General features: G+C 38.3%; 3 protein-coding genes and 2 long non-coding RNA genes across 5 annotated transcripts; 2 read left to right on the forward strand and 3 right to left on the reverse strand.

Moving 5' to 3' along the window:
* Positions 1-7234: 7234 nt before the first annotated feature.
* LOC127536462 (uncharacterized) lies at positions 7235-9639 on the reverse strand. Its single transcript, XR_007945455.1, has 3 exons — positions 9600-9639; positions 9447-9502; positions 7235-9306 (listed from the first exon to the last, which is right to left on the reverse strand). It is a non-coding gene; the product is annotated as an uncharacterized LOC127536462 (long non-coding RNA).
* A 136-nt stretch (positions 9640-9775) lies between these two features.
* Positions 9776-13730, reverse strand: LOC127536461 (uncharacterized). The gene is made up of 4 exons (XR_007945454.1): positions 13346-13730; positions 12917-12989; positions 11800-12141; positions 9776-10085 (listed from the first exon to the last, which is right to left on the reverse strand). It is a non-coding gene; the product is annotated as an uncharacterized LOC127536461 (long non-coding RNA).
* Positions 13731-17384: 3654 nt separating this feature from the next.
* LOC110959470 (carcinoembryonic antigen-related cell adhesion molecule 1-like) lies at positions 17385-19334 on the reverse strand. The gene is made up of 3 exons (XM_051956389.1): positions 19016-19334; positions 17819-18098; positions 17385-17718 (listed from the first exon to the last, which is right to left on the reverse strand). The coding sequence occupies exons 1-3, from the start codon at positions 19332-19334 to the stop codon at positions 17385-17387; spliced, it is 933 nt and encodes a 310-aa protein (XP_051812349.1).
* Positions 19335-37076: 17742 nt separating this feature from the next.
* On the forward strand, positions 37077-88695 carry LOC110959469 (carcinoembryonic antigen-related cell adhesion molecule 5-like). Its single transcript, XM_051956390.1, is given in 16 exon segments — positions 37077-37265; positions 37268-37433; positions 39137-39350; positions 45798-45859; positions 49743-50009; positions 52114-52383; positions 52760-53026; positions 55122-55391; positions 55768-56034; positions 79815-80022; positions 85477-85538; positions 85889-86155; positions 87195-87300; positions 87896-87936; positions 88028-88065; positions 88430-88695. Coding segments are annotated over 16 exon segments (2907 nt in total). The 3' UTR covers positions 88643-88695.
* Positions 88696-95698: 7003 nt separating this feature from the next.
* Positions 95699-113656, forward strand: LOC127536363 (hepatocyte cell adhesion molecule-like). The gene is made up of 4 exons (XM_051956392.1): positions 95699-95842; positions 96898-97221; positions 97971-98246; positions 113328-113656. The coding sequence occupies exons 1-4, from the start codon at positions 95797-95799 to the stop codon at positions 113654-113656; spliced, it is 975 nt and encodes a 324-aa protein (XP_051812352.1). The 5' UTR covers positions 95699-95796.
* Positions 113657-119349: the final 5693 nt, after the last annotated feature.

A 119349-nucleotide genomic window follows, 5' to 3' on the forward strand; every position in this document is an offset into this window, starting at 1 on the left:
GCTCACCTTGTTGCAGTTGAAGATCTCAAGTAAAACAGATCAGTTTGTTCTCTAGTTAAAACAATGTAATGTTATTCTGATGACTTACATGAAATCGTGACAGGTACTCAGCACATATTGGCAATTTAAGCATAATTTCATCAAGTACAGACATAATTTAACATGCTGCCATAGAAGCAAATGTAAAAAAAAATATGCATGACTTTTAATGCAAACATGTTAGTTCCTAAACAACATATCAACTTCATTCTTGAAAGACATGCACAAAAGACCTTATAATTCACTATTGTGTCTAAAATGGGTATAAAGAAAGAAACCAAACCAGTGGAAAAAAAACAGGACTTAACCAGCATGAACAAATGTCACTAATATATGCAGCACTCAGCTTTTGCACAATTTATCATGAAGCTAAAGTACAACCCCAAACTGTGGTGATTCATTCCAACAGACTAGCCACAAATTCTAATAACACCTGTGAGGACACAATGGTGCAGGTTAATGTAGCAGCAGAGAGGAGCAGAGGAATCACGCAGAACAAGTTCCCACCTGTATTCTGCGTTACGCTGCCAATCTGCAGTTTATAAACGACACTGCAAGGACAAACCTGCTAAATGTCAGGCACACCAACGCAGGTAAAGCCAATGCTTAATCCCAGATTTTTGGTTGCATCCTGGAACAAAACCGTTGCACTCTTCTATGAATGTAAAACTACAACAGCTGATTCCCGAGAGCCACCGTTTCCTCCTCCCTGACAGCATAGCTCGCTTTTTTTTTGTCATCAATTTTTTAATATACAAATGTGCATACAACCCTTGTCTACAAAAGCCTCAAAGCCTAGTTTTTCTCCAAAATACATGAAGCTTCTAGCTGTTTTAACCTCTAACTGAGGAGCGTCCTGCTATCATCTCAGATCGTAAAAAGCAGCAGGAGTTTCTGGTGCACAACAAGGGCAGGATCAACACCGGCTTCCCACTCATCCATATCCAGCAGTAAAACACAGCGAGACAACAAGCAAAACCACCAGTTCACCCTTTGCAGATCTCTCTGAAAAATGCAGGCATTGTTGTTTAGGGTGGCATTGTATTGCTGTATAAAATTATGCAGCTTGCAGTAAAGCAGATGTGTTGACGCTGTTTGTGTTCCAGAAAAGGCATAACATTGTTTGCACACATATGCTGTGTCTCTGAATGAGTGCTGTTGCAGCAGACACGGCCCTGATTTGATGTTTCTCTTGTGCACTTCTGCCTTTGTGTCCAGAATGCTGACGAAGCAACAAGAAACCAACCTTTCCTCCAGTTGTCACAGTATGCACACAAACAAGAACAACTCACCACAAACATCCTCATCTCTGATTCCTCCCTAAACTGTACACCCAACTGTTTGTTTTCAATTTGTCTTTAGAGTTAGTTTAGGGTCCTCTTTGGTTCCTACAAATTTTCACAACTTGATATGTGACGGCAGCATACAGTCCATCAAGTGGTATGACAGCTTTAAAGCATCAGCCGGAAGCATTTATGAGTGGTGGAGCATTGAGTGGACAGGCAGGAGGAGGGGGCAAAGCCTACAGAGCCAAAACATTGTTAATGTGAGTCTAAGAGGGCGAGGAGGGTCACAAAACCAATCAATGGGGTGTTTGAACAGTGCACTCCACAAAACAAAGCATTTGTCTACTTTTTATGTTATCTTTGGTATTTTTTCATATTTTCTATACTAGTGCTAAATGATGGATTATTAAAATGATGAATATATGATACATTGTTATTTCCTATTGGAAGAGCAAGAGGTTCTATGTGTGGCTTTGTGGGGAAGAGGGCGACTGCGATGAGGATTGGATGAAAGTGCAATTGCCTATTGTTCAAACTATAGACACACAAAACTTCTTTTTGGAAAAAAATATTCAACAGTCTCACGGTGATGTGTTATTGCTGTTCAGCTGGGAAGTTCACTGCATCTATTCCTTCTTATGTCTGAGTGATAGGACAGAGGTGAAGAAGCACAGATATTTTACTCACAGCAAGTAAAGTACTGCTCTAACAGTGGAAACAGCAAAGGTGCTTAAAAGATCAGAGAACTCATTGTGTATTACTATTACATTGGGCGCTCTATACATGACATTAACTGGTTATATTGCATTGAATATGCAGCATATTACTGCTGTACCTGGATAAGGTGGGGCGAGGTTTATATTTTTGATGAATACACTCAAAATGTTCAAGTGATGCATTGGTTGTGACAAGCTATTGTGTTTTATTCTCAACATTTTGTAGGGGGAATCTCGTGGAGCTACAGATAAGAAGTCACAAACCCCAAAGGTATGGAGCCATTAAGTTTATCATGTGTTTCTGACATAATTTGATCTGAAAAGTTTAACTTATGAATCTACTGACAATTACTTACGAGCAAATTCATTTTCTGTATAGGAGTTCTATTCTACTCTATTCTATTATATTTATATCTACTGACTATAGTTATCCACATATGTATGTAAAAAGTAAATAACTCCCTCTGAAAAATACAAGTATAAACTGCATATATTCATGTAAAGCAGTCCCTTCACTCTGTCATTTCCTGTTAAGACAAAACTTAAGAAAATAGATGAAATGTATCAACTTTATTTAAGCATTTTCTTTATTTTTGCAGCAGAGACTGCAATTCAACTCAAATGTCACAATTTGTACTTACTTTCAATATAAAATAGATGAAACCATACAGCAAAGTTATTGAAAATAAGCCTGTGAAAGACTTTCACACAGCAACAGACCAATGTTCTCAGGTGTTATGACAGCACAGATGCGACATAGCAGACAGTCTCACCCACAAAATGCAGAGGAAATGAAAACCAGCAGGTGACAGTGACTGTTGGTCAGATACGCACCATTACAGTAGCTTTGCAAACCACATTCTCTCCTTTTTTAGTGTAGTAAAGAATTCGTAGACTGAACACCTGCACACAGGATTGTGACATCAATGCTCAGCAGAGTCAAAACAGACTAAGAGTGAAAATGGTACACTGCTGATATCTCTGAGAACTTAGAATAAACACTTGCAGGTCGCTAATTGAATATATTATATTAACATGCAGACAGCAAGTTTTTATTCCATATGCCTGAAAGGACAAAACATAAACACAACCTTTCAATAGTGTGACACAGAACAAGAAGAGTCCTGTACACTGGCTAACATTACATAGTCAGATGGTTAATAATAGATGATAAACCTTGAGCTCAAACTGAGTTTGCATTCACAGTCGCTCAGAAGGCTCAAATTCTGACAAATGAGTACAAAAGAGAGTCACCATTAGATGTAAAGCATTGCGGTGTTTCGTTTAGAGGAGAAGCCTAAAGGGCAGCTGCAACATCCAAACTTTGACTCCAGGCTGGAGGACTCTTGTTTAATATCATATCCTGTTTTTCCTTCAACAACAATTCATGTCTATATCTCAACTGCTTTTAAATAAAAGGAAACATGCCTAGATAGATATGTGAAATCTTACATAAATGGAAATATCATGGCTTTACTCAGTTGACTTGTATTTGGGTGTAGTATATTTGATTTTGGTCCTTTTTTTGTTCCCCTGATTTGAGGATAAGTTACTGTATATGCTCACTCACAACAGTATGTTTCACTCATTTCAGCATCAAGAAAAAAGTCTCTGCTGCTTTGGAAATTTTCATACTTTTGGCTGATTCCAGTGACAGGAGAACATTTACTATAATGTCAAGGCTATTTGCCCAACATTTGTATTAAACCCAACAGCATTTTTATTTCCATTTTCCGTAACGTGCTGCAGTTTAGGTAAGGGAAGTCCAAAAATATTAAGAGGCAGATTTTCGTATGTGACGTCCTCAGCATGTGGCATAAATACAAGTATTAAGGTATATAAGTATAGATGTCTGAGAATGAGACCCCGTGTCTCAATGAGAATTACCTGTATAAATTAAGGTAAAATAAAGTAAAATACATACATTTTTATTTAATCTTACATGTGCAGTGATGCAGTAGATGATTGAGAGTTAATTACTGAAAACCTTAGCCAAATGGATGACAGATGTTGATATATTTGTAATATCTCATGATGAGGCCTCCTGGCCCTGAAGGGATTGAGCTTTTCAACAATAAACATACACAAAATACATATTTGACACACACACTTTAAAAGACCTTATTCTACAAGTGTACGACCATCAGCACAAATACTCAGCAATCATCCTTAGTTATGTCACCGTCTGTGACTGCCCTGGAGGATAAAACAACCATGAGATGTGCAATCTTCAGTCACTTTTTTAATCAAAACAAGATATTAGCTCAGTGTTAATAAAACCTGAGTTATCTATTTTTTGTTTTGAGGTCAGATTTATGCAAGTCTGTCTTTGCGGAGGTACAATAAATTTTGCTCAGTTTAACAGATTGAATTAAGAAGTTTTACCTCTTTGCCTTTCACAAAAAGGTCGTTGATTGCTTCTAATAAACCGATGCTGCATCTTCCATGTCTGCATCCGAAGCAATTGCTCTGCATAGGAGATTCTGGAATACCCACTCTATATTGACTGTGACAAGTAATAATGCTGATTATCTTTCCTTCTGGCTGCAGGAGATCCCACTGAATCTGTCCAACAGGTGATCAAAATAAGACCTGCAGATGCTGACACCAACATTCTGATCAGTAAAATGGCTTGTGTGTCAGCTCAGAAAACATTATCAGTCTTTTCATAAAAGTGGAGAGGTGACTTTGTTTTTATGATTTATTATGAGAAGAAGACCTCAAGCCCATTACACGTATAAAAGCCTGAACCTTAAAATGATTATTTCTTGGTCACGAATTTCAGTTCATTGTATATAAATAAAGGTTCTGCAAAGACTCTATAACCAGAGATGTCCAAATAACAAACAGCCAGCTCCATGTAACCTGTGCCACCTCATGAAACATTACTGATAATAGTTACACTCACATTTCTCAGAGAGAAAAATGAAAGCATGTTTTCTGTTTTAATGTTAGCAGCTCAGCTTAATGAAGTTGACCTTGAAAGAAAAATAGATTTGTGTGTCCTAAGGTTAATAGGAACTTTTGTAAAAGGTCCATATGTGGGAAAACTCAATTAAGTTATTCAGCAACAGGCCAAGCAGTCAGCTTGAGGATGTATTTGAAATTGAACAAGTCGCACAAACATTCTCAGCTATCTTGCTTTCATCAGGGTGGTGCTTCCTTAACTTGTGTGCAGTTTCATTTCCTTGAGCTTTCACAGGAAGGTTTTAGTGAATATGTACTGTCTGAGATGAAACAAAGCAGGACATCCCTAGGATTCAGACATGTGTTCTTAGGGCTCAGGATTAATGCAAAGGGAAAAATCAATTTAAAAAAAAAATGCAGATTTTTCACATTTTGGGTTAAACTTTTAATGTCAATCAACATCATCAGTATGTTGTACTTTCAAAACTTTACCATCTGCAAGATATAACTGTATGGTATGAACATCAAAATCTGATAATTTCCTTCCAGTGGGGAGGTTCAATATACATTTTTTGTAGGGTCATGATAACAGCAGTAACAGCAATGCTTCTATCACTACGTAATCAAGATATTTCAAAACAGATTTCATAGAAACACATCCCCTTTAACATCAACCTGGCTGCTACAGTAGATTACACATGTGCCATAAAGTGTCCTTCACAGCTTTCTTTTTCTAATTTCCTTTTTTTCAAAATGATTACACCATTTACAGGTTTGGCTCAGATTATTTTCAGCCTTTTTTGTTTTAATTTTGATGATTATGGCTGATAGCTCCTTTGCAATTTGGTTTGGGTGTTTCTCAACTACTTCTTATCTACAGTAACCCCTTATGAGGTTCTTTGGGGTTCAGGTCAGACAGGTTGGGTTGCCAATCAAGCACAGTAATCTCTTGGTCAGTAAACCTTTGTTTGTAGTTTTGGTTTTGCGTTCATGTGCTAATCTTGCTGGGAAAAGAAACTGACATCTCCATAAAGCTTGTCGACGGATAGAACCATGGAGTGCTCTAAAATCTCTTGGCAGATCATTGTGACTTTGGACTTGACAAAACACAGTGGACTAACAGCAGCAGATGACATGACACCCCAAATCATCACAGAGTGGGGAAACCTCTCACTGGACTTCAAACAACTTGGTTTCTGTGCCTCTCCACTCGTCCTCCAGACTTGAAAATCTTGATTTCCAAATGAAATGCAAAATTTACTTTCATCTTGAAAGAGGACTTTGGACCACTGAGCAACACTCCAGCTCTTTTTCTCCTCAGCCTAGACACTTTGTTAGTGGGACAGCTGCAGCTCCTCTCCTGAAGATATCTGTATTTTGGGACTCTTGATGCACTGACACAACCCCAGTCCACTCCATGTGAAGCTCTCCCAATTTTTTTTAATCTACTGGTAATCCTCTCAAGGTTGTGGTCATCTCTGTCACTTGTGCAACTTTTCCTACCACACTTTTCCCTACCAGTCAACTTTCAATTAATATGCTTTGATACATCACTCTGCCAACAGCCAGCCTTTTCAGTAATGACCTTCTGTGGCCTCCTTGTGGAAGATTTCCACGATTATCTCCTGGGCAACTTTTAAGCCAGCAGTCTTCCCCATTATTATCATTGCTTGTACAGAAGTAGCTCGAGCGGTAGATAGTATTAATACAATTTGAATAGTAATTAACTATTCTAATATTTTGATATATTGGATTTCTCATTTTCCTGAGCCATTAGCCTTTTTAATCAAAGTTAAGATGAGAAAAATGCTTGACATGTTCTACTTCACATGTAACAAATATAGAATATGTATGGAAGTTTACCTTTTCAATTAAATTTCTTATGCTTTTTGTGCTTATTCATAATATTATTTGAGCTGTATCTGTAAAGTTATTGTCAATAAGACTTCAGGGAACCTAAATTTTGTGTTCTAGCCCAGCCATTCACCACCACATAACAATAATGAGGTAATACACTTACTTTTGTATGGCATAAAGATCAATGTTTGTTTCACAACAGGACTTGGCGCTAAAGTTAAATATGTAAAACTTCATGTCAGACTTTGAGTACTTTGAGCTCTAAGTGGAAAGTTTGCAGTGTTTTCTCTGCTCATTTCCTATTGATCTGATATGGAATCATTTTGTACTGCACTCCCTTCAAACAGCATTTGTCTTATCCTTCTCATCTACTTCCTGTCATGAGAGAACTCTACAAGAGTGGAATAAGAAACCACAGGGTTGATAAAGTCTGTGAAACAAAGTTTTTGAGGTAACAATTGCAATTGACAAACACAGATATTAACAAAACATCTATTAAAGCAAATGTAGAGTTAACAGCACTCATTTCTGTCTAAAGGCCTACATTATCTTTTGAAAAACATTTCAATTAGATAATCAAACTTTTCAACTTCTGACTTTTGCACAACACAAAAAATAGCAAAACAAGAGAAAAGTAGATTTTGTGCTCACACGTTCGAACAGCGCAGGGTGAGTCTAGAAGACATCGCACATGGCTGTTAGCAACATCTCACCCACAGAAAGAAAAAGTCAGGAAATGCTGAGACCTTCATTTTGTCACCTTTTTTTTTCTTGCTTAAGGTGTCGCAGACTGCAACAGTTCAAGACAGAATTGTTACATTCACATTGAGCAATGTTCTGCACCACAGGGTTAAGCAGCAACCCCTACTGTAATCTGTGGGACTGAACAACAGGCAATGCTGTATGACATACAATTTGTTTTTGAATTAATGCTGCTCTAGGAAAGAGTAAGGTGGAAGAACTCTGAATTTGAATGAATTTACCTGCTTCAGCCAACAAAGTAATTTCACTGCAGAAATTGAGAAAATGTTTGTCTGTTCAAGTCTCCTAACACTTTTAGCTCTTTCCAAGACTGACATGTCATCCTGGTTTTTGCTAACTTTGGATTGCTGGACAAATGCAGACATTCAAATTAGTCTGGAATCACTCAGCATGTTTTCAATCTTCATGGTGCGAGATTTAAACAAGGGCAGATCAGTAAACCTACAGCCAGTCAGAGCAACAAAATAAGTAATGTAGCACTCTGTGCCTCAGTGCCAGACCGTAGATAAATGGCCGTGAATCGCTCTGAACACATAAATCTGGGGGTGGAAATCTGATCTGGTATAGATGTGTAGTGATCTGTATTCTGTAATAATTTCTAATGTTTGTCTTCTTCTTTCCACCTTCCTCTTGATGTTTGGCAAAAGAGGAACTATGTGTAATTTTTGTCGAGAATTGCACTTGCCTGTATGTCAGCTTTGCTGTTATGACCACACATGTCCATACATGACAGGTTATGTAATACCTTGCGAGCCAGACTCAGTAACATCCACAGCAGGACTTGTCTTCACTACATGAATATAATCTGCAAAGCGAGATTCAGATGTTGTTTTTACAGCAGTAATGGCAGAAAAAGACATGCAGGCATTTCCCCACTGCACAGCATAGCTAGATACAAGAAGCTGTTTACCTTGATTGCATACTGGACATTTCCAGAAAACATTTTAGTGTGGCCATTTCTTGTTCTACTGCAGATATATGTCCACTGTTGTGTGGATTGTGTCCAGAGATTTAACCAAAAGGCTTAGAGAGAAATTGCACCAAACAGCTATTAAATTATCTTTAAGGTCTTTTGAGGACACAACTTTGGTGATCCAGTTTTCTTCTATTGCTGCCAAATTTGGTAAAAACAAAATAATAGTCCATTCAGGATGCATTGGAATAACTCATCGTGCAACACTATCAGGACAAAATGTTATGTTGGTTGTTACCAAACACCTTCAAAACTATTCACAATCACCTTGCTATGCTATGGTATTATATTGCTGCATTTATGGGAAGCTAACAAGCTAAACCAACACTGAAGATGATACACAGACCTACGAAGCATCAACATGGTAGCATTAACTGTAGAGACATATTAGCAATAAAACAATATTATTTGGTTCTAGTACAGCCTGTATTTAAACAGAGGGGCTGGAGCTGCTACAAAGATCATTATAGAATATATTTTAGGATTAGGTGATCAGAATCAGGTCAGATTTTGCTGATTATACCAAATGATGGCACCACAGTGTGCTTCCAGCAGGATTAAGAGTGTTTTTGTGCACTCAGCAAGCACAAGAAAGAACTTCATCAGTCCTTCTGCAGTACATAAACATCTTCTCAGTAGGCTGTCGATGTAAAACAGCCACCTCGGAGTACACGACATCAGCATTCACGTTGTCTCTGTGCTTGTATTTGGATGAAGGAGTAGAGCTTCTGGATGGGCTGAGCTTGATGTCAGAGTAGATCACATCCTATGATATAGAGCATGACAGAGTGTAGGTGGAGACTCTTGTACCATCATTAGCATCGCATCTTTTTTCATCACAACAGCAAACTGCAATTTTGTCGACAACATTTTGTTTTAAAAATCAGGAAGTAACTCTGAGCTCACCGCCTCTCTTACAATCACAGAAGTCCTGGTCGCATCGATCCCTGGACCAGCTGTATCTAAAAGACACATAAACATGAAGCAAACAGCAGAAGATAAATTATTCAAGTGTTGGTTAGAAATAGAGTGAGGTGAAACTTGTGCATTTGGTCTCACCGATGAAGACACGATGAATGCCTGAAGAGTCACATCTGAGTGAAAGAATCAAAAGCACTATTGTTAGTTGTCCTGCATGCATTTAGCTGATTTGGAAAAGAAAATAGGCCTGCAGCTTTTTGTAAAGATTGATTAATCCATTAAGTCTAAAAAAAAATCCATTAAGTCACTAACCATCTACTTTGTGAAATGCCACAAAACTACTAAAATAGAATAGCTACAGAGAGAGCTAAGTTTGCCATAGCAACCTAGCTCTGACCTTAATGATAAAACAAGTCTTCAACCTAAAATTTAGTGATGCACTGTGAGGACCTGCTTGATGTCACCAAAACAGAGATGGGTCCTCAAAATTGTAACAACATGAAATCACACACACATACTGTCTTCTGATGAAAATGATGTAAACCACGGTCACCACGATCACCAACAGCAGCACGACAGAAATCACTACAGCAGAAATCACCTCGGTTGATAACGGCTTCTGTTCTGAGAGAACAAACCGGACTCATTAACCTCACAGAGATGTCACATGAAATGATTTCAAGTTAAGCTCATGATCTTTATATAACAATGGCTATGTGATATCTGTGTTAGACTAAGAGTATTTATTAGGTGCAAAACATGATCATCACAGTGGTATGATTGGAACACTGAAGAGGATGATAACACCGCACAATATTTTTTAAATTGTGTAATCTCAATTATATTCCAAGAGCACCAAAATCATGTTATTCTCAACTAACAGGATGAGCAGCTACAGCAGTAATCACAATCATCGTGTATCAGTTCAATATTTTTTTTAACTGTTACATATTAAACAGCATGCTAAACAGATGAATGTACACTGTTGGTCAAAATGTTGGTTACAGCTTTTAAACATGGAGGATTTGTTGTTAAGCACCATTTTTGTAAACATAACAGAAGTTTGTATTATGAGATTATTGAGTAATTATTCAGTTACTCAATTATAGGTGTGTTTGTTTCCTACTGAATGGTTTTGGAGCACCAGAGGTGTATAAACATGCTGCTGTCTCTCTGAGGAAAGCATGGCAACAGGAGGCAAGTATCAAATTTAGCCTTGAAAGGGTCAACAGAAGATTGGTTGAAAAGAGTCTGAATGCCACGTCTGACAGACAGACACAAGCAGGAGCTCCTCCAGTGGGCTAGGCAGTGCCAAGCCCTTACTGTAGGTCACTGGTGACATGTCCTGTTGGGAAATGAGTTGCGTTTTCTGCTGTACAAAGCTGATAGATGTGTCAGGGTGCGTCAAATGAAATCTGAAAGACTCTATGAGAATTGTGTAAAGCCCAGACTCACCAGTGAAGGCAGATCTGTACATGTTTGGGGCCTTTCACTGCAATCCCTACAATCAGACCTGGTGATCTTCAGGATCAATGTCATGGGCTGAGTATGGTGATACGCTGAGACATCACCTGTTGTCATGCGCCCGGCAGACATTCAGAGGAAACTTTAGGCACCAAAATGATAATGCTCCAGCACACAGAGCACAAACTGTGCAGGATTTACTTGACCAAGAGGGAATCTGTGTTTTGCACCAACTGGCATGCTCGCTCCATGCCAATCCCATCGCAGCATTTGTAGGATGGTCTTGGGTGTGCAGTTGCTGCCAGAGACCCACAGCCAGCTAATCTTTGTGAACTTGGCCAGTTTCTACAGGAAGAATGTGTCAGTCTCCCCAATACAGCACCACATGCATTAGTGGAGAGTATGTCTCACAGATTGGCAGCCATTTTGCAAGCAGTGGGAAGCAATACACATTATTAACTGTTTCGGTTTTCTATAAACGAACTTTTGCAAAACCTGTATGAGGAAATTGCTGTAATTTAGCATCACTTAGAAGAGCTTATTAGCACTGATGCTGTCAGTAAAGTATTATTCATTTGTTTTATAGGTACAATTTGTAATCGTAGTTCCAAATTTCTGATGAAACAGTACGAAACACTTGGGTCTGTATAGAAACACAACTGGTACTGTACTGTGCAGGAAATGGTTCTCCTTTATGCAACCAATTTGCAACTAGAGCTAAAACCTTCGACAAAATCTCTTGTAACCCACATTTGACCAACATTGTATTTAACTGAGTGTTTACTGGTTAACTGATTGTCAGGCTAATTTTGAAAACCAGCAATATTTCATATTATTTTGGCAACTGAGTGGATAAAACGCTCCGTTTCCTCACCTCGAACAACAAGTTTGGTAATTCCTTCAAATGAACCACTGGGAAAAGTGGATATGCGGCAGGTGTAAGACCCTGCATCTGTCATTTCCACATTTTTAATTGTCAATGACTGTTCTGCAATCGTCATTCTCCCCTTCAGAGGCGAATCAGGAATATTCAGTCCATGCTGGCTATTTGAAACGGCAAGGGTGATATCTTCTCCTTTTGGTTGCAGGAGATCCCACTGAAACTGAGTAACGTTGCCGTCTTCTGCTCCTTGGATGAACTGGCACGGCAAAGTGACATCATCCTGGAGGTATCCAGCCACTTCGGGCAAGACGTCGACTTTTTGTGCCTCTATAACTGCCAAAAAGAAATGATATTGATGTGCTGGCAAGATGAGGTGAAAGACACACGGAAATGAAAAGAGCTCTATTGCATTCTTACATAGATTTTTTTCCTTGTGTATTGTTATATTTGGTTGTGTTGGTATATTTGCTCACTTCACTCTTACCTCAGACACAAGCATGTACAGTAAATCACAGAATGTTTTCTGTGATGGAGGAGGAGTGTGCAAACACAGAACTAGATCCTATAAAGGGCTTTTAAATTGTGCTAAGGGGAAGTTTCACAAGTAAGCCTTTTAAAACAGTGATTTCCAATATTCAAAATCAATATAAACTACAAACAGCGCCCTCCATAACTATTGGCACCCCTGGTTAAGATGTGTTGAACGCCTTAAAATAAATTCAGTTTTTATTGCAGAAGCATACTCTCACACTGAAAATTGTAGAAAAAAATGTATTATAGGAGAAGATGAGGTGCTGTTTTGTTTGCAAAAGGGGGTTGTACGAAGTATTAACATCAGTCATGCTTATAATTGTGGCACATATGATTTGATGTAAAAGAATTATTTCTTAATGTGTGATTCCCCCCCCCACTGAATAAATGCACTTGAATTAAAGGTTGGATTTTCCTCTTTTTTTCATTGTGGTCCTATATTATTTAGAAAAACACCTGAATTTATTAGAAGCTAAAGAACACATCTTAACCAGGGGTGCCAGTAATTATGGAGGGGGCTGTAAATCTGCACTAATCAAATTTTCAGAAAATTCTAATTGAAAATTTTTCGTCTTACCTGGAAATAATGCGATGTAAATGAGCTTCTGTAGCAGGTGGGTTGATCTGTTGTAAGTTTTCATCGTGCACAACTACACACAGAGAGCAAAAAAGCAGAAACACCTGACAGACCATCCAGTATTCCTGACTTTATATGTCAGCTTCATAGGTAACACGAAGAGAGTTACAAAGAGGCGGACCGGTGAAGTTCCTGGTTCATCAGTTAAGGACTAAAATATGCAGTGTGGCAACAGGAGAAACGTCTGAAAAACTATGAGCATATGTGGACACAGAAAAAAGCACATGCGCAACATTAAACCTAGACACTGACCAAAAAAAATACGAAATTATCGAGATGACAAATACATCAGAATTAAAACCAAGTGAGTTATACACAGCATTTTGCCCACATCATGTATACTCTTCCAAATTAATGAAAATAACTTACCCATGAAAAATAATAACTGCGAGAAGAACCATTTTCCCATCTCTCAGAGCTTTCACAGCCGTGTAAATCTGCCCCAAAACTCTCCCACTGCCATCGATTCTCGGCTGTCAAACTCTGTAATCGTCTCGTCAGCATTTCAGTATGATTTCCAGTGACAGTTTACCGCTTTCTGCCATCCCTGTCGTGTCTTTCGCAACAGTGACCTCATGTGGTTAAATCGTGCTAATGCTCAAGAAGGGATGACATTAGCTTACTGGGTTAACAGCAGCATCAGTGCCAGCAGGTCAAAAATACACCGATCTTTCCCTACATCTAGTCAGTGGCAACATCTTGATGGGATGTAATAAAAAAAGTAAAAATGAAGCATCTAAAATTCCAAGCAAGCCTTACTTGTGGCTGATAGTTTTGATTTAAAAATTGCTTTATTTTATGTGATGCTTGAGATATATTATATTTGATGCCACGAGTAAAGCATGTTGTGAAACTAATTCTTCTCTTTCTACACACAGATCAGCCACAACACTGTGACCACTGACAGGTGAAGTGAATATCATCTTGTTATAATGCAGTGTTTTGCTGTGTGTCCTGACATTCATGTGGATGTTTGACATGTACCACCCACCTAAAACTTTGCAGGTCAAACATCCCCCCCCCCCCTCATGGGAACAGCAGTCCTTAATTCCAGTTGCCACCCTCAGCAGGACAATGCACCCCGACACACTGCAAAAACTGCTCAGGAATGGCTGGAAGCTGTTCCACACTCCTCAGATCCAAATCCCACCCATCCCATCTGTGGGATTTACCAGGATAAGCCTGATCTAGGTAGGTCCCACCCACAGAACTGCCACCATCTCTTTAGAGGTCCTGTGTCCATGCCCCACTGGGTCAGAGGAGTTTTAGCAGCATAAAGGGGACCAACACAAGAATAGGAAGGTGGTCATAATGTTATGCCTGATCAGTGTTTATAATAACAATTTATATAAAGCTGTATGTAAAATCTGTGATATACACATGCTTTCGTTCCCCTTTGTGTTCAAGAGGAAGTCAAATTAATAGTGACTGCTCCTGCTGAAGGAGACATTGTGCATCTCTTTACAACAGCATGCTATCTTGTTTACAATATTTTAATCAAGTCTTCTATAGTTCCTCACCAGCGGTGGACTTTTTTATTGCTTTCTGGCCTGTGGTGAGGTGGTATGTGGGTGCTCTTCAGTGACTTTCACATGCTTTTTCTTTAAATCGGAAAAGAGGGGTCCAAATGAGGATATATGAAAGTAAAAAACAAACCTGGACTGAGTGGACTAGCGAGGCAGTTTTTTGGACAAAATATGAGCACAAACACATATTAAACATTTTAACTCCAAATATACTTTACACAATGACTTCCACTGCTGTACATTTTGTTTTTATTACAGGACTGTTGCACATTAAATACAAAACATGCAAACAATGCTGGACTAGTTAACTTTTGAAAATACTGAGTTAAACTGCCACTTAATATGTACTCTGTGTGCAAGCACCTTACAGCTACTTTTTTCCTTTATCTCACATGATTATTTTCAGCTGTAAAGTTTTCGCATGATGATCACAGTGCTGTTTGACTTTATTAATCTATTTTTAGCCATAGTTTGGACGTTGCTATCTTATTCTCAGCTTCAGGGTTCTGGTTTTTGTTTGCTTTTCTCTGTGATTAAGGAAGCTACATGTTAAAAAGATGGAACAGCACCTTATATTATCTTGGCTTATCTGCAGCATACTGATTAGTTCGATGTAGGCCAGCAGGCAAAGTACCCAGTTTTGTTTTTGCTTCTTTATAATGCATCCACTGGTGTTTGTAAAGTCATTCTGTGGCGTATATCTGGATAGGAGAATTAAACAGTCTTCATCATGTCTCAAGTCAACTGAAACATCAGCAAAGCTCAAAATCTTGAAAAAAAAAATCCATGGATTGACAAAAATGTATAGTTCCATCAAATGACACACAAGCTGAAGACTAAAGTAATAAGGTGCTGCAGCACTTTTTACAGATTATAGTACCATGTATTCAGCCTGTCAGTCAGAAGTACAGCTCATTGGTTTCAGCTCAGATGCTGGGGTGATAAAATCTGCATGTAGCAGAACAGCTCTCTAATTTTAAACCTCACATCAGTGAACTCATTTCAAGAGTCTTGGAGGAAGCTGCAACTCAAAAAGGGATGTATGATTATCTTCATCAGAGTCCTTTGCTAAATTAGTCCCAGGTATTCAACAGGGTAAAAAAAAGATGCAAAGCTTTGCCTGTTTCAGTTTGTTGAACTCCGCTTGTTACTTGCATGTATACATTACAGGAGGGCAAGGCATTAGTAACAACTGGAAAAGGCATTAGACTGCACTTTGAGTTGTAATCCTCTCCATGTGAAATCATACAAAATGTTTTCCTATTGCAGATAGGGGTCCCTTGAACTATCCTCAGTCTATTAATGGCTAGAAATGCAGCTAATATAGTTGAGTTAAAAAAAAAAAACACTAAGAAGGAGAAGAACTTTTGTGTACTTTTTATAACAATCCACAATCATTTATATTTAGTTCCTTTGGCTGCTGCACCGTTCACCACTGGATCCAATGGAAAATTGACTTGTTTCTTTGCCGATATGTTTTAGCTCATTCTCCATCCTGCCACAGCGTTTAAACTCTGCTCACACAGGACTTACTTGCACTGAAGTATTTTGACACTGTGTGTTGCTACAATTCCTGAGACTGGACCATAAGAGTACTTCTTCTGCTAAAGTAGCTAATGTAATAGTTTCTCTCTGAGAAACAGTGAAGTGAGACCAAAGACCGGAAAAGGTATAAACTGCTTTTACTTGCAGTATTTTAAAATAGTCAGTGAGTCAGTCATTTCAATAATTGTGTCAGTTACGCTCAGTTAAAAAATGTTAACAGGAAGTACACTGAATAATTTTTTTTTTCACTGTGTAAAGTGGAAGCACATTAGGCATCAACTTAACCTTTGCTGTGTCTTGTCAAGGCACACAGTCACTTCTTTATCAAGATCATCTCCAGTTGACTTAAATCAGTTTAATTACTTTACCTATTACTGATTGACAAAAATGTAGAAAAAGCTGCAGTCACATGCATATTTCACTCTCTGTTTATGGGGAAAAAAGCCTCCCAGATTTAAAAAATACACAGAAACTAAACTATTCCTTATGATTGATGATTATAGTGATGATGATCGGCTTCTTTTAGAATAAATTTCACTGACAAGACATGAAAAAGCCTAATCTATGAACCATCATGACCTTTAGTTTACCACAGAAGACCGAGTGCTTGGTCAGCATGTAAAAAAGCATTTATAATTTGTTAAAACAGTTGACACATAGACTTTAATTTCACCCTGACAGCCAACACATGGACCATAATACACAATATGTGTTAGATATAAATCAGCAGTAAAGCCAAGGACGGGACTGATGTGATAATAGCTTGATGTTTTACTTTGTATTAATAAAACATCTGTTCATAAGTCTGTTTAATGAACAAATTAGAGAACTGTTTTATCAAAGTGAGCCACAGACAAAATGAATAATCTTATCAAAACGTCAAGGTCTGCTCAGTCAAAAATAACATTTTGACATGTTGACATTCTGGTCCTCCAGGGAGAGAAGCTAAGGAAAAATTAAGAAAAGTGCATTAATGTGACTATACATATAGAGTATACTTCATATACACTGGACATATATATTGCATATGCACATACACACACACACACACAAACTACATGTGTATATATATATATATATATATATATATATATATATATATATATATATATATATATATAAATGATTAATATCCCTTACCTGCCACTGCCTGCTGTTATATAAACTCTCTTAGAGTCAGTGCACTGATGACCAACACCAGGAATGACCAGCAGGGAGCAGTGCAAGATGCTTAATGTGGTAAATAGGACAAGTTACCATCACTTGAAATGTCACTTACTTTAAAACATGTAATTCTGCCCAAAAAAAAAAAAAGAACGTCTAATCAACGTATAAACTCATGCATCCTTTTTTTTTTTACCTTTCAGGCTCAGAACCGTGGAGTTTTCCATCATTGTCACCATATTTCTTGCCGTGCAGGTGTAATTCCCTGTGTCCTCTGCCTCTAACCTTTCTATTATGTACAAGGAGCTGTTAACATGTGTCTCATTGCCGTTAAACATCCAGCTGAAGTTTGCTGGTGGGACAGAAGCTGCGGTGCACAGCAGTGCCACTCTGTAACCAGGTGGAGCTGCTGATGGTCCAATAATTGATATGTTATGTGGTCCAACTGTACGGACAAAAGATACAGACTGTGTTAGGGTTACAAAGTTGAGATCTGTGCTTAAATGGCTTTACAAACTGCCAAAAATAAATAAATCAAGAGATTTGAAGATTTCAATGAATGCATATCATTTTTTGTTAGATTAGAATCCCTTTGTAGAGCAAATACTCACAGTTGACAGTGAGATTCTGGGCTGCAGTCATGGTGCTGACTGGGTTGCTAACTCGACACTGGTAGGTGCCATGGTTGGAGCTGTGAACAGGTTGTATGAACACTGTCCTGTTGTCCATGGAGAAGCTGACTCTGTCACTGGGAAGAAGAGGGCGGCCATCTTTTATCCACACTCTGGTGGTAATGGAGCCAGACGCCTCACAGGTGAGGTTAGTGGAGCTTCTGTCTTCTATCAGGATGGCTGCAGGGCTGCGGATGGTGGCTTTGGATATCAGTGCTGCAAATAAAAGAATAAAAAAGAGGTGCCAATTCATTAAATATGGTAGGAGTATAAAAAGCAAACACTGTTTGAAGATTAGTACTGGTCCTCACAAGTTAGATTTCAAATAAGACATTCCTGAAAGAATTCCTGAGTCACTCTATGGAGGTTGTTCTGTAGCTGTACCTTTAAATAATGGTAATTTTTAGTAGTGTCATCATAACGTTTGTTCCTGATATTTTAAGGTGTTACCTATTTTTCTCCGGTCAAAGACAAAAATGTTAACTGGCATTTAAAAATTGTAGATATAACACTTTTTCACAGATTTTTTCTACAGTTCTTAAGATTCTACGGTACACAGCAATGCATAGAAATGGTGGAGTGGCTGAATTGTACAGGATTTATTTTGAACTGCATCAAACTACAGAAGGATGACATTCAAAACTCTAAATTGCAGCTACAGGAAATGAATCAATCTTTCATTTCATAGTCTCAAAAAAATCTAAATCTAGAAGAACATAAAGCTTGACAACGGTAGTAATCACTGCAGGGTTACTGTGTCATTTTCTTAGATATTTCGATTAGAGCTTAAAAGATGTCTTCAGGTACCTGGAGAAGAGAGATGAAGATTAATCTCTTGACATGCAGCATAAGTAGCTTTCAGGTTATTAAAATCATTCTCAGTGACTGACAGAATCAGCTTGTTCCAAATCTTAATTAAGTAAATGTGAAGAAGCATTTTATGTAGTGTCCCTTGTTCTTGTTTGATAACTGGTTTATCATTTTGTGCTTGAGCACCTACTTTTTAAGTGTTTCATTCATCATTTTAATATATTTCACAAACATCTAGCCCAATCAGCACTACAATCAATTTTTCAGCCATTTTTGAGTTTCAAAAGGTTTTCATGCACACTATGAGTTTGTGAACTACCCACCATACACATTCAGAGTGATCCTCCCTTGTTTCTGCAGCCCTGCATCTGGAATGATGGTGACGGTGTACTCCCCGCTGTCCTCCAGCACCAGGTTCCTGAGCTCCAGGGTCCCTGTGGCTCGGTCTAATGAGATCCTGTTGACGTGTCCAGGTTCAGTGATGTTGACGCTGGTGGAGGTGATTATGTTGACCCCTTTAAAGCTCCAGCTTACAGACAGGAATGGATTATTGGGAGGTCTAAGGGTGGTGGTGAACTTCACTGCACCTGCTACAGCTCCACTCAAGGGTCCCGGGGGTAAAATACCTTCACCTACACACATACCTAATTAACCCAAAGAGCAAATAAAGGGTGACTCTGTAAAAATCTGTAAATACTGTGAACCAAGTAGGATCTTAAGGATCAGCACATTGATAGTAATGATGTCAGTGATAAATACAAGTAAAAAAGACATAGCACATCAAATCATTTACAAACTGGCATAAACATCAGCTCTCTGTTAACTATACCTGATAATGCAAGCATCACTGCAGTCCAGAGCACAGTCATGTCCAAGACATATGATGACTTGTTCAGCATTGTCTCTGTCATGTCCTAAATCAAGAACAATGAGAGTCACAGGTCCTCCTGGTCTTTTATTGTCCCACACCCAAAACACAGGAACAACTCCAGCCCCCAACTCAGTAATGAAAAGCACAAACAGTGTTTACAATACTACTGTGTACGTATGCCAAACTGCCTCTGGGTATGTACAGTCTGCTCTGTCATGAGTTAAATGGACTGTGAGTGATGGATTTTGTTCTTGTTGTTTTAAACTGACCTTTGATTAGACAGATGGTCCCTAAAAATAGTCAATTTTGTTGTCCACATTTTTCATTTGTGAAAGAAAAAGCTGAAGAAGAATTAACAGAAATCTAACAGCTCGACAGATCATAACTCTAAGTCATACCTTGCCTGAGTTTGGTACTCGAATAGCTGTCCTTTAATATTATAATCTCTACACAATGGGGAAAAAATCTTTACCACCAAATTTTACATCACATTATTTTGAAGACCTTACCCTCTCCAACCAACCCCTACCTACATTTAAACGACTTCAAACTAATCTCAAGACGATTAAAGCCCTCCTCATGAGGCTAAATCAGAAAAGAAGTAGTCTACACATGTATTATTTCCACATAATTATGACATAAGCAAAAACTATGGTGATTAAACCAACGAATGTATGAATACATCATTTGAAACATCTATATAGTCTTGGCAACTAGTGGCATGGGGAATTCTCAACACAAAGAACCATCAAAGTCCTCCAGGATAAAGTTGAGAACTTTCTACAAAACAGGTTAATAATAAACTAAATGTATAATTATTATTAAACTGTAAATATGTGGTACACATATTTACAGTTTAATAATAAACTCCTGGTACACATTTTAATATGTATAGCAGAAGTCTGAATCATGCTGGTGGTTGTGTTCCAGGTGGGGCTGAGTATTGTGCATCAGTTTTATGAGCTCCTCAGTGAGTGGTTTTGGGTCTCCTTCTAAGTTGTGTTTGAGAATCTGCAGTGAGCCGTAGCATTCCTTGAGGAGGAGGATCAAAGACATCCAGGAGATACACATCCTGCTCAAACAGCTTTACAGACAGATAGCTGGCTTCGGTGCAGGTTAAAAAAACATATATAGATTGAAAAATGATTTTAAGATTTTATAAAATGTCTAAATGCGGTATGGTTATTACAGCTATAGTTCAGAATTGTCGATCCAGAATTATCCTTTGACAAGTGTCTAAATACTGTGATTCAAACACTAAATCAGCTCAAACAATGAAGTATTAACGGGTCACATGTGTCAGTAATTCCTGACATGTGACTGTACATTATCAGAGGGAAAACATGTCAGCAGAGATATGACGAGCTTCTTACCCTGTTAACTCTCAGTAACAATGTACTTTTGTAAGTGGCACTCAGTGTAAACATGATGTTACTCAGCCACTATATACTGGAGGTTATGAGAGGTCATGTGACTCTTTGGATGCTTGTTGACTGAGGAGGGAGCATGTCCTTCAGTAACAACAGTAAATGGATTTGACCTGTGACCACAATGAAGCAATGTTTCTATCTGTGACATATATATAGAGCTACCTATAAGTATATCAGTACACACACCAAACGTAATGAAGCAGAACTAGGCCATTTTAAACAAAGCTTGATTTCACAACTGTAGTTAAATACAGAAACTGATGGTTTATGTGATACAGGACGCATTCCATACATATGGAGTCGTGCTGCGTCTTTACATTTTTATGAGCTCTTTGACTATTCTGTGAATACATCACAGTAAATGTACTGTAATGCAGATAATGACCACAGTTGAACAAGTATGGCAAACATTTTATAAAAGGTTTCGGGCATATTAGGGAACATATTTTAGCTCAGTTTATAAAAGAATGTCAGTCAGTTAAAATTGGTCATCCAGTATCTGAGTGCTTAGGCTGCATACCACATGAGTACAAATCTCCTGGTCAGTGGTTCTCTGATTTGATTCCAAGCTGAGGCTCTTCCATACTCTTTTCTGCACACATTTCCTGTTCTGTCTCCATTGCTTATACAAAGCTAAGACTTAAAAATGCCTAGATACATACTTAAAAAAAAGAACGTAATGCCATAGACTTTCACCCAATAGGAATTATCACCATTAAAACATAATTAAAAAATTCAGTTGTTTAGAGGTAATATTAATGGTAGTAATAAACAAATAAATAAATAAATAAAATATGTAATTAAGCAGATAAATAAGGGATAAAAGAGAATAAAATGAACAAATAAAAAATTATAAAGAAAAATGAATTAGACTATAAAAATAGAGAAGTAAAGGCAAGCCTATAAAAACAGGTTTAAAGATTTCAAAGAAAGCACTGATTAAGCAAACTCTGTCTGACCAAGTAGGCCTGATTGCAAAAGCTCTATCACCCTTATATTCCTGTCACCCTTATATCACCCTTACACACGTGGACAAAATTGTTGGTACCCCTCAGTTAAAGAAGGAAAAACCCACAATTCTCACTGAAATCACTTGAAACTCATAAAAGTAACAATAAATAAAAATTTATTGAAAATTAAATAATCAAAATCAGCCATCACTTTTGAATTGTTGATTAACATAATTATTTAAAAAAACAAACTAATGAAATAGGGCTGGACAAAAATGATGGTACCCATAACTTAATATTTTGTTGCACAACCTTTTGAGGCAATCACTGCAATTAAACGATTTCTGTATTTGTCAGTGAGCGTTCTGCAGCTGTCAACAGGTATTTTGGCCCACTCCTCATGAGCAAACAGCTCCAGTTGTCTCAGGTTTGATGGGTGTCTTCTCCAAATGGCATGTTTCAGCTCCTTCCACATATGTTCAATGGGATTCAGATCTGGGCTCATAGAAGGCCACTTTAGAATAGTCCAACACTTTTCTCTCAGCCATTCTTGGGTGTTTTTGGCTGTGTGTTTTGGATGGTTGTCCTGTTGGAAGACCCATGACCTGCGACTGAGACCAAGCTTTCTGACACTAGGCAGCACATTTCTCTCCAGAATGCCTTGATAGTCTTCAGATTTCATCGTACCTTGCACACTTTCAAGACACCCTGTGCCAGATGCAGCAAAGCAGCCCCAAAACATTACTGAGCCTCCTCCATGTTTCACCGTAGGGACAGTGTTCTTTTCTTCGTATGCTTGGTTTTTGAGTCTATGAACATAGAGTTGATGTGCCTTACCAAAAAACTCCAGTTTGGTCTCATCTGTCCAAAGGACATTCTCCCAGAAGCTTTGTGGCTTGTCAACATGCATTTTTGCAAATTCCAGTCTGGCTTTTCTATGAGTTTTTTTCAGCAGTGGTGTCCTCCTTGGTCGTCTCCCATGAAGTCCACTTTGGCTCAAACAACGACGAATGGTGCGATCTGACACTGATGTACCTTGGCCTTGGAGTTCACCTTTAATTTCTTTGGAGGTTGCTCTGGGCTCTTTGGATGCAATTCGAACGATCCGTCTCTTCAATTTGTCATCAATTTTCCTCTTGCGGCCACGTCCAGGGAGGTTGGCTACTGTCCCGTGGGTCTTGAACTTCTGAATAATATGAGCCACTGTTGTCACAGGAACTTCAAGCTGTTTAGAGATGGTCTTATAGCCTTTACCTTTAAGATGTTTGTCTATAATTTTTTTTCGGCTGTCCTGGGACAATTCTCTCCTTCGCTTTCTGTTGTCCATGTTCAGTGTGGTACACACCTTTTCACCAAACAGCAGGGTGACTACTTGTCTCCCTTTAAATAGGCAGACTGACTGATTATGAGTTTGGAAACACCTGTGATGTCAATTAAATGACACACCTGAGTTAATCATGTCACTCTGGTCAAATAGTTTTCAATCTTTTATAGAGGTACCATCATTTTTGTCCAGGCCTGTTTCATTAGTTTGTTTTTTTAAATAATTATGTTAATCAACAATTCAAAAGTAATGGCTGTTTTTGATTATTTAATTTTCAATAAATTTTTATTTATTGTTACTTTTGTGAGTTTCAAGTGATTTCAGTGAGAATTGTGGGTTTTTCCTTCTTTAACTGAGGGGTACCAACAATTTTGTCCACGTGTGTATATGGCCTCACCTGAGGGTCTCAGGTGAGGCCAGGTTATAAGGGGTCAGCAATTCTGTTAAATAAGTTTAGGCGAGATTTTGGAGAGCTTCAAAAGTGATCAGTAAAGTTCTAAAGTCCTCTTGTAATACATCAGTAAAATGACAGGAAGAGTTTGTCTGGGGTTTAAATGACTGGATGGAATTCAGTTTGAAAAGAAAGATGCTCTTGCTTGTTTAACCGCCTTTTGATAGGTCATTATTGTCTCTTTTCAAATCAGGTAAAACCTCCGTAAAACAGTCTTTATCCATTTTCTGTCTTTTCTCCAACAATCAATCTTCCGTTCTTTGGTGGTGTAGCCAGGTCTGTGGTAGTTTATCTGATGTTTGCTTCCTGTATGGGGGCAACAGAGTCAAGGATAGTCTGACAGGTTTGAGTAAAGCTCCTCTGTGTTAAAATGAGAGTTAGTGGTAGTTAGAGAAGCAGCAGTAAAATATTCAGAACTTGCTAGTGGACAATGAATTAAACCAAACAGTGACTGGGTGTAGCCTTCAGGACAGGCAGATGCAGTTAAACAATATGGAAGAAAACACCTTATGAAAAGAAAGCGAGTCATGTTCTTCAATGGTTCTGCTGTCAGGTCCATCAATGACACACTGATTGTCTGAAGATTGTATGGAGTTACTATGATTTGGCTGCATTATATTAGAGGCTTTTGGTTGTATCCATGGATAGATTCTTGAAGCACAGGCCCAGGGATTCATGGGGCCCCAGGGGACATTGTTCTCCTGGCAGATACATTTAATTAAATTATTCAGAAAGTATGATTAATTCAGTTTGTTAAAATATGATTTTAATAAACCCCTGATACATGAAAAGACTTGTACCCGCCACAATACCTTGCCCAGGGAACATGATTTCACAATGAAAGCATTTTGAGCCCTGGTATCCTCCTGCACATAAGCACTGAACATGCAAGCAATGTTAATTAAAGTCTGTGAGGTTTAAGGGCTTACATTTATAAAGGGATGGTGTTGAACTAGGGCTGAATGAATGGGGAAAATATCTAATTAAAGTTTTCAAATAGATCATGCAATTTCTACTGGATTTGTGATATAATTTGTTGAAGCAAATGAGTCTGATAAGTCAATCTTTAGTTTAATATTCACTTTGTAATAGATTTATAAGATGTGATGGACCATTACCACATTAGATACTGTAATATTCTGCTGGTGTGAAAAAAAATCACACTTCCAGTGTCATGGCCCCTCCCTCCTCTGCACTACCAAATGTCAGTCCTGGCGGATTGGACTCAGCTGTGGTAAGTGCACACCTGATTTTGATCACTAATCAGCTGCAGTTAAAACCAGACTCGCCCCACCAGCCGCTGCTGGTTCATTGTCTCTGCTGGCTCTATGCCAGCCACACTCTGCCTTGGCCCGCTTCAGCTCCGGACTCCCCTTGCCTGCTCTGTCCTGCCCACCCTATTCCCGGGGCTTCTCTCCCTCGTCCTTGCCTCGGTTCCCCATCGCTGCATTCCTGCAGCCGCCTGTCTCTGCCGACGCCCTGTCAGTCACTCTCCCAGGTCTGCCTTGGTTCTGGTCTGCCGCTCCCCTCGCTGGATTTGTTAACTCGTGAGTTGAGCCATTTTGTTTTAGTTTAGCCCTTGGCCCATGCAGAGCCCTGTTTAGTTTGTTATTGTTTATTTTTTTAGTGCTCTGTTTGGTTTCTAGTTAAATTCGTTGTTTTCTGTATGGAGTTTGGTTACCTTAGTTAGTTCAGTCTGTGGTCAGTGTTTTCTGTGTGATAAATCCTTAGTTCAGCCTCAGTCTGTCTGCCTGTTTATGGTGCCTGCACTCTGGGTTCACCTCCCCCTGCCCACCCCCACCCCACCACATCCAGTGGCTTGGCCTTCATGTTTATTTAGTGAAGTACAGTTAACAGAATGGGCATACAGTTAACAGAATGGGCTACTGTTCTGACTGTAACCCACGCCAACTCCATGTTACTAGCCACAGTTCCAACTGAGAAGAGGCAGAACACACACATTAACTTTCCTAAACTTGCCTAAAAGTCCCTTGTGACCGACAGCTGCTAGACAGCAGGCACCCTGTGTTTAAAGGCTCAGGAAATGATTAACTCAGAACATTACAATACCATCATTACAATTGCTGTTACACAGGGAGGACAGCGTGAATTTTTAAAATCACTGACATGACAGATTCAACTTTGGGTCAGGCATGATGCATGATGTGCTGGATCTGCTGAACTGTGGCCCTGTAATCTGGTAATTGCATTGACTCAAATCTAAAATTCAATTAGAAATCATGGAACCTCTGAATCCCTGGTTGTTGTGGGACATTTAAAATTCCCCTGAAATGGGTAGAATTTGTAAGTAACCTGGTAGTAACTATCATATGAACTTAGTGAAGGCTTGTCTCACCTTTACCCTAAACTCGCAGAGGAGAAAAGACTAACCGGTTTGCTGATTCCATCTCTGATACTATTTGACATGTTGCACTTAAATAGTCTCTGATCACAGTGAGTCCCATTAATTATAAAGAGAGTGGAGCTTCCATCAGTGAGCTGAACTCTGTCATTGGCTGTGACCTCACAGCTGCTGTTCAGCTAAAAGAAAGAAAGGGAGGATCCAGAGGAGAAGCAGAATGACTGACAAAGTTGCTGAAGTCTGACAAATTTGCATTGTTTGAAATAACGATCACATTGGAGACTTTAGCTGAATCATTTAACTGACTATATGGTTTTTCCATTTTGAATCATCAGGGACCTTCTGCTTGACCATCTCTAATTTGCTTGGACTTTTTTAAACTATAAACTACAGATGTTTTAGAAGCTATATGTAAAATCTTAGACTGCTATGTGAAAAATGCCTGTGACCCACATTCAGCACATTTTTTTTTTCATACGTTGAAATTTTTTGGCTGTTTGACAATATTTCTGACTGTAAAAAATATCTGCTTGAATTTTACTGTTATTTCTTATGTCATTGATTCAGACTCTGCTATATGGGATGAGTATATCGAATGGTGTCTAATTATGGGTAAGTGCTGTCATAACAAGTTCCACCCCATCCGCACACATGAACAATAAAAATGGTAATGTAGAGGTCATCTTGTGATATTTTCTTTTCTTCTAACATGAGCTAAAAGATGAGACTTTTCATGATGGCTTGCCTTAATCAGAGACTATTTGACCTACTTATTGCAGATTCTGAACCAGTGGTATGTTGAGAAATAACAGTGAAAATGTCAGACTTTTATCTTTAATCGTTTCAGAGATGTTGTGATCGAACTGTTCAGGCAAATCCAAGATGGTCAACCTGACATTGCTATAAAAAATTGCTGATTTGAGATGGAATGATTTAATAGTTCTTCTGTTGTTATGACTCTTCCAAATGTTCATCAGTCTGAGCTCTGATTCTATGTAAAGCAGCTCATTCCCTGTCAGAAACTAAAAGTGGGGAAATAAACAGCAGTCACCCATAATAAATATTGACTTGAGAAAAAGCTATGTATGGCATTTCGCTTGGCTGAGTCTAAAGGGATCATGATGCAAAGTATCTCATTTAGATGCAGAACTGCATAATTAAAACTAAATACAGTCATTTACTCAATTCTGGAAAGGCACTGCAACAAGCAAATAGCAACAAACACAATAAAAAGTCATTTAGATAAAACCCCTTCTGCCATGATACTTATAGTACTTCAATTAAATCAAGCTGCAAATTTCAAAGGCTGCATGCCATTTGCATCTAAATGTAATATGAAAGAGTGAATATGCGTGCTGCATAATGACTCACAGCTGATGTAGAGTTTAACTGGATCAGTGGCATAATTACTGAAGTCATTGAACACATAACAAGTGATTTGTCTCTGTTAACAGTCACATTAATCATAGCAAGAGTGGTGCAAGATTTTGTTACTCAGGTGATTTGACAAAACTATAAAAATTGCAGTATTTTCAGGACTCATGGCCTTACACTGTGCAAAGGAAAATAATGGTAAAATGTCTGCACTTAGATAACACCCTTCTGCCTTGGTGGTACTCAAAGCGCTTCACAATGTAAAGGTGCTTGTCTATCATTGGGAGAAACTTTGGGTTCAGTATCTTGCCCAAGGACATTTGATATTTGGAAATTCAGGGGATTAAACTGCCAAACTTGCAATCATTGGACAACCCACTCTTCCACCTGAGCCACACCTGCCCAAAACAAGTCGGTATAAAGTTTGATTTTGCTTGAAATGACACACTCACTCTAAATATTAAGCATTGCTTATCCATCACAATTACATTTATCTCTGCATACACCTGCTGCCAACACAAGCTCATGTGTGAGTTGGATCAGGTCACTTTAAGTGCTTACCGGGTGATGCATTAAATCTGTGCTCACCTGTTTTTGTACTGCTCACAAAGTTCAGTCTGACCCAGGTGTGGCTGCAACACTGGCTCCCCCGAGCGCTTGGTCACTGTGACTTGTGAAGTACAATACCTAATAACATAAATAAATAATAATTCTTTAAAAAAGTAAAGAAAAAATAAATCTAAAATTAGATTTACATTTCATAGGAAAAGGCATAAGTACTCAGTGGCGGCTGGTGGTGAAATTTGTTGGGTGGGCTAACAAATGCATAATACCGATTAAATGGTTAACACAGCTGCAAAAGCAACATCACCTATGATACACACAGTTACATCAATTACAGGTACACTATACCTTTTTAGTGCTCTACATAAACACACTCTCTCACTCACACACACACACACACACACACACACACACACACACACACACACACACACACACACACACACACACACACACACACACACACACACACACGTGTGTGTCTTGCTATCATTGTGGGGACATACCATTGACTCCCATTCATATCTAACCCCTAACCCTTACCCTAACCTTAACCCAGACCAAAACAATGGCTAACCCTAAAGAAACATTTTTGCACTTTTACTTTTTTCACTAACAACAACATGGCCAAAAAAACACTGTTTAAACTTGTGGGGACCGAAATGAGGTCCCCACAAGTGACATAGTTTTCGGTTTTCCTACAGTTGTGGGGACATTTGGTCCCCACAATATAGCAAAAACATGGGCACACACACACACCACTACAAAATGTGTTCCAACTGCAACGACTGCCCACAGATAGCCTGCTGCAACTGTCTTATTACAACTGTATGGCGACATGTAGTGCAAAACACGCCTTCAGCACAACAGATCAAGTCAAGTCAAGTCAAGAAATCTTTAATGTCCCCGCGGGGCAATTTTAGGTGCAGCCAGCAGCAAACAACAGACAAAACACAATAAAATGCGATACGCAACAGTAAAAATACACAACAGAAACAACAATAACAATAATTAGTTAAATACAATAGAATACAAGATAAATAAAAACCTAAGGAAAGTTAAAATGACCACAGAGCGGACTGCCTTATAAAGGCGTTAAAAACCATTCTTTGTTAAGAAGGCCAATGGCCAATGGGACCCATGATTTTTTGAATCTAACTGTCCTACATATAGGCACTTGAAACCTGCGTCTAGAAGGAAGCATCCTGAATTCGGAAGCTAGAGGGTGGCTAGGGTCGAACCGGACGAGAGTTGCCTTTTTTAAGGATCTAGTCTTAGGACAGAAATGTCAGTTAGTCGAGTGCCAATGATTTTGCTGCACATTCTGACAATACCTTGGAGTCTGTTTTGGTTTTTAAGGTTGACTAAGCCAAACCAGCAGATAAAAGCAAATGTCAGGACAGACTCAATAAAACTTGAGTAAAACATATACATAAACTTAGGTTCAACCTTTATATTCCTGAGCTTCCTGAGGAAATACAAGCGCTGGTTGGCTTTCTTGCACACAGCATCAACCTGATGCTCGAACGACAGCCTGTCATCAATAATCGTCCCAAGGTATCTGTACTGCTGAACTGATTCCACAGTTTGACCGTTAATCGATGAAGGAGCGATGACTGAACGGGACTTCCTAAAATCAGTCGTCATTTCCTTGGTTTTCTGAACATTAATAGTGAGGAAGGACGACTTGCACCACTGAATGAAGTCCTCTACTACAGGGCCGGGCACAGAGTCATCATGGCTGAGAAGGGACACAATCACGGAGTCATCGGCGAACTTCACAATATGACGCTTCTCATATGAGCTCTGACATGCATTCGTGTATGCGACATAATCATGTTAAGAAGAGTAATTGTTACATCGTCAACCCCCCTCCCCGACTGATACGCAAATTGGACAGGGTCCAAGTATGACTGGACAGTGTTCATAAGATCCTCTTTCACAATCCTCTCAAAGGACTTCATTACCAGGGAGGTGAGTGCCACGGGTCTAAAATCATTCAGTGCCTTCGTGCATTTATTTTTGGGCACAGGGACAATAATTGAGTCCTTCCACAGGCGACTTCCACTTCCTACTCCGGAGCTGCGAAAGCGTAGAAGAAACTCCCGGCCATACTGAAGCGGTTCGCTGTTCGCGCCGAGTCCGCACAGAAGGTGAAATAAAAGTATCCAAAGTACCACCAGGCCCGTCAGACTAAGGTGAGACATAGCGGCAACTTGTTACTGGTGAATCCCATAAAGTAAGCGTTAGTACGACAAAAACAGACGATCCAGGTTAGAAAACACAAAGCACACAGGTACTGCTGCTGCTGCGTGTCGCCATTACCAGCGCCATCGTCATCCCGGATGGGACTGCTCTTCTTGAGAGAGAAAAGAAACAGATGACAGATGACCTCAGCAAAAACAAGGTGTCACAGTCCTTTAACAGGTCAACATGGGCCTACCTTATTTGAAAAGAAGCTCACATCGACGGCCGATGTGATCCCAGTCTCTTAACTTCCAGCTTTTCCTCCAAAGACATTGAGGAAAATGGACATGAAAGCAAATAATCCACCTCATTCATGCTAACGCCCACCATAGCGTAGCCTTTTCTCACTGCGTCAAAGGCCTGTGGGCTGCCTGAAGTTAGCCCAAATGATCAGTAAATCACAGGGGCGGGACATGACACCTGTCAATCACTTACAAGAACGAAATGAATGAAAGCGGACTGCATCTGCTGGGGCTGTAAATAATAAGCCCATTTAGAGATATTCTATGTTTTTCTTTTGAGTGATTGGTGCTGTTGCTACCTTTTTCACCTAAACTTAAAACAATCTGTTGTAAGTTATTTGAAAAACAATTTTCTCATCTTTTTTGTGTTTGCTTGGGAGGGCTTAGCCCTGTTAGCCCATTCATACCAGCCATCCCTGTAAGTACTAACAAAAAAACAAAAAACAAATTTACTCTACTCAGCTTAACTTTTACTGCACAGAAATGACTGTTTGCTTTTGCAATGTTCACCAATAAATTTCCTTTTAAAACAATCACTCAGCAATGACATACAAGACAGTAGACTTCTTCAGTGTAGATTTCAATTGTTGTCTTTCTCTTCCTGTATCTTATTGAGGCTACAGTATCATATTGCCTAAATTGTAACACTAGACAACATTAAAATGGCATAATTAAAACAACAATAACCAACAAAAATAACTCAGACTGCAGTTTTTTCACATGCTGACAGCATGAAACCTGGTGACAGATAACTCACCTCGACATTACGTCATGCCCTCGACTGTTAACACCCTGAGGAAGTTGTATTCTGCATCACTGAAATGATTAATTTTACAACACAGTGGGCCATAGAAATACATGATGTGCAATTGTAGTGGGTGTATTTATGGATTTTATCAGTGACAGATGCATTTACAAAACTTAATTAGACCTGTCAGAGACTTAAAACACTGCTGTTACGTGAACAGAAGAGCAGACGTACATCCCAGTTTTGAGATGAAAAGCTTTGCATCAGCGGTACAGTTCAGCTGCATGCATCTAATAACTGTACTATTGTAAGTCAATTTATAGTCTTTAGAAGATTAGTCTAGTGACTCCAGGTTTTGGTGTGACTGCACAGTAGATAAAAACTGAATTGTATTCTACTGGAATGATGTCAGTGTACAACTGTTTACATACAGCACAGACTTAGAGACATAAATTAATTAATGCAGTACTCGCACACTAAAAATGCCCTTTATAGGCATCAGTATATAAAACTTGTGAAAAGAAATAATGTGAAAACCCAGAACCGTCTGACTTTGCACCACCATGCCATCCCCACATAGATATTAAGTTAAATAATTCCCATTTACTTGCTAAATTAGCCTGTGCATGTATACACACACACATCTATTGTTTAGGTTAAGAACAGATGCATAATACAGGAAGGGAGAACAAGTGTGTAGTTTGATGTGTTTATTGCTGTTTGTCTCTATTAGAACAACTTTCTGAATTAGATTAAATTGTCTGAAAGGAATCTCAGGTAGAGCTGAGGAAAGTCCAGGGCATCAAAACAACTTGCTGGAATTAAAAGCACAGGTGAGTTTCTCTACACAGATTTCTATCTTGGTTCTTTTAGATACAGAGATGAAATAGAAAGACAGCGTAGTAATAGCCTAGTTACACATTCAGAAAATTTTGCTTTTATGTGCTAATTTTCAATGTCTCACATTTCTGCTTGCTATTTCAGCAATATTTTTACAGTTTAAATTTTCTGACACTAAACAACGACTCATTTCTGTTTGCTGTTAATAGGATTGATCATTGCAGAGTTTTAGTAAACAGGCTGCTGTGAAGCTTCCTTCAGTAAAAGCTGGTTTCACAAAGTAATGCTTTGTGCAACACATGAGCACACTCTTGTGGACAATAGAAATGCAAAGTAGAATATAATGTAAGTGTTCATCAACAGATCTGATGGAAAGTTTTTAAAGTTTATTTGAACAAAAAAATTATCAAAAGTTATCAGGTTTCAGTCACTGTTGAAGAAAGTTAATCATACTTTTGAAAGCTGGATGACACTAGAACAGAGTATGTCAGGTCTGTTATACAACACCTGGAAGATCAAATAGTGTCAATACCGATTAATTAAAGCGGAATCTGTTAACAGTCATGAGAGCAGCAGCATGGGGTAATGCCATGTCAGCAATTAGAATTGCCTTCATTTCAAAAAACGGAAGGAAAAACAGAAACAGTTGTTAGTATATGACTGAAATACTGTGGGGCCAAAAGTAACTCTGAAAGACTGCTGGTTTGTTGTTTTGTCATTTCTCATTGACAGTTTTATTTCATATGAACATGATATTTGAGGAGACAACAATGATGCGCAGAGAGAGATGATCTAAAATAAATTTAATGTATTTTACCAGAATGGGTGAGACTGTGATATAACATCTGTTTCCTCAGACAAAAGTCAATCTTTGGACCACCATGTGCCCCGTCATGATCAGGACTGTGGAGATCACCATAGACAAAGAACCACTGGTGGGAGTAGACCAGGAGAAAAATGAAAACATTACTCTGTCTTTTCCATTTACAACCATCAACTGTTTAAAAACATAACACTGAGAAACAGAGCTCATATAACATGTAGTTTGGGGAGTACAGAAGCTGCTCATACTGTGTATTTTACAGATGTGGTGGCAGGTTAGAGACATTCACCATTTCTGTTTTTCTCCCAACATTTGAGAGCACAGATCAAATAGGAGTCAGTGAGAGTTTTCCATCCATCCAACCTCATGGTGGAGCTAGAGGAGAAGTCAGTGGATCATGAAGCTACTTGCTTACAGTTAATGAGGGTAAATGACCTCATTTCATCCCAAAGTGTAACATTTTTTTGTGATCTGTCAGTGACTCCTTAATTACTGTTAACTCACAACGTGTCACACATTATCTTGTGCAAAGAGAGTCACTGTAGAATTTATTCAGTCTTTCATTGTTTTGTACATTGAATTATATTATAGATTTGATTTTAATCAAAGAAGATGGGAATCCGGGGGGAGAGCTGGGTCCACGGGTGGGTATTGTGGAGATGATACTAGAACTGATGGAAAACCAGAAGGGGAAAACAGAGTCTGCGAGGAGATCAGAATCTATGGGGGGCTGAAGCCATCGAGGGGGAAGCAGAGGTCGGTGGGGAAAACAAAATCTATGAAGGAATGTGAGTCTATGGTCTGGCAGGGAGTGGATGAAAGTACAGAGCGCAAATAGCTGGAGGTGAGGTGGAGAACTGGTGAGTAGAGTGAACCAATTACTACAGCTGATGTGAATCACTGCAATCAGCAAAGTGCAGGCAGGTGAGTGAGACAAGGGAGACAAGCAGATAGACGCAGAGACCAACAGTAACCAACAGAGGGAGCCAGAGGGACAAGACAAGGAGAGAGAGACAACAGGGAGAGACATGACAGGATGAAGGAGAGATGAGGAGGAAGGAGAAGAATAGGGGCTGGAGCCAGGATCATAACAGTTAACATATTTTCATTTTTTTTGTTTGTTTCGTTTTTAGAAACAAGTAAAAAATATTTTTGTTTCTTGAGTCAAGATGTAAGAGCTCAATTGAGATAGATCCAAGAATGATGATGCTGATCATAACCGTTTCCATTTTAAATATCACAAAGTACAAAAAGTGGTTTGTCTTTGACTCTCTGACTTTCCCTCTGCTGATTTCAGTCTATGAATGTCTGTTCTAAAACCCAGAGGTATGAGGAAGTAGATCTGCATCTCTAAAACTTCCTGATCTTGTTAATCATTACTAACATGTTGTTAAACTTCCATTCTCTAATGTCATGTCTCATGTCACATCCACCAAAAATGGATGACACTATGAAATATATTTACAGAACATTTGTCTCCTTCCTCTTGTTTTGGGAACTTCAGAGTCAGTCCTCTTCTGTCCCAAAAGCTTGTATGCTATTAAATCATCAACATCTGAGCAATAAAATATATAAATCTAAATTTTAATTCTAGCACAAGCACCTGTAGCACATAAACAAATAAAGTCAACAACATTTTTTATACACTCTTTCAAACCTGCACCCATTCACTCTTCATTTTCCTGATGTTAGACATTAAGACATTTTCAAAATGAAGTAATCCTTTGACATGCATTTATATTGTATGCTGATTTGTTTTCTACTCGCCTGTTAAATCCCTAACTTCTTCTAGATTGATTGAACAAACTCATTTTTGTTACAGGAGGGAGGCGTCCTGCACTTTTTGACCACACGTGATCAGGTATCAGGCTGCTCTCACGATTTAATGATTTCTTAATACCACACAAAGGCTTAGATTCACTCAGCATAATAAGTCACCAGGTTACCAGGAGATTCGAATTATTCATTGTCCTCAACTGCACCGTTCAGGAAGGTTGATCAATGGCTAAGTTACTACTACTTTTCATCGTCTTCGCGACCTTTACAGGTACGAGTCTCACATTTACAATTTTTTCCAGTTTGGTACATTTCTGGAATTATCCTCGACATTTGCAAAACAGTAAGTGCATTTCTCAAAACAATTCGTACAAATAGCAAAACAGTGTGTACTCTGGAGGGGTGTTCTGATGTAAACTATGGCTAAAATTTTGATGATTATTATTGAAAATTATAAGTTACAACTTAGTGTATGTGGGAGATTGATTGCAAGAGATTGGACAAGATTCACATTTATGCTTTTACTGTTTGTATTGTAATTTGTTGACAGACTGTGTCATTGTGATACAGAAAGGAAAAGACAGCACTGTATAGCACAAAGAAAAAAACTAAAGTAGAAATGTGAACATAGGACAATCTCCTTATGAAAACTGTACACACAGTGGTGTAGGAATTACAGTGCAGTCTTCCTACACCTCCTGACATTCTTGTCTGTTAGGCCACAAATTCTCATCCACATCATGAATATCTTCTCTTCCATCTTTGAGCGATTTCAGAAAACCCTAACCCTTCATACATTTCCCTTCATAGAGAAAGTAAAGATTCACCTGGGAACAATTTAACAATTCAGGACAGATTTTTTTAAAAAGTCTAATGAAAATGTATACAAGTACGCTTGACATATTGTGACAACTTGTTCAGCCATTTTGCAAGTAAAGACTTATGCGATGAACTAATGCCTAAATGTAGTGGGAGGTGAGACTATTCAACAGAGACCCATTACAAAACATTTTCATCAACATGATGTAAGCAATTGATAAAGTAGGTACAGCAGAGAATTGTACATAATCATTTACATGAATGTACCAAAGCATTTGCAGCTTGTTCAAAAAAAAAAAGAGAGAAACTGCTTTTTTGATGTGCACAAGTGACACAATGATGTGAAGATTTGAAGAAGTAGTTTGGAGAATTTCAATTCTGATCTGAGAACTGTACCAAAGTGACTGAGAAACATTGGAAGAGTGTTCAGTTGGACTTCTAGTGCAGTGCTTTGCATATTGTTATTGTTTATCAGACCTCAGTTTAATTTTGAAGAGCAGAAAACCTGAAGTCACAAAAGCATGAAGAGCACATTTTGAAGCAAAACTTAGTCTTTTGCACATTTTTTGTATTTTTGTTGCCAAAATTTCTATTTACATCTGTTATTCTGCTATTTAGTTGTTTTTATTTTTATTTTCTCGACTTATTTGTCGAGTATGTTTAAAAGGGAGAAAGTCATCTGGAAATTCATTGTACACTGTTTTTTCCAATAAAGCTTTCTTTTTTTTCGTAGTTATTTTGACAGTGAGTGAACCAGGGTTAGATGCCCCTTTTAGAACGAAGTAATTTTTAAAAAAATATTTTGAGTACCAATCTAATATGTACATAAGAGGTATGCTTATGCAGATATTTATCGAGGGCAATTAAATCAGACTCCTACTTTGGAAAACAAAACATAAAATCAGAAGGGAAAAATGCTCCGACAGTCATTTTAATTGGTACAAACTAAATTATCGATTAATTTCATTTTCAAATGTTAACCTTTTTCTTTAACTGCACTGATAGCCGACGTAACAAATACATACATGTTTTTTTCCAGTTTTATTATTGCCAGTTAATGTCAAATTGATGTGTGAAAGACCGATCTCAGCTGAAGAATGCAGACGATATCTTTTATGATATGAATTTGTCATAGTAAAGTAAATATTACAGTTGATATGAAATGCAAATTTATCTGATTATAATAAGATTAAAGCTCACACTCTGAAGACAGTCATATGAACAGGATAGCAAAGATGAAGCATGTGGCTCCTTTAAAAAAGAAAAGGAACTCTAAAAGCAAAACTCATAGAAGACAAAAGTCAGTGAAATCAGGAAACCAACCAAAACGACAAAAAAGCAGTTTGATCAAATCAAAGAAAGCCACAAAAGGAGATAAAGGAATATTTAATATGTCAGGTCTTTAATTTTGATTTTAAATTGCCAACAATGGGACAGAATTTAATGTGGAACATGAAAATGTTTCAGAGCCTGGATGTAAAAACTGAAAATACCTTCTTCAGGTGCTTGACGGGAAACAGTAATGCCAGTCTTTATAAAATCCACAGTTGAGCTTTGTTTTAAATGAAGGTGATTTTTTATTTGTGTCTTTCAGGTCTAACTGAGGGTGCTGGTGTGTTGCCAGATGGTCCTCTGAATGCAGCTGTTAACGGGACGTTCCTGTTCTCTACATCACTGACTCCAACAGAAACACCATTTGTGTCTGTGAGCTGGTCTTTTGGTGTAAATACTACTATAATAACCTCACATGCTGGGGAAACACAACTCCACCAGAGTATGAAGGCAGGATAACCCTATTCCCATCTACTGGATCTCTGGAGCTCAGGAACCTGACTGATGCTGACAGTGGAGAGTACAACATTACCATTACAGCAGCTGTTGGAGACGCTTTATCAGGACGCACCACACTGGACATATATGGTGAGCAAGTATTGAGATCCACCTACAAATAATTCATTGTATCTCTTCAAAATAATTTTTAAAAATCTAAAATAGAAACATAATATTAAATAATCTATACACATATAATGAATTGTATTGGGGACTTTATCGACTTTATCTTTTTGTGAAATTATACTGTGTAATTGATGGGTGCAGTTATCCAATCTGAGAAATAAAACAGCTTACAAATTCTGTTTGTCTGAAATATGAAGAATTTTAATTGACGACTGATGGTGTTGTTCCATATATTTATCTATTCTACTGTGACTTCTGTATGAGCTACAGTTCTATCAACAATGTGTAAAAATACATATCATAGCTCTGTCATTTTATTTCTGTTATTACAGGATAGGTGGATAGTAATTTAAAGTTAAATATTTTTGACCACTGTTGTACAATAGCTGTTTTCAGGATTTTATCTGCTGTTATTTTATTTGGTCTATGCATCATTGACATGAAACAATAAATAGGTTCATACAAACATTTTTCAAACATTCTGCCTGTTTGGCTTGTATTTATGATGTTTATTTAAAAAAAACTCAATAATTTCTGAAGTATATAATTGTCTGGAATAAATGCTTGGAAAATTCAGTAATGGAATCAAAATGCATCTGCCATTCTTTCTTGAACAGAGATCACCAAGGCGTCTCACAAACAAACAAACAAACAAAAAGAAACTGTTTAAGGACGTATAAAGTACATTTCTTAAGTGTGCATGTAACATGGGGCTAATAAACATGAATTGTGAACATCACAAAAAGCCAAATCCTCACATAAATTTAGTTTTGTCCCAGACATATATTACCACCTGAATCTCATCCTACATGCAGTGATTGGTCACAAAGTTGCCGTTCAGTCATAATATCAGGCTGCAGTTTAAAATGAGATTCTTTTACAATATGAAGTATTAAAGAACAACAACTGCATGGCATGATCAATAGTGAATATAAAATTGGGAAGTACAACATTTAAAAACGTTTGCTGTGTGTCAGGTGGCTGCAGAAATGCATGGAGGCTCCACTTTGACTGTAGTCAATGTGAGCTGTTATGACCAGGGACCATTTATGTGTCAGGTGTTTAACCCTGTCAGTAATGGTACCATCAGTCTCATGAACCTCTCCATCAGCTGTGAGTTTCAAACCTACATGAGCATCATGTTTGTCATAGTACTAGACTTCCTGATTTTTTCTTAGAGATCTTTATCTTTCATGTACATGTGGGGCATTTATTTAAGCTGATGAGACAACAGTCGTTTGAAATTGAACACTCCATTTGGATGGATGGATGGATGGATGGATGGATGGATGGATGGATGGATGGATAGATAGATAGACAGATAGATAGATAGATAGATAGATAGATAGATGCTTTGTTGTCATTGTGCAAAATACAATGAACATGACACATAGCACAGTGCCACTAGTAGTGGTGAATGTGATACATGATGGTTGGGCAGTAATTTAAAGTTAAATATTTTTGACCACTGTTGTACAATAACTGTTTTTAGGATTTTAACTGCTGTTATTTTATTTGGTCTATGCATCATTGTCATTAAACAATAAGTAGGATCATATAAACATTTAGCTTTTTGAGACAGAATTTCTTTCTTGTCATTATAATGTTTTTCTGCCCGTTTGTTAGATGATGGAAAATGTAAAACCATGTTTTTTTTTCATCCACAGAGCCAGTCTCCAATGTATCAGTGTTTCCCAAAAGTGCAGACGTGGTTGAATTCACTTCTGTTAATCTGTCCTGCACCTCCACTGGATCCTCCATTTCTTTCCTCTGGCTGAACGACACCTCTGAGGTTACAGCCAGTGACAGAGTTCATCTCACTGATGGAGGCTCCACTTTGACAATAGTCAACGTGACTCGCTATGACCAGCAACCATTCAGGTGTCGTGTGTTCAATCCTGCCAGTAATGGCACCAGTGATCCTGTAAACATCATGGTCAGCTGTGAGTTTTTAATCTTTCTGTTCAGTATCTGACATCTGCATGCAAACTTCAGAGGTAGTTTAGATTATTCACAGAGGTTAGTGAAAACTTTCAAAACATGTTTTTCTACCTATTGGGATTCAGTTCCACACCATCAGAAACTACATCATCCAAATCAGATTCTGCTCAGAATTTCTGTTTTTTTTTAAATATTACATTGTAATTTTTTTGTAGACTTGTTGCACAGTAATGTAGTCGTGTATATGAAAGTGTGCAATGACAATAATGGATTGATTGATTGATTGATTGTATACTGAACAGTTTCAGCATGAGACTTCACAGTGACTCAAGCTGTATGTCATATGCAATGTAGCCTTTCAAGTTAATAACTTTGCTTCTTCTTGCTGTTTCCTCCATGTTCAGTTGGTCCAGAAAATACAAACTTACTGCTATCACCACCAAAAGAATACTTTGCAGAAGGGTCAAACGTCACATTGTCCTGCTCAGCTGAGTCTAGACCTCCTGCCCAGTTTCTGTGGTTTCTAAATGGAGAAAGTCTGCTTCACAGAGAACCAGAGCTCAACCTCACAAACATTCAGATGAACAATGCTGGAAACTACAGATGTCAGACCTTCAATGACAAGACCATGAGAAATGAAACATCTGAGCCTAGAGCTATATCTGTACTGGGTAAGTGTGAACAAAGTTTTTGTATATATGTAAAAATGTGTTTAGAAAGATGTGATTTAGGTTTGTATTTATGATGTTTAAAAAAAAACTCAATAATTTCTGAAGTATAAAATTGCCTGGAATAAATGCTTGGAAAATTCAGTAATGGAATCAAAATACATCTGCCATTCTTTCTTGAACAAAGATCACCAAGGCGTCTCACAAACAAACAAAAAGAAACTGTTTAAGGACGTATAAAGTACATTTCTTAAGCGTGCATGTAACATGGGGCTAATAAACATGAATTGTGAACATCACAAAAAGCCAAATCCTCACATAAATTTAGTTTTGTCCCAGACATATATTACCACCTGAATCTCATCCTACATGCAGTGATTGGTCACAAAGTTGCCGTTCAGTCATAATATCAGGCTGCAGTTTAAAATGAGATTCTTTTACAATATAAAGTATTAAAGAACAACAACTGCATGGCATGATCAATAGTGAATATAAAATTGGGAAGTACAACATTTAAAAATGTTTGCTGTGTGTCAGGTGGCTGCAGAAATGCATGGAGGCTCCACTTTGACTGTAGTCAATGTGAGCTGTTATGACCAGGGACCATTTATGTGTCAGGTGTTTAACCCTGTCAGTAATGGTACCAGCAGTCTCTTTAACCTCTCCATCAGCTGTGAGTTTCAAACCTACATGAGCATCATGTCTGTCATAGTACTAGACTTCCTGATTTTTTCTTAGAGATCTTTATCTTTCATGTATACGTGGGGCATTTATTTAAGCTGATAAGACAACAGTCGTTTGAAACTGAACACTCCATTTGGATGGATGGATGGATGGATGGATGGATAGATAGATAGATAGATAGATAGATAGATGCTTTGTTGTCATTGTGCAAAATACAATGAACATGACACATAGCACAGTGCCACTAGTAGTGGTGAATGTGATACATGATGGTTGGGCAGTAATTTAAAGTTAAATATTGTTGACCACTGTTGTACAATAACTGTTTTCAGGATTTTAACTGCTGTTATTTTATTTGTTCTATGCATCATTGCCAATAAACAATAAGTAGGATTGTACAAACATTTAGCTTGTTTGGGTAAAATTCCTTTCTTGTCATTATAATGTTTTTCTGCCTGTTTGTTAGATGATGGAAAATGTAAAACCATGTTGTTGTTTTTTTATCCACTTGTGTCAGTCTCCAATGTAGCAGTAAATCCCAAAAGTGCAGACGTGGTTGAATTCACTTCTGTTAGTCTGTCCTGCTCCTCCTTTGGATCTTCCATTTCTTTCCTCTGGCTGAACGACACCTCTGAGGTTACAGCCAGTGACAGAGTTCATCTCACTGATGGAGGCTCCACTTTGACAATAGTCAAGGTGACTCGCTATGACCAGCAACCATTCAGGTGTCATGTGTTCAATCCTGTCAGTAATGGCACCAGTGATCCTGTAAACATCATGGTCAGCTGTGAGTTTTTAATCTTTCTGTTCAGTATCTGACATCTGCATGCAAACTTCAGAGGTAGTTTAGATTATTCACAGAGGTTAGAGAAAACTTTAAAAACATGTTTCTCTACCTATTGGGATTCAGTTCCACACCATCAGAAACTACATCATCCAAATCAGATTCTGCTCAGAATTTCTGTTTTTTTTTAAATATTACATTGTAATTTTTTTGTAGACTTGTTGCACAGTAATGTAGTCGTGTATATGAAAGTGTGCAATGACAATAATGGATTGATTGATTGATTGATTGTATACTGAACAGTTTCAGCATGAGACTTCACAGTGAGTCAAGTTGTATGTCATATGCAATGTCGCTTTTCAAGTTAATAACTTTGCTTCTTCTTGCATTTCCTCCATGTTCAGTTGGTCCAGAAAACACAAACTTACTGCTATCACCACCAAAAGAATACTTTGCAGAAGGGTCAAATGTCACATTGTCCTGCTCAGCTGATTCTCAACCTCCTGCCCAGTTTCTGTGGTTTCTAAATGGAGAAATTCTGCTTCACACAGAACCAGAGCTCAACCTCACAAACATTCAGATGAACAATGCTGGAAACTACAGTTGTCGGGCCTTCAATGACAAAACTCTGAGATATGAAACATCTGAGCCTAGAGCTATATCTGTACTGGGTAAGTGTGAACAAAGTTTTTGTATATATATAAAAATGTGTTTAGAAAGATGTGATTTAGGTTTGTATTTATGATGTTTAAAAAAAACTCAATAATTTCTGAAGTATAAAATTGCCTGGAATAAATGCTTGGAAAATTCAGTAATGGAATCAAAATATATCTGCCATTCTTTCTTGAACAAAGATCACCAAGGAGTCTCACAAACAAACAAAAAGAAACTGTTTAAGGACGTATAAAGTACATTTCTTAAGCGTGCATGTAACATGGGGCTAATAAACATGAATTGTGAACATCACAAAAAGCCAAATCCTCACATAAATTTAGTTTTGTCCCAGACATATATTACCACCTGAATCTCATCCTACATGCAGTGATTGGTCACAAAGTTGCCGTTCAGTCATAATATCAGGCTGCAGTTTAAAATGAGATTCTTTTACAATATAAAGTATTAAAGAACAACAACTGCATGGCATGATCAATAGTGAATATAAAATTGGGAAGTACAACATTTAAAAATGTTTGCTGTGGGTCAGGTGGCTGCAGAAATGCATGGAGGCTCCACTTTGACTGTAGTCAATGTGAGCTGTTATGACCAGGGACCATTTATGTGTCAGGTGTTTAACCCTGTCAGTAATGGTACCATCAGTCTCATGAACCTCTCCATCAGCTGTGAGTTTCAAACCTACATGAGTATCATGTTTGTCATAGTACTAGACTTCCTGATTTTTTCTTATAGATCTTTATCTTTCATGTATACGTGGGGCATTTATTTAAGCTGATAAGACAACAGTCGTTTGAAACTGAACACTCCATTTGGATGGATGGATGGATGGATGGATGGATGGATGGATGGATGGATGGATGGATGGATGGATGGATGGATGGATGGATAGACAGATGATAGATGCTTTGTTGTCATTGTGCAAAATACAATGAACATGACACATAGCACAGTGCCACTAGTAGTGGTGAATGTGATACATGATGGTTGGGCAGTAATTTAAAGTTAAATATTTTTGACCACTGTTGTACAATAACTGCTTTTAGGATTTTAACTGCTGTTATTTTATTTGTTCTATGCATCATTGTCATTAAACAATAAGTAGGATCATACAAACATTTAGCTTGTTTAGGAAGAATTCCTTTCTTGTCATTGTAATGTTTTTCTGCCTGTTTGTTGCATGATGGAAAATGTAAAACCATGTTTTTTTTTCATCCACAGAGCCAGTCTCCAATGTAGCAGTGTTTCCCAAAAGTGCAGACGTGGTTGAATTCACTTCTGTTAATCTGTCCTGCACCTCCACTGGATCCTCCATTTCTTTCCTCTGGCTGAACGACACCTCTGAGGTTACAGCCAGTGACAGAGTTCATCTCACTGATGGAGGCTCCACTTTGACAATAGTCAAGGTGACTCGCTATGACCAGCAACCATTCAGGTGTCGTGTGTTCAATCCTGTCAGTAATGGCACCAGTGATCCTGTAAACATCATGGTCAGCTGTGAGTTTTTAATCTTTCTGTTCAGTATCTGACATCTGCACGCAAACTTCAGAGGTAGTTTAGATTATTCACAGAGGTTAGTGAAAACTTTAAAAACATGCTTTTCTACCTATTGGGATTCAGTTCCACACCATCAGAAACTCCATCATCCAAATCAGATTCTGCTCAGAATTTCTTTTTTTTTTTTAATATTACATTGTAATTTTTTTGTAGACTTGTTGCACAGTAATGTAGTCGTGTATATGAAAGTGTGCAATGACAATAATGGATTGATTGATTGATTGATTGTATACTGAACAGTTTCAACATGAGACTTCACAGTGACTCAAGCTGTATGTCATATGCAATGTAGCCTTTCAAGTTAATAACTTTGCTTCTTCTTGCTGTTTCCTCCATGTTCAGTTGGTCCAGAAAATACAAACTTAGTGCTATCACCACCAAAAGAATACTTTGCAGAAGGGTCAAACGTCACATTGTCCTGCTCAGCTGATTCTCAACCTCCTGCCCAGTTTCTGTGGTTTCTAAATGGAGAAATTCTGCTTCACACAGAACCAGAGCTCAACCTCACAAACATTCAGATGAACAATGCTGGAAACTACAGTTGTCGGGCCTTCAATGACAAAACTCTGAGATATGAAACATCTGAGCCTAGAGCTATATCTGTACTGGGTAAGTGTGAACAAAGTTTTTGTATATATGTAAAAATGTGTTTAGAAAGATGTGATTTAGGTTTGTATTTATGATGTTTAAAAAAAACTCAATAATTTCTGAAGTATAAAATTGCCTGGAATAAATGCTTGGAAAATTCAGTAATGGAATCAAAATACATCTGCCATTCTTTCTTGAACAAAGATCACCAAGGCGTCTCACAAACAAACAAAAAGAAACTGTTTAAGGACGTATAAAGTACATTTCTTAAGTGTCTATGTAACATGGGGCTAATAAACATGAATTGTGAACATCACAAAAAGCCAAATCCTCACATAAATTTAGTTTTGTCCCAGACATATATTACCACCTGAATCTCATCCTACATGCAGTGATTGGTCACAAAGTTGCCGTTCAGTCATAATATCAGGCTGCAGTTTAAAATGAGATTCGTTTACAATATAAAGTATTAAAGAACAACAACTGCATGGCATGATCAATAGTGAATATAAAATTGGGAAGTACAACATTTAAAAATGTTTGCTGTGGGTCAGGTGGCTGCAGAAATGCATGGAGGCTCCACTTTGACTGTAGTCAATGTGAGCTGTTATGACCAGGGACCATTTATGTGTCAGGTGTTTAACCCTGTCAGTAATGGTACCAGCAGTCTCATTAACCTCTCCATCAGCTGTGAGTTTCAAACCTACATGAGCATCATGTTTGTCATAGTACTAGACTTCCTGATTTTTTCTTATAGATCTTTATCTTTCATGTACATGTTGGGGAATTTATTTAAGCTGATAAGACAACAGTCGTTTGAAATTGAACACTCCATTTGGATGGATGGATGGATGGATGGATGGATAGATGGATAGATGGATGGATGGATAGACAGATAGATAGATGCTTTGTTGTCATTGTGCAAAATACAATGAACATGACACATAGCACAGTGCCACTAGTAGTGGTGAATGTGATACATGATGGTTGGGCAGTAATTTAAAGTTAAATATTTTTGACCACTGTTGTACAATAACTGTTTTTAGGATTTTATCTGCTGTTATTTTATTTGTTCTATGCATCATTGCCATTAAACAATAAGTAGGATCATATAAACATTTAGCTTGTTTAGGAAGAATTCCTTTCTTGTCATTATAATGTTTTTCTGCCTGTTTGTTAGATGATGGAAAATGTAAAACCATGTTTTTTTTTATCCACTGTGTCAGTCTCCAATGTATCAGTATTTCCCAAAAGTGCAGACGTGGTTGAATTCACTTCTGTTAGTCTGTCCTGCTCCTCCTTTGGATCCTCCATTTCTTTCCTCTGGCTGAACGACACCTCTGAGGTTACAGCCAGTGACAGAGTTCATCTCACTGATGGAGGCTCCACTTTGACAATAGTCAAGGTGACTTGCTATGACCAGCAACCATTCAGGTGTCGTGTGTTCAATCCTGTCAGTAATGGCACCAGTGATCCTGTAAACATCATGGTCAGCTGTGAGTTTTTAATCTTTCTGTTCAGTATCTGACATCTGCATGCAAACTTCAGAGGTAGTTTAGATTATTCACAGAGGTTAGTGAAAACTTTAAAAACTTGTTTTTCTACCTATTGGGATTCAGTTCCACACCATCAGAAACTACATCATCCAAATCAGATTCTGCTCAGAATTTCTGTTTTTTTAAAAAAATATTACGTTGTAATTTTTTTGTAGACTTGTTGCACAGTAATGTAGTCGTGTATATGAAAGTGTGCAATGACAATAATGGATTGATTGATTGATTGATTGATTGATTGATTGATTGATTGATTGTATACTGAACAGTTTCAACATGAGACTTCACAGTGAGTCAAGTTGTATGTCATATGCAATGTAGCTTTTCAAGTTAATAACTTTGCTTCTTCTTGCATTTCCTCCATGTTCAGTTGGTCCAGAAAATACAAACTTACTGCTATCACCACCAAAAGAATACTTTGCAGAAGGGTCAAACGTCACATTGTCCTGCTCAGCTGATTCTCAACCTCCTGCCCAGTTTCTGTGGTTTCTAAATGGAGAAATTCTGCTTCACACAGAAACAGAGCTCAACCTCACAAACATTCAGATGAACAATGCTGGAAACTACAGCTGTCAGACCTTCAATGACAAAACTCTGAGATATGAAACATCTGAGCCTGGAGCTATATCTGTACTGGGTAAGTGTGAACAAAGTTTATGTATATATGTAAAATGTGTTTAGAAAGATGTGATTTAGGTTTGTATTTATGATGTTTAAAAAAAACTCAATAATTTCTGAAGTATAAAATTGCCTGGAATAAATGCTTGGAAAATTCAGTAATGGAATCAAAATATATCTGCCATTCTTTCTTGAACAGAGATCACCAAGGAGTCTCACAAACAAACAAAAAGAAACTGCTTATGGACGTATAAAGTACATTTCTTCACTGTCCATGTAAAATGGGGCTAATAAACACGAATTGTGAACATCACAAAAAAGCCAAATCCTCACATAAATTTAGTTTTGTCCCAGACATATATTGCCACCTGAATCTCATCCTACACGCAGTGATTGGTCACAAAGTTGCCGTTCAGTCATAATATCAGGCTGCAGTTTAAAGTGAGACTCTTTGAAAATATGAAGTTTTACAGTTTTTCTCAATTGCTAAGACACATTTCTGGAAAGCTGCTCTCCTTTTCCCTAAACTGTGAACACAAAACCCAATTTTCAAGCTACATTCACAAAACCTCTGACTCTTCTTGCAACACTAAACTTTCACCCCAAAACAGTTCAATCTGTGCTTTAAACTGAACTTTGCTGTCAAATCATGCCTCAAGTCAATCAAAATTAAATACTCTACTGAGCAGTCACGAAACATTACATAGAAAAAAGGAAAACACAATGCTCAGGACATGAAGCAGTAGAAACAAATGTTTGTTTAGGCTAAATGCATGTTGCAAAACAAAAATACCTGGGCATTTGTAACACTTGTACATAGAAAAAAGAATGTGCAAAAAAAACAGAAATCCTGTGCATTTACATGTAGCACTTGTTCGTAAAAATAAAGCACAAAAATATACAAATGAAGTACAAAGAAAAGAAGTGCATTACTCTGCCACAGCATCATTTCTCCATACTGGGTCAGGCCACAGGACTTCATCTACATCACAGGCCACATTTTCTCTGAAAAGAAGGACCTAGTGTGTCTGATCCAGCCCTAACATGCATCAACAGAAACACCACCACATGTCAAGACCATTGATGGCAAAAGATTTTCCTGCTGCTCATAAACCTTCCACCTCCATGTAGAGAAGACTTCTTCTATAGGATTCAGAAAGGGAGAATATGGAGGCAGAAAAATCACAATAACTTGAGGGTTCATATTGAACCATTCCCAAATCAATAGTCCTCTATGAAAACTAACATTGTCCCAGGTGTATTTATGTGTATCATCAAAATCCAACTGAAAAACTCTCTGGAACAAACACACACAAAACAGAGGGAAAATTCAGTCATGTACACTTTCTGTAATTTTACCAGCACTTGTGAAGCAGTATTTTCTCTGGCCAGGCAACGGGGGAAAAAAACCCTAGCATGCCGTATCCATGCTCCTCTTCTTAGATTTCTATCCATTGTAGTGCCTCACAAACCAGTGCTCTGGCTTATATGTACTCTCACATCATTAGCCACAAGTGTGATCAATTTTGAGTTGTTGTGTTCAACCGGTGATGCCTGAGCTTTAACTGTGTTTGACTTTTGCTCAACAGTGCTCACCATTTTGCAACACAGGTGCATCACAATGACAATGTGTTGACAAGATGTGTCTAAACAGGTGAGAAGGGCTTATGGTTTTTCCAAAAGAGTGACTGATTCAAAAAGTGGGTTCAGGCAACTGAGAATTTGGTTTGTACAATAGAGTTTAGTGTTTTAGCAATTGAGAAAAACTGTAAAAACAACAACTGCATGGTATGATCAATAGGGAATATAAAATTGGGAAGTACAACATTTAAAAAATGTTTGCTGTGGGTCAGGTGGCTGCAGAAATGCATGGAGGCTCCACTTTGACTGTAGTCAACGTGAGCTGTTATGACCAGGGACCATTTATGTGTCAGGTGTTTAACCCTGTCAGTAATGGTACCAGCAGTCTCATTAACCTCTCCATCAGCTGTGAGTTTCAAACCTACATGAGCATCATGTTTGTCATAGTACTAGACTTCCTGATTTTTTCTTATAGATCTTTATCTTTCATGTACATGTGGGGCATTTATTTAAGCTGATGAGACAACAGTCGTTTGAAATTGAACACTCCATTTGGATGGATGGATGGATGGATGGATGGATGGATGGATGGATGGATGGATGGATAGATAGATAGATAGATAGATAGATAGATAGACAGATAGACAGATAGATGCTTTGTTGTCATTGTGCAAAATACAATGAACATGACACATAGCACAGTGCCACTAGTAGTGGTGAATGTGATACATGATGGTTGGGCAGTAATTTAAAGTTAAATATTTTTGACCACTGTTGTACAATAGCTGTTTTCAGGATTTTAACTGCTGTTATTTTATTTGTTTTATGCATCATTGTCATTAAACAATAAGTAGGTTCATACAAACATTTAGTTTGTTGAGGTAGAATTCCTTTCTTGTCATTGTAATGTTTTTCTGCCTGTTTGTTAGATGATGGAAAATGTAAAACCATGTTTGTTTGTTTTTTCATCCACTGTGCCAGTCTCCAATGTATCAGTATTTCCCAAAAGTGCAGACGTGGTTGAATTCACTTCTGTTAGTCTGTCCTGCTCCTCCACTGGATCCTCCATTTCTTTCCTCTGGCTGAACGACACCTCTGAGGTTACAGCCAGTGACAGAGTTCATCTCACTGATGGAGGCTCCACTTTGACAATAGTCAACGTGACTCGCTATGACCAGCAACCATTCAGGTGTCGTGTGTTCAATCCTGTCAGTAATGGCACCAGTGATCCTGTAAACATCATGGTCAGCTGTGAGTTTTTAATCTTTCTGTTCAGTATCTGACATCTGCATGCAAACTTCAGAGGTAGTTTAGATTATTCACAGAGGTTAGAGAAAACTTTAAAAACATGTTTTTCTACCTATTGGGATTCAGTTCCACACCATCAGAAACTACATCATCCAAATCAGATTCTGCTCAGCATTTCCTTTTTAACTGATATTACATTGTAGTTTTTTTGTAGACTTGTTGTACAGTAATGTAGTCGTGTACACAGAACCCTATACACTGTCGTGTATAGGGAACAGTTTTAACATGAGACTTCACAGTGAGTCAAGCTGTATGTCATATGCAATTTATCTTTTCAACCTAATGATTTTGCTTCTTCTTGCATTTCCTCCATGTTCAGTTGGCCCCGAAAATACAAACTTACTGCTATCACCATCAGAAGAATACTTTGCAGAAGGGTCAGACGTCAGATTGTTCTGCTCAGCTGATTCTAGACCTCCTGCCCAGTTTCTGTGGTTTCTAAATGGAGAAATTCTGCTTCACACAGAACCAGAGCTCAACCTGACAAACATTCAGATGAACAATGCTGGAAACTACAGCTGTCAGACCTTCAATAATAAAACCATGAGAAATGAAACATCTGAGCCTAGAGCTATATCTGTACTGGGTAAGTGTGAACAAAGTTTTTGTATATATATAAAAATGTGAATACAAAGATGTGATTTAGACTTGTATTTATGACATTTTTGGGAAAAAAAAACTCAATTATTTATGAAGCTGGGTTAAATCAGACACCAATGCTTCAAATTAAATTTGTGGGGGTTCTTTGTTTCCCACTTTATTTTACATATAATAGGATGTACACAATGAAATGTGGTTCATAAATCCTGTGGTGCCATTCATTCGTAAAAAATATAAGAATCAGTATCAGAAACATACTAAAAAACAGAAACCTACAACAAACATACGGCTATGGCACTTAGCAGACAAATAAAACACACAGTTACCACATTGCCTTGTATAAGCTCCTATGCTAAACACATACTGCAGTAACAAAACGCAGTTACAAATATCCATCCATCCATTCATCCATCCATCCATCCATCCATCCATCCATTCTCTATACACCACTTTATCCTCACTAGGGTCGCGGGGGGTGCTGGAGCCTACCTCAGCTGACTCGGGCGAAGGCAGGGGACACCCTGGACAGGTCACCAGTCTGTCGCAGGGCTACATATATAGACAAACAATCACACTCACGTTCACACCTACGGGCAATTTAGAGTAGCAGTTACAAACATTTCATCGTTAATCAACACCAAAAAACAATGCATATAATAATACATTCATATTTCATGGAACTAAGAACCTAAGATGATATACTGGAAGTCTCATACCTAGCACACGGACGATTAGCACCGGCAACACCCATGCAGTGTTTTAATTCTCTGCCCATCGTTACTCCTCGGCACAGTAAACGGACAAAGTGTATTTTCAATGCAAATAACATAAACAATTTACCACCCTGTCACTATATTTCATAATTCAGTGTTTCATAGCACGGTATTATTTACATTCTCTTACTGTCCCGATCCGCGACCATCTCTGTCATAGATAAATAGAAAAAAATCAATAATTCCTGAAGTATAAAATTGCCTGGAATAAATGCTTGGAAAATTCAGTAATGGAATCAAAATACATCTGCCATTCTTTCTTGAACAAAGATCACCAAGGCGTCTCACAAACAAACAAAAAGAAACTGTTTAAGGACGTATAAAGTACATTTCTTAAGCGTGCATGTAACATGGGGCTAATAAACATGAATTGTGAACATCACAAAAAGCCAAATCCTCACATAAATTTAGTTTTGTCCCAGACATATATTACCACCTGAATCTCATCCTACATGCAGTGATTGGTCACAAAGTTGCCGTTCAGTCATAATATCAGGCTGCAGTTTAAAATGAGATTCTTTTACAATATAAAGTATTAAAGAACAACAACTGCATGGCATGATCAATAGTGAATATAAAATTGGGAAGTACAACATTTAAAAATGTTTGCTGTGGGTCAGGTGGCTGCAGAAATGCATGGAGGCTCCACTTTGACTGTAGTCAATGTGAGCTGTTATGACCAGGGACCATTTATGTGTCAGGTGTTTAACCCTGTCAGTAATGGTACCAGCAGTCTCATTAACCTCTCCATCAGCTGTGAGTTTCAAACCTACATGAGCATCATGTTTGTCATAGTACTAGACTTCCTGATTTTTTCTTATAGATCTTTATCTTTCATGTATACGTGGGGCATTTATTTAAGCTGATGAGACAACAGTCGTTTGAAATTGAACACTCCATTTGGATGGATGGATGGATGGATGGATGGATGGATGGATGGATAGATAGATAGATAGATAGATAGATAGATAGACAGATAGACAGATAGATGCTTTGTTGTCATTGTGCAAAATACAATGAACATGACACATAGCACAGTGCCACTAGTAGTGGTGAATGTGATACATGATGGTTGGGCAGTAATTTAAAGTTAAATATTTTTGACCACTGTTGTACAATAACTGTTTTTAGGATTTTAACTGCTGTTATTTTATTTGTTTTATGCATCATTGTCATTAAACAATAAGTAGGTTCATACAAACATTTAGTTTGTTGAGGTAGAATTTCTTTCTTGTCATTATAATGTTTTTCTGCCTGTTTGTTAGATGATGGAAAATGTAAAACCATGTTTGTTTGTTTTTTCATCCACTGTGCCAGTCTCCAATGTATCAGTATTTCCCAAAAGTGCAGACGTGGTTGAATTCACTTCTGTTAGTCTGTCCTGCTCCTCCTTTGGATCCTCCATTTCTTTCCTCTGGCTGAACGACACCTCTGAGGTTACAGCCAGTGACAGAGTTCATCTCACTGATGGAGGCTCCACTTTGACAATAGTCAACGTGACTCGCTATGACCAGCAACCATTCAGGTGTCATGTGTTCAATCCTGTCAGTAATGGCACCAGTGATCCTGTAAACATCATGGTCAGCTGTGAGTTTTTAATCTTTCTGTTCAGTATCTGACATCTGCATGCAAACTTCAGAGGTAGTTTAGATTATTCACAGAGGTTAGAGAAAACTTTAAAAACATGTTTTTCTACCTATTGGGATTCAGTTCCACACCATCAGAAACTACATCATCCAAATCAGATTCTGCTCAGCATTTCCTTTTTAACTGATATTACATTGTAGTTTTTTTGTAGACTTGTTGTACAGTAATGTAGTCGTGTACACAGAACCCTATACACTGTCGTGTATAGGGAACAGTTTTAACATGAGACTTCACAGTGAGTCAAGCTGTATGTCATATGCAATTTATCTTTTCAACCTAATGATTTTGCTTCTTCTTGCATTTCCTCCATGTTCAGTTGGCCCCGAAAATACAAACTTACTGCTATCACCATCAGAAGAATACTTTGCAGAAGGGTCAGACGTCAGATTGTTCTGCTCAGCTGATTCTAGACCTCCTGCCCAGTTTCTGTGGTTTCTAAATGGAGAAATTCTGCTTCACACAGAACCAGAGCTCAACCTGACAAACATTCAGATGAACAATGCTGGAAACTACAGCTGTCAGACCTTCAATAATAAAACCATGAGAAATGAAACATCTGAGCCTAGAGCTATATCTGTACTGGGTAAGTGTGAACAAAGTTTTTGTATATATATAAAAATGTGAATACAAAGATGTGATTTAGACTTGTATTTATGACATTTTTGGGAAAAAAAAACTCAATTATTTATGAAGCTGGGTTAAATCAGACACCAATGCTTCAAATTAAATTTGTGGGGTTCTTTGTTTCCCACTTTATTTTACATATAATAGGATGTACACAATGAAATGTGGTTCATAAATCCTGTGGTGCCATTCATTCGTAAAAAATATAAGAATCAGTACCAGAAACATACTAAAAAACAGAAACCTACAACAAACATACGGCTATGGCACTTAGCAGACAAATAAAACACACAGTTACCACATTGCCTTGTATAAGCTCCTATGCTAAACACATACTGCAGTAACAAAACGCAGTTACAAATATCCATCCATCCATTCATCCATCCATCCATCCATCCATCCATCCATCCATCCATCCATTCTCTATACACCACTTTATCCTCACTAGGGTCGCGGGGGGTGCTGGAGCCTACCTCAGCTGACTCGGGCGAAGGCAGGGGACACCCTGGACAGGTCACCAGTCTGTCGCAGGGCTACATATATAGACAAACAATCACACTCACGTTCACACCTACGGGCAATTTAGAGTAGCAGTTACAAACATTTCATCGTTAATCAACACCAAAAAACAATGCATATAATAATACATTCATATTTCATGGAACTAAGAACCTAAGATGATATACTGGAAGTCTCATACCTAGCACACGGACGATTAGCACCGGCAACACCCATGCAGTGTTTTAATTCTCTGCCCATCGTTACTCCTCGGCACAGTAAACGGACAAAGTGTATTTTCAATGCAAATAACATAAACAATTTACCACCCTGTCACTATATTTCATAATTCAGTGTTTCATAGCACGGTATTATTTACATTCTCTTACTGTCCCGATCCGCGACCATCTCTGTCATAGATAAATAGAAAAAAATCAATAATTCCTGAAGTATAAAATTGCCTGGAATAAATGCTTGGAAAATTCAGTAATGGAATCAAAATACATCTGCCATTCTTTCTTGAACAAAGATCACCAAGGCGTCTCACAAACAAACAAAAAGAAACTGTTTAAGGACGTATAAAGTACATTTCTTAAGCGTGCATGTAACATGGGGCTAATAAACATGAATTGTGAACATCACAAAAAGCCAAATCCTCACATAAATTTAGTTTTGTCCCAGACATATATTACCACCTGAATCTCATCCTACATGCAGTGATTGGTCACAAAGTTGCCGTTCAGTCATAATATCAGGCTGCAGTTTAAAATGAGATTCTTTTACAATATAAAGTATTAAAGAACAACAACTGCATGGCATGATCAATAGTGAATATAAAATTGGGAAGTACAACATTTAAAAATGTTTGCTGTGGGTCAGGTGGCTGCAGAAATGCATGGAGGCTCCACTTTGACTGTAGTCAATGTGAGCTGTTATGACCAGGGACCATTTATGTGTCAGGTGTTTAACCCTGTCAGTAATGGTACCAGCAGTCTCATGAACCTCTCCATCAGCTGTGAGTTTCAAACCTACATGAGCATCATGTTTGTCATAGTACTAGACTTCCTGATTTTTTCTTATAGATCTTTATCTTTCATGTATACGTGGGGCATTTATTTAAGCTGATGAGACAACAGTCGTTTGAAATTGAACACTCCATTTGGATGGATGGATGGATGGATGGATGGATAGATAGATAGATAGATAGATAGACAGATAGACAGATAGATGCTTTGTTGTCATTGTGCAAAATACAATGAACATGACACATAGCACAGTGCCACTAGTAGTGGTGAATGTGATACATGATGGTTGGGCAGTAATTTAAAGTTAAATATTTTTGACCACTGTTGTACAATAACTGTTTTTAGGATTTTAACTGCTGTTATTTTATTTGTTTTATGCATCATTGTCATTAAACAATAAGTAGGTTCATACAAACATTTAGTTTGTTGAGGTAGAATTTCTTTCTTGTCATTATAATGTTTTTCTGCCTGTTTGTTAGATGATGGAAAATGTAAAACCATGTTTGTTTGTTTTTTCATCCACTGTGCCAGTCTCCAATGTATCAGTATTTCCCAAAAGTGCAGACGTGGTTGAATTCACTTCTGTTAGTCTGTCCTGCTCCTCCACTGGATCCTCCATTTCTTTCCTCTGGCTGAACGACACCTCTGAGGTTACAGCCAGTGACAGAGTTCATCTCACTGATGGAGGCTCCACTTTGACAATAGTCAACGTGACTCGCTATGACCAGCAACCATTCAGGTGTCGTGTGTTCAATCCTGTCAGTAATGGCACCAGTGATCCTGTAAACATCATGGTCAGCTGTGAGTTTTTAATCTTTCTGTTCAGTATCTGACATCTGCATGCAAACTTCAGAGGTAGTTTAGATTATTCACAGAGGTTAGAGAAAACTTTAAAAACATGTTTTTCTACCTATTGGGATTCAGTTCCACACCATCAGAAACTACATCATCCAAATCAGATTCTGCTCAGCATTTCCTTTTTAACTGATATTACATTGTAGTTTTTTTGTAGACTTGTTGTACAGTAATGTAGTCGTGTACACAGAACCCTATACACTGTCGTGTATAGGGAACAGTTTTAACATGAGACTTCACAGTGAGTCAAGCTGTATGTCATATGCAATTTATCTTTTCAACCTAATGATTTTGCTTCTTCTTGCATTTCCTCCATGTTCAGTTGGCCCCGAAAATACAAACTTACTGCTATCACCATCAGAAGAATACTTTGCAGAAGGGTCAGACGTCAGATTGTTCTGCTCAGCTGATTCTAGACCTCCTGCCCAGTTTCTGTGGTTTCTAAATGGAGAAATTCTGCTTCACACAGAACCAGAGCTCAACCTGACAAACATTCAGATGAACAATGCTGGAAACTACAGCTGTCAGACCTTCAATAATAAAACCATGAGAAATGAAACATCTGAGCCTAGAGCTATATCTGTACTGGGTAAGTGTGAACAAAGTTTTTGTATATATATAAAAATGTGAATACAAAGATGTGATTTAGACTTGTATTTATGACATTTTTGGGAAAAAAAAACTCAATTATTTATGAAGCTGGGTTAAATCAGACACCAATGCTTCAAATTAAATTTGTGGGGGTTCTTTGTTTCCCACTTTATTTTACATATAATAGGATGTACACAATGAAATGTGGTTCATAAATCCTGTGGTGCCATTCATTCGTAAAAAATATAAGAATCAGTACCAGAAACATACTAAAAAACAGAAACCTACAACAAACATACGGCTATGGCACTTAGCAGACAAATAAAACACACAGTTACCACATTGCCTTGTATAAGCTCCTATGCTAAACACATACTGCAGTAACAAAACGCAGTTACAAATATCCATCCATCCATTCATCCATCCATCCATCCATCCATCCATCCATCCATTCTCTATACACCACTTTATCCTCACTAGGGTCGCGGGGGGTGCTGGAGCCTACCTCAGCTGACTCGGGCGAAGGCAGGGGACACCCTGGACAGGTCACCAGTCTGTCGCAGGGCTACATATATAGACAAACAATCACACTCACGTTCACACCTACGGGCAATTTAGAGTAGCAGTTACAAACATTTCATCGTTAATCAACACCAAAAAACAATGCATATAATAATACATTCATATTTCATGGAACTAAGAACCTAAGATGATATACTGGAAGTCTCATACCTAGCACACGGACGATTAGCACCGGCAACACCCATGCAGTGTTTTAATTCTCTGCCCATCGTTACTCCTCGGCACAGTAAACGGACAAAGTGTATTTTCAATGCAAATAACATAAACAATTTACCACCCTGTCACTATATTTCATAATTCAGTGTTTCATAGCACGGTATTATTTACATTCTCTTACTGTCCCGATCCGCGACCATCTCTGTCATAGATAAATAGAAAAAAATCAATAATTCCTGAAGTATAAAATTGCCTGGAATAAATGCTTGGAAAATTCAGTAATGGAATCAAAATACATCTGCCATTCTTTCTTGAACAAAGATCACCAAGGCGTCTCACAAACAAACAAAAAGAAACTGTTTAAGGACGTATAAAGTACATTTCTTAAGCGTGCATGTAACATGGGGCTAATAAACATGAATTGTGAACATCACAAAAAGCCAAATCCTCACATAAATTTAGTTTTGTCCCAGACATATATTACCACCTGAATCTCATCCTACATGCAGTGATTGGTCACAAAGTTGCCGTTCAGTCATAATATCAGGCTGCAGTTTAAAATGAGATTCTTTTACAATATAAAGTATTAAAGAACAACAACTACATGGCATGATCAATAGTGAATATAAAATTGGGAAGTACAACATTTAAAAATGTTTGCTGTGGGTCAGGTGGCTGCAGAAATGCATGGAGGCTCCACTTTGACTGTAGTCAATGTGAGCTGTTATGACCAGGGACCATTTATGTGTCAGGTGTTTAACCCTGTCAGTAATGGTACCAGCAGTCTCATTAACCTCTCCATCAGCTGTGAGTTTCAAACCTACATGAGCATCATGTTTGTCATAGTACTAGACTTCCTGACTATTTCTTATAGATCTTTATCTTCCATGTACACATGGGGAAATTTATTTAAGCTGATGAGACAACAGTCGTTTGAAATTGAACCCTCCATTTCATTGAGCTTTAGCAAAATATTAATCTGTAGAAAGATGTTTGCTCAAGCTACAAAGTACATTTTTGAGATGATGAAAGCTTCTTTTAACAGAAAAAGTAATGGCTTTTTGTTGTTGTTGTTGTATTTATATTTTCCCAGAACAATCATCAGTTTGCTCTGCTGGCTGCATCGCTGGAATAGTAATTGCATGTTGTGTCCTCATTGCTGGAGCTGTTGGTGTAGGGTTCTACGTATATCGAAAAAAGTAAGTGGAAAGTATCATTGGAACATAACCAGGTAACATCATTAAAATTATTCATGTATACAACATTGTGTTGAGATGTATTTTGAGCATTCAGGTGTAAAACTCATTGAACGCCAACAAGGTTGATATTCATCAACAGGGAAACTAACAGTGTGCTACTTTTTCTCGTCTGGGAATGTAAAATATATTCTCTGTGTGAATCTTAACTTTATCTTCAACTATAAGTCATTTCCGTTGGTTCTCAATGGAACTAAAACTTGCAATTTTTTTTATGATTGTCAGATTAAAATATTTTACTGACTGTAATTTTCATTAAGATTTAAAAGCAATTTTGTGTTTGAGAGCAAAATTTTGAAATTCTGTTCGCAGAACCTTTGAAGGTGATAAAATTGAAAATCATTATTTGTTAGTTCAAAAAAATATTTGTCTCACAGAATCATTGTGATCATATTATTTGTTTTCTATGGTTTTTTTAAACCAGAGGTTAAATTATAAAAAGCAGTTACACTGAAGAAATACACTCGTAACTATTCAGAGAATATTTAATTTGTACAATCATCACTTATTGTCTCTCTGAACAGAAAACATCCAAAAACATCCTTTAAAAGAAACACTTCCACAGGTAAGTGCATACGTGTGTATGTGTTGAATATTTGTTGGGTAATTTACACATAATTATTTAGTCCTTGAGCTTAATTCAGTTTATTAAAGATTGTTTATGTGTCATGTTTTAAAGGAGACCGAGGCAAAGACAACACAGGATACTCAAGTGAGGTAAAGTTATCAGTGCCTTTACATGCACTCAAGTAACCAAGATACTTTATAGTGAAATCATGGTTTGTATTAATTTAGGACACTGTTTACATGTGTAACGCCTAGTGTTTCACTACTTCATGAGATGATGATGATGGGACTGTCCTCTCTAATTTGTAATGTAGGGAAGAAGACTCTGGCACACAAAGCTCACTCTCACACTGCAGAGTTTAATCAGGTCCAGTCTGGTGTAGAAAACAAACAGTCATTGGCTTCATTGGCTTCATCAACTGCACATTCAGGTCTCCAGCTCAGGAATACACCCATCTGCCCATATAGAACATATCGTGATTGCATAGTAATGACCAAATATGAACATACACAAACATACTATAAACATCTGCAGATGAGAGCGTATTTCTTCACAAATCTTGATTTCATAGAAAACACAACATGCAAAACAAACAACAATACCAACAAATCACATATTCTGCATGAGCATACCTGGTGTAGAAAACAAACAGTCATTGGCTTCATTGGCTTCATCAACTGCACATTGTCGATCCTCAGGGCCAGTAACCCCCTAATTAACTTATTCAGCTATCAGGGAATCACCGGACCAGCTCTCCATCCTACGGGTCCGGTTCTACTGCCCCCTGAGATCTAGCTCAGAGGGATGCAGCAGAACTGTTACGCTGGTAATACGAGGAAAATTCGCCTAGCTGTCTCACTGCCTTCATCCAGACGCCTATCCCTGCTTCCACTGGTAATTAATTTAACCGAGTAGCCACTTCGGTATGGTTAAACTTAATCACCAGTCACGCCTGTTAACGGCAGCTTTTCCTCTCATGGATCTTGCACTTGGAAAATTGCTAGGTTTAATTCAGAGATTATGGACATATAGACAACCTCTAGGATATGTTTTATACCGGGCCAATCTGGCCCCTATAATTAGGTAACCTTTTAGAACCTTGCTATTGTCATGCACACTGTAATCTGACTTTCTACATCCAGAGCTAGATGTATAAGTATTCATTCAGGGATCAAATAGAATGGGAATAGAAATAAAAATAAAGAATAGCACTTGCAATTTGTTGTCTTTAATTGCATAATAATGCTTTATTAAAATATATTTAGCAGGGCAAAAGCATAGCCAATAAATCATCAGACAAATAATAAAACATTAGATAATATTCAACTCACTTAGCCTAACTCCCGACTGGTATTATGCTTTCCTAAAGGGGAGTGCGAGTTACCTAATGTAACCTGTAATTTGGAGGGAGTAGAGCAGCGCGGTGTGACCACACCCGGCTGCTCACCTGAGCCCGCAAAGGAACCCAGGGGGAAGCTGGACAGAGCGTTAATCCAAATTTCAGGTCTGCCTGTATCCAATTTTGTGGTTTGGGCCAGGAAAAAAACTTTGTTAATCCATTCAGGTGTTATTCCTCTGGAAATAATAAATTGTAGTAATACTCCATCAGTCAATGCCAAATCCAAATCACAGTCTTGTAATCCTTAACAATGAAGAGGGGATAATTCCTTTAATCCATTATTCCATCAGAACAGTCATTCCTTCTGCAGACCAAGTTATTCCACTCATCCAAAGTTACGTGGTAGTCATCCCTTGTGCTCAGACTGATGTCTGGATTTGCATCCAGGCAGATACCCGCAACGATCTCCCACGAAATTCTTCCAATACGTACAATTTATACATCACAGCTCTCTTAATTTTGCATGTGTGTTGACAACATACCTCGACCCACGTAAACAAATTACAGCCACGTTCACCCCCCTCCGTACATGTGCACTTCCCCATTTCTGACCTAGTGGCCTTTGCGTGCCCCAGACTTCAACTTTATATTAATACTTGTTCTGTTCCTTTCTTCACCCAGGCCTCCGGTCAGGAAATGGAAGAAGCGAATGTCAGCACCTAAAAGATGCTGACATATGCACCACACATTTCAGCACAGTGCGCACAGACTTACGAAACACTCCCTCACCCTATTTACAGAGCTAATGACCCTCTTAGGGCATAATCTAACACTAACCTATCTTAGCTCTTTTGAATTACTCACTAGTATAGTAATCCACTATCTACCCAGGGTGATCAAACTCTTCTGTAAACATCTTTATTTCACAGTGATCCACACCTTGAAAGCATTCTCATTTATCTAGTAACAGCAAACCCTATCCAACTTTTGACCTGTCCTGTAACCAAAGGCCCTCACTACTCCCCGTGAGGTGCTGCCCTCAGGTGGTCACTTCCTAGAAAACAACTTTTCCTCTCTTGCTGAATCCTATCAGAACTGTATTCATTATTCAACACCAAAAAATATTAAAAAAAAAGGATATATGGATATATTCAAAGAAACAACTAACTTATAAAAATGTATAAAGAATAAAAGAAGATAAAAAGACATTCCTCAAAAATAATCAAACCATCACTTTTTACAGTGAGACACGCTTCTGATTTTTACACTGTTTCAAAATTAAAGAAAAAATAAAGACATTCTTCCAATATAATCAAACCATCATTCTTCTGAATAAGGCACTCTTTTGATTTCTACACTGTTTCTACATTAAAAAATGTAAAAATATAATTCTGTAAGCATTTGGTTAATTCACACACATTCATTTGGTTATAGCGTACTGCATTATAAATCACAGGTTATAATATCATACCGCGCTCTCTCATTCTGCCGCCGCTCCTTCATAATTCCATCCTTATGGCTGACTAGGGATCCCATATCCATGACCAGGAATATTGACAACATTCAGGTCTGTGTATCAAATATTGACAGTCACTATCTACAACACGGTAACGAAATACAGCGCACGGAACGAGCTAGTACAGAATAGCTTGCTAGCTAACGCTAGCTCCATGCACGAGCAAAATCAACTTCTCAATAAAGTTGTTATTTCTGTAAATAAGTGACTGAAACTTCCAGACTACGTTTTAGTAGTGGTTATAGTTGGAATACAACGAACGATAGTTACAACTACTTTTAGACAAACACAGAAACAGCAGCGCGACTCACAAGCACCTACCTCCAGCTCAGGAATACACCCATCTGACGGAGCATAGACGGTGTAGCTTGGAAAATCCAAACTGAGGGGCCGTTTACACGAGAACCATCTTAACAGAAAACGCAAAAGTGGCGTCTTGTCATTTCAGGTTTAGACAAGCGGTTTTGAAGGAAATCTGCGTATATACGGTGACTCTATAGTGTGTGGAATTCGATTGGATATGCATGCCAGGCAGCTGGATGGCACTGTGATAAAACTTCGCCATGTCTACGCACATGCGTACTATCTCCCTTTTCGGATCTCCGCCGCGGTAAATGTTCATGAATGGAATCTGTACAGATTCTGTACGTTTGTTGGTACGACTCCTGTAGTGTACATAGAGCTGCCAGAGTTGCTTGAAGGTAAGAAGGATGGAAATAATCACACATCTTTGTTTACTTCCTTGTATTGGCCGGCAAACCAAAGCACCGGCGCACGTATGTGACGTAATTGCGTACGCGACGTGGTCAGATCTCGGCAAAGTTTTGCGTTTTGCTGTTTAGACGGAAACGTAAAGGCGGAGCGTTTTCTACTTTTCCACTCTGGAGGCCGGTTTCAAATTTTTGCATTTTTAAGACCCCAAAACGCCATCCTCGTATAAACGATAGGGTGTTTTGTTGAAATATTTTGACGTTTTTACCTGCAAGTATCCTTGTGTAAACGGCCCCTGAATCTCCATGTAATCTCCTATCTCCATGTTAGGAGATACAGGAGAGTCAGTTTGGCATTGTGCGAATTGAATCGCGTTTCCCTCCCAGTACAGTTTGGTACGACCAAACTCCCAGCACGGGAGGCGGGAGTTAATGCTGCGTCATCTTCAGCACCTGGATTACCCATAAAGATGATGCCGGAGGAGGAGGAGGGGGGCCGTAATGCACCAAGAAGCTGGATGCCAACCGCCGTAAAACAAGAAGGAGGAGGAGGAGGAGGAGGAGGAGGAGGAGGAGGGGGGCCAAAGCGAATCTTTTTGTAGTCTCTTGGCGTTTTGGATGGCGTTAGTCGTTGCCTCTTTTCACTTGACGTTTCCAACGATGAGGAGACAGTGGATGGCTCGTTACTTTCAGCTTCTTGCCATTGTTTGTACAGAGGAAAATCCCGTTCCAAACGTGTGAGTAAATTTAAGCAACTTTTACACATACTTGGTTTGGCTCTGATTTAAAGTTATTCCTAACACCGCTAATCGTTCGGAAGGAGTCTTTTGTTGCGTAGCCTTTTCAAAAATAAGTGTTGTACTTGAGAGTACCCCATGTATTCGCTGATTTTTGTGACAAAAACGGCAGTAATCATTCACCGCGACGCTTTCTCGGCTGCATGCCATTGTTGTTTGGACTACATGGACTTCAAGGTCGATTTGTTTGTGCGTCACATCCGTGTTACGCTGATTGGTTCTTTCTCGTTCAAGCTCCATTCATTAGCCCCTCCTTTTTGAAATCGTCTCGTATCATCACAATGCCTGACTGCCTTTATTTGTATTTATATTAATACATAAATAAAGTCAGTCTGGATTTTCCAGGCAATCGACGGTGCAGATGGAGAAGCTCTGCATATGCAGTTGCGCCATGAATCCACCAGGTGGCTCCAAAGTAAAACAATCACGACCAGCACATCGATTTTGAAGAAATTCAAAATAACTTTACTTTTAACTCGGTTACACATGCCATACATAATAAATCAAAAAAAGTGTTTACATTTCTCAGAGATAATACAGTGTAACTGTTAACTATGATATATATATATATATATATATATATATATATATATATATATATAATATAATATATAGTATCTTTAACACACACTATAACTTTTATGCCTTTTCATTTTCATGCCATTGCTAATCAAATGTTTGCTTTAATATCATATCTCTTGTGAAATGAAAATTACATTTTCTAGAATTTCTAAAACCTTCGACAAGATCACTTAAACATTTTCATAGAAATGTTTTAATAATATTGTCCTCTCTTTTCTTGTCTAGGAGGTGAACTATGCAGACGTCCGTTTTTTGAGGAACAAAAATGGTGCAGTCTGGGTGGGGTTACAGAACACCTCCTCAGATTGTGTTCAAGTCCGAGTGAACAACGGCCCTCGTGCAGCAGCTCCTCCTACCTATGAGGCCCACATGCAGCGAGTGAAGAGACAAGCTCTTCCGGCTAGTGCTAATGGCGTACAAAGTGAAGTTCAGATCTGTTGAATTTTACAATAATTTCATTGTGATGCATTTTGCTTGCGGCACACATTGCAGGTAAGAAAATATAGAACATAGAATTGCTGCCACAGCATTTTGGTTACAATATGTGACGTTGTCCTTCTTCTCCCATGCCCCGCTCATCCAATCCCACCCCACCCCACCCCACCCCAACCCTCCCTTCAACCCCAAGGTCCAGGTCCCACTCCTAAGACTGCACTAAATATAAGTAATTCAAGACTGCAGAGGTGCCAGGCATATACACATCGTGATGAAACAGTAATTCCCTTTCTTTTCCCATCAAAAGAGATCTGCTAAAACTGATTGCATTTGACATACAGAAATGTCCTCTTCCCCCTAAGTTCCTTTATGGCAGACTAACTTGGGCTTCAGTTTATCTCCTCAAAGCACTTTAACATGGTTAATTATCAACCAGTTCTGGCAGCTGTCATCATGACAGAGGTCAGGAGGCCCCTTAGTTTCCTTCATTATTTTACTGAATTACATGCAATAGCTACCTTGTACTTTTGTTCAGCATTGTATGTGTAAACACAATGCAGATATCTTTCTGTAATACTATTGTCTGAAGAGTTTTTTTCAGCATTTTTGAGCTTGTTGGCAAGGAACATAGAGGGGTACAAAATCTCTCACCGACATTTGACTCCACATGGTTACTGTGTAATTCCAGATTCTTCAGGATTGATTCTGATATTAATTTATAATCTTCCAATATGCACATTTGTAAAAATATCAGTTGCACCAATATGATATAGAATGCAAGCCTCACTGTTTATCATGAGAGATTTCTATGTTGACAACGGTCTTGCAAGTGTTGAAAGCACTGAAGACGACATTCAGCTTGCCAGAGAAGCTCATGAACTCTGCCACAGGTGGTCTATGTCTGCACAAGTTTGTGTTGAATGACAGTGATGTCCTGGAGAGCATACCACCCTCTGAACAGGCAACAAATGTAAGGAATGTGGATCTCTCATTCAATGATCTACCGCTTGAGAGAGCACTGAGGATACAATGGGATGTGGATTCTGACCATTCGCAGCTTTGTGTCAGCCTAAAGGATCAGCATGCAACACGCCGTGGCATTGTGTCTCAAGAACACATTTATGCTGAGTTGAGCGTTTTATTCACAAGAGCTTCTCTGTGGATAATACAGTATGTAAAGTTTATGTGGGGTGCCACCTGTAAAATTCTTGCTTTTCGTTCTTACTTCCCCCCAGCATTGCTACAGCACCATCTGTACACAGACCGATGCACTCAACCCAAGACGGCTCCTCTTCTTTTAGTTTGTTGTCAGGTTTAGTGAAAATGTCCTCACCTGTGTACTTTGCCTCCAGCGGGACACAAAACAGCATCTTCTCGTTAAGTTTTCCATCAAAACTATATCTGACGAAAACAAGCAGATTGGCAGAGTCTGACTCATCCAAGGATTCGTTGAACTGCAAAGCATACTTCTCTTGCTTCACTCTTTCAATCAGCTGACACTTTCTGTCCTGGGCCATGTCCACGATGCATCGGGATATTGTTAATAAAGCATTCTGTATGGATTGTGGTCCAGTGTAGCACCATGCATTTATCAAATCACACTGTAAACACAAGTTTTATTTTGGTTGTGGTTCGTGCTTTGTATGAAACAAAAACTTGAGATCAGCACAAATGAAACAAGTGTTTGTCCAGATCTCCCCTCCCCTCTTAGTTACTTATTATACACTGGATTTCACCTGCATTGAAATGAAACAATGTTTTACAAATGTAACTTTTCCACACCTTAATTATGTTTTATCATTAACTGTTTACCAGTAACTTCTGTCAGTTTTTGTTTTTTGTTCAATTCTTCCATCACTTAACAGAACTTCCTTTTCGCTGTCATATCCCAGTGTTTTACCAATGTGCCTTTTCACCAATGAATGCAAAAAAATGTAACTTTCAAGATGGAAAAAATATTGTATTTGTAATCATTGAAATGCTTGCTCAAATAAGTAAACTATTCTTTAAGTTCATTATTAAATGTTTGGAGTAATAGTCCACATACATTTTATCTTCAAAATAGTGATGCTACCAGAGAGGAAAACAAAAAATAGTTGCCATGTAAACTGAAAATGTTGCTTGTTTATATGTTGTTTGACACAAAATAGAACTGGACAAAAGAAGAGGAAGTAGTTGTAGGAAAATTCGGCTGAAATAAACCCATTTTCAGGAATGACACTGCATTTAAATTGCAGCAATAAATTCAAAGTACAGTGTTATTATGCTGTTATGCAAACCTAATGTCTCAAATAACTGTGCTATAAAAGTACTGTGTAAAGGAATAAATTACACAAATTATAGACTATTTTTTCCATTGTGCTTTTACAGCTGCTACCAGTATGTGACAGATAACAGGTGTATACACTTTTAGTCTGTTAGTCTTTTACTATTTTTAAATTGTAAGTCGTGCACCAGAAATGCCACACCTAGAAATTTGACAGAAATGTATTGACCTATCTGTGTGAGACTGTGTGACATCTGGGTGGATCCATCACAAGTCAAAACGGACTTTTAATGCATGAAAACCTTATGCTGATAGAAAAAATATGTTTATTAGGCATACAACCTTTTCACAGTCTCACTTCGGTCTTCATCTATTTCCTAGTAGTAGGATTCAAAAGTCACATTTCTGAGGCTAAATACTGTCTAAATTTAATGATCAAAGAAAAGGAGAAGTAAAAATGAAAGCGGTTGAGGAAGAAATGACACCAAACACTGCTATGCTGTTTTGTCATTTTATCAATACCAGTCTAAAGGCCTGTTGACAGATTATTGAATTGAGCAAACAATTCAGGTATTTTACTGTACATCCTACTTGATATACAGACACACAAACGCTGGGTGTCACATAACCTCCTTGGCGGAGGTAATAAGAGGAGGGAACAATAAGCACTGGTAAATTCCTGTGAGATAGCACCCTCTAGTGCTGCATGTAATGCAGTCTAGCTTCTGCAGAACTAGCCTAGCTTAGCTAGACTGTATTCCCGTTATACAGGAATACGGTCTAGCCCTCCTCCATTGACACATTTTGACAGGTTTTCAAGCTCCGAGCAGATCAGACCGAACCAATCAGAGCACCGGAGGCGGGAGTTAACGATGCGTCATCTTCAGGACCGAGTTGGCGACCGCAACAGAGCGAGGTTTCTCTCGTGCGCTTTCCTTTGTTTTGCACGGGCTGAATTTGTCCTTAAAAATCTCAACAAGAAGCAGCTCTTAAAGCTTTTCTTTTTAGAAAGGATGTATTTTTAATTCCGGCATGCTGTACGATAGAATGCGTAATGCTGCCCTCCACTGTTGAAAGGGAGAGCTTCGATTTTCCTCAGGACCCCTGTACGGCGAAGGAAGCTGTTAAAACTACAAAACATCATGGCGGAAAGGCAATTGTTAGGTCGCTTAGTGTTTGCGTCACACATATGTTGCGCTGATCGGCTCTCTCCAATTCAAGCTGTGATCAGTAGTCCCGCCTCTGGGCTAGATTTGGTTCAATGGAGCAGTTCCAGACTGACTTTATGTGTATTTGTAATACACAATATAAAGGCTGTCTGGTCCCCAGGCAACTGCAGAACAACCTCACACATTTTGACTCACTGCTGCCCACTGATGCTGGTTTCTACCTATAGTTTCCAGCTTGAGCTATTTTCTCAGCTGTAAAAATTTACAGTGGGTACGGAAAGTATTCAGACCCTTTGAAATGTTTCACTGTCTGTGTCATTGCAGCCATTTGCCAAAATCAAAAAAGTTCATTTTATTTCTCATTAATATACACTCAGCACCCCATCTTGACAGAAAAAAACTGAAATGTAGAAATTTTTGCAAATTTATTAAAAAAGAAAAACTGAAATCGTTGGTTTAGCATATTGGCATACAGAAACAAAAATCTAAAGTTTCAAGAATGATTTCAAAATAAAGAATTTCACAAAAGAAAACGGCACCTGCCAAACACAAAGTCACAACAGTCAATACCGAGTATGGCCTCCATTTGCTTCGATGCAGGCAGCAATCCGTCGGCGCATGCTTTGGACCAGGCTTCTGATTGTGGGTTGGGAACAGCCCATACATCTGGCTACATCACTGTAGCTCAAACCGGCCTCCACCATACCCAGTGCCCGGAGACGTTGCTCATGTGATAGATGCGGCATGATGCTGTTCACTGGACTAACAATGGTGGCCTTTTTTGGGCCTTTATATAGGCCTTCAAAACCCATTCTCAAATTGTGCAGATACTCACTGAGTATTGCTCGGTGTGTATTTGGTTCACTTTTGCAAAGTGACCAACCCATGTGCAATGAATCATGAAAAATGAAAACTCATCATTATCTCAACTACCAGGGCACTAGATCATCAGTAAATCCACAATGAATAATTACAACACCCCTACAAGTAGAATTCTGTGTACATTTCTACCTCAAAGTTTCTATTGACTGTCAGTATACATACAATAATTCATTTTTCTTCACTGTGGTACTTTCTAATTTTTGTATGGTTCATGTCAGCATCAGCAGAACTGACACTGAGATTCCTGGCCGATTGAGTTATTCCACCTGCCTGACAAGTTGCACCCTGAGTGTGTAAAGTAATGGTTTCCCCTTTAGAACCTTCTTTACAGTCCATGGGAATGAGCTCATGTGGACCTGTAGGGTTTTTGGTGGTGATAAACCTCTACAATTCGGATGAACCAAACAACATTAACGGCAAAGCATGATGGCACCATAGAAAGCAGCCGAACAGCAGGAGGTTTTGCTCCAGAGCTCCAGCTTTGACTAGTTTTCATGTACAAAATAGAGCTCATCACTTTTTCACACTTTTGAAGGCTGGATGACACAAGAACTGAGTCAATGCTCAGTGACTTTTAGCTGCCAGCACAACCAAAGATACATCACATGTAGGCAGCACATTTTTGGAATGGAAGCTTTGTGTGGATCAAATGTTCAGACTTTTTACAGCAAAAAAATTAACATTTGTCATATCAATGCAGCTGCCACAAAACAGCAATATATCAAAAGCTTAATAATTTGACATAAACTATGTAGTCACAACTTTATTAAACCATTAACATTTCTACACTGTTGGTTTTCATTCTGAAGTGAATAATTAAAAAGTCACCAATTCAAGCAAACAATCATAAGCTACACACATACAGTTGTATTAAAACAGCAGCAACTTCAACATTCTGAGCTTCTGTTAAACCACATGAGGAAGAAAAACATTAATATTTTAAGGTGCAGGTTAAAAGAGTCTAAACATAGCATTTTTTTATTTGGACATATTCTGTTAAAAATCTTATCCAAACTTAGAAATCTTCTGTTATTTACAATGTTGTAGTTGGAAATGATGAAGATGAAGAACAGGAGAATCAAGGCAGACTGCACAAATGCACATTTCTGTGTATGAAGAAGAACCACTGACATATTTTCATTGTGCATTTCTTGATTATCTGCAGGACAAAATAAAGACAAGACAAGTGAATGGATTGAAGTAAAGAGAAGCTGAGGGGATTAACTGGATACTGTGATTGGTGGTCAGGAGCCAAAACTTACTTTTAAAAGGAAAGATGATCACTGTGTTTATTTAGTATTTTCATACTCCACAATAGTGTTCACATAAATATTGTCTTGTTCTAGGAGAAAATAGAGTTGTTTTTGTATGTTTGGTAATTCAGTATTTATAATCATGATTCTTCACTTTTTCTGCATCACTATTAATCTGTGTCCAGTGTCTATTCAACGTATTCTCCAAACTTGGAAGTTTTCTCTGTCAGATTTATTTTTTCAACATTGATTCATGCTCAGTTCAATCTTGGTCAGCTTTTTTGACGTTAAAGTACATTATTTCAGGTTATTGAGAGGCATAAGTCAGGGGATGAATATGGCACATGCATCTTTGCTGGGTCAGAGTTAAGAACTGAGTACCTGTGACTGTTGAGAAGGAGTTTCAAGCTTCAGTGACTAAGATTGGAGAGACTGTGCACATAACAACTGCAGCCTGTTCTTGTACAGTAACAGTGTTTCTCAGTCGCTTTGGTTCATTTCTCAGATCAGAATTGAAATTCTCAAAACTACTTGTTCAATCTTCACATCATTGTGTCACTTGTGCAGATCAAAAAAGCAGTTTCTCATTTCTTTGAACACGCTGCAAATGCTCTGGTACATCCATGCAAATGATTATGTACAATTCTCTGCTGTTTCCTACTTTATCAATTGCTTATGTCATGTTGATCAAAATGTATTATCATGGGACTCTGTTGAATAGTCTCACCTCCCACTACATTTAGGCATTAATTCATTGTATAAGTCTTTACATGAAAAATGGTTGAACAAGTTGTCATAATATGTGAAGCATGTTTCTATAAATTTCCATTAGACTTTTTTTTCTAAATCTGTCCTAAATTGGTAAATTGCTCCCAGCTGAATCTTGACTTCCTCTGACAAAGGGAAATGAAGGGTTGAGGTTTTCTGAAATTGGTCAAAGACGCAAGAGAAGATATTTGTGATGTGGATGAGAATTTGTGGCCTAACAGACAGGAACATCAGGAGGTGTAGGAAGACACCTAAGGAGATTGTTCTGTGTTCACATTTCTACTTTTGTTTCTTGTTTTTTCTTTGGGCTTTGCAATGCTGTTTTCCTTTCTGTATCACAATGATGTGGTTTGTCAACAACTTACAATACAAACAGTAAAAGAATAAATGTGAATCTTGTCCAGTCTCTTGCAATCAATCTCCCAAATACACTAAGTTGTAATTTATAATTCACATTAACTGTCATCAAAACTTTAACCATAGTTTACATCAGAGCATCCCTCCAGAGTACACTGCTTTAATGACAGCATGACTCAGCAATTTTACTGTCTTATCCACACACAACGACACAAGGACTTGTCACTCTGATGACACTGACATGTTCATGGACACAGGTATTTACTTTTGAGAGATGAACGAAGGATTTTGAACAAGAGACTGGCTTTTGCAGGCAACCCATGGTGTTTTGCTATTTGTACAAATTGTTTTGAGAAATGCGCTTACTATTTTCCAAATGTTGAGGATGATTCGAGAAATGTACCAAAGTGACTGAGAAAAACTTTAAAGCATTATCAGAGAGTAGCAAAGAGAAAATCACTATTAATAAAAACTCAGATTAAACAAGCAAGCTGAGATCTAGAACATAGGAGATAGCAGTTAGTTACTAAATGTTTTTGGAACTTTGGTTTTTGAGTTTGATTAGCATTTGTTGTCAGGGAGCAGTCAGTCTTTGTTTGGGCAGAACATTTCCTGGTTTCATTCTCTGAATTTCAAAATAAAATATACAGAATATATCCCCTTTGCGCCCCACAAGTCGTGTCCTTTTCCACGGTGTAAGCTGATCCGTTCCAACCCCACAGTGTTTGAAATAGCATCCCCATAGAGAACAACAGATGTCGTTCCCTCTATTGTTACGTGGCTGAAAATCTGAAAGGGGAACAGGAATTTAACCAAAAGCTTTTACACAGAGACTGAAGCAAGATGAGATATAGAACATAGAAGATAGCAGTTACTTGGTAAATGCAGAGTCACTCTCAGTCTTTAAAAAAACATGAAAAACCCAGCTCTTCACTGAACACCTTTGCACTTAACAGAAAGTTAAAAAACAAAATCCTAGTAAATCCGCACTGCCTGCAGACACCACGGTCCTGTGATCACACTTGAACTTGTTCTATGGCACTCATCCAGGTTGTTTTCTCCTGACAAGATCCTTGCTTGTGTTGCATCTACTCTCAGATGTACGTCACTTTTGATAAGTGTCTGCTATTTGTTTTGAAGATTCTTGTCAAAAAATCCATTTTGAGGGGTGCAAGGTTTAATATCGTATAACTGGCAAAAATATTCATAAAAACTAATAAATTGTGGGCGCTCAGATGGTACAACTGGCTGAGAGGGCGACCCATGAACGCAGTGGCTGGGGTTTGATTCCAGCTCACGGCCCTTCACTTCAGGTTCTTCTCCTTGCTTTCCTGTCTGTGTCTACTTACCAATCAAACAACGACCAAAAAAAAATAACTTTAATAATTGAACACTAATAACTGAAATTGAAATTGACCATGATTCAATGTTGAAAAGCAACACAAAGGTAAAACTTTCCAGGGAGGTGACTGCTTTAAACAGGACACTGCATTTATATGACAGTCAAAGTACAGGGTATGAATACGTACCTGTCACAGAAGTCTGAAGTTTCTTTTTTGTCCTAAATATTAGAAACGGAGCATTAAAATCTAAGTCCAAAATTATTAACATAATTTTTACTTTGACTTTCATAACTACTGTAATGACAAAGGTGTAACTCGAGATATGATTTATCAGTTTAGTATTTTAAATGGCAACAACAAAATTTTGTATAGATTTCAGTGTCATTGACCAAAAACAGATAAGATTTAGATTTGGTTGTGAAGTCACAATTAGAACCACACAGAATGTACTGTACACTCCCACACTTGCAAAAGTAGCCACCTGGCTAGTCCTCCTTTGAGATATGTCAACCTTTGCTGTTTAACTATAGGTTGTGGTCATTTCTTTGAGTGTTCATTTGCTTGGTTATATTTCAAAGCTATTTCCCACTTACTTCTTTACATAAATGTAGAACCCTCCACCAACAGCTCCAGCAATGACGACACAACATGCAATTACTATTCCAGCGATGCAGCCAGCAGAGCAACCTGATGATTCACCTGAGAAAATATAAATTCAAAAACTGTTTATTGCTCAATTTAAGAAAAAAACAGACTCTTGCATCTTCTTCAAGTAAGTGTCACTAATTTGAGATACCGTCAGCAGAGATCATTCAGTGCAGGCAAACACTTCAGTGATGTCGTTCCCTCTATCATCATGCATCCATAATGAGGGCCATAACACCTCTTAACTCCATCTTAACGAGTACGGTGTGAGCTGATGGCCAAGATGGCAGCTGTTCCTGACTCAATTGATTGCATCAATGTGTAATGTCATGGCATGTGTCGAGGAAAAAAGTAATGCTAACACTGACATGCAGGCGTAAACTAACCGTGACGTCACCCGTTGGTTTCAATGCCGAGAAAATGAAGCCCGGATTTTGCTACTTTCTGGTCGCCGTTTTGGATTTTTTGGAGCCAGTGACGTAAAAAGCGTCATCAAACAGACTGGACTGGAGAGCAACTAGGGGCAGGATTGGCTGAGGACTCTCTTATCTCACCCACATTTTACCGCAGAGGCTTCTGTTGCTGTCTATCAAGTATAGCCACGCCCCCTGGCTCTGCCAACTTTAACGATTTATTTAAAATTCAGTATTGATTTATTTTAAGATCGGCCACCTGATCTCTCATTTTGACCATGAAAACTTACGGGAAAAAAATCCTGAGCTGTAGAACATCAGTCTATCAAATTTTATTTTTTCCAAAAATGAATTGGGGTCTATGGAGAAAAAGCTTTTTGGAGCCAACCCTAGCGGACGGCGTGATATTGCAAGTTTTTGACACTTCCGGGTTGGCTTCAATTCTGGAGCCAGATGCTACGTCCACTTTATATACAGTCTATGCCGACATGACATGCTTTGTTTAGTATAGGGTGAATGTCAAAGCTGAAGCTTTTAGGGTGCATGTATATCATGCAAGTTAAAGATGATGCTCACTGAAACTCACAGCTGATGGAGAGGTTAATGGGACTGCTGGTTTCATTACTGACAGGGTTAAACACCTGACCCGTAAATGGTCCCTGGTCATCACGGATCACATTCACTACAGTCAAAGTGGAGCCCCCATCATTGACCTGAACTCTGGCATTTTCTGGAATATTCTAATTTTTCTTTAGTCAGAGGAAAGACAGCAAGGTTCCAGAGGAGGTACAGAAGAGACTGACAGGAAGAAAAAACAAAACAAACAAAAAAAACCCCACAGAATATATCTCCTTTGTGCCACACCGTTGAACTCATCCAGGTCTCCTGAAGTCACTACAATGTTGGTTACGTGTTTTAAGTAACAAACATTGTCTTTTTTTTTTTTTTTTACTTGCCGTCAACATAAGAAAAAAAAACATTATTTAGTATTTGGGAGGAATGTAAACAGTGTGAACTTATCCCATTTGTGTGGGATAAACATTAATTGTTTGTTTGAGGCATAACTGAGTGATTAGAATACATGAATAGTTTTTCCTTTGTGGTGTGTCTGTTTACAGGAAAACACATGCATTGTTGCAGCTGTTTGACCCACAGCTCGGTGAACATCTACATCAGATATATCTTTTGTCCATTCGGTTAACTTTTCACAAATGTTTATCACAATTTTTTTAAACAAAAAAAAACATTTTTTCATTTGCTAAGTATAATAAATAAAAGCATAAATTATGTTTTTCAAATCCATATTTCTTCATACAAAAGATTTTTTTTACACTTACCCAGTACAGATATAGCACTAGGCTCAGATGTTTCAATTCTCATGGTTTTGTTATTGAAGGTCTGACAGCTGTAGTTTCCAGCATTGTTCATCTGAATGTTTGTCAGGATGAGCTCTGGTTCTGTGTGAAGCAGACTTTCTCCATTTAGAAACCACAGAAACTGGGCAGGAGGTCGAGAATCAGTTGAGCAGAACAATCTGACGTCTGACCCTTCTGCAAAGTATTCTTCTGGTGGTGATAGCAGTAAGTTTGTGTTTTCTGGACCAACTGAACATGGAGGAAACAGCAAGAAGAAGCAAAGTTATTAACTTGAAAAGCTACATTGCATATGACATACAACTTGACTCATTGTGAAGTCTCATGTTGAAACTGTTCCGTGTACACGACTACATTACTGTGCAACAAGTTACAAAAAAACGACCATGTAATGTCATTTTTAAAAAGAAAAAATAACAAAGGCTGAGCAGCATCTGATTTGGATGATGTAGTTTCTGATGGTGTGGAACTGAATCCCAATAGGTAGAAAAACAAGTTTTTAAAGTTTTCACTAACGTCTGTGAATAATCTAAACTACCTCTGTAGTTTGCATGCAGATGTTAGATACTGAACAGAAAGATTAAAAACTCACAGCTGACCATGATGTTTACAGGATCACTGATGCCATTACTGACAGGATTGAACACATGACACCTGAATGGTTGCTGGTCATATCGAGTCACGTTGACTATTGTCAAAGTGGAGCCTCCATCAGTGAGATGAACTCTGTCACTGGCTGTAACCTCAGAGGTGTCGTTCAGCCAGAGGAAAGAAATGGAGGATCCAGAGGAGGAGCAGGACAGTTTAACAGAAGTGAATTCAACCACGTCTGCACTTTTGGGAAGTACTGCTACATTGGAGACTGGCTCTGTGGATGAAAAAACATGGTTTTACATTTTCCATCATTTAACAAACAGGCAGAAAAACATTACAATGATCAGAAAGGAATTCTACCTAAACAAGCTAAATATTTGTGTGAACCTACTTATTGATAATGATGCATAGACCAAATAAAATAACAGCAGATAAAATCCTGAAAACAGCTATTGTACAACAGTGGTCAACAATATTTATCTTTAAATTACTGCCCAACCATCATGTATCTACTCTCCAGTTTCCACTTGATGTGACTCAACAAGACTGATGTAAAATAAACTTTAAATTTACTTTCAGTTGTTTTCACACCATATTTGAGAAGCAATAATTGAACTATAAGATTCTCAGTCTCTTCTCTATGGTGGTGGTCAGGTCTCACTTGAAAACAAATGCTGTTCAATTCTATTCAGAAGGTGTTTGAAGTTTGCTGATATTTCAAACACATTTCTCACACAATCTTCAGCAAACTGGAATAAATCTGTAAAGGTAGGATTTGTTGTCAGACTGTTGCATTGAATTACATTATTACAGGTTCAGATAATAACAGTAATAAAATGACAGATCTGTTCCATGTATTTTTGTACATTGTTGACAGAACTGTAGTTTTACAGAAGTCATATTTGAAGAGATAAATATATTTTACAATCACATTGGCAGTCAAGTGAAATTTTCCATTTTTTAATCATGATACACAATTTTTAAGACATATTAAATAATATTATGTTACTATTTTTAAATTTTTCAAAAAAGTACGTATTTTTTTGGATGAGGCAAAATGAATCATTTGTAGGTGGATCTCAACACTTGTTCACCATATATGTTCAGTGTGGTGCGTCCTGATAAAATGTCTCCAACAGCTGGTATAATGTTAACGTTGTACTCTCCACTGTCAGCATCAGTCAGGGTCCTGAGTTCCAGAAATCCAGTAGAAAGGAATAGGGTTATCCTGTCTTCATACTCTGGTGGAGTTGTGTTTCCGCCAGCATGTGAGGTTATTATATTATTATTTAAACCAAAAGACCAGCTCACAGATACAAATGGTGTTTCTGTTGGAGTCAGTGATGTAGAGAACAGGAACGTCCCGTCAACAGCTGCATTCAGAGGACCATCTGGCAACACACCAGCACCCTCAGTTAGACCTGAAAGAGACACTTTTTGGTTTAAGAGGAAACTCAATAAGTATTTTTTCTTAAACATCTGCTGTGTGTAGCAACTTTTCTGTAGCTGACAAGTGCAGATGTCTGTTGACACCAGTAACAAGAAACCACTGTATAAATTTGAAATGGGTGTTAATGAATTTTTTATCAGGTTGTCAAAGGGTCTCACATTTGCTGCACTCAAAATCCTCTCAAATGTTTTCTAAATTTTTGAGATGCAGATGTGTTGTCAGTTCTTTGTTTCAATTTTGAATATCTTTGCTATGAAACATGTACCTACAGTTTGTTGTTCTCATTTATTCTCTTTATACTGCAGACTTTACAATCCTGAGACACTCTGAGCACAGAAAATCATAGATAGCTATTTGTGAAACCTAATGACTCAGAAAGATCAAAAGATACTTGATATTTGCTTTAGAAGCAGAATTGTTAATCAGACATAAGAGTTCCAATATCTAGATAAGAGGAAAGAGAAACATAAACTTCCTGATTTTAACATTGCTTTGAAGTATTTTTTTTGTCATGCTCATATAATCCATAGATCAAATGTTTAATCTTACATAATAAACATTCCCTCAATGACTTCACAATAAAGAATGTATGTTGACATATTTAATTTTTTTGTTTGTGTTTTTCAAAACAAGTGAAAAATGTTTTAATCTCTTGAATCAACATGTAAGAGCTCACCTGAGATCGATCCGAGAATAATGATGCTGATCACAACCTTTTCCATTTAAACTTAAATATCACAAAGTCCAAGAAACAAAAAGTGGTTTGTCTTTGACTCCCTGACTTTCCCTTTACTGATTTCAGTCTATGAATGTCTGTTCTAAAATCCAGAGGTATGAGGAAGTAGACTTGCTTCTCCAAAACTGCCTGAGCTTGTTAATCATTACTAACATGTTGTTAAACTTCCATTCTCTAATGTCATGTCTCATGTCACATCCACCAAAGACGGATGACACTGTATGAAATATATTTACGGAACATTCTTCAATGTTGCTTGCACAAACTCGTTTTTGCCACAGGAGGGAGACGTCCTGCACTTCCTGACTGCAGGTGATCAGGCATCAGGCTGCTCTCATGACTTAGTCATTTCTTAACACCAAATGTAGGCAGAGATTCACTCAACATAATCAGTCACCAGGTTGACAGGAGATTCGAAGGTTTCATTGTCCACAACAACACCCCTCAGGGAGGTTGATCAATGGCTCAGTTACCACTACTTTTCATCGTCTTCGTGGCTTTTACAGGTAAGAGTCTCACATTTAAGAGTGTTCAGTAGAACTTTTAGTGCAGTGCTGTGCATACTATTATTGGTTTGTTTGTCAGACTTTAGTTTAATTATGAAGAGCAGCAAAACTGAAGAGTTTTGCTGAACTGAACACTGGAAAACATACGACAGCAGTTATTTTGACAGTGAGTGAACCAGGGGTTAGACGCCCCTTGAAGAACAATGTAATTTAAAAACTATATATTTTGAATATCAAGAGGTATGCTTATGTAGACTTTTATCTAGGGCAATGAACTCAGATTCCTCCTTGGAAAAAACTACTGGAAAACAAAATGTCAGAAGGAAGAAGAGCTCTGACATTCGTGTTAATCGGTAAATACTTGATTATCCATTAACTTCGTTTTCAAATGTTAACCTTGTTCTTACTTTAACTGCACTGGTAGCCTCCATAACAAATACAGACATGTTTTTCTTTCAGCTTTATTATTGTCAGTTAATTTCAAACTGATGAATGAAACACAAATCTCAGCTGGAGATTACAGATGATGTCTTTTATGGTATGAATTTGTCATAGTAATTTAAATATTGCAATTTAAGCCCTGCAAAATGATATAAAGCACAATTTGACCTGAGTGAAATAGGATTAAAGCTCACACCATGAAGATAGTCATATGAACAGGATAGCTAAGATAAAACATGTGGCTCCATTAAAGAAGAGACAGAACTTTAATATCAAAACTCATAGAAGACAAAAGTCAGTGAAATCAGGAAACCAACCAAAATGACATAAAGCAGTTTGATCAAAAGAAAGAAAGCCACAAGTAGAGATAAAGGCAAATTAAAAATGTCAGGCCTTTATTGGGACAGAATTTAATGTGGAACATGAAAATGTTTCAGAGCCTGGATGCAAAAACTGAAAATACCTTCTTCAGCTGCATGGTGGTAAACAGTAATGCTAATCTTTCTAAAATTCACAGTTGGTCTTTGTTTTATGTGAAGGTGATTTTTTAGTTGTCTCTTTCAGGTCTAACTGAGGGTGCTGGTGTGTTGCCAGATGGTCCTCTGAATGCAACTGTTGACGGGATGTTCCTGTTCAATACATCACTGACTCCAACAGAAACACCATTTGTGTCTGTGGGCTGGTCTTTTGGTTTAAATCCTATAATATCCTTGCATGCTGGGGGAAACACAACATCACCAGAGTATGAAGACAGGATAACCCTATTCCCATCTACTGGATCTCTGGAGCTCAGGAACCTGACTGATGCTGACAGTGGAGAGTACAACGTGAACATTATACCAGCTGCTGGAAACGCTTTATCAGGACGCACCACACTGAACATATATGGTGAGCAAGAGATGAGATCCACCTACAAATAATTACTTGTATCTCTTCAAAATTAAAAAAAACATTCATTTTTTAAAATCAAACAGTAACATAATACTACATCATTCATAGACATATTATAATAAAGTTTATTGGGGACTTCATCTGTTATTCTTCGTAAAATTATATTGTGTAAATTATGGGTGCAGTTATCCAGTCTGAGAAATGAAACATCTTACAATTTCTTTTATCATGACTGAAGTATAAACAATTTCACTTGACTGCCAATGTGATTGTAACATATATGTATTTCTCCTAATATGACTTCTGTCTGAGCTACAGTTCTATCAACAAAATATACAGATCTGTCATTTAATTACTGCTAATAGATAGATAGACAGACTGACAGAGAGAGAGAGAAGCTTTGTTGTCATAATGCAAAATACTGACACATAATGACGCATAGCACAGTGCAACTAGTAGCTAGTAGTGGTGCATGCAGACTGCAGACATGTTTAAAACAGTGAACATGATACATGATGGTTGGACAGTAATTTAAAGTTAAATATTTTTACCACTGTTGTACAATAGCTGTTTTCAGGATTTTAACTGCTGTTATTTTATTTGTTTTATGCATCATTAAACAATAAGTAGGATCATACAAACATTTAGCTTGTTTGGGTAAAATTCCTTTCTGATCATTGTAATGTTTTTCTGCCTGTTTGTTAAATGATGGAAAATGTAAAACCATGTTTTTTTCATCCACAGAGCCAGTCTCCAATGTATCAGTATTTCCCAAAAGTGCAGACGTGGTTGAATTCACTTCTGTTAGTCTGTCCTGCTCCTCCTTTGGATCCTCCATTTCTTTCCTCTGGCTGAACGACACCTCTGAGGTTACAGCCAGTGACAGAGTTCATCTCACTGATGGAGGCTCCACTTTGACAATAGTCAATGTGACTCGCTATGACCAGCAACCATTCAGGTGTCGTGTGTTCAATCCTGTCAGTAATGGCACCAGTGAGCCTGTAAACATCATGGTCAGCTGTGAGTTTTTAATCTCTCTGTTCAGTATCTGACATCTGCATGCAAACTTCAGAGGTAGTTTAGATTATTCACAGAGGTTAGTGAAAACTTTAAAAACATGCTTTTCGACCTATTGGGATTCAGTTCCACACCATCAGAAACTACATCATCCAAATCAGATGCTGCTCAGCATTTGTTTAAAAGAAAAGATCTTTCCTTGTAGTTTTTGTAGACTTGTTGCACAGTAATGTAGTCGTGTACACGGAACAGTTTCAGCATGAGACTTCACAGTGAGTCAAGCTGTATGTCAAATGCAATTTTGTTTTTCAAGTCAATAACTTTGCTTCTTCTTGCATTTCCTCCATGTTCAGTTGGTCCAGAAAATACAAACTTACTGCTATCACCACCAGAAGAATACTTTGCAGAAGGGTCAGACGTCAGATTGATCTGCTCAACTGAGTCTAGACCTCCTGCCCAGTTTCTGTGGTTTCTAAATGGAGAAAGTCTGCGTCACACAGAGCAAGAGCTCAACCTGACAAACATTCAGATGAACAACACTGGAAACTACAGATGTCAGGCCTTCAATAATAAAACCATGAGACATGAAACATCTGAGTCTAAAGCTATATCTGTACTGGGTAAGTGTGACCAAAGTTTTTGTCTATAAAACAATGTGGTTAAAAAGACATGATTTACAGTGGGTGCAGAAAGTATTCAGACCCCTTGAAATTTTTCACTCTCTGTGTCATTGCAGCCATTTGCCAAAATCAAAAAAGTTCATTTTATTTCTCATTAATGTACACTCAGCACCCCATCTTGACAGATAAAAACAGAAATGCAGAAATGTTTGCAAATTTATTAAACAAGAAAAACTGAAATATCACATGGTCAGAAGTATTCAGACCCTTTGCAGCGACATTCATATTTAACTCACATCCTGTACATTTCTTCTGATCCTCCTCGAGATGGTTCTGCTTCTTTGTTGGAGTCCAGCTGTGTTTAATTAAACTGACTGGACTTGGTTAGGAAAGGCACACACCTGTCTATATAAGACCTTACAGCTCACAGTGCATGTCAGAGCAAATGAGAATCATGAGGTGGAAGGAACTGCCCAAGGAGCTCAGAGACAGAACTGTGGCAAGGCACAGATCTGGCCAAGGTTACAAAAGAATTTCTGCAGCACTCAAGGTTCCTCAGACCACAGTGGCCTCCATAATCCTCAAATGGAAGAAGTTTGGGACGACCACAACTCTTCCTAGACCTGGCCGTCCAGCCAAACGGAGCAATCGAGGGAGAAGAGCCTTGGTGAGAGAGGTAAAGAAGAACCCAAAGATCACTGTGGCTGAGCTCCAGAGATGCAGTCGGGAGATAGGAAACACAGCTGGACTCCAATAAAGAAGCAGAACCATCTCGAGGAGGATCAGAAGAAATGGACAGCATGTGAGTTAAATATGAATGTCGCTGCAAAGGGTCTGAATACTTCTGACCATGTGATATTTCACTTTTTCTTTTTTAATAAATTTGCAAAAATTTATTCATTTCTGTTTTTTTCTGTCAAGATGGGGTGCTGAATGTACATTAATGAGAAATAAAATGAACTTTTTTGATTTTGGCAGCCTGATGCTGTGAGAGGGTGGAAGTGAACCCCGGAACTGAGATTCCGAGGGCGGGGTGCGGGGGGCACATAAACCGGCCACGCCAGTATGGATCTTTTCCTATTGCACATTTTTCTGTCAGTTTGGGCCTCTTAGTTGCACTAACACGGATATTTCGCCCTCCCTAACAGGTATTTTTGTAAAGGGATAAATATATGAAGGTTTTCCTAAATATGCCCTGCAAACCGGTGTTGTAGAATTTTCACACTCCCCGGAAAAATCTGACGCCCCCTTCGCGTGAACGCGCGCGACTTACGTTTCACTCTGTGTCCACTTAAAGGGTTTTCTGTTGTACCTTTACTGTTTTTGCTGTTGTTTTCTACAGGTTTTCGGGTTAAATGTGATTAAGTACCGGACTGCAGACAAGTTTTCCTGTTAAATATGATTAGGTGACATGTTTCTCCTCCTCTTCTCACCCTAAACGGCATCATGTCTCATGTCACATACACCAAAAATGGATGACACTGTATGAAATATATTTACAGAACATTTGTCTCCTGTCCTCTTGTTTTGGGAACTTCAGAGTCAGTCCTCTTCTATCCCTTGTATGCTATTAAATCATCAACATCTGGGCAATAAAGTAAAGAAATCTAACTTTTAAATCTAGCACAAACACCTCTAGCACAAAAAGAAATCAAGTCAACAACATTTTTTATACACTCATTCAAACCTGAGCCCATTCACTCATCATTTTCCTGATGTTAGACATTAAGACATTTTCAAAATGAATGAATCCTTTGACATGCATTTATGATTGTGTTCTGCTTTGTTTTCTACTGACCTGTTAAATTTGTACCTTCTTCTGGGTTGCTTGCACAAACTCGTTTTTGCCACAGGAGGGAGACGTCCTGCACTTCTTTACCACAGGTGATCAGGTATCAGGCTGCTCTCATGACTTGTCATTTCTTAACACGTTTCATTGTCCTCATCTACACCCTTCAGAGAGGTTGATCAATGGCTCAGTTACCACTACTTTTCATCGTCTTTGTGGCTTTTACAGGTAAGAGTTTCACATTTAAGAGTGTTCAGTAGAACTTCTAGTGCAGTGCTGTGCATATAATTATTGGTTTTTTGTCAGACTTTATTTTAATTAGGAAGAGCAGGAAAGCTGAAGAGTTTGAAAAGCATGAAGAGCACATTCTGTATGTTTTATTAGCAATAATTAGATTTAAATGTTGGAACTACTAAAAACTGCAACACAAGACAGCAGTTCTTTAGACAGTGAGTGAACCGAGGTTAGACGCCCCGTGAAGAACAATGTAACTTTTTTAAAAAGTATTTAGAATATCAATATAATATGTACACAAGAGGTATCCATGTAGACATTTATCGAGGGCAATGAAATCAGATATCTACTTAGAAACAACTACTGGAAAAAAAAACATAAAATCAGAAGGAAGAAATGCCTCGATGGTCATTTTAATTGCTATAAATTTAATTATTCTTTAATGTCATTGTCAAATGTTAACCTTGTTCTTACTTCAACTGCACTGAGAGCCTACATAACAAATACAGACATGTATTCCCTTTCAACTTTATTTTTGTCAGTTAGTTTCTAATTGATGAGTGAAAATCAAATCTCAGCTGGAGATTGCAGATGAAATTGTTCAGAATAATTTAAATATTACAGTTGAAACCCGACAAAAATTATCTAAAATGCAATTTGACCTGATGACAATAAGATTAAAGCTAACATCCTGAAGACAGTCATATGAACAGGATAGCTAAGATAAAACATGTGGCTCCAGTAAAAAAGAGACAGAACTTTAACATCAAAACTCATAGAAGACAAAAGTCAGTGAAATCAGGAAACGAACCAAAATGACAAATTTTGTCAGTTTGATCAAAAGAAAACAGGCTTCAAGAGGACATAAAGGCATTTTAAAAATGTCAGGCCTTTGATTCTGATTTGAAATTGAAAATATTGAGACAGAATTTAATGTGGAACATGAAAATGTTTCAGAGCCTGGATACAAAAACTGAAAATACCTTCTTCAGGTGCATGGTGGTAAAAAGTAATGCTAATCTTTCTAAAATGTACAGTTGATCTTTGTTTTATTTGTAGGGGATTTTTTTATTTGTCTCTTTCAGGTCTCACTGAGGGTGCTGGTGTGTTGCCAGATGGTCCTCTGAATGCAGCTGTTGACGGGACGTTCCTGTTCTCTACATCACTGACTCCAACAGAAACACCATTTGTGTCTGTGAGCTGGTCTTTTGGTGTAAATACTACTATAATAACCTCACATGCTGGGGGAAACACAATTCCACCAGAGTATGAAGGCAGGATAACCCTATTCCTATCTACTGGATTTCTGGAGCTCAGGAACCTGACTGATGCTGACAGTGGAGAGTACAACGTTAACATTATACCATTTACTGGAGAGGCTTCATCAGGACGCACCACATTGAACATATATGGTGAGCAAGTGTTGAGATCCACCAACAAATAATTCCTTTTATGTCTTCAAAATTTTTAAAAAACCCGTCCATTTATAAAAATCTAAAATAGTAACATAATGTTATCTAATTTAAACACATATTATAATGAAATTTATTGGGGATTTTATCTATTTTTCTTTGTAAAATTGTATTGTGTCAATTATGGGTGCAGTTATCCAGCCTGAGAAATGAAACACTTTACAAATTCTTTTTCATGACTGAAGTATAAATAATTTCTGACTGTTGATAACTTATTTCTCCTAATTTCACTTCTGTATAAGCTACAGTTCTATTAACAATATGTAAATATACATGTAATAAATATATATGTAATAAAGTAATTGTATTGTATTGTAATAGATTTGTCATTTAATTTATGTTATTGTCTAAACCTGTAATAATGCAATTCAAAGCAACAGTCTTGGAACAAATCCTACCCTTACAGATTTATTCCAACTTTTCTGATAGTAAGGAGTTTGAAAACTCTTCAAACACCTTTTGAATAGAATTGAACAGCGTTTGTTTTCAAGTGAGACCTGGCCACCACCATAGAGAAGACACTGAGAATCCATATAGTTCCAGTGTGACTGAAGTATAAACAATTTCACTTGACTGCCAATGTGATTGTAACATATATGTATTTCTCCTAATATGACTTCTGTCTGAGCTATAGTTCTATCAACAAAATATAAAAATATATGGAACAGATCTGTCATTTAATTACTGCTAATAGATAGATAGACAGAGAGAGAGAGAAGCTTTATTGTCATAATGCAAAATACTGACACATAATGACACATAGCACAGTGCAACTAGTAGCTAGTAGTGGTGCATGCAGACTGCAGACATGTTTAAAACAGTGAACATGATACATGATGGTTGGACAGTAATTTAAATTTAAATATTGTTGACCACTGTTGTACAATAGCTGTTTTCAGGATTTTAAGTGCTGTTATTTTATTTGGTCTATGCATCATTAAACAATAAGTAGGATCATACAAACATTTAGCTTGTTTCAGTGGAATTCCTTTCTTGTCATTGTAATGTTTTTCTGCCTGTTTGTTAGATGATGGAAAATGTAAAACCATGTTTTTTTCATCCACAGACCCAGTCTCCAGTATAGCAGTACTTCCCAAAAGTGCAGACGTGGTTGAATTCACTTCTGTTAATCTGTCCTGCTCCTCCTTTGGATCCTCCATTTCTTTCCTCTGGCTGAACGACACCTCTGAGGTTACAGCCAGTGACAGAGTTCATCTCACTGATGGAGGCTCCACTTTGACAATAGTCAACGTGACTCGCTATGACCAGCAACCATTCAGGTGTCGTGTGTTCAATCCTGTCAGTAATGGCACCAGTGATCCTGTAAACATCATGGTCAGCTGTGAGTTTTTAATCTCTCTGTTCAGTATCTGACATCTGCATGCAAACGACAGAGGTAGTTTAGATTATTCACAGAGGTTAGAGAAAACTTTAAAAACATGTTTTTCTACCTATTGGGATTCAGTACAACACCATCAGAAACTACATCATCCAAATGAGATGCTGCTCAGCCTTTGCTTTTTTTAAATGATACTACATTGTAGTTTTTGTAGACTTGTTGCACAGTAATGTAGTCGTGTACACGGAACAGTTTCATCATGAGACTTCACAGTGAGTCAAGCTGTATGTCAAATGCAATTTTGTTTTTCAAGTCAATAACTTTGCTTCTTCTTGCATTTCCTCCATGTTCAGTTGGTCCAGAAAATACAAACTTACTGCTATCACCACCAGAAGAATACTTTGCAGAAGGGTCAAACGTCAGATTGATCTGCTCAACTGAGTCTGGACCTCCTGCCCAGTTTCTGTGGTTTCTAAATGGAGAAAGTCTGCTTCACACAGAACCAGAGCTCATCCTGACAAACATTCAGATGAACAATGCTGGAAACTACAGCTGTCAGACTTTCAATAATAAAACCATGAGAAATGAAACATCTGAGCCTAGAGCTATATCTGTACTGGGTAAGTGTGAACAAAGTTTTTGTCTATAAAACAATGGGGTTAAAAAGATGCGATTTATGCTTATATTTATGATATTTATTTTTAAAAAATCTCAATTATTTTTGAAATATAAAAATGATTGGAATAAATATTTGGAAAATTGACACCAAGGAGTCTCACAAACAAACAAACAAAAACAAACTGTTTGAGGATATATAAAGTGCCCTTCTTCACTGTCCATGTAAAATGGGGCTAATCAGCACAAATTGTGAACATCACTAAAAAGTAAAATCTTCACATAGATTTAGTTTTGTCCCAGACATATATTACCACCTGAATCTCATCCTACATGCAGTGATTGGTCACAAAGTTGCCGTTCAGTCATAATATCAGGCTGCAGTTTAAAGTGAGACTCTTTTACAATATAAAATATTAAGAACAACTGCATGGCATGAGCAACAGTGAATATAAAACTACAACATTTAAAAATTGTACGTTGTGGATCAGGTGGCTGCAGAAATGCATGGAGGCTCCACTTTGACTGTAGTCAATGTGAGCTGTTATGACCAGGGACCATTTATGTGTCAGGTGTTTAACCCTGTCAGTAATGGTACCAGCAGTCTCATTAACCTCTCCATCAGCTGTGAGTTTCAAACCTAAATGAGCATCATCTTTGTCTTGCATTGTGCTAGGCTTCCTGAGTTTTTTCTCATAGATCTTTTTTCTCCATGTAAACGTGAAGCATTTTTTTTAAGCTGATGAGACAACAGTTGGTTGAAATTGAACACTCCAGTTCACTGACCTTAAGCAAAACACTGTTGTGTAGAATGAAGTTTGCTCAAGCCACACAGCACATCCACCACTCTTCCAAACACAAGTGTGGCCACAGGAGATTTCTTTGCCTCAGTCTTTAAACTAACCAAAGAGGTAGTGAAATCTGACTAGCTATGGAAATCACACAAAGGGATGAAAAATTAGATATTTTTGAGATGATGAAAGCTGCTGTTAAAAAAATGAATAATGACTTTTTGTTGTTGTTGTTGTATTTAAATTTTCCCAGAACAATCATCAGGTTGCTCTGCTGGCTGCATCGCTGGAATAGTAATTGCATGTTGTGTCCTCATTGCTGGAGCTGTTGGTGTAGGGTTCTACGTATATCGAAAAAAGTAAGTGGAAAATATCATTGGAACATAACCAGGAAATATTTTCAAAATTACTGATAATTACAACATTGTGTTGAGATGTATTTTGAGTGTTCAGGTGTAAAAATGTTTGAACACCAACAGAAGGTTGATATTCATCAAAAGAGAAACTGACAGTGTGCTACTTTTGCTAGTCTGGGAATGTAAAATATATTCTCTGTATAAATCCTAACTTTAGCTTCATCTATAAATCATTTCTGTCGGTTCTCAGTGGAACTAAAATTAGCAAATTTTTTTATGATTGTCAGATTAAAATATTTTACTGACTCTAATTTTCATTAAGAGTTAAAAGCAATTTTGTGTTTGAGAACAAAATTTTGAAATTCTGCTTGCAGAACTGTTTAATGTAGTAAAATTAAACATCATTTTTTGTTAGTTGTTTCTTAAAATACAAAAAATCTTTGTCTCACAGAATCATTGTGATCATGTCATTTGTTTTCTATGTTTTTGTGGAGCCAGAGGTTAAATCATAAAAAGCAGCTGCACTGAATAAATACACCAGAAACTATTCAGAGAATATTTAATTTGTATAATAATAACTTATTGTCTCTCTGAACAGAAAACCTCCAAAAACATCCTCTAGAAGAAACACTTCCACAGGTAAATCTATGTGTATGTGTTTAGACATAATTATTTACTCCTTGAGCTTAATTCAGTTTATTAAACATTGTTTATGTGTCATGTTTTAAAGGAGACAAAGGCAAAGACAACACAGGATACTCAAGTGAGGTAAAGTTATCAGTGCCTTTACATGCACTAAAGTAACCAAGACACTTTATAGTGAAATCATGGGTTCTATTAATTAACTGTTTACTTGCCATACTCATTAAATTAATGATTTTGAATAAACCAAAAAAATACAGAGAAAATACAGTGTAACTGTTAACTATAATGTATATAGTATCTTTAACACACACTACAGCTTTTATACCTTTTCAGTTCCATGCCATTGCTAATCAAGTATTTCCTTTAATATCAAATCTATTGTGAAATGAAAGTTGCATTTTCTGGAATTTCTAAAAACTTTGACAAGATCCCTCACACATTTTCATAGAAATTATTTCATAATATTATCCTCTCTTTTCTTGTCTAGGAGGTGAACTATGCAGACGTCCGTTTTTTGAGGAACAAAAATGGTGGGGAAGTCCAGCTGGGGTTACAGAACACCTCCTCAGATTATGCTCAAGTCCGAGTGAACAGCGGTCCTCCTGCAGCAGCTTCTCCTCCTAACTATGACGCCCACATGCAGCGAGTGAAGACACAAGCTCCTCAGGCTGGTACTAATGGTGTACAAAGTGAAGCTTAGATCTGTTAAAACTGATTGAATTTGACATAAAGAAACGTGCACTTCCCCCCTCAGTTCCTTTATGGCAGACTAATTTGGGCTTCAGTTTACTTAGTCAAAGCACTTTAACATGGTTAATTATCAACCAGTTCTGGCAGCTGTTGCCATGACAGATGTCAGGAACACAAAGCTAGCCCTACACATCACCAGAGGAGCTAGTGAACTCTGCCACAGGTGGTCTATGACTGCACAAGTTTGTGTTGAATGACAGGGATGTCCCAGAGAGTATACCACCCTGAACTGCCACTAATGGAAATGTTACCTCCTTGTTTGATCCCATTGGGTTTGGGACACCAGCTCTGTTCAAGGCAAAGATCATTCTTCAGGAGATGTGTAGGTGAGGCACAGACTGAGATGATCCTCTCCATGATGAGCTTCAACCAAAATGGGAACAGTGGAGAAGTGATGTAGCCCAATTAGATAATATCGCCATACCCTGCACATACTCACCTGTTGGATTTGGAAAGGTCTTGAAGACAGAGCTGCATCATTTCTTGGATGCTAGTTTGAAGGGCTATGGTCAGTGTTCCTGCTTGAGGTTTCAAAATGAAGATGGAGATGTTCACTGTGTCTTAGTTGTAGGAAAATCACACATCTCACCCTCAAAGGTCACAACTGTCCCAAAGTTGGACTTGACAGCTGCAGTTTTTTTTCCTGGCAAGATGAGCAACATGCACAAGGAGGAACTTTGTTTTTCTGGACCAACTCTAAGGTGGTCTTGGATACATAAAAATGAATCACAGCGATTCTACACCTTTGTGGCTAACTGTGTTCAGAAGATTCACCTCAGCTCATCCCCTCAACCATGGAGACATGTTTCATTGTTGAGGGGCTGAGCTCAGGTGAATCTGGCTGGAAGTGATTTCATATAGATGACCATATGTATCACAGTCTCAAGAAGACTTTTAAGCTCTGAGTCGAGCATTTTATTCACAAGAGGTTCTGAAAGTCATCTTGCAGTCCCTCTCCTCCTCAACCCTTACTTTGGGAACCCCTGATCTAGATGTGGAAACTGCAGTCTAGCTGTAAGCAAGTTTACAATAAATTTAATCAGAAGTTGTTCTGAAGATAAAATAAAGCGCTTCCTCTGTCAGAACATTACAATACTGTGATTATAAAATAGATACCAGTTTACATTGCTTCATACACTGATTGTACAAATCATGTCTATTTAGTTCATATCATTGTCAAATGTGAGTTGTCACCCTATAGACCTTTTGTAACTTATTAGTTTTGAAGACTATTTTATCCAGTTATGTGATATTAAACCCTGTATCACACATCAAGGCATTAGATACAATAGGTTTCCTGTGACACTTCGTAAAAAGTTTTTTTAAACAATACAGTAGACTGTTTGAAGGGAAGTTCAGCATAATATTAGAGTGTCACTCTTATACAGTAAACTGTTGACCTGGAACACAGTAATCTATTGCATATAAAGTATTCTATATGGATTATGATCACACTGTATACACAAGTTTTATTTTGGTTGTGGTTAGTGCACAAATGAAACAAGTGTTTGTCCAGATCTCTCCTCCCCTCTTAGTTACTTATTACACACTGGATTTCACATGCATTAAAAGGAAACAATGTTTTACAAAAATAACTTTTCCGAACCTTAGTTATGTATTATCATTACCTTTTTACCAGTAATTTCTTTCAGTTTTTGTTTTTTTCTTAAAGTCTTCCATCACTTAAAAGAATTTCATTTTAGCTATCATAATCCAGTGTTTTACCAATGTGCCTTTTCAATAATGAATGCAAAAAAAAAAAATTACTTTCAAAATGAAAAAAATATTGTATTTGTAATAATTGAAATGCTTGCTCAGACAATAGACTATTCCTTAAGTTCATTGAAAAATGTTTGGAGTTATAGTCCACATACATTTTATCTTCAAAATAGTGATGCTACCAGAGAGGAAAACGAAAAATACTTGCCATGTAAAATGAAAATGTTGCATGTTCATATGTCGTTTGACACAAAATAGAACTGGACAAAAGAAGAGGAAGTAGTTGTAGGAAAATTCGGCTGAAATAAACCCATTTTCAGGAATGACACTGCATTTAAATAGCAGCAATAAATTCAAAGTACAGTGTTATTATGCTGTTATGCAAACCTAATGTCTCAAATAACAGTGCTGTAAAAGTACTGTGTAAAGAATTAAATTACACAAATTATAGACTATTTTTCCATTGTGCTTTTACAGCTGCTACCAGTATGTAACAGATAACAGGTTCCACATATACACTTTTAGTCTGTTACTCTTCTGCTGTTTTTTAAATTGTAAATCATGCACCAGAAATGCCACACCTAGAAATTTGCCAGAAATGTATTGCCTTATCTGTGTGAGACTGTGTGACATCTGGGTGGATCCATCACAAGTCAAAACAGACTTTTAATGCATGAAAACTTTATCATGTTGTTAGAATAAAACAGTTTATGAGGCATACAACCTTTTCATAGTCCCACTTCAGTCTTCATCTATTTCCTAGTAGTAGGACTCAAAAGTCACATTCCTGAGGCTAAATACTGTCTACATTTAATGATCACAGAAAAGGGGAAGTAAAAATGAAAGTGGATGAGGAAGAAACGACACTAAACACTGCTGTGCTGTTTTGTCATTTTATCAATACCAGTCTAAAGGCCTGTTGACAGCCTATTGAATTCAGGTCTTTCACTGCACATCCCACTTGATAAATAGGCTTTCTTTTTTAAAAAGAAGAAAGAAAAGAGGAAGGGACAACAAGCACAGAAAAATTCCTGTGAGATAGCGCCCTCTAGTGCTGCATGTAATGCAGTCTAACTTCTGCAAAACAACCTCACACTTCATTTTGACTCACTGCTGCCCACTGATGCTGGTTTCTACAAATAGTTTCCAGCTTGAACGATCATCTGTAAGAATTTAAGCATAAGGGAATATACTAAATAAACATAAAATAATTTATTTTTCTTCACTGTGATACTTTCTAATCTATTTTTTAATATGATTCATGTCAACATCAGCAGATCTGACACTGAGATTCCTGGCAGACTGAGTTATTTCACCTGCCTGACAAGTTGCACCCTGAGTGTGGAAAGTAATGGTTTCCCCTTTAGAACCTTCTTTGCAATCTATGAGAATGAGCTCGTGTGGACCCTTTCAATACTGGAGATTTCCCAAAACTTTACCTGCTTTGTTGGAAAGGCAGCAGCTTCACACGGTTTTGCATTAGCCCACGTGTTTACTGCTTCATATCAATGTTCATTTGCATCTACATGTAAAGAACCTCCTGAACCCTTGACCCCTACAGTGAAGAGGTTCCTGTGGTTCTGTTTTATTTACTTTTTGATGTGGTTTGGGTCCACTTGTCCCTTTAGAAGGAATATTTGCTGTAAATCACAGCAAAGTTGTTCTGAGCGATTCCCTCCATCCTATGATGGAACATTTCTATCCTGATGGGAGCAGTCTCTTCCAAAATGACAGTGTCTCCATCCATAGTGCACATGAGGTCACTGAATATAAAAATGACGTGAATCATATGCTACTGCTTCTGCAGTCACTAGATATGAACCTAGCTGAACATCTATGGAAGATTTTGAGCTGATGTTGTAAACAGCACTCTCCACTACCAGGAAAACACGAAATGAGGGAAGATCTCTTTATTTAATTTACTACCTGTCTGTAAATGTCTACCATATCTGTTGTGGTTTTGTACAAATGTTGGGTGTTCTTACAAATATGTTAAGACAAGAACAGCAGGTAACTGCTGTACAGAGGCACCGTGTCTGTGCTCCTCCTGTAATTACAAAACAGTGATTGAGCCCAGCAACACCGATCATTGATCAGTTGCTTCTTGACAGCCTTGTAGGACCTTCAGCCATGATCTAAAAGTACAGTGCAGGTGGGACACTGGACACCAGTTTGGTTTGGCCACTGCTGTTGAAGCTCCTGTGATGTCATTTGGTGGTTTTCCCTGCACATAGGGTTAGGGCGGACCAGGATGCAGTCATTTCTTGCTGAAGAAACCTTTGGATGTCCAGATCTTGGTTTGTCTTCCGAGCTGCTGCTTCATCTGTATTTCTGCAGAGTGTACACAACTGCTGAAGGACTGCATCTACACTTCCTGGCTATCTGGCAGCAGCTGTACCCTTCCTGGCTGAGAATCTGTATCTTGAGGGGTATTTCCTGCAATAGGTTCCTTGTTTTCGACATTTTTACCTCTGAGGAACTTTCAAATGTGCTGGCTTTATAGAAACGTGAAGCACGGCAACAAAAATTGTTTTTTACTAAAAGGAACGACCTTCATTCGAGGATCACTGGTACCAAAATGAACCAAAACTCAAAATTTCTGACGTATTTTTATGAAACCAATCAATTTTAAGATTTTAATAGCATTTTGAGCATTTGTTTAGTATTTTGGCTCTCATTGTACTAAAAGAAATTGCACTTGAAGACCTAATAGTGATTCTTAATGCAATATGTCACAAATGCATGGGGTGTCCGAAAACATGGAAACAAGTTTTTGGTTAGCCCAGTGGCATTGTGCCCAAGAACACAAGAACTGGACAGCCAGGAATTGGAAGAAGATTCTGTGGTCAGATGAGTCCAGGTTCCAGCTTTGTCTTCCTCCTGCTGATGTGAAGGTACAGGCCAAGTGAAGCATTATCTCCAGCATGTATAGTAGCTACTGTCAAGCATGGTGGAGGCAGTGTCATTGTTTGGGGATGCATGAGTGCTGCTGTTGTTACTCATCTCATTGTCTGTGATGGTACATTGAACTCTGCCAGGTATTGTGCCATTCTCCAAACCCACATCCTCCCTTCTGTAGATAATTCTCCTTGAACACAATCAGGGCAGTAGAACTTGGCTGCAGGAGCTCAGTATCCAGGTCATAGAGTGACCAGCTCAATCCCCAGACATGAGCCCCACTGACAATCTGTGGTAGATTATGAAAAGGATTGTTTCAAAATGTAAACCAAAGAATTCAAAATAATTAAAAGCAGTAATTCAAGAAGAATGGGACAAGATTACCCCTCATGAAAGGATTTTGTGGAACAGAGCAGCCAGGATTAGAGCTCTACTTCACGCTAATGGCAGAACTACAGAATATTAATAATGTGATGGTTGATTTATTTTTTGTTCAGTTTTGAACACATTCTCTGTTATTTGTTGACTTTGATACCGACAATGTTGAGAATTGACATGTTGAAACTGTCAGGACTTTAGTTTTGTTAGTTTTTCTCCCACAAATGCTTCATGACAATATTTGAGTTTTTGTAAAATTTTAAGGGTGTCCAAAAAATTTCTTCCACCACTGTATGAGGAAGTAGACTTGCTTCTCTAAAATTACCTGAGCTTGTTAATCATTACTAACATGTTGTTAAACTTCCATTCTCTAATGTCATATCTCATGTCACATACACCAAAAATGGATGACACTGTATGAAATATATTTACAGAACATTTGTCTCCTGTCCTCTTGTTTTGGGAACTTCAGAGTCAGTCCTCTTCTATCCCTTGTATCAGTGACGTGCGGTGAGGTTCATGGCTGGTGAGGCACTGACTCCTCAAGAGTCAGATTTACGATTGTAAGAACTGAAAAAAGCATCTGATTTCACTATTCATCCAACAGCATGCAACTTCTGATAATGCTTCATATCCCATCAGCATTCCTCTTTCAATTACACTCACAAACCAACACAAACATATACACAGGAATATATTTGTCCTAGAAAGAACTATGGATAGAGCACCCATCTTGTTTTTTAAGCAATTCATCCATCCATCCATTCTCTATACACCGCTTTATCCTCACTAGGGTCACAGGGGGGGCTGGAGCCTATCCCAGCTGACTCGGGCGAAGGCAGGGGACACCCTGGACAGGTCACCAGTCTGTCGCAGGGCTACATATACAGACAAACAATCACACTCACATTCACACCTACAGACAATTTAGAGTAACCAATTATCTTAGCATATTTTTGGACTGTGGGAGGAAGCCAGAGTGCCCGGAGAAAACCCACGCATGCACAGGGAGAACATGCAAACTCCATGCAGAAAGATCCCAGGCCCAGGGAACCGGGGATCTTCTTGCTGCAAGGTTAAAGTGCTAACCACTATACCACTGTGCAGCCCTATGGCATATTCATATATACTGTAAACAAATTAAATTACAGAGACGTGTGCAGACCTACTGGCTTTAGCTTGGTGCCGACTTTGGATTGCCTCTGTTGAAGCCAGCACTGCAGCGACAAGGCACCTGCCAGCTTGCGTACGCCCCCTTGAGTTGAGGCAGAGTACTGCCTGCCTCACCTGCAGGAATAGTTCTCTCACACATACATAAAAGACATTACGCAGACTGCAGAAATTCATGGTGTATAATGAATATTTCTGTAAAGTTCATATTGACGATATGCTGAGGAACAGAAACGGGTACGCGTCATGCAGCCCGGTTTGTATTGGATCATGCAGTCAGACATGAGGCACAGTTCGCCCCTGCCTCACCCGGAGTTTCTGCCCTGGATTTGATCGGAAAAACTCAAATTCGGCAATTTTTACTCAATAAAATGTCAGAAATGTGTAGTCATACTGCAAATGCATTTTTAACACAGATCAATGGAAAATATTAATATTTATTTATGTACACTTTCTTTTTTTCATTTTTTGTCATGATGACAGGTGTGGCAGTGCCTCACCTGCCTCCCCTGACCGCACGTCACTGCCTTGTATGCTATTAAATCATCACCTTCTGGGCAATAAAGTGAAGAAATCTAACTTTTAAATCTAGCACAAGCACCTCTAGCACAAAAAGAAATCAAGTCAACAACATTTTTTATACACTCATTCAAACCTGAGCCCATTCACTCATCATTTTCCTGATGTTAGACATTAAGACATTTTCAAAATGAATGAATCCTTTGACATGCATTTATGATTGTATGCTGCTTTGTTTTCTACTGACCTGTTAAATTTGTACCTTCTTCTCGGTTGCTTGCACAAACTTGTTTTTGCCACAGGAGGGAGGCGTCCTGCACTTCTTTACCACAGGTGATCAGGTATCAGGCTGCTCTCATGACTTGTCATTTCTTAACACGTTTCATTGTCCTCATCTACACCCTTCAGAGAGGTTGATCAATGGCTAAGTTACCACTACTTTTCATCGTCTTTGTGGCTTTTACAGGTAAGAGTCTCACATTTAAGAGTGTTCAGTAGAACTTCTAGTGCAGTGCTGTGCATATATTTTTTGGTTTTTTTTGTCAGACTTTATTTTAATTAGGAAGAGCAGGAAAGCTGAAGAGTTTGAAAAGCATGAAGAGCACATTCTGTATGTTTTATTAGCAATAATTAGATTTAAATGTTGGAACTACTAAAAACTGCAACATAAGACAGCAGTTCTTTAGACAGTGAGTGAACCGAGGTTAGACGCCCCGTGAAGAACAATGTAACTTTTTAAAAAAGTATTTAGAATATCAATATAATACAAGAGGTATCCATGTAGACATTTATCGAGGGCAATGAAATCAGACTCCTACTAGGAAACAACTACTGGAAAACAAAACGTAAAATCAGAAGGAAGAAACGCCTCGATGTTCATTTTAATTGCTACAAATTTAATTATTCTTTAATGTCATTGTCAAATGTTAACCTTGTTCTTACTTCAACTGCACTGAGAGCCTACATAACAAATACAGACATGTATTCCCTTTCAACTTTATTTTTGTCAGTTAGTTTCTAATTGATGAGTGAAAATCAAATCTCAGCTGGAGATTGCAGATGAAATTGTTCAGAATAATTTAAATATTACAGTTGAAACCCGACAAAATGATCTAAAATCAATTTGACCTGATGACAATAAGATTAAAGCTAACATCCTGAAGACAGTCATATGAACAGGATAGCTAAGATAAAACATGTGGCTCCAGTAAAAAGAGACAGAACTTTAACATCAAACTCAAAAAAGACAAAAGTCAGTGAAATCAGGAAATGAACCAAAATAGAGAAGAGAAGTTTGATCAAAAGAAAAAAGGCTACAAGAGGAGATAAAGGCATATTAAAAATGTCAGGCCTTTGATTCTGATTTGAAATTGAAAATACTGAGACAGAATTTAATGTGGAACATGAAAATGTTTCAGAGCCTGGATACAAAAACTGAAAATACCTTCTTCAGGTGCATTTCTAAAATGTACAGTTGGTCTTTGTTTTATTTGTAGGTGATTTTTTATTTGTCTCTTTCAGGTCTAACTGAGGGTGTTGGTGTGTTGCCAGATGGTCCTCTGAATGCAGCTGTTGACGGGACGTTCCTGTTCTCTACATCACTGACTCCAACAGAAACACCATTTGCAGCTGTGAGCTGGCATCTTGGTGTAAAAAATATAATAACCTCACATGCTGGCTCAAACACAACTTCACCAGAGTATGAAGACAGGATAACCCTATTCCTATCTACTGGATCTCTGGAGCTCAGGAACCTGACTGATGCTGACAGTGGAGAGTACAACGTTAACATTGTACCATTTACTGGAGACGCTTTATCAGGACGCACCACACTGAACATATATGGTGAGCAAGTGTTGAGATCCACCTACAAATAATTACTTGTATCTCTTCAAAAATAATAAATCATCCATTTTCAAAAATCTAAAATAGTAACATAATTTTACATAATCTATACACAATTTATAATGAAGTTTATTGGGGACTTTATCTATTATTCTTTGTAAAATTATATTGTGTAAATTATGGGTGCAGTTATCCAGCCTCAGAAATGAAACATCTTACAAATTCTATATGAAAGAAGTATAAATAATTTCAGTTGACTCCCGATACCATTGTAACATATATTTATTTCTCCTAATATGACTTCTTTATGAGCTACAGTTCTATCTAAAAATACATGTAACAGATCTGTGATTTTATTACTGCTATTATCTGAAATAATGCAATATAACAGCCTTGAAGCAAACCCTACCCTTCCAGACTTCTGAAGTATGGTGTGAAAACAACTGAAAGTAAATTTAAAGTTTATTTTACATCAACCTTGTTGAGTCACATCAAGTGGAAACTGGAGAGTAAATACATGATGGTTGGACAGTAATTTAAATACTTTTGACCACTGTTGTACAATAGCTGTTTTCAGGATTTTATCTGCTGTTATTTTATTTATTTTATGCACCATTGCCATTCAACAATAAGTAGGTTCATACAAACATTTAGCTTTTTGAGGTAGAATTCCTTTCTTGTCATTTTAATGTTTTTCTGCCTGTTTGTTAGATGATGGAAAATGTAAAACCATGTTTTTTCATCCACAGAGCCAGTCTTCAATGTATCAGTACTTCCCAAAAGTGCAGACGTGGTTGAATTCACTTCTGTTAGTCTGTCCTGCTCCTCCTTTGGATCCTCCATTTCTTTCCTCTGGCTGAACGACACCTCTGAGGTTACAGCCAGTGACAGAGTTCATCTCATTGATGGAGGCTCCACTTTGACAATAGTCAACGTGACTCGCTATGACCAGCAACCATTCAGGTGTCATGTGTTAAATCCTGTCAGTAATGGCACCAGTGATCCTGTAAACATCATGGTCAGCTGTGAGTTTTTAATCTCTCTGTTCAGTATCTGACATCTGCATGCAAATTTCAGAAGTAGTTTAGATTATTCACAGACATTAGTGAAAACTTTAAAAACATGTTTTTCTACCTATTGGGATTCAGTTCCACACCATCAGATACTACATCATCCAAATCAGTTGCTGCTCACCATTTGATTTTTGTTTTTTTCAAATGATATTACATTGGAGTTTTTTTTTGTAGACTTGTTGCACAGTAATGTAGTCGTGTATACAGAACATGTTTCAGCATGAGACTTCACAGTGAGTCAAGCTGTATGTCAAATGCTGTTTAGCTTTTCAAGCTAATAACTTTGCTTCTTGTTGCTGTTTCCTCCATGTTCAGTTGGTCCAGAAAATACAAACTTAGTGCTATCACCACCAGAAGAATACTTTGCAGAAGGGTCAAACATCAGCCTGTCCTGCTCAGCTGTCTCCAGACCTGCTGCCCAGTTTAAGTGGTTTCTGAATGGAAACCTGCTCGCTGATACTGGGCCAGAGCTCACACTCACCAACATTCAACTGAGTCAGAGTGGAAACTACAGCTGTCAGGCATTTAACAGCAAAACACTGAGATATCAAACATCTCAGCCTTCAGCTATAACTGTACTGGGTGAGTTACAATAAAGGAGATTGTATTTATTTTACTGTTTCAAATATGTTCAGAACAGACCTCTGAGAAAAGGTGTAACAGATAGAGTATTGATGTATGATGAGTGGTGTGTCACTTGTGTATACGTCTGCAGAATGATCTGTACTGGTGTTTTTTCTCAGATCAGTGTCACCGACTATTAAAATATAATTTTAGTAAGAGAACCAAATCAAAAACATCAAATACCTTTGAATTTGCCATTAGATTGCTTAACTTTGCCTATAAAGTGATTAGAAAATGTCACATAAAAACAATCAGTATTTTTTATACCAGTAGTGAGTTTTGTTACTTGCATTTGGAAAGTGCTGTTCATGAACACAAGAATTATTCCTCGTATCATCAGTTCCCCTCAGCTCTATGGACCTTTTTGCTGGATTTATGCTCATTATTTTGGTTCACAACTGGACTCTTTTTGTTCACAATCAATGATCTAAATCTGTGATTTTGACCACGATAGACAGATATCAGCCTACAATCACTTGTACGCTACCTGCCCAGCTCCAAATATTTGTAGTGAGCTAATGAACACAAGGGAACATTTATCAACAAAAGAGACAGATGTAGTTTGCAAAATTTGGTGGAGACCAAAACAGAGCAAAAATGACAGTGTATGTTGGAAATATTCCTCAGTATTCAATTCAATTCAATTCAATTTTATTTATATAGTGTCAATTACAGTCAACTCGTCTCAAGACGCTTTACAGAACCCAAATGCCTGACCCCCAGAGCAAGCCCAAAGGCGACAGTGGCAAGGAAAAACACCCTTTTAACAGGGAAGAAACCTCGAGCAGAACCCGGCTCTATATAGGGGGGACCCATCTGCCTGCTGGCCGGGCGGGTTGAGAGGGACAGAAGAGGGCAAGGGGGAGGGATGGGAGAAGAGGGAGGGGTGGGAAAGCAAGGAAAACACAACACACATTTGGATACATGCATGACAGGATATGTGACACAGACAAAGTATAAGCTAACATTGAAAACTGACTCATAATTTACTCTTATGATGTACGGCTCTGACATTAAACATACTCCATATATAGCTAGCAGTAAAATTCAAACAGTATGTAAGTTAGCATAACAGTATAGTGAAGGCAATGCAGAGTTGACTGGTGGAAAAAGGGAGTTGGAAGCAGAGGGCTGGAGGAAGGTCAGCAGCAGCATCCCACAGTGGACATGGTGGAGACTGGACCAGCTGGTGGAACATCAACCGCAGATCTGAAGCATCCAGCTCTGGGACCAGGGACACTCGGAGAAATAGCACAGGGGGAAACAGAGTGAATGTACTGCAATAACGGTATACATATTAAATGTAAAGGTAGATAGAGAAGGGCTCAGTGCGTCAAGAAAAGTCCCCCAGCAGCCTAGGCCTATAGCAGCATGACTAGAGGCAGAACGAAGGGACGTCCAAGAGGGAGTCAGCTGTGCAAATGAAGACACAAGCCGAACCCCTGTGGGTCACCCAGTCAGCCCCAACTATAAGATTTGTCAAAAAGGAACGTTTTAAGCCTGGTCTTAAAAATAGAGAGGGTGTCTGCCTCCCGAACCCAAACTGGGAGCAGGTTCCACAGGAGAGGCGCCTGATAACTGAAGGCTCTGCCTCCCATTCTACTTTTAGAAATTCTAGGAACAACAAGTAAGCCTGCAGCTTGAGAGCGAAGAGTTCTACTAGGATAATAAGGTACTATCAGATCTTTAAGATATGATGGAGATTGGTTATTAAGAGCTTTATATGTCAGAAGAAGGATTTTAAATTCTATTCTGGATTTAACAGGAAGCCAGTGAAGAGAGGCAAGTATAGGGGAAATATGATCTCTTTTGCTAACTCCTGTCAGTACTCTCGCAGCAGCGTTTTGGATCAACTGTAGATGTTTGAGAGAACTATTTGGACAACCCGATAATAGGGAATTGCAATAGTCAAGCCTGGAAGTAACAAAAGCATGAACTAATTTTTCTGCATCACTCTGAGACAGAATGTTCCTGATTTTTACAATATTATGCAGGTGAAAAAAGGAAGTCCTACAGACTTGCTTTATGTGTGAGTTAAAGGACATGTCCTGGTCAAAAATAACTCCAAGATTCCTCACAGTAGTACTGGAGGCCAATGTGATGCCATCCAGAGTAACTATTTGCTTTGAAAGCGAGTTTCTAAGATGTTTGGGGCCAAATACAATGACTTCAGTTTTGTCTGAATTTAGCAGTAGGAAGTTAAAAGTCATCCAGGTTTTAATGTCCTTAAGACAATCTTGCAGTCTAGCTAACTGATCAGTTTCATCTGGCTTCATAGATAAATACAATTGTGTGTCATCTGCATAACAATGGAAGTTAATACAGTACAGTACAGTACAGTGTGTACTGGATGTGTAACCTAAATAGGCTCCTTATGCTAACAAATCTCCCAGCATAAGCAATGATTGTACTGTATATTAATGTTATGTTTACCTACACACTATTCTTAAGTTTTCTTTGTTCTTATTATTTCCCTTCAGTGCTGCAGTTACTTTTGTTCCAATTGTCATGTTTTTCATACAGAATCTTTTATTTTTTGCCTCACAGAGAAAATATCAGGTGCTTCTGTCAAACCATCAGTAACTCTGATCGTTGAGAGGACCTCTGTCAATTTAACCTGTGAGGCCTCTGGTTCCATTTGGACCAGGATGTGGAAGAAGAATGGCTCAGATCTGATCCTGACTGACAACATGATACTTTCAGACAATAACAGATTGTTGTCTTTTAACCCGGCAAATAGAAACGACAATGGAGAATATTTCTGTAATATCAGCAACCCTGTCAGCAGTGATGGAGCTAAATACGACTTGGTTGTTAACTGTAAGTAACAAGCTGTTCAGTTGAACCACAAGTGACAATGTATTACTGAATTATTATTAACTCCGAATTATAGAATTAAAGCTATTTATCTAAGATGTTATTCTTTATCAGTAACTGTTGTCTAGTCAGTGTACTGAGTAAAATTACATTATTTGTGTGGCTGTAAAATATTTTTTACAAATTTATGTTTTTCAGATGGAGCAGAGAAAGTTCAAATCAACAATCCAGGTTTGATAAATGTGAAAAGCACCTTAAAAATGATCTGTTCTGCTGAGTCCACACCATTTGCCAGTTACAGAAAAATAACAAAAAAAACATTTAAGAACACTTATTTGCCCTGTAGCAAAATGTCAGTGTCTCATTCCTCATACTAAATCAATGAATCAATCAATCAAGTTCCATCGCATTCAGTGTGGAGGTGATCATTTCTCTCTTCTAATCAGATCTGTTGCTTTCTGTATTTTGACTGTTGCCTGTTCCATGTGTAGCCATGGTATCAGTCCATCTATCGTTTTCATTCTCTGTCTGCCTCATCCTCTCCTCACAATAATTTTTCAGTTGTGACAATATATTCCAGGGTGTCTTTCCTTATGATGCGTCCAAAATATGTTGCTTGCCATTTTCTAATTTTGCTCAATAGTGTGTAATTTATGTTTAGTAATTTTAGATCTTCATTGCTTATTCTGTCCGTTTAAGATATACGCAGCATGTGTCTGTAAAACCACATCTCTGCTGCAGTGATTTTGTTTGAAATTTTATTATTTATGTTCCAAGACTCACGTCCGTACATCAGAACTGGTAGGATGTGACAGCCAGAGAGTCCTCATATGGATGCCAATTGTTATTTTCATATTTGTCAGTATGCTTTTTATTTTCATAAATGCACAAAATAAATAGGCAGCAAAATCTGGCCAACTAAGGAATCACACAAAGGGAAAATGCGATAAATATTTTTGAGAAGATGCAAGATTCTGTTTTTCAGGATTGAGCAATAAATAGATTTTGAATTTATATTTTCTCAGGTGAATCATCAGGTTGCTCTGGTGGCTGCATCATTGGAATAGTAATTGCATGTTGTGTCCTCATTGCTGGAGGATTCTACATTTATGAAAAGAAGTAAGTGGGAAACAGCTTTAAAATATAACCAAGCAAATGAAAAATCAAAGAAATGACCACAGCCTATAGTTAAACAGCAAAGGTTGACATATCTCAAAGGAGGACTAGCCAGGTAGCTACTTTTGCAAGTGTGGGAGTGTACAGTACATTCTGTGTGGTTCTAATTGTGACTTCACAAACAACTCCAAATCTTATCTGCTTTTTTGTCAATTTTACTGAAATCTATACAAAATTTTGTTGTTGCCATTTAAAATACTAAACTGATAAATCATATCTAGAGTTACAACTTTGTCATTACAGTAGTTATGAAAGTCAAAGTAAAAAATTTTATTGTTAATTTTAGACTTAGATTTTAATGCTCCGTTTCTCATATTTAGGACAAAAAGAAACCTCAGACACCTGTGACAGGTACGTATTCATACCCTGTACTTTGACTGTCATATAAATGCAGTGTCCTGTTTAAAGCAGTCACCTCCCTGGAAAGTTTTACCTTTGTGTTGCTTTTCAGCATTAAATCATGGTCAATTTTAATTTCTTTGTGTTTTTAAAACAAGAATTTACAAAATAAATCATTTTCTATCAATATGCAATCAGATTAGTGTTTTCAATGAATTAAAGTAGAAAATGCAAAATACATGATGCATAAACATCCTCCACCTTTAGGTAAATATTCATTAGGTGCACCTTTGGCAACAAATACAGCATTAAGCCTGTTTGGATAATTCCAAATCCAAATCAATTTTGCATATCTGAGCACTACAATTTTGCCTCATTCTTCTTAGTAAAACTACATAAACTCTGTCAGATTACACAGGGATTGTGAGTGAACAGCCCCTTTCCAGTCCATTCACCTTGTTGTCTTTAAGTAATTTATGTGTAGCTGTGGTTGAACACGATGCAATTCTCCTGCTGACTACATGAGGTTGTCCTCCAGGATTCCCTTGTATTTGCAGCACTAATTTTACCCTCTGCCTTTAGAAGCCCTGCAGGGCCTGTTGCCAAGAAGCATCCCTACATTATGATGTTGCCACCACCATGCTTCACAGTGGAGATGGCATGTTTGTGATGATGTGCAGTGTCTGGTGTCTGCTAAACATGATGTCTACTCTGATGACCGAAAAGCTTAATTTTGCTTTCATCTGACCAAACCTTCTACCAGTTGACCTTAGGGTCTTCCACATGTATTCTGGAGAGCTCTAGTTGAGATTTAAGCCTTCTAAAATTCTACAGTTTCATTGAGCAAATGCTTTTATCCAAAGTGACATACATCTGAGAGTAGATGCAACACAAGCAAAGATCTAGTCAGGAGAAAACAACCTGGATGAGTGCCATAGAACAAGTTCAAGTGTGATCACAGGACCGGTGTCTTCAGGCAATGCGGCTTTACTAGAATTTTTTTAAACTTTCTGTTAAGTGCAAAGGTGTTCAGTGAAGAGCTGGGTTTTTCATCGTTTTTTAAAGGCTGAGAGTGACTCTGCATTTACCAAGTAACTGCTATCTTCTATGTTCTAGATCTCACCTTGCTTTGTTTGGAGCTTGCTTCAGTCTCTGTATAAAAGCTTTTAGTGAAATTCCTGCTCACCTTTCAGATTTTCAGCCAGGTAACAATAGAGGGAACGACATCTGTTGTTCTCTATGGGGATGCTATTGCAAACACTGTGGGGTTGGAATGGATCAGCTTACACCGTGGAAAAGGACACGACTTGTGGGGCGCAAAGGGGATATATTCTGTATATTTTGTTATGAAACTCAGAGATTGTAAACCAGGAAGTGTTCTGCGCAAACAAAGTCTGACTGCTCCCTGACAACAAGTCCTAACCAAACTCAAAAACCGAAGTTCCAAAAACACTTCCCAACTAACTGCTATCTCCTATGTTCTAGATCTCCGCTTGCTTGCTTTATAAGAGCTTTTACTAAGAGTGGCTTTCTCTTTGCAACTCTCCCATAATGCTTTAACTGAAAAAGAACCAGCTGCAGTTGTTCTATTCACAGTCTGTCCAAACTTAGTCACTGAAGCTTGTAACTCTTTCACAAGAGTCATGAGTACTCGGTTCTTAACTCTGGCCCAGCAAAGAGTTGGTGCCTGAAAAGCACCAGTTTTTGGAGCCTGGAGCCGGTGCTTAGTTGGTGTAAACGCAAAGAACTGGTGCTAAGTCAAGCACTGGAACAAGCTTGGTCTAAAAGGTTCCTTGGCGGCCTCCCTCACTAGCCTGTGTCTGGCACGGTAACCCAGTTTTAGACAATGGCTTGCTTGAAGCAGATTGATGCACGTGCCATATTCCTTCCTTTTCTTAATGATAGAACTCCACTGCATGGGATATTCAAGGGATTTGGGGGAAAAAATGACTCATCCTTTGACTTATGCCTCTCAGTAACCTTTTCACAGAGTTGCTTGGAGTGTTGTTTTCTCTTCATGGTGTAGTAATAGTCAGGGGTAATGACACAACAGTGACCTTCCAGATTTAGGTTTTATGTGATTCCCATTTTACTGACTGTGTTACCTCAAGCACCATTTCTCGGGCACTTATATAATCTACTATATAGTACTGTTGCCATCACTTGTTTGATTTTGGAATAATGTACCAAAAAGTCAAAAAAAAGTGTCAGATTAAACTGACCATGATTCAATATTGAAAAATACGTTTGACAGGCAAAACTTCCAAGTTTGGAGAATTCTTTGTGTGGACACTGGAAACAGATTAATAATGATGCAGAAAAAGTGAAGGATCACTATTGTACACTGACAGTCAATAGAAACTTTGAGACCATATTTTTCAACATAATTTTTATTTTGAAGCCTGAAACTGGATTTTCTTCATATGAATCATTTGTTTAGCATATTGGCATACAGAAACAAAACTCTAAAGTTCCAAGAATGATTTCAAAATAAAGAATTTCACAAAAGAAAACGGCACCTGCCAAACACAAAGTCACAACAGTCAATACCGAGTATGGCCTCCATTTGCTTCGATGCAGGCAGCAATCCGTCGGCGCATGCTTTGGACCAGGCTTCTGATTGTGGGTTGGGAACAGCCCATACGCCTGGCTACATCACTGTAGCTCAAACCGGCCTCCACCATACCCAGTGCCCGGAGACGTTGCTCATGTGATAGACGCGGCATGATGCTGTTCACTGGACTAACAATGGTGGCCTTTTTTGGGCCTTTATATAGGCCTTCAAAACCCATTCTCAAATTGTGCAGATACTCACTGAGTATTGCTTGGTGTGTATTTGGTTCACTTTTACAAAGTGACCAACCCATGTGCAATGAATCATGACAAAATGACAACTCATCATTATCTCAACTACCAGGGCACTAGATCATCAGTAAATCCACAATGAATAATTACAACCCCCCTACAAGTAGAATTCTGCGTACATTTCTACCTCAAAGTTTCTATTGACTGTCAGTATACATACTGAATTATCAAACATACAATAACAACTCTATTTTCTCCTAGAACAAGACTTTTATGCAAACACTATTGTGATGAATGAAAATCCAAAATAAACACAGTGATCATCTTTCCTTTTAAAGGTAAGTTTTGTCTGCTGACCACCAATCACAGTATCCAGTTCATCCCCTCAGCTTCTCTTTACTTCAATACATTCACTTGTCTTGTCTTTATTTTGTCCTGCAGATAATCAAGAAATACCGTATAAACATTTGTGAAGGTTTTTACCCACACAATGAAAATATGCCAGTGATTCTTCTTCACACACAGAAATGAGCATTTGTGCAGTCTGCCTTGATTCTCCTGTTCTTCATCTTCATTATCTCCAACTACAACATTGTAAATAACAGAACATTTCTAAGTTTGGATAAGATTTCATAACAGGATATATCCAAATTAAAAAAATGTTATGTTTAGACACTTTTAACCTGCACCTTAAAATATTAATGTTTTTCTTCCTCATGTGGTTTAACAGAAGCTCAGAATGTTGAAGTTGCTGCTGTTTTAATACAACTGTATGATTGTTTGCTTGAATTGATTCCTCTGACTTTTTATTTCCTTCAGAATGAAAACCAACAGCGTAGAAATGTCAATGGTTTAATAAAGTTGTGACTCCATAGTTTATATCAAATTATCAAGCTTCTGGTATTGCTGTTCTGTTGCAGCTGCATTGATATGACAAATAAATGTTCATTTTTGGCTGTAAAAAGTCTGAACATTTTTTTAAGAAATTCTCTCTATCCACACAAAACTTTCATGCCAAAAGTGTGCTGCCAACATGCGATGTATCTTTGGTAGTGCTGGCAGCTAGAAGTCACTGAGCATTGACTGCTGAGTAGGATATCCTCCTGGATTTTTATTTCTCCCTGAGGTTAATATAGTAAAACAACAGCAGGCTATGTCATGATTACACTTTTAAGTGCTTTTAATATTTAATGTTAACATTATGGAAGAAGTAAAAATGAAATCCACGTAGCTCTACTGTTCGTTAACTAATTTGTTTAACATCAGGCTGCGTAGTGGATCAGTGGTTAGCACTGTCACCTCACAGTTGAATATCCCGGTTTGTATCCGGGCCTGGAGTTTGCATGTTCTCCCTGAACATGTGTAGGTTTTCTCCAGGTACTCCAGGTTCCTGCCACAGTCCAAAAACATGCTGAGGTTAATTGGTGACTTTAAATTTAGAATGATGTGATAGACTGGTGACCTGTCCAGGGTGATCCCATGACTGTGACTCTAATGAGGATTAAGTGTATAGCTAATGGGTAGATGTTAAACAAATCAAATACTGAAACTTTGATTTTATCAGTGTTCAGACTCTTAATTCAATCTTTTTAGAAGTGCAATTATCTGTTATTGAGTGTAGATTCATCGGAGAAAATGTAATTTTCATTCATTTAAAATCAAATCTATAATGTAATTCAGTGTACAAAACAATGAAGGACTGAATAAATTCTGAAGAGGCTCTATGTGCATAAGGTACTGCATGACATGTTATGGGTTAACAGTAATGGAGTGACTGTCAGATCCCTAAAAAGGTGTGTTACGCTTTGGGATGAAATGAGGTCATTTACCTTCATTAACTGTAAGCAAGTAGCTTCATGATCCACTGACTTCTCCTCTAGCGCCACCATGAGGTTGAAAGGATGGAAAACTCTCACTGACTCCTATGTGATCTGTGCTCTCAAATGTTGGGAGAAAAACAGAAATGGTGAATGTCTCTAACCTGCTACCACATCTGTAAAATACACAGTATGAGCAGCTTCTGTACTCCCCAAACTACATGTTATATGAGCTCTGTTTCTCAGTGTTATGTTGATGGTTGTAAATGGAAAAGACAGAGTAATGTTTTTATTTTTCTCCTGGTCTACTCCCACCAGTGGTTCTTTGTCTATGGTGATCTCCACAGTCCTGATCATGATGGGACACATGGTGGTCCAAAGATTGACTTTTGTCTGTGGAAACAGATGTTATATCACAGTCTCACCCATTCTGGTAAAATATGATTGAATTTATTTTAGATCATCTCTCTGTGTGCACCATTGTTATCTCCTCAGATATCATGCTCATATGAAATAAAACTGTCAATGAGAAATGACAAAAGCTTTTGACCCCACAGTATTTTCAGTCATATACTAACAGCTATTTCAGTGGTTTTCCCCTGTTATTTTAAATTAAACCATTTCTAATTGCTGCATTCCTCCCTAAGAGAACAAGTACAGCTTGTCCCCATGTTGCTGCTCTCATGACAGTTAACATATTCAGCTTTAATTAATCAATGTTGACACCGTTTGATCTTCCAGGTGTTGTATAACAGACCTGACATACTCTGTTCTAGTGTCATCCAGCCTTCAAAAGTATGAAAAAGTGCTTAACTTTCTTCAACAGTGACTGAAACCTGATAAATTCTGATAATTTTTTAAACTTTGAAAAACTTTCCATCAGATGTGTTGATGAGCACTTACATTATATTCTACTTTGCATTTTCTATTGTCAGGTTTCTATTGTGAGGTAGTTAAAAAGCTCCTCGGTGGCAAGGCGCCAGGTGTGGACGAGATTCGCCCTGAGATGCTGAAGGCTCTGGACATTGTTGGACTGTCTTGGTTGACACGTCTATGCAATGTCGCGTAGGCATCGGGTACAGTACCTGGGGAGTGGCAGACCGGGGTGGTGGTCCCTATTTTTAAAAAGGGGGATCGGAGAGTGTGTGCCAACTACCGCGGTATCACACTTCTCAGCCTCCCCGGGAAAGTTTACTCTTGGGTGCTGGAAGGGAGGATCCGACCGATAGTCGAACCTCGGATTCAGGAGGAGCAATGCGGATTCCGTCCCGGTCGTGGAACAGCAGACCAGCTCTTTACCCTTGCGGAGCTGCTGAGGGGGTCATGGGAGTATGACCTGCCAGTCTACATGTGCTTTGTAGATCTGGAGAAGGCCTACGACCGTGTCCCCCGAGGGGCTTTGTGGGGGGCACTGCGGGAGTATGGGGTCCGAGGCTCGTTGTTACGGGCCGTTCGGTCCCTGTACAACCAAAGTGAGAGCTGTGTCCGCATACTCGGCATTAAGTCAGACACGTTTCCGGTGGGTGTTGGACTCCGCCAGGGCTGCCCCTTGTCTCCAATCCTGTTTGTGGTTTTCATGGACAGGATTTCAAGGCGCAGTCGTGGTGGGGAGGGTTTTCGGTTTGGGAGCCTCAGGATCGCTTCGCTGCTTTTTGCAGATGATGTGGTTTTGTTGGCATCCTCAGACCGTGACCTCCGGCACGCACTGGAGCGGTTTGCAGCCGAGTGTGAAGCGGCAGGGATGCGGATCAGCACCTCCAAGTCCGAGGCCATGGTTCTCTGCCGGAAACCGGTGGAGTGTTTCCTCCGAGTTGGGGGGGGAGTTGCTTCCCCAAGCGAAGGAGTTTAAGTATCTCGGGATCTTGTTCACGAGTGATGGGAAAATGGAGCGGGAGATGGACAGGCGGATTGGTGCGGCGTCAGCAGTAATGCGGGCGTTGTACCGAACCGTCGTGGTGAAGAGGGAGCTGATCCGTAAGGCGAAACTCTCGATTTACCAGTCCATCTACGTTCCAACCCTCACCTATGGTCATGAGCTTTGGGTAGTGACCGAAAGAACAAGATCGCGGATACAAGCGGCCGAAATGAGCTTCCTCCGTAGGGTGGCTGGGCTCAGCCTTAGAGATAGGGTGAGGAGCTCAGACATCCGGAGGGAGCTCAGAGTAGAGCCGCTGCTCCTTCGCATCGAAAGGAGCCAGTTGAGGTGGTTTGGCCACCTGATTCGGATGCCTCCGGGGAGACTTCCTCTGGAGGTTTTCCGAGCACGTCCGTCTGGGAGGAGACCCCGGGGTAGACCCAGAACTCGCTGGAGAGATTATATATCTCGTCTGGCCTGGGAACGCCTCGGGATCCCCAGGAAGAGCTGGAAAGTGTCGCTGGGGGGAGGGACGTTTGGAACGACCTGCTTCGCCTGCTGCCCCCACGACCCGGCCCCGGATAAGCGGAGGAAAATGGATGGATGGATGGATTTCTATTGTCCACAAGAGTGCGCTCATGTGTTGCATAAAACATTACCTTGTGAAACCAGCTTTTTAGTTAGGCGGATAAGACCGAAATTTGGGATCGATAGTTCACTTTTTCAGGAAAGCACCAAATTTGGTACAGCCATAGTATATGACCATACAATTGATTTAAGAGGAGTACCCCAAAAATCTAAGCCGCCATCTTGAATTCAAATATGGCCGCCTTGCTAAACCTATTTATGTAATATAGCCCTTAATACGGCAGATATAAAGTTACTTTCAAGATCTACCCCCATTGTTTAAGGGTCTGAGGATTCAATAAAGCCATTTATGACAGTGTTGTATATAACAGCCAGCAGGGGCTTAGATTTAGCAACTAAGTGGGAATTATTGAACTTAATATCAATGTGGGGATGGCATAGTAGTGCAAAGTAAGAAGGTTCTGGGTTTTACACATTACAAACAGTTGTACACTGACATTATTCCAGTAGAATACAATTCAGTTTTTAAGTTTTTATCTGCTGTGCAGTCACACAAAAACCTGGAGTCACTCAACTAATCTTCTAAGGACTATAAACTGGCTTACAATAGTACTGTTATTAGATGCATGTAGCTGTACTGTACCTGTAGTGGCTATGTCCTGTACTTAGCCCTACTGGTTGTGGATGGTGGCTATATGACAGTTTTGACATGCACTCAACTAAAAATAAAAATAAACATACGGATTCTTCATAAGAGTCAAAAAAATCCCAGTTCTTTATTATCGCTTTTCAACCCATGGCTTAAACTTGGTCATAAACAAAATAAAACACAAAGAAAGTCGTGTACAGTTGAAAACTGTGTGCCTCTGACTGTTTCTAACACCTTAACCAAACAGAGACATTCACCATTTCTGTTTTTCTCCCAACATTGGAGAGCACAGATCAAATAGGAGTCAGTGAGAGTTTTCCATCCATCCAACCTCATGGTGGAGCTAGAGGAGAAGTCAGTGGATCATGAAGCTACTTGCTTACAGTTAATGAGGGTAAATGACCTCATTTAATCCCAAAGTGTAACACATTTGTTTGTGATCTGGCAGTCACTCCTGAATTACTGTGAACTCATAAAATGTCATACATTACCTTAAGCCCTTATGCACATAGAGACACTTTAGAATATATTTAGTCTTTCATTGTTTTTTTTACACTTAATTATACTATAGATTTGATTTTAAATGAATGAAATTTACATTTTCTCCTATCAATCTGTACTCATTAACGCAAAATGGCACTTCTAAAAAGATTGCATCACATGCAGCACACTTTTGGCATGGACGCTTTGTGTGGATTAAGAGAGTGTCTGTCAAATTTTCAGACTTTTTACAGTAAAAAAAAAAAAAAGAACATTTATTTGTCATATCAATGCAGCTGCAACAGAACAGCAATACCAGAAGCTTGATAATTTGATATAAACTATGGAGTCACAACTTTATTCAACCATTAACATTTCCACACTGTTGGTTTTCATTCTGAAGTGAATAAATAAAATGCCAGAGGTATCAATTCAAACAAACAATCATAAGCTACACACATACAGTTGTATTAAAACAGTAGCAACTTCAACATTCTGAGCTTCTGTTAAACCACATGAGGAAGAAAAACATTAATATTTTAAGGTGCAGGTTAAAAGAGTCTAAACATAGCATTTTTTATTTAGATATATCCTGTTAAAAATCTTATCTCAACTCAAAAATGTTGTTATTTACAATGTTGTGGTTGGCGATAATGAAGATGAAGAACAGGAGAATCAAGGCAGACTGCACAAATGCACATTTCTGTGTGTGAAGAAGAATCACTGGCATATTTTCATTGTTTGGGTAAAAACTTCACAAACATTTTTAATTCTTGATCATCTGCAGGACAAAATAAAGACAAGTGAATGGATTGAAGTAAAGAGAAGCTGAGGGGATGAACTGGATACTGTGATTGGTGGTCAGTAGCCAAAACTTACCTTTAAAAGGAAAGATTATCACTGTGTTTATTTAGTATTTTCATACATCTCAATAGTGTTCTCATAAATATTTTCTTGTCCTAGGAGAAAATAGAGTTGTTATTGTGTATCTGATAATCCAGTATTTACAATCATGATTCTTCACTTTTTCTGCATCACTATTAATCTGTTTCCAGTGTCTACACAAAGTATTCTCCAAACTTGGAAGTTTTCCCTGTCAAATTTATTTTTCAACATTGAATGATGGTCAGTTTAATCTTGGTCAGCTTTTTGACTTTATGGTACATTATTTCAGGCTATTGAGAGGCATAAGTCAGGGGATGATTCGATATTTTTCCGCCAAATCCCTTGAATATGTCATGGCCGCAGCCACAGCTCCCAGATAGTAGCAGTACTCTCCCCCTCCCTTCCTGTGTCTTAATTGGCAGCTGCAGATGGAGCAGGAGGCGGCAGGTGTACCACATCTGTAATCAGCTGACTGGAGCGAGAAGGTGGGACTGGTTCAACCATTCACTTTCCGGGCCAGAAAAGCAGACCTCATTCATCACTCATTGCCAGACCGTTGTCGTGGTTTCTGACCTCCATGATGTGAAGGTGAAGAAGAAACGTCCGTTGACACTGACTTGCTTAATAATAAGTTTATTATAAGGAAGAACAGCATCAGTGAGACAGAGACTGCCTGGAAGGATTCAGCCAATATGAAAACCTACTAGAATGACAGGATGCACTCGCTTGTAAAGCCTTTGGTCACGTATGAAGTCATAACATATGGTTTCTATTAAAGCCCAGGTAGAAAACAAAGGTTCCCTTCAACCAACCCCCCAGACATAGAGGCTCCAAAGAGCCCCATCGATCTACCTCCTGGACATAGGGACCCCTATCTAAACACCGCATTAGATAACAAGAGGAAAACACATTCCATTCTACTAACTTATTAAGTAACACATGTCTCAGGTCAGCTACTACACTGTGAACAAGTAACTGTTAGTGTGCTCTCTGTTCAGTTCAGCTTCCTGTGCCTACTGCCTCAGTTAACTCATTTTGTGCTCCCTTTACCAGCCTGGACTTCCACCTTCTCAAATCTCTCTCTGTCAACCCCTCTCAAGCCTCAGCTATCCGTTGCCACTCCGGATCCTTCCCTGTTCCAAACAATTCACGGTCCACCTGGTTCTGGTCGCCACAGACCACTTCACGCCGTCTCCTGCTCCAGCCCACGCCACACCACTGTCCACCTCTGCACCTGCTGACGACTTCCCCCAGTTCTCCACTCGGTTTCCTGTCAGTTAAGTTCCCCAATCATGAGCCAGGCTGGTTGTCTTTAGAGTATTGTTGATTTGGATTATTGTGCCTGCTTCTGCGTACCTTGTAGAGTTTTGTATAGTCATGCTGCTTAGTACAGCTCCTGTTTACTCTGTACTTCTGGTTTAGCATTTTTATTAGTATCTTCTTGCAAGGAGACCTAGGGTAGTTTAGCTGTCCCGTTTAACGGAGCATCTGGGATTCTCATTACAGTATATATAGCGTAAATTCCTAACGTAGAGTTACCTTCCTGTACATTTTTGTATTCTAGCTCTCCTGCCTAGGTAGCACCTTCCGTGGGTTAGCCCTCTTACTCTCATTAAAGTTGTGTAGTCTTTTTGGTGGCCCATTAGTGAGTTTTGTTTATTATTCATGTTTAGCCATGCTCTGTTTTGGCAGTACGCCATTTCTGTAAAAACCTTGTAGTTTCCCCGCCTGCCCGTTCAAGGATTTCGTTCCTTGGTACAGTCTAGTTATCTCTTGTTACAGCCGTCACTTCCATTTGCAGTTCTCGATTGAGATTTGTTGTCCACTTGTAAATTTTGTAAGTAAACTGTCTTTGAGTGTATTGTCTCTCATTCCCTGAGCCTCCTTGTGAAACCGTAACAGAATATCCCTTAGAGTGCAGTTCCATCCTTAAGAAAAGGAAGGAGTATGGCACATGCATCAATCTGCTTCAAGCAGACAATTGTCTAAAACTGGGTTACCATGCCAGAAAGAGGCTAGTGAGGGAGGCCACAAAGACACAATGAGTCTTGAGAAGGATTTGCAAGCTTCAGATACTAAATGTGGAGAAACTGTGTACAACTGCAATCAGGCTTTGTTTACACAGAACACTTCCTGGTTTCAATTTGAGTTTCAAAAAGATATACAGAATATATCCCCTTTGTGTCCCACAAGTTGTGTCCTTTTCCACAGTGTAAGTTGATCTGTTTCAACCTCTAGAACATAGAAGTTAGTTGGTAAATGCAGTCCATCTCAGTCCTTAAAAGATGAAAAACCCAGCTTTTCACTGAACACCTTTACACTTTACAGTTTATTAAAAAAAAAAACATCCTACTAAGTCTGCACTGCCTATAGACTCCACGGTCCTATGATCACTCTTGAATTTGTTTTATTGCACTCATGCGGGTTATTTTCTACTGACTAGATCCTTGCTTAAGTTGAATCAACTCTCAGATGTACGCTGTTTTGGATAAGAGTGTCTGCTAATGAAACTATAGAATTTAAAAAAAAATATATATTCTCATCAAAAAATCCAAATTGAAACTGACCATGATTCAGTGTTGAAAAGAAACACAAAGGGAAAACTTGCAAAGGAGGTGACTGCTTTTTAACAGGACACTGCATTTATATGACAGTCAAAGTACAGGGTAGTATGAATACGTACCTGTCACAGGTGTCTGAGATTTCTTTTTTGTCCTAAATATGAGAAATGAAATGTTAAAATCTGACTCCAAAATGATTTTACTTTCAGTTTTATACCTCTACTGTAATGACAAAGTTGTAACACTAGATATGATTTATCAGTTTTGTATTTTAAATGGCAACAACAAAATTTTGTATAGATTTCAGTGTCATTGACAAAAAACAGATAAGATTTAGATTTGGTTGTGAAGTCACAATTAAAACCATACAGAATGTACTGTACACTCCCACACTTTCCAAAGGAGCCATTTGGCAAGTCCTTCTTTGAGATGTCAACCTTTGCTGTCTAACACTGCAAATAGGTTGTTTCCATTTCTTTGATTATTCATTTTCTTGGTTATATTTTGAAGTTATTTCCCACTTACTTCTTTACATAAATGTAGAATCCTCCGCCAACAGCTCCAGCAATGAGGACACAACATGCAATTACTATTCCAGCGATGCAGCCAGCAGAGCAAACTGATGATTGTTCTGGGAAAATATAAATTCAAAAAATATTTATTGCTCAATTTTTAAAAAGAGAATCTTGTATCTTCTATAAGTAGGCGACTGTAATATGAGAAACCATCAGCAGAGATCCTTCAGTGCAGACAAAAACTTCAGTGGCACATCATGCATCCATACTGAGGGCCGTAACACCTCTTAACTCCATCTTAACGAGTACGGTGTGAGCTGATGGCCAAGATGGCAGCTGTTCCTGACTCAATTGACTGCATCCATGTGTAATGTCATGGTATGTGTCGAGGCAAAAAGTAACGCTAACACCGACATGACATGCTTTGCTTAGTATGAAGACTCACTATAACATGAATGTCAAAGCTCAAAACTGAAGCTTTAAGGGTGCATGAATATCATGGGAGATAAAGATGATGCTCATTTAGGTTTGAAACTCACCCCTGATGGAGAGGTTAATTGGACTGCTGATATCACTACTGACAGGGTTAAACACCTGACCTGTAAATGGTCCCTGGTCATAGCGGGTCACATTGTCTATAGTCAGAGTGGAGCCTCCATCATTGATCTGAACTCAGTCATTTTCTGGAATATTTTCATTTTCGTTCAGTCAGAGGAAAGATAGCAAGGTTCCAGAGGAGGTACAGAAGAGACTGACAGAAAGAATTTTTAAAAAAAAACAGAATTTATCTCCTTTGTGTCCCACTGTTGAACTCAACCAGGTCTCCTCGAGTCACCACAATGTTGGTTACATGTTGTAAGTAACAAACATTGTGTTTTTTTTACTTGCTGCCAACATAAGAAAAAAAATACTTTTCAGTATTTGTGTGGGATAATCATTAATTGTTAGGGGCATGACAGAGTAATTAGAATCCATGAATAATTTTCCCGTTATGATGTGTCTGTTTACAGGAAGACAATACATGCATTACTGCAGCTGTCTGGCCCACAACATACATTATGTTGTGATTCCCAAATTTGCATTTAGTAATGATCATGCAGTTGTTTTTTTATGCTTTTTACTGTAAAATTAATCTTAGTTCAAATTGTGATGGCAACTTTGTGACCAATCACTGCATGCAGTATGAGATGCAGGTGGTCATATCCATATCTTGGACCAGACACGTATTGAATTGATGTTAATGTTTTGCTTTTTTAATGAATTGAAATAGTGATTTACACAATAAAGATAATATTGTTTACAATGTATGCATCAACTGATTGTCCCCAAATTTCATGGACACTTTAGAAAGGCCCTTTTTATGTCCTCAACCCTTTTTCTTGTATTTTTATTTTTTCTTTGGTGAGAGGCCTTGGTGAGCTCGGTGAACATCGACATCAGACGTATCTTTTGCCAATTAAGGCAATTTTCCACAAATGCTTATTGCAATTTTTTAAATAAAAATTTTTTTTTTTTCATTTGCTAAGTATTATAAATATAAGAATAAATCATGTTTTTTTAAAACTTTGTTCACACTTACCCAGTACAGATATAGCTTTAGGCTCAGATGTTTCATTTCTCATGGTTTTATTATTGAAGGTCTGACAGCTGTAGTTTCCAGCATTGCTCATCTGAATGTTTGTCAAGATGAGCTCTGGCTCTGGGTGAGGCAGACTTTCTCCATTTAGAAACCACAGAAACTGGGCAGGAGGTCTAGACTCAGCTGAGCAGAACAATCTGACGTCTGACCCTTCTGCAAAGTATTCTTCTGATGGTGTTAGCAGTATGTTTGTGTTTTCTGGGCCAACTGAACATGGAGGAAACAGCAAAATAAAGCAAAGTTATTAACTTGAAAAGATAAATTGCATATGACATACAGCTTGGACTTCACTGTGGAGTCTCATGTTGAAACTGCTTGGTATATACGACTACATTACTGTGCAACAAGTCTACAAAAACCTACAATGTAATATCATTTTAAAAACAAAGACTGAGCAGCATCTGATGGTGTGGAACTGAATCCCAATAGGTAGAAAAACATGTTTTGTAAAGTTTTCTCTAACCTCTGTGAATAATCTAAACTATCTCTGAAGTTTGCATGCAGATGTCAGATACTGAACAGAAAGATTAAAAACTCACAGCTGACCATGATGTTTACAGGCTCACTGGCGCCATTACTGACAGGATTTAACACACGACACCTGAATGGTTGCTGGTCATATCGAGTCACGTTGACTATTGTCAAAGTGGAGCCTCTATCAGTGAGATGAACTCTGTCACTGGCTGTAACCTCAGAGGTGTCGTTCAGCCAGAGGAAAGAAATGGAGGATCCAAAGGAGGAGCAGGACAGACTAACAGAAGTGAATTCAACCACGTCTGCACTTTTGGGATTTACTGCTACATTGGAGACTGGCTCTGTGGATGAAAAAAACATGGTTTAACACTTGCCAGCATCTAACAAACAGGCAGAAAAACATTACAATGACAAGAAAGGAATTCTGTCTCAAAAAGCTAAATGTTATTATGTTTGTCACACAATCTTACTATCAGAAAAGTTAAATAAATATGTAAGGGTAGGATTTGTTGCATTGAATTGCATTATTACAGGTTCAGATAATATTCTACTGGCATATGGAATCCCTCCTCCTATTGTTTAAGCAATAAAAACTATGTATGTCAACACTTCTGCTGTAGTCAAGACTCCTCAGGGCAACACAGATCTCTTCTCCATAGACACCAGAGTACTCCAAGGAGACCCTATAGCAGCTTTCCTCTTTATCATCTGCTTAGACTATGCACTGAGGAATGCAATCTTGTTCTCTGATGGCCTGACTCTAAAGTGTTGTCAAAATAGAAGAAATCCTCTCAGAACTTGCATTCGCAGATGACATTGCCCTACTGGAAAACACTCTCAGTGGAGCAGAAGACCTTCTGCGTCGGGTAGAGTGAGAGACGAGACTGACTGGACTCTTCCTGAATGCTGGAAAGATGAAGTTCATGCACCTTAACTCAACATCTGAAGAGACATTGTATGCACTAGATGGATCCGAAATCTGAAAAGTTGATGATTTCCTATGTCTTGGAAGCTACACCAACACAACACATGATACAGGAACAAAAATTGGTAAAACTTGGGGAGCATTGAACTTGCTCCCAAAAATACGAGTATCTCCATTTAAAACAACAAATAAAATGAAAGTATTCAAGGAGTCAGTGAAATCCATCTTACTCTGTGGATCTGACTCCTGGTCACTATCCAAGACACTCTCAAAAAGAACTGATGGGACAATACATCTCCTGGAAATCACACCCCACCAACAAGTCACTATGTGGCCCAAATCCAAGCTTGTCAACCATCATTAGGCAACATAGACTAGCCCTGGTTGGGCAAGTGGTGAGACACAACAAAGCAGCTGATCAAGTATTGTTATGGAAACCTGGCACTGTTAGAAGGGTTGGCAGGCCTAACACAACATAAGGGAAGGTGCTAGAAGAAGACAGTGGTCTGGAAGGCAAAGAACTTTTGACTGCAATGCTGCACAGCTGGAGCTGGAGGAAGGACATTATTCATGTCACCGATTCCGTCCGATGCAACTGACTGACTGACTCAGCTAATAACAGTAACAAATTGGTAAATCTATTACATGCATTTTTTAAGGCTGGAACCGAATATCCCGAATATCCGAATATTCGTTTGCTACAGCGGTATCCGAATATTAATTTTGGTATCCAAATAATCGCCCCCCTCCGTCGGACGTTACCGGGCAGAACGAATATTCGGCGTTACTGCCTTCCCTTCGCATTCGGCCCACTTCGGTTCATCCTGCCTGTGAGGATTCTGTCCCTGTCTCTCTTTTGTTGTTTTGTCCCTTTGTCTCCCCCTGTCTGCAGCACCTGGTCCCTGA

The sequence above is a fragment of the Acanthochromis polyacanthus genome, chromosome 12 (assembly GCF_021347895.1).
Source record: "Acanthochromis polyacanthus isolate Apoly-LR-REF ecotype Palm Island chromosome 12, KAUST_Apoly_ChrSc, whole genome shotgun sequence".
NCBI lineage: Eukaryota > Metazoa > Chordata > Actinopteri > Pomacentridae > Acanthochromis > Acanthochromis polyacanthus.

Excerpts from the sequence above, each read along its gene's own strand:
- LOC127536363 (XM_051956392.1), top strand. The coding sequence starts at position 95,797 with ATGGCTAAGTTACCACTACTTTTCATCGTCTTTGTGGCTTTTACAG. Across the intron at positions 95,843-96,897 it reads CGTCTTTGTGGCTTTTACAG|GTCTAACTGAGGGTGTTGGT; the intron begins GTAAGAGTCTCA and ends TGTCTCTTTCAG. Across the intron at positions 98,247-113,327 it reads TGTAAACATCATGGTCAGCT|TTCAGCTTCCTGTGCCTACT; the intron begins GTGAGTTTTTAA and ends CTCTCTGTTCAG.
- LOC110959470 (XM_051956389.1), bottom strand. The coding sequence starts at position 19,334 with ATGTGTGTAGGTGAAGGTATTTTACCCCCGGGACCCTTGAGTGGAGCT. Across the intron at positions 18,099-19,015 it reads GATCACTCTGAATGTGTATG|CACTGATATCCAAAGCCACC; the intron begins GTGGGTAGTTCA and ends TTTTATTTGCAG. Across the intron at positions 17,719-17,818 it reads AATCTCACTGTCAACTGTGA|CCATTTAAGCACAGATCTCA; the intron begins GTATTTGCTCTA and ends CAGTTTGTAAAG.